Raw genomic sequence first — 144,179 nt, 5'->3', positions numbered from 1 at the left:
GTGGAGTGCTGCATGTTTGTACATGCACATCATAAAATTGCAGACATGTCCACAAATACTGGAGCATCTGGGCACATAACCTGCCACTTCCTGCCAGCACACAGCTATAAAGATTTTTTTTACAAGAGAAATTACTTTGATAGAGCTTTTTTTCTTGCCCTAGGCACTGTTCACACCCCTATAACAATACATATGCTTTCTTCGGCCCATATTTCATATTCCAGACTATTAATAAAGGAAGGGGGAAATATGTGAATAGTTATGTGACCTGCTCGCTATTAATCTTCTAAGGATGAAAGAGAAACACAAATTCAAGTCAAAGCAGACCCTTTGGAACCAATAAGAGAAGCACAGAAAAAAAAAACTAGTTGAAGATGTAATAAGTGAGGGGCACCGGGGTGTGTGTGCATTGGTTCTGTTGTCCTATTTCACAAGGCAAGATAAGGAAGAAAGGATATTAATTTTACTTTAAGGAGTTAGGGAGAGCAGCAGCCGTTAACATATATATCAAGGGGAAAACTCCTCGGAGGATGCAAGTTCTTTAATAAATTAAGAGGAAGACAAAATTAAACAATTCTGAAAATGCCTGCACTATTAAACTTCATTGTGCAATCAATTAGGAAGAACAAAAATGGAAGCAATTTAGAAGATTATTGTTGTTGATTTTTTTCAGAAGCTATTTCTGTAAAATGGATGTGGGAGAACTTGGAAGTCGTAAAGAAAAGAGCAACTCACAAACTGGGGCAACTGAGCAGCAAGTGACTGGGGTGTAAAGCTCCAAATATGTTATTTATTCAGCATCTTTTTTTTTAACTGTCTGGAAGATAGAATATTGACTGGCTTCGAGAAAGCTATTCAGCAGCTCGTTAATTAAATGTGCATCTGATAACAAACAGTAAAGCACTGCTGAGTGAGGACAAAGGAATAATACAATAAGGCATGGGAAAGGTTAGAAATAGACAATGAAACAGATGAAAACATGCATTAAAATCAACGGGGAAGGAAGGCAATGGACAATATGTTGGGACTGAATCATGCACAATGGAACAGAAGCTAAATGAGAAAAGAGCAGGGTGGTCCTAACTGTTGAGCAAGGGAGGAGGAACCTGTGGCTCTCAAGAAGAGAGGAGGAAAGGGAAGAGTGGAAGAGTGCATGCAGACGGTCCTTTCATGGAAGATAAGGCTATCAGTGCCTGAAAGCCATAATGGCTATATTCTACCTCCACTGCTGGAGGCAGGATGCTTTTGAATACCAGTGCCTGCATGCCAGAGGAGGGCAGGAGTGGTGATAGACACCAAGCAAGGCACGGTGAGCCTTCCCTCACTGCGCACTGACAAGATTCAGAGGATGGTCCATCAGGTCCTGAGAGCAAAGATGATGGACACTCTTCAGCAGGCCTAACTACAGAGGTCCATGATCAAATCCATGGCTTGTGTACCATGAATACAGTTCCATGCTAGAAACCTTTAGTGCACTGTCCTTTGCTATCAGGCAGATATCACAGAGCAGACACATGTCAAGCTACAGTTGAGCAGGAAGACCAACCAACCTCTTGGGTGGTGGCTTTCCCCAGCCTTAGAGAGGGGATGCTCCTTCAGGGAGCAGCCAGAGGTGCACATAACAACAAATGTGAGCCTTCTCAGCATCATTAGCATGCTGGATAAAGGCCTGCATTACCATGTGCTATGAAGGCTCCCTCCCAAGGCAGGGAGGCTCCTTCAGGCATCACAGTCCATTTCACCACTATCCCTGCTTGCAGCTGCTCCATTTATCAAACCAATGCTGCTCTATTTTGTCAAGCAGTTGGCCTCATTGCTCCACTATCAGCTTTATCTATTCCGGGAATGTTGCTATTTTCCCCTCCATTTCAATTCAGGCACACCTCGCTCACACATTTCCTCAAGGAAACGCAAATCTAACCTCTGACACCAGTGTTGCATGCCATCCCAATTTCTGAGTGGTGTGAGATTCCGGGGGTTCCAGGGTTTGGTTTCCTTTAATGAGGGAAAGTGGAGGCTGTTGCAACTTTATGAAATATGGTTTATTTATTCATTTCATAAAATTTCATTTAAAAATTACACAAATATACAACTTGAGCCTACAGTGGAGGGACTCATAGCATTAACACCCCCAAAAATATTGCTTCTTCCATAGGCACAGCCTTGGATTCAAGCAGAAATCAGGAATGGCTCTTACTTTCTGGCTTCTGCTGCTTCTAGCCCAGCCCACGCATACTCAGCTGCCCTGGCCTTTGTCAGGTTGGTGTGGGGGAGAGCATTCATTTGCCCTCTGGCACAAAGCCAGAGGCAGGTGGCACTGTGGTCTAGACCACTGAGCCTCTTGGGCTTGCCGATTAGAAGGTTGGCGGTTTGAATCCCTGCAACGTGGTGAGCTCCCGTTGCTCGGTCCCTGCTCCTGCCAGCCTAGCAGTTCAAAAGCATGTCAAAGTGCAAGTAGATAAATAGGTACCACTCCGGCGGGAAGGTAAGTGGCATTTCCATGTGCTTCTCTGGTTCACCAGAAGCGGCTTAGTCATGCTGGCCACATGACCTGGAAGCTGTACGCCAGCTCCCTTGGCCAGTAAAGCGAGATGAGCGCCAAAACCCCAGAGTCGTCCGTGACTGGACCTAACGGTCTGGGGTCCCTTTACCTTTACAAAGCTAATTCCTTTGTTATGCTAACAACTATACTCACCGTATTTTTCACTCCATAAGACGCACCTAGTTTTTAGAGGAGGAAAACAAGAAAAAAAATATTCCGAACAAAACAGTGGATGTATGATTTTTGTGGTTCATGCTGCGGCCACAGACATGATATGTGATTTGATGGTGAGTTTGGGGTAGCCCAATGCAAAAATCGTGAGAATCCATGTGGATCCATGCTTTGTAACCATATTTTTGTGCCATTTTTGCGTCCTACGAAAAAGTAGATGTGTGATTTTTTTGGTGCAGGCTGTAGCCATGTACATGCTATGTGATTTGATGGTGGATTTGGGGTGACCCAACGCAAAAGTCATGAGGATCTATGTGCTTTTACCTCCCCCCTCCCAGGCAGCCTCCCTTATCTCTAGAGTCCCTTATGTCCCTCCTGATCGCTTGCTGATCAGCTGCTCAGCAGCTTTGTTTCAACACCCCCTTCCCTCTTTTTTTTAAAAAAGAGCATGATCTCCTTTTTGCCCCAGGGCAATTCGGCTCCAGGGACCACGCATTTGCTGTATACGATGCACAGACATTTCCCCTTACTTTTTAGGAGGAAAAAAGTGCGTCTTATGGAGCGAAAAATACGGTATGTGGTAAGCATGCCCCTTGCCTGGCTAATTCAACAATGGAATCCTCCTTATATTTTAATCCTTGCTGGATCCAGGACCCCAGGAATTACAAGAGACTTAAGCATCGTGCAGACTATTCTTCCAAATTCACAACAATATTGTAAGCTGCCTCAAGAACTTTGGTTAGTAGGCATAGTATAAATGCTTCTAAATAAATAATATATAAAGCCCAAAATTACAGCCAGTTACTACTTCTGAAAAGAAAAATATACCTGTAACATAAAGTGCCCCAGAATTTTGCCATTGCGTGTTAGAATATTGAGGAAGTAAAATACCTACATAATCCTTTTTTCATAGACAAATGGTTAGGGGAAAATCAAGAAAGTCTCTGTAGCTTGGCACAAACCACATGATGTTGTTTTGGGGACATGGTTTTCACCCAGGCTGGTTTTCTTGAAAGTTTCTTCATGTAGTTAGAAAAACACCCTAAAAACTGCTAACCTTAGTTTTCCATTGAAATACAGGAATTTATTTATTTATTTATTTATTTATTTACTTACTTACTTATTTGCTAGGCAGTTTACAATATTTTCATAATATTTTTACTTCAAAGGGTTGCTCTTGTTGTTTGTAATTGTTGATAAGTGAAAATCAATATCACAGCTTAGTAAAGGAGCAGAAATTGTGTTGTCCACTCAGTTTGCTGGGGCAAGGGCCAACATTTGCTCCACAGAACAATTCTGTTTCCTCTGTTTCTTCTGTTTCTGGTTCTGGGTGTTTGAATTTTGTCAGGCATGCTTCATCTGACACCACAATCACAAGTTGTATCTAGGGTCTACACACATTCCATACAGTGGAAATATCAGCGGGGTAAAAAAATACACTCCAAAACGGTGTGGTTTTTCTTCCCCTCAACACTGAATTGTTAAAAAAAGATGTGAGTTATGCTCAGAGTTACACTCAACTCTGACTTAGTTAGATATCACCCTTTTAATCTAAATCTAACTGTGACATAGAAATATATTTAAGAAGGGAATGTACAAATTTAGAAGGAAATGGCTTTAGTTACAATACAGTAATCTGCTGTGCAGCACAGACAAATAGAATAAGACTATGTCAGAGACGCATACCCTTTTAGTTCATTAAGTGTTTTCACTCTTATTGTTAATCAAGTTTATTTGTATACTAAATTATTATTATTATCGCCTTAGCCTGTACATCATTTAATGGCAGGCTAATCAATTTATGCACATTTCCCTCTGTCGTTCTTCATCATCCACTCAAGCACCTCAAATAATTTGCTTTATTGTTCAGTATTTTAGGAAACAGTATATAAATTACAATAAGGGAGGCTATCAGATGCACATGGCAGGAATGAATACAAAACAGAGTTTTGGCCACCAAGAGACCCAGAAACCGCTTCTACTGAAGTGGCACGAATGAACACCTTAATTTGGTTTATTTGATGATAGATATACCTGGTTTCCCCCTGTCCTTTTTAAACTAAGTGGTTGCACCAAGAAAATTCAAATATCATTTATTAGGTTGCCGGGGATGGGGGAGGAACCTTTAGTCACATATTTCAGGTTGATCTCTTGAAAAAAGTAAATTATATATATGGACTTGCAAATAAATCTGTATGTATTTGTGGGACATACATACAAGGGTGAGCAGAGTGTATATGGGGATCGTACTTAATCAGAGGCATACCTAGGGATGGTGAAGCAGGCCCCTGCTAGGGGCCAAGGCCCAGGTAGGGTACACAAATCACCCATCAGATTATGTAGTGCATGATATATGTGTGTGGTTAAAGGCCACTTGAATAAAATATTGAAGGTGTGGGGACAGGTGAGCCCTGACTTGCATAATTGATCACATGACATGGCACACACAGACACCTTTTCAATGGCAATGCCTATCAACTGGGGGGGGGTTCTAGCCCCCTCAAATATTTTATTGGGGGCCCAAAGGGACCTCAGCCCCTAGAAGTTAACTCCTATGGCCATCACTATTGCAGCGAGATCAAACAAGAGAGAAGCTTCCTGTCCTTCTTACACCGTGGCATGAAGCTCTGTGTTTATTATTAGCATTTCCTCCTCCTTCTTGCCCTCACTCTGGACACTTTTGGGTACTTGGTTCATGTAAAATGTAGTAATTTCTAATCTGGCTATTGTGGTAAAGTGATCCCCCCTCGTGGGGGGCACCAACACAACTCATAGCCAAGAGCACAAGGGACCCTAGTTACTGTACACCTCTGTACTTAATGGATGATTTGCAGTAGAAGAGCAAGGAATTCTGATTCCCAATGGTTTAGCGATGATTATAACATAACACCCCTGCCAATGCTAAATTAGACTGCTGGGAAATAAAGAAAGCTTGGGTAACCAGGATTTTCTCTCGCTCTCTTTCTCTCTTGTGGAAAAAGGACTGTGGACTCATTTCTGATAAAACAAATCCCCGTGCTCAGCCGCTGCTTAGATACATTTTCTTCTTTCATGGCAAGTGCATGTCTTTTGTACCAATTTGGTTCCAGTTCATGGATTTCAGTAGTCCCAGCGAAACGCAAAGTAGACCCCATAAGCCTGAAGGCTGTCCTCCCCTATGGGAGCAGGCTGAATGTTAAGAATAGAACACAGTTTACTCTGGGCAACTTTCCAAGGGTCATGTGGCAGTGGTAGGAGGAATCGGAAGCAAAAGTTGGCAGAACAACAAAGGTGAATTTAACCTTTGGGCAGCAGCACAGCTTCTTCACACTCACACATTCCTCTCTATCTTCCACTCAGGAAAGCAAGAAGCATTATTTTTAACACGGAGTAGGGTTTAGTTTGATATACACATATATATTGCTGGTGTATTTTATGTTGTTTAGTTCCCATTTTTCACACTTGTTTTTAATGTTTTTTGTAAATCACTTTGAGTTTCTCTCTCCCGTATTTTTTTTTTTTTTATTAAGATCATTGTCATCAGAGATCAAGGATTTATTCCAACCAGGAAGGTGCAAAGCATTGCTGAGAGTTGTGTGGCCTGAGGAGGCACGTGAGGGCCATAAAAGAGAGACTCAGGGACCAAATGCAGCCCTTAAAGTCCCTAGGATTAATAATATCCAAAGAGAAGAAGAAGAAGAAGAAGAAGAAGAAGAAGAAGAAGAGGAGGAGGAGTTTGGATTTGATATTCCTCCTTTCACTCCCTTTAAGGAGTCTCAAAGCGGCTAACATTCTCCTTTCCCTTCCTCCCCCACAACAAACACTCTGTGAGGTGAGTGGGGCTGAGAGACTTCAAGGAAGTGTGACTGGCCCAAGGTCACCCAGCAGCTGCATGTGGAGGAGCGGAGACGCGAACCCGGTTCCCCAGATTACGAGACTACCGCTCTTAACCACTACACCACACTGGCTCCTACTGACTCAGCCTAAGGTCCATTTCATCAAGCATTCTGTTGGCCACAATGGCCAACCAAGTGCTTATTGGAAGACAACAAGCAGGATGTACAGGTCCTGGTTTTAGAAGACTTCAGTATATGTCCTAAATGCCCTTCCTTCTAACTTACCTCATAATAACACAATATGACATAAACCTATGGATGCTATGTCTCATTAGATAACAGGGTGCAAGAAGCAAGGAGTGTTGAACTGGAGAGACTCTGTGGGACCCAGGTATCCTATCCTCTGCACCACTTGTCTGCTGTATAACATAAAAGCCTCCTGGAACATTAAGGGGGAAAAATAGTTTTCAAGCAGGAAAACAGTGATGGAGCCGGGCAACTGGAGGTGTTCCATAATCAAAAAAGGCATTAAGAAGGTCTGATCAAAAGTTGCTATAGGGGACATGGAATATCACCAACCCACTCTAACCTGCCAGTTCAATTAGTCTTCCCCAGCCTGCTCTGAGGTCTGGGCAGAGACAAGAGATTTGGGAAGTGGCCTAGGTGATGGGGGGGGCATGATGTCACAGGAAAAATGTATCCTTTTTTGAAATCCAATATGTTCTGGAAACAATGAGGAAGTAGGCAGAACCATTTTGGCACTGGCTGGAGGAGGCTGCACTGACAGACAGCCATGACTGACTGCTGTTTTGGACCCCTTCATGGTGTTTTGAGTGTTTACCCTGCAGCTCCCAGTTATTCATCATCAGAGATGCCTGGAATCCATGCTTCATAAGCTGTGACTGGTCTGTTGATTAGTTTTCAGGAAAGCACAGGTACCAGCTCAGCACCAAACCTAGCTTAAATGGAGGCAATCAGGAAATATATATATCCCAAGCCTCTTTCACGCATTCCCTTTTCAGTACAAAGTTGTTTGATGGTGTCAGGGAACTGCCATCGGCAGGACAGGAGGTGCCAAGGCTCTCTGAGGTAGAGAGAGACTTGACACCTGAAGAGGGAACCAGTAGGGGGCGAACAGGAACGTCAAGGGAAGGGGAGTCGGAGGAATGGCTCAGAGATGCTTCCAGTGAAAACAGTGGGGAAGTCTCAGGGCCCCCTATAGGAACACCCGTTCCTCGGCGGAAACTGTCACGCAGAGAGTCCAGAAGACGTGTTTCCGTTAAGGAGCTTTTATGTTGGAAACGTTTCCGAAAGCAGCCACTTTCGGATTCTGCTAGCGACTGACGCAGCCATGCTGGAGGGGCTCCGTCACAGGCAGAGGTTTGAGAAGCGGTTCAAACTCTGAGGGATTGCAATTTACACACAAGCAGCTCTTCATCCCATCACAGCAATCCGAAAGTCTTCGACAGCTAGCTTGTGCCAGGGAGAGGCATCATGAGCGAACCAGCAGGAACCGGAGGGGCAGCTGGAGGTCCAAGCCTGGAGGAAAGGTATAGGACGTTGGAAATCCAGCTTGCCTTGCAGACGGCGAGGCTGGAAGAAAGGAGGGCTCAGGATGCAGAGAGGGGGAGGGAGAAAGCCACCCCACTCAACAGAAAGATGCCAGGATTGGTGCAGAAATTTGGGGGGGACCCCAGGAACTACCATGCCTTTAGGACAGAGATGCAATATGCTCTCAATCTGCAATTTGATGACTTTCCTGATGAGGAATCGCGAGTGGCTTTTGTAATTAGCCACCTCGAATCAGGGGCGAAGGACTGGGTTAGACCCTTGATGGCAGCAAATAATGAGATCCTAAAGGACGCGATGAAGTTTTTTCGTGCCATGGACCTGATGTTTTCCAGTGACATTGAGCAGGGAGGAGTGCGAAGGCAGTTAATGGCTTGCAAACAGGGAAACCGGACTGTCCGTGAGTACTGGACTGAGTTCACTATGTTGATTCATCGATTGGGGTGGGACTTGGCTTCTGAGCCCATTCAAATGCTTTTTGAAGAGGGTCTGTCTTCGTCCTTGAAAGATGAACTTTCCCGGAACCCCAGAGCAGAGTCTATGGACCAGCTGACTAAAGCCGCGCTAGCCATTGGAGCGCGCCAGGAGGCGAGGGCTTTGGAGAAGCGGGAGGGGAAAGGAGAACGTTGGAGGGAGCTCCGCATTCCAGACATTCCAGAGCAGCCTTTCCCGCCGGCAGAGCCGATGGAAGTGGGAACAGCGCGTGCGCGCACAGTTTCAAACATCGGTGAAGGGCGGAAGAAAGAGGGAAAGGGCGGGAAAAAATGCTATCTCTGCCAACAGCCAGGACACTTTGCCAGAGTCTGTCCACGGAGAAAGGAATGGCAAGGCATGGCAGGAGCTGTTGGGGGAGAGGAGGAGGAAAGCACAGAGCAGGTAAAAGCCAACGCCTGGCTGCCGTCGGGGCACAGCAGCCAGGCTCAAAAGCAGTGAGAGTGCCCGCACCAGAACCTCCCAGGCCTGCTCTAGTGATAGAGGTGTTGCTAGAGCTGCCAAATGGACACCCCCTACAGATCAAAGCCCTGCTGGATTCAGGCAGCTCCTGTAATTTCATGAGTAAGGAGTTCGCAGCTGAGCACCAGATACAAACCCTCCCCTTAAGTAAACCCCTGCAGGTAACCACGATTGACGGCAGAGAGCTGTTGGGAGGAGAAGTGAACCAACAGACTGTTCCCATGATAATGAGGGTGGCAAGACACACCGAGAGGATAGCGTTCAATGTGGCCACATTGGGAGGAGCTCCCATTATTTTGGGGATGAGCTGGCTGGCACTTCACGATCCTCTAGTGGGATGGCACCAGAGGGTGGTCTCCTTTGGGTCGGCGCATTGCCTGGAACACTGCAAGCAGGGGAAGGATCCAGGGGGAGCCAAGATCACCTTAGCTGGGATGGAGGTAATGAAGCAAGGGGAGGTGCCTCCGCAATATGCAGATCTGAGCAACGTATTCAGCGAAAGAGAAGCGGACAAACTGCCGCCGCATAGACCCTTTGACTGTCAAATCAACCTACTCCCGGGGGCTCAACTCCCAGTGGGCAAGCTGTACGCCATGTCAGACAGGGAGATGCAGGAGCTGAGGGAGTTCATTGACAAAAACCTGAAGAGGGGTTTCATCAGAGAGTCCCGAGCGGTGGGGGGCAGCCCAGTGTTTTTTGTGGACAAAAAAAACACAGATAAGCCGAGACTTGTAGTGGATTTCAGGGCCCTGAACGCCGTGTCGGAACCCCTGGCCTTTCCTATGCCCCGAATTGATGACATTCTGACCAGGGTGAGGAAGGGGAAGATTTTTACAAAACTGGACCTGCGGGGGGCGTATAATCTGATACGAATAAGGAAGGGGGATGAATGGAAGACCACCATGTTCACCCCTTTGGGAGCATTTGAATACCTCGTAATGCCCTTCGGTCTCCAAGCCGGCTCCGCATGTTTTCAAGCTTTCATCAACCACGTCCTGGGGCCGTTGCTCTACAAGAATTGTGTGGCCTTTTTGGATGACGTGTTGGTGTATTCGGAAAATGAAGAGCAGCATGTGAGGGACGTGAGAGAAGTGTTGGGCCGGCTGCAAGCCAATCAGCTGTGGGTGAAACTGGAGAAGTGCCAGTTTCATGCCAAGGAGGTGGAATTCCTGGGGTACCGCCTGTCAGACCAAGGATTGGCCATGGATCCAGGCAAGGTCCAGGCGGTGCTGGAATGGAAGACACCGAAAACCAAGAAGGATGTGCAAAGATTCCTGGGGTTTGGGAACTTTTATCGGAAGTTCATCAAGAATTTTGCACACTTGACGGCGCCCATCACCGACTGCCTCAGTAGCAAGAAGAAATTTGTTTGGACGGCGGAGGCGGAGAGAGCTTTTGAAGAACTGAAAAGGGCTTTCGCTTCGGAAGAACAACTTCTGCATGTGGACCTACAGAAGCCCATGAGGGTGGAGACAGACGCGTCAGACAGAGCGGTGGGGGCGGTGCTCCTTCAGCCGGGAAGAAATACGTCAGGGTGGAGACCGTGTGCCTTTTTCTCGAGGAAGCTGAATAAGTCCGAGCGGAACTACACGGTGTATGACAGGGAACTACTTGCCATTCACGAAGCGTTCCGGAGGTGGAGACATTTATTGATTGGGGCACAACACAAGGTGCAAGTGTGCACCGACCACAAGAATTTGGAGTATTGGAGAACAGCTCGAGTACTCAACCAACGGCAAGTGAGATGGGCACAGGAATTTTCCAAATTCCACTTTGAGATTTGTTATGTACCAGGCCCAGAGAACGTCAGGGCGGACGCTCTCTCACGCAAACCAGAGTACTTGGAAGGGGAGGGGGCAAGCGAAGAAAGACATGTCATTCCTGAGGACCGCTGGGTGTGTGGGGCGGCGCTGGTGGGGAGACGAGAGCTGGTAGAAGAAACGGAAACTGACGAATATGCCCAAAATAAGCTCAGAGGCCTCAGGGGAGAGGGTGAGAGCCCGGAGGGTTTTGAAGAAAGAAATGGGGCATTGTATTACAAAGGGGCACTGTATATACCAGAAGGTGAATTGAGAGGGAGGGTACTCAAGCAGTTGCATGATAGTCCCACGGCGGGACATTTTGGACAACACAAGACCATGTGGATGGTCACCAGGGAGTTTTGGTGGCCCAAGGTGAGGGAAGATGTAAAGGAGTATGTAAGAGGGTGTGACCAATGCCAGAGGGCCAAGGGGGAAAGAAGGGCGCCGGCAGGGTTATTGGAACCACTACCCACGCCAGAACGGCCTTGGGAGGCGGTATCAATAGATTTTATGACGGATCTGCCCAAATCCAAAGGGAAGACGGCCATCATGGTAGTAGTGGACCTGTTAACTAAGATGTGCCACTTTGTAGCATGTTCACATGCAGTCACAGCGGAAGAAACAGCGAAGTTGTTTGTAGAACACGTCTTCCGGCTGCATGGCGCCCCCTTGAGGGTTGTCTCGGACCGCGGGAAACAATTTACTTCCAGGTTCTGGAGGAAGCTCATGAGCTTGCTGCACGTGGAAGTCAATTTTTCGACGGCCCGGCATCCTGAAACCAATGGGCAGGCGGAAAGAGCAAATGGCATCCTCCAACAATATCTGAGGTGCTATGTCAATGACAGAGGGAATGATTGGGTCGAAAAGCTGGCGCTGGCAGAATTTGCCTACAACAATGCGGAGCATGTGTCCACAGGGATGAGCCCCTTTTTGGCCAATTACGGGTGTCACCCCAGGGCATTCCCGGGGGAGGGGGGCGAGAGATGGAGCGTCCCAGCGGCCGAACAGTTTGTAGAAGAGATGGAAGCGATCCATCGTCAGCTTCAGCTCAACTTAGAAAGGGCCAAGGCTCAATATAAGAAGCAGGCAGACAAGAGCAGGAGGGAAGGTGAAACCATAAGGGTGGGGGATCAGGTGTGGTTGTCCACCCAAGGGTTGCCGTTCAAAGGGGGTTGTAAGAAATTAAGACCCAAGAGATTGGGACCCTTTGAGGTCATTCAGCAGGTCAACCCAGTGGCTTTCAAACTCCGGTTACCCAACCACATGAAATTGCATCCAGTGTTCCACAGGTCATTACTGTCACCGTACAAGGGGGGAGGTGAAGAGGAGCACACCAGGGGACCGGTCTTGGAGGAGAGGGAAAGCAGTAACCATGTAGCGGAAATCCTCGATTCCAGGTGGAAGGGCAATCAGGTGGAGTATTTAGTGGCGTGGGAAGGGGAACCGGAGTCAGAAAACACCTGGGTGACTGCAGAGGAGGTCAATGACGAGGTTTTAACAGAAACGTTCCACCAAAGATTCCCGCGGAAACCACAGCCGGTAGCAAGGTTTAGAAGGGAGTATTTCGGCACCACAGACGAGGAAGAGGAACTGGAAGGATTCGCGGAGTCGGAGTTGGAAGAAGGAACGGACTCAGATGACGAGGAGTACCGAGAGACTAGGAACCACAACGAGTGGAGAAAGGTGTTCGAAACTTCAGACGATGAGGAAGGTTCCTTCCGGGGTTTTACCTCCTCACAACCCGTAGGGGAGGAGACGGGAGGGGGTGAAGGGGGCCCTGGAGGGGAGGTGGATGTCAGGGAACTGCCATCGGCAGGACAGGAGGTGCCAAGGCTCTCTGAGGTAGAGAGAGACTTGACACCTGAAGAGGGAACCAGTAGGGGGCGAACAGGAACGTCAAGGGAAGGGGAGTCGGAGGAATGGCTCAGAGATGCTTCCAGTGAAAACAGTGGGGAAGTCTCAGGGCCCCCTATAGGAACACCCGTTCCTCGGCGGAAACTGTCACGCAGAGAGTCCAGAAGACGTGTTTCCGTTAAGGAGCTTTTATGTTGGAAACGTTTCCGAAAGCAGCCACTTTCGGATTCTGCTAGCGACTGACGCAGCCATGCTGGAGGGGCTCCGTCACAGGCAGAGGTTTGAGAAGCGGTTCAAACTCTGAGGGATTGCAATTTACACACAAGCAGCTCTTCATCCCATCACAGATGGTAATGATGATATCAAGAACAATTTTTGTTCACTCTCTCTTTGCATCCCTGGTTTCCCCTCTTGCTACTTATAACGTAATTGGATATGATGTCACTTCATGAAGTGGTTTTAAAAGCCATGGTGCATTCAGTGGAAAATAAAGGATTCACACTGCAGGTGAGCAGCTTCACGGGATGTAAATTGGGTGGTAGGCAGCCAAGCTGCACAGAGGCAAAGAAGCTGGGTTTTCATTTATGTGTCGCCCCCACCTTCTCCTCTGCCAAAGGCTGCTGAGGAACTGCAGAGTTTTAACTTTCCTGAGTAGTAGGAGGGAGGACAAATATGGCCTGTACTACATGTGTGGCAGGAGAGACTTGAGCCCACAGCTGGTATTGAACGGGTGGCATTAAGGGAAGGGATAAAGCTCAGTGCAAGGGCATGTGCTTTGCAGGAAGAAGATCCCAGAGTCAATCCCTAGTAGCTCCAGCTAAAAGAATTTTGTGAAATAACTTGGAAGCCTGGAGCACTCCTGCCAGTCAGAGTAGATGAGTAGAGGTGTTTTCCTAAGTAGTTGTGGCGGGGAAGTGGAACCTGTACCTGTGGGTCCCCAGGTGTTGTTGGACTACAACTCCCATCATCCCTGAGCTCTGACCTTGCTAGATAGGGGTGATGGGAGTTGTAGTTCAACAACATCTGGGGACCCACAGGTTGAGAATGATGTTCCTGAAGAATAGCTCCCATGTCTGCTGTGGAAGAATGGCTTAATGAATGGCCAATTGCCCCACAATGGCTCCCCATTGTTTCTAAATGGCTCTGCACTTAGCTAGCCTGGCCAGGCTGGTTTGCATAAGCCAGAGGTTTTCAACCTTTCTGAGTCTATAGCTCCCTTGACCAGCTACATTCTTTCTGTGGCATCCCTATGGGACTCAGGAGCCAGTTATGTCACCCCTTGCCTGCAGAGCTGGCAGCTTCTCGCCCTTTTTCAAACCCCCTTGTGGGGTGTTTCCCAAGCCTCCTCTCCTCTCCCTTCTCCTTAGGAGTCCTCTGGGTATCTGCGGCTTCTGCTGCTGCCCTGGTCTCTGAGCTGCCCCCACCACACTCCAAAGATAGGTTCCTCCTCACACAGGGGCCTGGGAAGAAGACACCCCGAGTCTTAGTGGCCCAACAGCGACTGACCAAATGTGAACCTGAGGCCAGCACCTTACCTTGGGAGGCAGCAGTGGCAGCAGTGGGCACTCAGCTTCCAGGCAGGCCTTGCACACAGCAAGCACAAGGAAGCTCAGAGCAGCACCTGCCTAGCTGGCCTCCCACTAGTCTGTCCATTCCCAACAGCAAAGGCTGGTGGACTGGCTGGCTGGGATCCCACTCCCACTTGCTTGCTTACACCAAGACCACCTCAGCTCCTGGCAACCAGCACCCCTTGGCCAACCTCAGAGGTACCATTCGCCTGTGGAGCTTATAGCAAGGACTGCTGCAACAAACAGCTGTTCAGCCTTTGGGAGGCAGAAACACGCGAGGTTATCAGAGGAGGGAGGGAAGGAAAGAGGGACAGAGGCCAGTGTTGACCGTGGCACCCCTGACCACTAATTTTTTACCATTCACTAACAGTACCCTAGATCTATAAACTGATTGTGACAAAACCTCATAGCACTTTACAAAAAAAAGTTAAGATTATGAATAAGACAGCTAAAAACAGTTGTTTAAAGACATTTAAAAACTAATTAAAATCAACAGTGAACTAAAGAATGAGCAAGCAGACAGCTGGTTCTCCTTCCCACTTCCACTATTGTTTGGGCCAAAGTGAAAGGCAACTGGGCAAATCCAGGGTTTCAAACCAGGGGACCCCTTGCTGGGGTGGTGGATCCTCCAAAGATGGCCAGCTGTGTTGATTCTTGCTGCCGCCCATGGAAGCAAGGACATTTTTTTATTACTCTCCCAATTTTCCAGATTTATGTGTGGTATGTGAAATAAATCCTCCTTGCCATTTTGAGAGGTGTTATGGGGCTCCCATGTATGTTGCCTGACTCTGTGGGAACCACTGCATGAATGTTTATTTGGTGTTTCTAGACAGCTCTCAGTCCTAGCACTCCCCTGGGGGGGAAAGCAGTTTACAATATCATTAAGGCATTTTAAAACATTATAAAATTTTGCAATATTGTAAGCAGGCAATTAAAACTGCAGAATTCTAGTTAAACACCCTTAAAAGCCACATAGGATGGGGCTAGTTAGTCTAACTTCTTGCAGGAGGGAAATCTGCAGCCACCCTGGTGGGATAGAAAAGGATCTAAATCTCAGTACTATGTGTCACACTCTGGTAGGTGCTCTCAGGGACTAGGTTCTGAGTCAGGATAAGTCCCCTCACCTTGTCTCCTTGATCTTAGAAGGTCTTGCTTCTGAGTAAACATGTTTAGGATTGCTGTTAAATAAATAAATGTAGCCTTGTTCTCTGCCAGGAACATGTAAAATGGTATGCTAAAAATTGCTAATGGAGTATTTAATTGTACGTATGCAACTTAGCTGTAGTCTGCTTGCTTGTAATGAATTTCCCAGGTGGCTCTTGCACAGCCATTGTTTTACATTAGCTTAGATTCCCCTGCCCCCTGCTTCCTAAAATCTTAAAACCCCACACAATAGGTGAAACAGTCAGTTTTCATTTACTTGTGCAGAAAATGTACAATTCTGCTCTAATTAATTTGTCGACCTACTGCTTTTCTGTGTTTGTGGCTGGTGTGTATTTTTAAACAACAACAACAGAATCCTAGGCAACCAGTTATGCCCTGTTATCAACTGACTAGTTAAAAACACAAGCTGCTGAGCTATCTTCCCAGGCAACAGGTGAGCAAATGTGAAATGTCTGAAACAAACACCACAAGGGCACGGGGATGATTGTTAGCATGAAATCTTCTACAGTCAAATAAATTATCCAGCGTGTTAATTAACTCTCATCTATATTCGTGTCATTAGCGCTCATTTGGTTGTAAACTGTTTGATCATTTAAATAATTAAATAGCCTTGATATGACTGAGCAAACAACAAGCTACCCAAGTGTATGCAAAAGACACCATGGCGGCAACTGAACTGTGGGGATCTGTCTGATCCCGTTCCAGCTATCCCATCTCAACCGTGAGGTGGAAATGAGCCAAATATTAACTGGGATTGTCAGCCAATAATTTCCTACTGTGAATTAGCATTGTCATTAGCAGAATCTAGGCTCTGTTGTGTGATCCTGCTATTATGAATTGTGACAATAAAGGCGTACTTTCCAACCCTGTGGAAGAGAATACAAATGCCATGAGCTAGAGCCCCATGTACTGTGTACAAAAACCCTAAGCAGGTGGTGGGCTTGTGTCTAAAGTGTACTTGTAAGTGGGGATGAATATGCCAAGCTCCACATCATTCTCCACCAATTTAGGTGGGGAGCAAAGGTCTGAAGGAAGGAGACTTCTGAACTTGTAGAGGTTCCCCACACAGTTTAGAACACTGCATGAAAGGGAGCCTCCATGAGTAAGATACTTAGATAAGTGACCAGAAAAAAATGTTGGTTCCTATCAATATGAAATGCATGTCCCCTGGATCCCAAAAGGTGACAGAGATACCCAGCATGGTCTAGAGTTGGATTAACCACAATACCAAGCATGCTACAGCTGACAGGCCCAGCAGATTCCATCCTATGGTGTAATTATGCATTTGAAAATGTTCCAGTGAGAACTGGGGATCCAGCTAGCCAACATCAAAGTTCTTGGCTATTGCTTGGTGATTACTGTGCCATTGTATCCATCTGCCACACCGCTACATCAGCTTTGTGACACCGGTATAACCATCACACGTTGCAATGTTGTGTTAGTGCAGCTGTTTTTTTATCTCCCATCCTAATCAATTATGTGCTACTGAAGCAAATTTTAGGATCAGGCTTTTACAAACCTCATTTGCAAGGTGACCTTTTCTAATTTTTCATCCTGTTGCCCTTTATTACTGGAGTTTATGAAGTCTCTGAAGCTCACCAATTATGTTTGCATCTGTTTTGTGTATCGTAAGCTGAGATTTCAAGACCATTGAACTTCTACCTTTCTGAAGATGCATGTTATGGGATGGGGGTGGTGGAAATAAATCCAATAAAAGGATAATAGAAGATTCCCCTGATCTCCTCTTCAATTTTACCTTGGTATGCCCAGAACAATGGCAAGCCATTTCCCAATGGAGTTTTGTAAAGGTTCCATAAAGTGATGATTATTCCTTTTCTACTACTCAAGGCATCAACAGAACACTCATTTGACTCTTCAAGCACCATTAAATTAAACCCTTAACACTACTATAAAGTGTTACTATCACATGCAATTATGCATCTTGGGTGTTTATCAGTAGCGCTCTGCACATTGTTGAAAATGATGCCTCTACCAGGGCATCTTATCAAGCCACAGCACTGCATCTGCAATGCTGCTTGAGAGGTGACTGAAGGAAAAGGTGTTTGCACCGCCATTAATAAGAGCACTCTAGTACAATTTTGGTGCCATTGAGAAATATAGCCCCGTAACATTCAGAGATGCAGGAAATAAACTGTATCACAGGGAAGGTAGTACAGATCCATGGAGTAGAGAGCTTATATAAAAATCAAAGATGTCACTGTCGTTTGTAATAAATATTCACCAGGGAAAGGATAAACCTCAATCATAGAGCTGGGTCTTAATTTTAAATATCTTTGGTGAGTGATTTAATGTGCTGTTTAGATGCCCACCCACTCCCATTACAAGATGTGAATGTTTTAAGATTCTCAATAAAATCACAAGAACTCCAATTCCTTCTAATATACACAACCCAGATATCACAGCGTGTTCCTGCTGATTTACAAACTTCACTGATACTCAGTGTTCACTTTGTTCCTGTTCACTTCTGGGAACTGGGATCATGCATTTATTATCTGGATTCTGAAATTGCTATTTATCACATTTTGATGAGTTCTAGGGTTGCATTACAAGTTCATAATATTGTGCTGCTGCCCAGAATGATAAGATAATGAAAACACAGCACAATCTCATAAAGTAACACCAAGCACCAGGATTGGATTGGGGTGGGGGTTACAAGTATGCCTTTCAAACTAATCTCTTAGTTTGCACAGCGTGCATCTGGTTTCATATGGAGAAACTGAGAGTAGAAAGTATTCTGAGCCTACAACAGGTGGAATTCTCTTTGGCTCTTTCGCCTAAAAAGAAAGAAGCTTGAAGAAATTGATTGTTACATTTCATAATTGGAGCCTTAATTGTTGCATTTCATAATTGGAGCCTTAATCAATTTTTAAGTTTGGTCAAACACTAAGGGTCCCTTAGTGTTATATGAGAGATACAGGCTTCACAGGATTTAGATGACTTCAGGAACCTTCAAGACCTCTTAACCAGAGACAACAATGGGGCTAATATTGTTTGTGTGAATCTGCGCAACAAGTAATGATGCATCTATCACAATTCTTTTGATTCTCTTAAAAGACCCTTGACCTGTGGGACATCTGGTTTATCCTTGGAGGACTCTGTGTCTGGTACCAAGTCAGGGCTAAGCACAAGATATGATGGCTATAGAGTGGTCTACCTCCACTGTCAGGGGTAGCATACATCTGCATGAATCACAAGTTGGGAGAGTGCTGTTGTGTTCAGGTCCTGTTCTCAGGTTTCCCATAAGCATCTGGTTAGCCCACGTGAGAACAGGTTGCTAGAGTAGATGGGTCATTGGCCTGATCCAGCAGACTCTTCTTATGGTAATTATATACCATAAGCCCCATCAGCTCCTGAGAAAACCCAGCATCCTTTAGAGCTCTTGTCTGTTATATACTAGCATGCTGCTGTCTTTCAGAAAAACAGTGGATGTCAAGAATTTACAGCAGAATGCCATGTCGTCACGCAAGTGCCTATTTCAGGCCATGTCGTACATTACAATCTGGACAGCTTTAGGCCTCAGGCACATTGCATGCACACTGCAAGGGAACATGAATTTATATACCTAGTTTTCAGCCTGCACCTTTTCCTGCAGATAAAATAGGGCACTTCAATTTTCAGTGTTGCCAGATGGTACCATATACAAGCATTCCATTCACTTAACACTAAAGGAAACCTGATCCCACGCTTTTCAGGACATCCTTGTGCTATGAGAAGTCAATCAAAGCTGCCTTGCCATCGGGCATCAGACAGCCACTCTCAGTGCTATGACTAATAACATTCTAAGCTGCTTACCCAATTGTAGAATTTAAATTGTGAGGCTTTAGGACAAGGCAACACTGTTTTGACAATCTGAACCCAATGTGAAGGAATTTATATGAGTTGTGCACATTCACCAGGCCTCATGGAGAATGTGCAAATAATCCATCCATGAAGAGGAATAGGCTTTTGGGAATGTGCATATATCAACTGAATTTTATACATTCTCCAGCTATTATGCATACTCTCCAACCAGCCTGGTAAAATGTGCAAATGTTGATTGAATTTTGTACATTCTCCAGGAAATACGCAGATTCTCCAGTTAGTATGCAAACTCTCCAATAAACATACGTTTACTTCTCTCTCTTGCCCAGAAATGTCCAATCATTGCTCTCCTCCCTGTTTGCTTCTAACTTCCCTCCCCATGCAGTCCAGCCCCCTTTTCACCACTCTCAATTGTTTCTCAGTTGTCTGAGCAGTGCAGGGGAAATCTGATCAGTTTCAGAGTGGTGGATCCAAATCCCATATTTATTTTGAGAACTGCAGTTACTTACAGGTATTAAATTGAAACACCAAAAAGCAAATAAAACTCAAAACCAGAGAAAAAGCCCAGTGACAACTACAATATCAACATAATGAGCAACATTGAACGTTAGTCATACTAAAGAGTATGACTTAGTTTTATATCACCCAATATCCTTTCTTGCTATGGAGAAGACAATCATCATTATCATATTGTCAAATAGACAGACATAAGGCATCATAAATAACATTAACTGATGGTAATTCTCCAGACACTTGAATCATTAATTATCTTTCCAAATTCCTGCATATTGGAGGTGTCCTTGTACTGTCAGCCTTATTAGAATAAAATAGAAAACCGCTTCATTCTGAAAAGCAGGCATTCTGTTTCTCTTGTCCCTTGATGACATGGATTTGATGTGTAAGCTTCTCCATAATTGCAGTATGGTACCAGAAATATACAGTAGGAGGCCTGTTCTCTCCTACAGTTGTGTTATTATATGCCCCACAGCACCTGATCTGGATCTCATCAAGTCCTTAAATACTATGGGCTGCATCCAATTAAGGTTTACTCAGAGTAGACTCGCTGGAAGTAATGGGACTAAGTTTATCATATTTGTTAATTTCAGTGGATCTACTCTGAGTAGACCCATTGAAAATAACAGGCCTAAATTTATCATGTTGGTTAATTTCAGTGGATTTACTCTGGGTAGAACTAGCAAGTTCACTGTCTATAAGCTGGGGTGCGATTTTTAAAAAGTAAATGTGCCTTACTTCCCGAAGTTGCTGTATGAGTAAACTGCACTGGTGGACAGACGAAATGTATTTTCCCTTAAGACAAATGAAACAAAATTGCCAGGCATCCAATTACAGAAACTAATCAGTATTTCAGACATCACCTCCAGTTTCAGGAGAGATTGACCATTATCACTGCAAAATGCACATCTCAATCAGACCATGGAGAGTTACGCCCCACTACACTTCAGCTATACAAGGAAAGGTGATGAATACCTAAAAATGTTCCATCCTTCAAAACAGGCATAGAATTTCCCTACATAATCTATGCTTCCCTAATGAGCAGCTTTTTATGATTCTGGATCACCAAGCTAAGGAAAAGTAGAACCATTTCCCAACACATCAGCAATTTTAATCATGTTCTGCAGTGACAGATCAAAAGCCTGAGCTATCTATAAACCACGCAGACAGCCTGTCTCTGCCAGACATCATTGTTTATCATTTATATAGCACTTTCGTTTGGGAAAGTGCTTTACAGTTTATCCCATTCATCCTCCATATGAGCCTATGCCATTACATTTTACATAAGGAAAGAATCGTTGGCATCAGATCTGCAAGTTGTCTTGGGAAAGAGGTGAACAGCCAGGATATGAAACAAATACAATTCAATCAGTTGAACTGAGAAAGGCATCACCTTGCATAATCCCACCCATTTGCCCTAATCAGTTGATTCTATGTGCATGCATAAATGTCAGTGCATGTTCAAGAAATCAAACATGTACAAGGTGTTGGTCAATCAACATTTGATGACAGAGGCAACACCAGATGATGAGCTACTGAGTGTTTAGGTTGCACAGAAATAGAAAGGTTTTCAAAAACGGGAGTTTTAAATGGACATTGATCTGTGGATCTTCTTTTCATTTGCATCTGGTATAGAGTTTTCAGACACTTATCATCTTGTTGATCTTTAAAATGGAGCCTTTCAAGTCAAGCTAGAATGACTTGAGTTGTTGGCTTTCAACCTAGCAGGCCTATCTAAAAACAAGAACAAGCATGTAAGTGCTGAGAAACAGTGGCCCTAAGTATACCATCTTGAGCTGCTTGGTACATCTGCATAATCACTCCCAGGATTGTACCTAACAAATGTGCATCCTAAGCTAACTTAAAATATGTGCACATTTACGCATCTTCAAATTTTGAGCAAAAAACCCCAGTGCACTGTGATTCTTTAATCCAGGATGATACCCAAGGCAGCTTCCATAAAATAAAATAAAATTAATTCAGTGCTATTTCCAACCCCATTATACACATCCCAACCCCAATTCTTGAGTCATTGTGGCTGTTCCCTCCCTATTTTATCCTGTCTGTCTTGTGTGACTTATGACAATTAGGTGACCAAGTTACAGTTCTGACAATGAGGTGATTATTTATATAATAATAATAATAATAATAATAATAATAATAATAATAATAATAATTTATTTGTACCCCGCCCATCCAGCTGGGTTTCCCCAGCCACTCTGGGCAGCTTCCAACAAAGATTAAAAATACATCAAAATGTTACAGATTAAAAACTTCCCTGAACAGGGCTGCCTTCAGATGTTTTCTAAATGTCAGGTAGTTGTTTATCTCTTTGACATCTGATGGGAGGGCATTCCACAGGGTGGGTGCCGCTACCGAGAAGGCCCTCTGCCTGGTTCCTACTCACCATGCCACCCAAGCATGAAGATCTCTTCACAATCCAAGGGCAAAGATGGATGATCCAGGTGCATCCCAGCTGCTAGAAACCAGAGGAGAGGAGAGTTCACCTGTACTTGAATCCTGCTTGCTGGTTTTCCCACAAGCATCTGGTTGGCCATTGTGAGAAAAGGATGCTGGGCTAGAGAGACCATTGGGCTTAATCCAGCAGGCTTTTTTTATGTTATAATGCTCTGCCTCCCAATTTCTGTCACCAGTGCTACTGCCAACCCGAGCTGTGGAAAGAGGAGCATGGGCACACTGGCCCTGCATGCCCACACCCACGTGCCTCTTTTCCCAGCTTGGGTTGGCAGCGGCTTGGGCTGTCCTCTTTTTTTGCTTTTCAGTATATGGAAACTCTAGGCAAAACAACCATGTGTGGTTGCAATGGCCATGCACGGTAGCAAGAGCCACAGGCTATAACATCTACATTTCCCAGGTTATAATAGAAGCTTCAGATCAATACAGCATTAAATAATCTTCAGTATAAATATTCAGTATGCCGGATTTCCTTCATAGGCTGCCAGCCAGATCCAGATTACTCTGCAGACACAGTGTAGCTTTACTTACAGATTGGCCTCTAGAGAGGAATATAGAGGCAAGGAAAGGGGGATATTAACACAAAATGCAAAGGTAGACAGACATTGCTGCTTTTGCTATATTAATTGAACTGATGTGTTGTCAGATATTCCTTCTTTAGTAAGTATTTATGATAAAAGTCTCATTCTATCCAGCAGATTGATCATTCTGTTTTACAACCCTGCTAGCCATTCTGTTGCATTTAGATGCAGATTGTTTTTTCTAGATTTTCTTTTTGAAAAACCTACACAGGTTGATTTTGAGATGACCCAGGAATAGCCAGAAATTAAATGGTGAGAACTCAAAGAGGCAATGTGGAAGTTTATTAAATATGTTTTCCATTACCTGATTTCCCCCCCTTCTTCAAAGTTTTGTTTGATGTGGGGGGAATAGTGATCATGATACAAACCTTTGTGTTTTAGGATGACTAAGGGAAGGAAGGGCAGGGCCATAGTTCAGTGTGAAGGCACATGCTTTGCATGCAAAAAGTCCCTGGTTCATTTCCTGGCATCTCCAGTTAAAAGGTTAGGAACCTATTGATCATCAAGATTGAAACTCTGGAATGTTTGGACCTGATATAAGACAGCCTTATGTAAAGGGGTAAGGTAATAAGGTACAGAAGAGGAGACTTTGGCAGATTCAATGTACAGGAGCCCTGCCCTCCATTGTATGTTGTTTTAGTATTTATGAACACAGAGAAATCTGTACAACTTCTGGGACTCGACGTTTGGCCTCCAGGATTTTGTGGCCCCTTGCAAGATTCCACCTCATCTCTCTCCCCTATGCACACACTGATGGCTGCTGCAGAACTCAACTAGCTGGGGCCACACCTCTTCTCCACATTCAGTGCTGCTACTATATCCAGTGAAATCTATTTGCTAGGCAACTGTGTGGAGTAGTGGCCACAGGTGTCAGGGCCTGAAGCCTTGTTCCAAGGGCAATGGGGTAGGAGCTGCTGTTTTTGGTTGGCATGGTTCCATCCAGGTATGTGCATAGGGAGGGCAGCCAGGTACATTTGTCCCGAGCTTCAGATGCCTAAGCCAGCTGGGGTGGGGAAACATGCCAGGGCCTGGCTGCTTTTTAGTCTGAGTTTATAACTTTAGTCTAACAAGACTCTTGCCCCACACCTCAAACAAGCTCTGCATGGGCCTGGTTTCATTACTAATAGTACAGCAGATGTTATCCACCCGGGAGTAGCTTGCTGGATGTGTGTGTGTGTTTGTGTGCAGATTGGATCTCCTTAAACTTCTCTGCACATTGCTGACCATGTGTACAAGGCTAAACAAAGATGGCAGGATGTGATTTGTGTTTAGGAAATATTTTTATTGGTTTTGATAAATGAATAAAAAGCAAACAACTCACAATGAATGTACTCCAGAAAGTATTGCTAAGTACCCATTTCCTTATGAAAGGAATTGGGAGCCCATGATGTCAGGATGTTGTGTACTACAAAAACACTTGTAGGGCGATAGTTTTCACATCCACGCAATAAGGGAAGGCCTATATCAGCAATACAATTGTGACCATCATAGTGCATATGTAAAAGCAGCCCTTTAAAGTGAAGTATGTGTAGGTGTGGAGTGGAGGAGCTTTATTAGCATAGTCCAGTGGTAGCCAATGAAGTGCCTTCCAGATGCTAAAAAAGGTAAAGGTAAAGAACCCCTGACAAGTAGCAGACGACTCTGGGGTTGCAGTGCTCATCTCGCTTTACAGGCCAAGGGAGCTGGTGTTTGTCCACAGATAGTTTTTCTGGGTCATGTGGCTAGCATGACTAAGCAGCTTCTGGCACAACAGAACACTGAAACCAGAGCAGCACATGGAAACACCATTTACCTTCCCGCCAGAGCGGTACCTATTCATGCCACCCACGTCCTCCAGATGTTAGTGAACTTCAAGTCTCATCATCTCCAACCATTGGCTATGATGACTGGGGCTGAAAGGAATTGACACCAGGTTGACCACCCTTGACATAATTAATAAATGGAAACCAGCTTGTAAAGCATGAATGCTACGTCACTAGATCCTGTCAGAAGCCTGATTTGGTGATGCATTAGCCTTTCTACCAAATCTTTTTAACCCTTTCTTCAGCTGTGTAGCATGAGGATGACTTAACTTCAATTTGGATGGTTGCAATTTTATGCATTAATTTTATACAACAGCACTTTGAAAATTTATATCGGTTTATGACTTCTGAGGTTGTTCACTAATTTCTTTTGCATGAGTGTTGTCTGGCCACAAGGTCAGTGAAGCTTCCTGCATCTTCCAGGACATTAGTATGAACTAGCCATTTGTCTTGCTGCCTTTGTGTCCCTTTTCTGAACCTGCTATTTCCCTTTTTCATGGAAAATGTTGCCAGACTGTTAACAGCACACAAGGTTATACTTTGCATCTATAATACAGGGCTCTATGGGATTAATTTTTTTTTTCATCCTGATGACTTTAAACTCCCACTGAGATGATGCAAGATGTTTATTAAGTTACTGACAAGTTAATTATAAGGATGAAGACAAGCTGTAGCTCCTGCTTTGAAAAGAATGACGTTAAACAAAGGATCATATGCCTACACCAGCCTGGGAAGGAATCTTTAACCCGAGGCAATTAGCAAACCAAATTCAATGTTTTGGAATATGGGAAAAAGAAGGAAGCTTAAATACTGTGGAGGGTGGGAATAGGAATAGAGCTTGTACCAAATTCTGAGCATCTTTGAAAGTCTGTAATGATTCACTATCTAGATAGGACTATAGTCCTATGTGCACATAGCTAGCATTGAGCCCTGATCAACACAGTGGGAACTTAATCACCAATACTTTGTACATGCTTTGGATGCCACACATGCATTATCTAATTGCCCTCCTTACAACAATCCTGTGCAGCATGGGTTCCCAAACTGTTTGTCAGAAATAGCACCATGGCATTGGATGATAGCTAGACACAAAGGCACCCAACATTGCGAGTGTGTGTGTGGATGTAACACATATCATGCACGTGACATGTGTGATGACTGTCACATCAGGAGAGGCCAACCAGGCCTCCTCCCAATGTGACATTTGCCCTCCCAATGTTACAGTGCCAGTGTGGTGTAGTGGTTAAGAGCAGTAGTCTCGTAATCTGGTGAACTGGGTTTGCGTCCCCGCTCCTCCAAGTGCAGCTGCTAGGTGACCTTGGGCTGGTCACACTTCTCTGAAGTCTCTCAGCCCCACTCACCTCACAGAGTGTTTGTTGTGGGGGAGGAAGGGAAAGGAGATTGTTAGCCGCTTTGAGACTCCTGAAGGGGAGTGAAAGGCGGAATATCAAATCCAAACTCTTCTTCTTCTTCTTCTTCTTACTGCTTATGTGATCACAAAAGCAACAAAAAGCTGGATTTATGACATAAAATGTTGATGTTTTAAATGGACAAGGGGAATCTCTTAACCTTTTAGCGAATTGTTTTTTTTTTCTTCGACAAAAGTGTGTCTAAGAAATTAAATGCTACTTTGCCCATTGACACAGTATTCCTAGGAATTGAATTTTATTGTCTTGTGCTGTTAGCAAAACATGATAGCTGCAAGACGTGAAAGATGTGATGGAAGCTATTTAAAGACAAAAGTCCTAATAATTATTATTTTTTCAAGTGAAGTAGGAAAAGCCTCAATATACAGAATGTCATCCTTGCTTGTTGTGGATATTTTTAAGTAGATGATGACAGAACAAACCATAGAATCATAGAGTTGGAAGAGACCACAAGGGCCATCGAGTCCAACCCCCTGCCAAGCAGGAAACGAGTCTCTTATTGGAAGAACAGAGGCTTTAGAGAAAAAATAGATTAAAAATTGACAAAATTAGAAGGAACACTCAATGAAATTAGGAATGGAAATTAAACCAAAGATGACTGAATTGGAAAATGGCATCAGAAATGACATAGATGACAAAGAATTGGCAGGACTGAGAGATGGAACAACTTTTGCAAAATTCAAAGGAATAACTGATGAGGCTAAGATTTTGGAAAACAAAAATGAAGTTCTAAACGGAGTGATAGAGAGATAGCTGGATAATCTGACATTGAGAGAGAACGAGTTCTACCTAGGGGATAGAGCTATTTAATCCTTGGCATTCTTTTCCAAAAAAGAATAGAAGAAATGGAAATGGAAGACATAAGGCTGGAAAAACATGCCAAATGCAACAGGAAGTAGAAACTGAACATACAAAACTGAGTGTAGACCAATGGATATGGATTACTGTTTCAATATATGTTTGCTACAGCAGGCAGAAAAGTCATTAAGTGATCTGCCAAGATCCTCAGCAATCTCCAAGAAGTCTGGGGACAGGGGCAGTTTGGAAATCACTGCTGTAAAGTCAGTATTATTCCACACACTGAAGATGAGGGGGAGATAAGTGAGAGGTGAGATTCAGTCCAGGGACCTCTTGGGTGCTACACTATACTAGTTCACTTCCTACTATCAGGCTTAGTTTCTAAGTAATATGCACAGCACATCCCACACATGCCAATGGGCCAATTCTTGTCTTGCTAATTGCATAGTTACATTTGTGCACACATCCTATTTAGCTTGTTTCAACTGCCATTAGAAGAAGCCAGCTTATCTGTTCATCTCCCATGGTTCCCCTGTTTGAAGCAATGCTGCCATACTGGTAATCCAAGAACTAGCCCATAGGTATGTGTGAGCCTGAGATGTGCTAGTTAGCTCCTCAAATAAGTTAGATTGTGTGTGGGAAATGAGGGGAAGGCAGTGGAAGACACAACAAATTGTACAAAGCAAGAACAAGAATAAGAAACATGGCATATATATATATTTCTGAACAATAAGAATTCTCCTTGAAAAACAGCACCATTCACTCTTTTTGCACATGTTCACCAAGCAGAGAAAAGGCTATATAACAAAATCCACAGCTTCTTCTTTGTGACATGTCAAGATAGATAGAAATCGGGGGGCATAGGAGAGCAATCATACAAAAGGTATCAAAAGTTGTCAGCTAAAAAGAATTGGATTCCAGTGGTTCAACTGGCAGAAACTGCAGTGTCTGAAGTCTGTCCATCCCCATGCCCCATGCAATGAGATTTACTAGTGCTTAGATATTATGGGGGCTTTTAATTCCAGTAGTTAAAATAAGTTCCTTTAACGTTGGGGTTGACAACAGTACAGTGTGCAATATACCCCCCCCCCAAAAAAAAACCCCAATCTGCATTTAATGAAAAGTTTTAGAACCATGCTGAAAAACCTGTGGCCCTCCAGTTGTCACTGAACTGCAATTCTCATCATCCCTGACCATAGGCAATGCTGTCTGCAGCTGATGGGATTAGGAGTCTGGCAACATCTGGAGGACCACAGGTTTCCCTTCTACTGTTTTAAATAGTGAAGGGTAGAGCAGTCTATTTTTGATCCGTCTCTTACATTCACATATCCTTGCCCATAAGTCTGTTCTGTTCTATGCCCCCATTAATCAGTGGAGAAGGCAGCGAAAATATGTATGAAATATTGCATTGAAACTGATCTGTTTATTTAGGTATTTCTATGCTGCACAATCAGCTGTGTCCTCTGGATGGTTCACAATTTAAAATCAGTAAAAGAAAGAAAGAAAGAAAGAAAGAAAGAAAGAAAGAAAGAAAGAAAGACCATCAACAGTATGATCAATATATAAAAGCATCATGAGCAGAAGAATTAATAAAAAGCAGCATAAGACCACACAATAGCATACAATCAGTAAGCAGCACTTAAAAGCCAGCATGAGAAAGACAAAAAAGCCCCAATAACTAAAAGCACAGAGGGCAAGGAGAGTCATCTATCAAAATACATATGCTGAGAACTGCATTGGAGCATTAAGAAGCTATGGAGTGCAGTTTTGTTTTGTTTTGTTTTCATTTTTTCATTTAAATTTATGTTCAAGCATATGCATTCACAATACAAGAGAAAGAGCAGAAAGAAAGTTAGCTACCATGAATTATTATTTTGCCTGTTTTTATAATCATATTTTGGCTGGTTGACTTTGCACAAAATGATATACAAAGGTTACTGGTATTTTAAATGAGAATCACATACATTACTGCTTATCCAGGGTGGCTTGTCAAAGCAGAATCAGCAACAGAAAATGGACTTTGGTAATATCAAATCATCAGCCTAAAATCATTAAGACCAATCATGTTATAGGCTATTTTGGCACAGAGACAAGCATGGTACATCCTATATTGTCCAGGGGTAGGGCAGACGGTTACCTAAGTGTTCCACATTTTTGAAAGAAAAGGGAAATGAAAAGGGAAAGAAAAAAATAACCAATGATGCCTGCCAGGCCATAGTAACAAACTGAAACTGCTCACATGTGATTGGAAACAATTATTTGCTCATTGTGGCCTATTATAGTCAGTATCCAGACATACCAGATACAGTGGTACCTCAGGTTACAAACACCTCATAGAATCATAGAGTTGGAAGAGACCACAAGGGCCATCGAGTCCAACCCCCTGCCAAGCAGGAAACACCATCAGAGCACTCCTGACATATGGTTGTCAAGCCTCTGCTTAAAGACCTCCAAAGAAGGAGACTCCACCACACTCCTTGGCAGCAAATTCCACTGTCGAACAGCTCTTACTGTCAGGAAGCTCTTCCTAATGTTTAGGTGGAATCTTCTTTCTTGTAGTTTGGATCCATTGCTCCGTGTCCGCTTCTCTGGAGCAGCAGAAAACAACCTTTCTCCCTCCTCTATGTGACATCTTTTTATATATTTGAACATGGCTGTCATATCACCCCTTAACCTCCTCTTCTCCAGGCTAAACATGCCCAGCTCCCTTAGCCGTTCCTCATAAGGCATCATTTCCAGGCTTTTGACCATTTTGGTTGCCCTCCTCTGGACACGTTCCAGTTTGTCAGTGTCCTTCTTGAACTGTGGTGCCCAGAACTGGACACAGTACTCCAGGTGAGGTCTGACCAGAGCAGAATACAGTGACACTATTACTTCCCTTGATCTAGATGCTATACTCCTATTGATGCAACCCAGAATTGCATTGGCTTTTTTAGCTGCCACGTCACACTGTTGGCTCATGTCAAGTTTGTGGTCAACCAAGACTCCTAGATCCTTTTCACATGTACTGCTCTCAAGCCAGATGTCACCCATCTTGTATTTGTGCCTCTCATTTTTTTTGCCCAAGTGCAATACTTTACATTTCTCCCTGTTAAAATTCATCTTGTTTGTTTTGGCCCAATTCTCTAATCTGTCAAGGTCATTTTGAAGTGTGATCCTGTCCTCTGGGGTGTTAGCCACCCCTCCCAGTTTGGTGTCATCTGCAAATTTGATCAGGATGCCCTTGAGTCCATCATCCAAGTCGTTGATAAAGATGTTGAATAAGACCGGGCCCAAGACAGAACCCTGTGGCACCCCACTAGTCACTCTACTCCAGGATGAAGAGGAACCATTGATGAGCACCCTTTGGGTTCTGTCAGTCAGCCAGTTACAAATCCACTGAGTGGTAGCTTAGTCAAGACCGCATTTTACCACTTCTTTACAAGAATATCATGGGGCACCTTGTCAAATGCCTTGCTGAAATCAAGGTAGGCTACATCCACTGTGTTCCCTTCATCTACCAGGCTTGTAATTCTGTCAAAAAACGAGATCAGGTTAGTCTGACATGACTTATTTTTCAGAAATCCATGCTGACTATTGGTGATCACAGCATTCCTTTCTAGGTGCTCACAGACTGTTTTCTTAATGATCTGCTCCAGAATCTTCCCTGGTATTGATGTCAGACTGACTGGGCGGTAATTATTTGGGTCCTCTCTTTTCCCCTTTTTGAAAATAGGGACATTTGCCCTCCTCCAGTCTGCCGGGACTTCGCCTGTCCTCCAGGAATTCTCAAAGATGACTGCCAGTGGTTCTGAGATCACATCTGCCAGTTCTTTTAATACTCTTGGATGCAGTTCATCTGGCCCTGGAGACTTGAATACATCTAGACTAGCCAAGTATTCTTGTACTATCTCCTTAGTTATTCTGGGCTGTGTTTCCTCTGCTGAATCATTTGCTCCAAATTCTTCAGGTCGGGCATTGTTTTCTTTATCGGAGAAGACTGAGGCAAAGAAGGCATTGAGGAGTTCAGCTCTTTCTGTGTCCCCTGTTTGCATTTCACCATCTTCTCCTCTGAGTGACCCCACTGTTTCTTTGTTCTTCCTTTTGCTACGAACATACCCATAGAAGCCTTTTTTGTTGCTTTTAACCTCTCTAGCAAGCCTGAGTTCATTCTGTGCTTTAGCTTTTCTGACTTTGTGTCTACACGTGCTGGCTATTTGTTTGAATTCCTCTTTGGTGGTTTCCCCCCTTTTCCATTTTTTGTACACATCCTTTTTTAATCTTAACTCAGTTAAAAGTTCTTTAGATAGCCACCCTGGCTTCTTTAGGCACCTTCCATGTTTCTGTCTCATTGGTATTGCCTGAAATTGTGCTTTTACTATCTCCCTCTTAACAAACTCCCAGCCATCATGAACTCCCTTTCCTTTTAGTATTACTGTCCATGGGATCTCACCCAGCACTTCCCTAAGTTTTATGATGTCAAGAAATTGAGTCCTAGTATGCTTGGCTGCTCCTCTCTGCTGTATAGTAAACTTCAGAAGAGCATGATCACTCGCGCCTAATGATCCTTCCACTTCTACCCCACTAACCAGGTCATCAACATTGGTTAGGACCAGATCTAAAATGGCTGTTCCTCTTGTTGCTTCTCCCACTTTCTGGACAATGAAGTTGTCTGCAAGGCCAGTGAGGAATCTGTTTGACCTTATGCTCTTGGCTGAGTTTGACATCCAACAAATATCCGGGTAATTGAAGTCCCCCATTACTACTATCTCCCTTCCTTTTGCATGCTTGGCCATCTGTTCCAGGAAGGCATCATCTATGTCCTCGAGTTACAAACACTTCAGGTTACAGACTCCGCTGACCCGGAAATAGTACCTCGGTTAAGAACTTTACCTCAGGATGAGAACAGAAATCGTGCGCTGGCGGCGCAACTGCTAAAGTGGTACCTCAGGTTAAGAACAGTTTCAGGTTAAGAACAGACCTCCGGAACAAATTAAGTTCGTAATTAGAGGTACCACTATACCAGGATAGTCCCTTTAGTAAATTCTAGTAAGACATGGACTATGTGATGGAATTCTAACTGGTAACAGGCCACAACATATATCTGCTGAATTTTCAGCTCTCACCTAACACTGCCGTTTTAAAACCACATCATGACCACATACTATCCACAGTTGAACTAAAGTACACATAATGAGCAACAAGATGAAAAAAGCAAATTATGCTAATTAAGACATATACACAGGCTTATGCACTACACACCAATAGTGCAAGACACATTCCAGCCCAGCTGTTAATGAACAAGAGAAAGAAATCAAGTTTTCCAACCACAAATAAACTACTTTCAGCTAACATCCAAAAGGGAGATGAGAAGAAAATAATAAACTCAGAAAACATAAACAGAAAACATATTATGACAGAAGTGCAAAATTACTTAAGGAAGGAAGTTACTGAAGGAAGAAGATTCTGTAAGGGTTCAGTGAGAAGATGGATAATGGGAACCTCTGGTAACAGATGTCATAGGAACACCTTATTCATATATAATGTAGACACAGAAAGGAAAGAAATACAAGAAAAATATGAGAGAATGAGGGAAGAAAAGAGAGAAGCAAAGGAAACACCATATATGTATAGGAGAAAGATACGGGGAAAAGTTCCAAGAAACACAGCCCACAACCCAAAAAGATTATGAAGTAATATCAAATGATTTAGAAGACAAAGGGGAAAATACAATGCAAGCAACAGCAAAAAACAAAACAAAAAAACCCAAAACTATTGATGAACAGATGCTAAAGAACCAGAACCAGAATGTATTTCAGTGGGTTGGATCCAGATTCAGACTGTTCAATTTAAGTGCCATTCATGCCAATGGAGACCAAGTCATGATTAATTTTCTCTGTTGGGGTCAATGGGACCATTGCAAATAGCCTACAGCTCAATCCTATGTATACCTACTCAGAAGTTAGTTGCATTGAATTCAATAGGGCTTACTCCCAAGTTAATGGAGTTAGAATTGCAGCCTTGATATGTAGATTTATTGTCCATTGTTTCTCAAATGAGCTGAGCTGAACAAGAGTGGCAACCTAGGTTTTTGACATCTAAATCTAAAACTCTATTCGTTGGCTAGCATTTCTTCCCTCATTGAACAACATGGGGATATGTCGCCACAGCAAGAACTTGGAGCCATCTAAGGCCTAATAAAAGCAGGCAAGACAAGCTCTGCAGGCTTTAATTTAGTCTCTGGAAAGGCTGCCAGTGTTAATCTTTCCCTTCAGTCCACAGCTGCAGAGCAGAAGTGGGTGTTTTGCTTGATGCGTTTTCACATTGTGAAGAGCAATGGCCTGGCTGCAGATGTACAGGGTGCAGCTTAGAACATCATAATAGTTTACTACTTGCTGAGATTCCATGGCAGGCAGACACACATAAGATAGGCCTTAAACAGGGGAGAGAAAAAATTCCATATCCCAGAATTATGTACTCATACCGGAAGTTGCTTTCCCGAAATCTCTTCATCTGCTTCTGGTTCTTTTTTCACCAGATAACAGGAATTGTATCTGCAACCTTCTGCATGCAAAGCATGTGCTTTGCCAGTGAGCTATGGACCCACTTCCATCACAGTCTCTAGAACGCTGCATCCCTAACATTTGTTTTGAGAATTGTACAAGCACAGAACAGACAAAAGACCATTCTTGCAGTTTTTCATCATTAGCTGAAACAGAAAATACCTTTTATTTCCCTTTTCCCAACTAGACTCTTGTCTTCAACAACAGGTAAACAAATGTACAAGTAGCAACCCATTGATTTTAACTAATACCATTATTATTGTTTAGAGGTTGCAATGTCCATTACATTTAATTACTTCTTATGTACACATCCTCTTGGAAAGGGCCTCCACAATTAGAGTGGCTTTTTCTTCAATGCAGCGCTTCTCCCCTCTGAATAGTTCAGAAGACATACCACTGCTGCACAAGGGTGGTTACTAATAAGGCAGCTGCAGCTAAATTGAGCTTTTCAATACAGTATTGGAATTTGGAAGACAATAATTGATTTCATTTCTCTGACCTTCGGCTGGCAAAATGGAAGCTGAAAGGCAACAAAAGTGTACCCCTAATCAGGTGGGGGAAATCTATTTTCCATTCCTCTTGGACACACTTTTTCCCAATTTCTTCTACAGAAAAGGGTGCCTTTTAAACAGAAGTCAATATGCTTGCTGAAAGCCAGTAGTCCACAGAGAGGTTTAATTTCAATACTTTTAGATTAATATAGCGGTTTTCATGCAAAGAGTCTCCCAGGTAACCTTGAGGTTCTTTAGAAGTTTATCAGAAGTTCCTCAGCAAGAAAACTGTAATGGGAAGTCAATCGAAGTCACTGCACTCATGTTTTCTATACATTTAGGTAGGTTGCCTGCCGTTTGTTTGTTTGTTTGTTTGTTTGTTTGTGATTCATTATCTTGTTTTCCAATGGTCCAGGATGTACTTCAGGGGAAGAGCAGCAGTTGGCATTCTAGGGGTTGTAACAGTAGGTGCAGTCATAGGCACAGCAGGTATGGCTACAGCAGGTACTTGCCATGCCCCCATAGAGTTTCAGTGGGTATAGGGACAATCACAGAGCTTACAGCATCTCAGACATGACTGGCATTTCTTCCCTCATTGAACACACTGAGGAGATACTGCCACAGCAAGAATTGAAGGCATCTAAGGCTTTATAAACACCAAATGGCTGTTTGGTAGGTTCCCTGTCTCTGACAATATAACCTGTCCACCACTGTAGAAACTTCCTTGTAATTGACAGCTGCAGGAGAGCACAGATTGTTTTGCAGCACTCATTTTCAGGTGTGCAAATATACAGTGCAGCTTAGAACATGGTCATCTGTGACATTCTGGAATTCCAAACAGAGAGGTGAGTGGGGGAAAGTGGGAGATTCCTAAGCAGTTGAGCTGATGGTTAGAGTTCCCTGAGGGTATAAAGTTTGCACACCACTTTCCGTGGAGGGCAGAACTGCAATGACATGTGAAAATTTATTCCATGGATCTTCTTAGGGAAAGGGTGATTTCTACACAATTCAACTGTGGCTCCAACTTGAAGGGAAAGGCTGATGTAGGGTAATGGTCCCTCTTTACTCTTTTTCCTTACTTCATTATGTTTTTGAAGAATCATCCCCACAAACTTCTATAAACCCTAATGAGGACAAAAGCACAAATATTTATGCAAATAATGAGGCAGGATTTTATTTTATTTTTTAAACCATTGTATTAAAAAATGTACCTGCCTTTGAGTAATAAAAATAGCAGCAAGTAGTTCCAGCATGATTATTGTGACACAAGGATTTTCATAAATCAAACTCAAATGGAGAGTTTAGCAGATCTAAAATTTGGGGCTTTCTAAGTTTGATGTGTTTGGGCCATTAATATATCAAACTGATTAAAGCTTTCTTCTACACACACACACACACACAAACACTTACTTCTCTCTCTGTCTGTTTCTTCAGCATATAAGATACATGAATTCCATTCAGCTGGCACTCTGTATGTGGCTTCCCCTTCAAAGTATTCTTACGCACCAGAAGAGAAAGAAACTATAAATGCAATCTTAAACCCCCACCATTTTCATTCACATTATTATTACCAGTGCTCCTGCCATTTTCTATTACAAAGCTGAGAATTATACCAATGACAGCCCACTTTCCCTTCTGGTTCCATTATCCAAATTACTGCATCTGCTTACATTATCCAAAAGATCTCAGAAATGTCTTCAAAACCATCATTTAGGCATGTGTGGTTTTCTACTTCTTTACTTAATGATGTTGCCAAGTCAATGTGACATTATGAGGTGGAGAATGAGTCCAAAGTAGAAACTCTTGTAATCAGTAGACAGAGAGAGCCAAGAGTGAGATTTTAGCTAATATCATAGGGCAGTGATCCAAAAAAGGGCATTTTCCTCTATTGCCCTTGTTTTATAGAAAGCTTTTCTCTCTGCCGTACAAAAGAACATAAGAGTCTGCTGGATCAGGCCAATGACCCATCAACCAATTATCCTGTTCTTACAATGGCCAACCAGATTTGCGTAGGACATCCTAAAGCAGGCCCTAGCACAAGAGAAGCATTATTGCTTCCAACTGTGATACACAATACAGGAGTAGACCTGAACCACTTTTTCAACTTGAACCTGGGAAAAGTTACAAACCACTGATATGCAATCACAGCCACTTGTGCATATAGTTTGAGAGTGATGCAACTGCATTACTTGTAGCTCCCTGGCAATTGTTGAGAAACAGGAAGTACTGTCTACCTTGATTACTACTCTAGGTAAAGGTAAAGGGACCCCTGACCGTTAGGTCCAGTCGCGGATGACTCTGGGGTTGCAGCGCTCATCTCGCTTTACTGGCTGAGGGAGCCAGCGTACAGCTTCCGGGTCATGTGGCCAGCATGACTAAGCCGCTTCTGGCAAACCAGAGCAGCGCACCGAAACGCCGTTTACCTTTCCGCCAGAGCAGTACCTATTTATCTACTTGCACTGCGTGCTTTCAAACTACTCTAGGTAGGAAGAGGCTAAGAAGCACTGAAGAAATGGCATATTCATCCACATATGGGTCCAACACTTTGTCCCTGTTCATGCATCCCAGCCAAGTTGCCACAAAGCACGTTCTCCTTCATGGAGAGTACTTGTTGCAGTGGGGGGCCGACAGGACACTCCAAAGTTGTGGGGTGGGCTAACTGATCATTGGCCACTGTTGTGATTGGGCCTCCCTTGTTGTTGGGATGAAGTTAATGTTGCCATTTTGTGATTGACAGCCAGAAATGTTAAAACTCCCTGCACGAAGCGTAGAGCTTCCTCTTTTCGCTCCGTGCATCGGATTGCCCGTCTCCCCCTCCCTATAGTTAGGGTTGCTCATGTTGACCTTGCTATGCCTGTCATGGGGTCATCTGCTCTTGGGGCAGGGGCCCAGTAAGAATTTTGTCAATTTGGCTGATGCCATTTGGTTTTTGCCTACTGCGTAGCAAATCGTCACAACTTGTAAGGTTGCGGTTAGGCATTGGTTTTTTGTTTGGTTGGTCGAGGGGCATGGATTGTTAAAGGAATACAGGGGCTCACCATTGCTTTTGTCCGAACCCTGTCAAGGGGCTAGGGCCATGCAATGTTAAAACTCCCCTGTTTGCATTTGGGGAGGGCTAAGGGCAGGTTCCCTGCTCCGTCGCTATCCCCAAAATGTATTCCCCTTTTCTGACTTTCGCAGGTGTGCGAAATGTCAGTCTGTCCCCACCAGGGGCAGATAGTCGCAACCAATGCCTAAGCAACCACTCACTTTTTTTGTATTTTAATAAAGTTGTGGCCAAAATTATGCCAAAAACCTTAAACAAAAATTCTATGTGATGTGTGAGTTATTTGGGGTGCCTTGAGGACCTCAACACACAATGCCCACACCAACTGGATATAGTGTTAAATTTTGGGTGGGCAGCATTTCAGTTCAGCATTATGCAGGGACAAGAGTCTCTTTGCATCCCATCATAATATATCCCATAGAACTGGTAGCAGATTTCCATAATTCTTAGACTTAGACTTGATTCACAGATCCTCCCAAACTTCAACAGAAGAAGCAGGGTTTCATGCAAACAACAACAACAACAACATACTCCTCTTCCACAACAGGCCTCTATGTTTTTCAGCAGGCCTGTGCTCCAGCTACTAGAAGATGCCTGCATAGCTGTTATTTTTACACATGGTTCCCCGTCCATCTAGTGACACATACTAAAGGCTGTGTCCTCACATTGGTAGAACTTAGTTGGATTGAAAATGATATCTAAAATGATTTGAAAGCATGATTTTAGACATGCTTTAACATACCGTAATGAGCCTGGTCATTCTGCATGTCTCTACTCACAACAGCAAACCCTGCCCTGGTCACAAAAGACTAAAGTAAAATGTAAGTAAAAATAATTTGCTTTCTGGCTACAATTAACAGCTGAAATGGGAAAGGTAAGCCATTGTTAAAAGCATGGTGTTGCTTCCAAAGTCAAAAGAGCCCTGTGCAATCAAAGTCCTATCTAGTTCAACATCCTGCTTCCTGCAGTGTCCAACCAGGGGCCTATAGGAAGTACACAAACTGGACATGATTGGATGTTGTTCCCCAGAGACTGGTATTCAGAGGCATGCTGACTCTGATCCTAGAGGCATGACACCCATTGATCCTGGAGGCAGCACCCATTGATAGGCTTATTCTTTGTGAGTCCCTTTAAGACTATCTAAGGTGGTGCCCATCATCATATCATTACATATGAAGCTGCTTATTCTGAGACAGGCAGAGCATTTGCCTAACCAGCTCAGCACTGTCTGTGCTGATTGGTGGCAGCTCTCTGAGACACCTATCCTTGCTGCCCAAGATTACAGATGCTAAGACCTTGCTGAACCTGGAAACTTTCAGATAAGAAATGTATGTTCTACCTTTGGACTATGCACCATAATCATTGGTGTAGGAGCAAAGCCCAAAGCTCAGTGGACCCAAAGCCCAAGGCCCAAATGCTTTGCTTTCTGAGCTTTGGCTTTGCTCCTACACCAATGATTATGGTGGATAGTCCAAAGGTAGAACATAGGTCCCAAGTTTGATCCTTAACATCTCCAGGGTTTTGTTTTGTTTTTTAGGATCAGATGTAGCAGGTTTTGGGAAAGTGTATTCTCCAATAAATGAGAGCACGTGTTGCGGTGTGGGCCGCCGGGCCAGGCCTCTTGTTGCCAGGCAGGTTAAGAGTTGTTGCCTGGCATTTGATTGGGTAACCGGGTTGCTGGGGCAAATTGTATGTTGCAAATTGGGTGGGTGGGACCATAGTCTTTAAATATTGGTGCACTCTTGTTTCTCTTTGCAGAGTGCATCGGATCACCCGCCCGCCCGCACTCTTTTCCTGTTGACTTTGCTTTGCCTGTCATGGGGTCATCTGCTTTGGAGCAGGGGCATAGTAGGAATTTTGCCATTTGGTGATTGGCTGTGCCATTTGGTTTTTGCCTACTACTCAGCAATTTGTCACAACTTGTAAGGTTGCGGTTAGGCATTTGTTATAATATGCTGGTGGTGGAGGGGTCAGGATAGGCTGTGCCTGCCCCTCCTATTGCGCTGAAGGGAATTCCGTTAAAGGAATCCTGGGGCTTGCCACAATTTCGTCCAATCCCTGTCATGGGACCAGGGCCGCCCAATCCCTGTCATGGGAATCCCTGTCATGGGACCAGGGCTGGCAAGCTTTCGGTGAGCTGCTGGGGTGAGCGGCGTGGGTCCGACGCTTAGCTCAAATGACCCCCAAGTTTGACTTTCCCTTCTACTGGCTACCGATCGGACCTCGGGATGTCAGTTCTGTCCCAGGCGGGGAGACAGATAGTCATAACCAATGTCTAAACAACCACTCACTGATTTTGTATTTTAATAAAGTTGTGGCCAAAATAGTGCCCCAAAACCAAAACTAAAATTACGTGTTATGTGTGAAGTTATTTGAGGGGTGGCCTGGGGACCTACACATGCAAAGACCTCTACTGGAAACACTGGAGAGTCCCTGCCAGTCAAAGTAGACAATGTAGGATTGGTTGGTTCAGTAAAGGAGTTTCATATGACCACTTTTTTATGAAGTTATAATTATGCCAGCAAGAAGCATCCATCCTTTGTTTCTTACCTAACTTTCTCATAGCTCAAGGCAGCTTGCTTACTTTCAAGGGAAATACTTCACCATTAAAAATGAACAGAGAAGATTGTGCCCCAGTTTTTAACTACAGTGGTACCTTGGTTCTCAAACTTAATCTGTTCCGGAAATCCGTTCCAAAACCAAAGCATTCCAAAACCAAGGTGCACTTTCCCATAGAAAGCAATGCAAAATGGATTAATCCATACCAGACTTTTTTTAAAAAAACAACCCTAAAACAGCAATTTAACATGAATTTTACTATCTAATGAGACCATTGATCCATAAAATGAAAGCAATAAACAATGTACTGCAGTCACACAATCAATTATTAGTAACTGAACTGGGTTCCACACAGTCACAAAAACAAAAAGAAGAACCACAAAAACAAAAACGCAAAATAAATAGCAAAACAGACAGACCTCAGCATAACACTTAAAGCGGAAGTGTAGTACTCAAATCAGAAGTGTAACACTCACAATGGAGCACATCTGGCTTCTGAAAAAAGATTGCAAACTGGAACACTTACTTCCAGGTTTGGATTCCAAGTTGTCTGAGTACCAAGGCATTTGAGAACCAAGGTACCACTGTAATTGCATTTCCTCAAACAAATTATGCCTTGTTGTTTTTAAGAAATACCTCTTGAATAAAAAATGATTGAAGAAGTTAGACACAGCACCACCTCAAACTAAACCAAACATGCAGTCTTATTGGAAAAGGCAATGAGTTTTATCCAATATTAGTCCTACTTAGAGTATACCCATTACAATTAATGGGCATGATTAAGATAGGTCAATAGGACTTAGTGAGGGATGATCAAAGCTCTCCATCAACACATACAGAGCCTGTGTGTGTACAGGTTATGTACCTGTCAGCTAAGGCAGACTTAGGGGAACGTGACTGATTTGGTGCAGAGCCTCAGGAGTGCTGTAGGGGGTCCCACACCTATGTTGTTGCATGGAAGGTGAGAGAATGGGCTGGATTTTAGTGTTGCACAGGGCACTGCTGAAATCTGAGATCCCAAGGTCCACCACTGCCTGTCAGCTCTGGCTAGACTTTCAGCTTCCTGTGCACATGGGTGTGAACAAGAGACACAATCCCAGCCCTCACCCTTCTAAGGCAGTGCAGTGCTCCTGATTTTCATGATCAAATCCAAGCTTTCTTTGACATCCAACCATTTATCTAAATTCTAACACAACCATTTTATGTGTCTGCAATACAACAAATCTGAAAACGTTTGTAATTTTCCTTTCCAGCGCTTGCTGGCAGTGAAGCGAGAAAGAAGGAAAGTCTTTTGCTACCCTAGCACATTTTTGTTGCTGTTGAGACCCTGTTTGAGGCACTCATTTAAAAAGTTTGGTGGCACTTAAAAAAAAAAAGTTTGGGCTTCACTTTCAACTAATCAAGCTTGACGAAAATGGAAATAGTTTCAGATCTGTATTCCTAACAGGAAGTAAAACAGTACGAGAGAAGAAAACATTGCTGCAAAAAGAATGCAAATGATAAGTTTATTGATGCAAGAGGGGAGACTATGATTAAGTTGTTTAATGTACTATGCAAAGCAGTAGAAGAGTTAGTTTAATATATTTAACCAGGAGAGTTAGAACACAGCTCAGAAGTGCATTTATAATTAAACCCAATGGTCTTAGCCATTTTATTGCCTACCACACACCCCTCCCCCAGCTGCAATTGTTCATGTGTACAGATTTCCCTTGAATACTTTGCTTTGTTGCCAGGTCTACTTCTAGCTGTTTTGGGGGATGGAAAGACATAAGAGACACATGAATAAATGAAGAACATGGCTTCAAACATGAGGTCCAGCTGGCTGGACTCAGTTCTTCTCCATTTGTGTGATGGTTATGAAGCAGTGCTGGGCAATTAGAATGAAGTTAATGAGGTCCTCACACCCCAGGAGTTAACACAGTACTTTGTACAGTACAGAACTAGCCAAAACAGAGTCTTCTTTCAAAGTATTGGTAAAGAATGGAAAACATAAAAGGCCGTCTGATTCCTTCTTCTTTGTCACAAAGAGAGTTTTGCTTCCATTCACAGCCGCACAAACAAGCAATGGCGTCTTCAATCAATGGCTTTCAATAATCAAAAGAGGAAAGTGAAAAAGACACAAGTTGATGCTCATTTCATCGTCATGTTCTTCAGTATTGCCACTGACCTCAGGTGACCCAACCCACCAACTGTAAAACCTGTTGCTGCCACTCCTAGAAGTGTTTATATAGTTCTATAATGGTTGAATATTGTACTGTGCCAAAAACCGTCCTCTTGTTTTCTAGAACCACTTATTCTCCCATGAAAGTGGCTTCTATATTTATTCTTCATTCTCAGAATTCTTTTTAAATGTACAGGTGTAACATACCTCTAAATACCACTCCTAGAGACACCTGGCACCTTCCAGAAATAGTTATGTACCAAGCGGAAACTATGTGCAAGTTTAGCACCAGTTTTTTAACACAATGAATGGATTTTTCAGAATATGTTGGCGTCATGGTCCAATCTTCTTCTTCGTTATTAAATCTGCATACCACACATCATCTGTAGATTTCAGGCAGTTCACATCAACATAAAATACCATATAAAAACACAAACCTACAAACCTCCCACCCCCTCCCGCAGACACACTCAAAAAGGGTATAAAATGTTAATCAGCCAAAGGCCTGCTTGAAGAAGAGCGTTTTTACCTGGCACTTAATGCTGTATAATGAATACAGTGGTGCCCCGCAAGACGAATGCCTCGCAAGACGGAAAACCCGCAAGATGAAAGGGTTTTCCGTTTTCAGAGGCGCTTCGCAAGACGAATTTCCCTATGGGCTTGCTTCGCAAGACGAAAATGACGAAAATTTTTGAGGTTTTTTTCCGCTCCCCAACCCCTTTTTCTAAAGCGCTAAGCTGCTAATAGCCTTTTAGCAGCTAAACCGCTAATCCCTTAAACCTTTAATAGCCGTTTTTAGCCCTTAAACTGCCAATAGCGCTAATAGCGCTAATCCGCTAATGGGCTTGCTTCGCAAGACGAAAAAACCGCAGGACAAAAAGACTCGCGGAATGGATTCTTTTCGTCTTGCGAGGCACCACTGTATTGTGAATATGCTGTCATGGGTTGAGATCACAATCCTGAAAAATGGGCTGGTCCTAAATTTTACTGAGTCATGATTGCCAGAATCCCCTATAGTTCATGCCAGTGATGAGTTTATGCCAAAGGAAATGGCCATATGCACTATCCTTTCCTGGAGAGGGTCTCCTGCAGATAGCATCTTATTCCTTAAAATATAGGAATTGGGCCCTAAGTGGCCCCTTGGACCTCCCTTCCATTACATATAAAATAGGATGTTTCTCTCTTGCCTTTTCAGCACCTTCTGAACACCTTACTTTTCCAATAAGTCTTTTAAGTGAAAATGTATTTCCTAGTCTGCATCTGTATTGAATATTTGTATTGACAATCATACTGGGATGTTTCATGGGAGGTGAGTCATAAATAAAATTAAATATATAAATATGCCCTGCAACTCATTCCAACTCTTGGCCAAGGCATCGGTGGAAGAGAGATATCAAAGACCCATTTTAAAAACATGGAAGTCAAAACATTCTCAGGCTTCCATTCCAGCTTCCATGCAGAAACAACTAAACAGCAAACATTCACTAATGGAGACAGTGCTTTTGAATGAAGCAGAATATGAATAGGAGCCTGCTGGATCAGATCAAAGATCCAGATAGGCACCCACCTTGTTTCCAGCAGTGTACAGCCAGATGACTCCAAAAAAGCTTGCAAACAAAGCAAGTCTTGCCAAGTTTCACCTGCTGCCATTAACCCTCTTGCAGCTTCATTTGTGAATCCAGTACCCGATTGCATTGTGGCAACTCTGTCATTCAAAGCAAAGCATAAAACTCTGTGCTGTGTCTAATGAATGCAAAACAACATGTCATTCGATTTTGTTTCTCTCCCACCCCCACCCCTCCAATTCTAATGACCTGCTTTCCAGGTTTAATTTAAACATTACTTTAATAAAGAATAGTCCTTCTTTATTAATTGGATTGCTTTTATTCCCCTCCCCCATATTCCTACTCAATTATCTTCAGCCTTTCAACATCCAGGGTTGTTTTTTGTTTTGCTTTTTTAACCGTTAATGGCCTACAGTTCCATTGCAGCCTTCCTGTAATGGAGGCAAACTTGTGCCAGCTCTCTGCATAACCTCAGTAATGCTCATTCACTCAGAACTCCTCCATCTGGTTCTTCATCCATCCACAGAACCAGCTGCTCTGAACAAACACATTTTCCACCTTGCCTGATGTGTCAAATATTTGTGATATATTGCTTCTATAATTAACCATTTTGAGCCTGAAGAGAAGAAAAAAGAGAGTCATCCATCTATCTGTAAATATAAACAATTGTTTTTCTACCTAGTCAGGTACAACATTTTGAAACTTCATTAGATGAAAAGGTACTTTTTCATTTAGGATGGTCTTGTAAAAAGAAAGACCATGGAAATTAAGAGGTAAGGAAAAGGTTGGCATATGGTTTACATTCTCCCCTCCTTCCACCCCACTTACAAAGTATATTCACACAATCATCAGTTGCATTTTTTCCTGAGTCACCAAATGATGGAAGTCAAAGGATACCTAGACGCCTAAAGCTAAAAGACTGTAACAATATAAATCTGGGAATGCACAATTGCACTTGAGAGAATCTGTAACACCCTCTTTATCTTAGCTGAACCAGTGTTGATTATGGATCCCGTCAGTCTTTGGCCCATTTCAGTTAGAATCATAGTTGGTAGGGACCTGAGAGGTCATCTAATCCTTCATGATCCAGGGAAACCACTACTCTAGCATCCCTGCTAGGTGATCATCCAGTCTTTGTTGGGGAAAGACCATAGCTTGGTGGTAGAGCATCTGTCTTGCATGCAGAAGGTCCAAGATTCAGTCCCTGGTGTCTCAAGGGTAGGGCTGGAGAATGTCACTGTCTGAAATCCTGGAGAGCTGCTGCCAATCAAGTATAAGGCAGCTCCCTATGTTCCTGTTAAAAAATATCTAAGGAGAATCCACCACCTTCCAGAGCGGTCTAGAAGAAAAAAATGTTGTTTTTACTTATTTCCACTGTTGAAAAGTTTTTCCCATCAGGAACTTTATTAAGTTTCATTTGGTACCTAATCTTGATTATTACATCCATCAGGGGAAACTTATTTTCTGAATCAAGACACACACACATTACACTGACTAACAAAAAAAGAGATTAATTTCTCATAGCAATATATTTCATCTTCTGTCTGCTTCAGCTACTCTGATGTGAATGAAAGCAGTAGCCAAGGTTATCATTATAGAATACCGAGGATGTAATATTCAGAAATGTCACAGCTGCTGTAACTGGGTGATGTTAGGTGTTAACCTTAGGTCAAAGCCATGTGGTATCAGAGTTTCCAGTCTATAGATCCAGAAGCTTTGTCTTCTTTTTAATGGCCTTGGAGCAGATGGCATCTCTATTGCAATAAGTAATACCTCAGAGAGAGTGTAATTCTCTGAATTATAGGCAGACAAACCATAACCTAGGGTATAGGTGGAAGACTAGATCTGGCCATAACCGTCAATGTTTTCCTTTTTTTAAGGGCAATTCCCTTATTCCAAATAGGATTCCTTGCAAGGAAAGGGAAAAGTGGACAACTATGGATCTGGCCAGAGGATCAGATCCTTATCCCCACCCCATCCCACACCAGGTAGATGAGGCTGCACACCAGTCAACCATCCAATATCAAAACAATGTTGGGTGACCTATTTTTGCAAAAGCACTGTGCATGGAAGCTGAAATGTTCAGCTGATTGCCAAGGCTTGCAAAGCTCTGTGCACTGCATTTTGTAAGCCCCAAACACATTGCACAGAGTTGGGCATGGATGCCCCAATGATATGCTAAGAAAGAAAGAGGCAAGTGCATGGAACAGAAATGGAAATGTGAAAAATGTGAGTGTGGGGCCAGACAACAGTAATGAATTTGCTTGAATTACATTGTGTTTCTTATTTTCAGAGAACTTGTGTCTTGTTTTGTAAATGAGTCCAACTATTCCAGTTTGAGCATTGCTGCTGTCCCAGCTGACATTTAGTGGTGCATCCAATGGAGGATTGCAGGAGCAGTTTTCTTTGGACCATGGTGTCCAAAGCCCAGCTGTGGGGAGCCTTTACTCTCCCCAGATGTGGCTGAACTACAACTCCCCTCATCTCTGGTCATGCTTGCTGGGGCTGATAGGAACTGTAGTTTGAGGACATCTGAAGGACCAGAAGTTCCCCATACTCACCTTAGACCTTTTACCAGCTGCTTGGGAGCTATCCAGAATTATTTGGGAGCTATCCAGAATTATCCTGGACCTTCCATAAAGGAGACAAACTCAATTGTAACCAGCAACAAGGGGAGCTTCAAGTTCCACATGAAAGTGGGACATGATCGGTGCCTGTTGGATAAATAGTGGGAAGAGTGTTGCATTAGAAAGTTAAGGAACATTTCAGCAGGTGCAGGCCCCATAGCACCACATTAAAATAAAATAGGTGACACTTAATACAATCCAGTTCAAGAGCACCCAGTGAGTCAGTCCTCCAGCTCAAAAACCAGGGCCAGCATTCTCTACTGGTCTCCACTAATTCTTATATCCCTGTTAAAATACTGTACAGTTTAGTGTCATGCACATTTTTTTTTTAGCCTTTCTCCATCAATTTATTGCATTGTACAATTATAAAACAGGGTGGAAAATTTTGCCAAAATTATCATGAATTGAGTCTGCTCTCTTCATCTGCCCCAAGTTCCTGGGATTTAAAGCCTAGTGGAAGACATAGTGAGACATATTTTTCCCCATGGGGCTTTTTCAGATCAGGAAACATCAGCAGCTCTGGAGGCTACAGACTGCTGGACAAATATTTCTTGGAAAGAAAAATACTCACATCACCCCTGGCCACCTCACAAAAGTTAAGGCAAGTTCAAAACCCCACACCCAGAGTAATTCTAAAGTACCCACAGAATGAAGGAGAAAACTAGAAGCCTCTTTCAAAAGGAAAGAAAACATTAAAATAATAATAATGGAGGACTGATTTCAGTCTAGCACCAGTACAATTACTTCATGGGCTTCCCTCATATTCCAAACTAAAAATGAGAAAATCCTTCTTTTAATTAGTGGTATATATATTTCCTACTGTCATCAATAGCAAATACATTTTTAACAGACAGCAACAATAAATTAATAAGCAATTAAAGTAGATCTAATTTGTTAATGTGACATTTGCATAAAAAGGGGGAATGGAAGAGGAATACAACCATTGTTGTGAATTACAGTACAGCACTGTTAATTAGCAGCAGCTTATCTGGTTGGCTCAAGCTGCTGGCCATGTAAAAATGTAGATATTCTGTTAGAAATGGTTCACCAGTCTAGAAAACATGAGCACATTTTTAAAGTCTAAGAGTTGTGTCCAGCGATGTCCTAGCCAGAGCAGACCCACTGAACTCAATGAACTAAAATTAGTTGTGACTATTGTTTTCAATGGATCTACTATAGGATGTGGGGACTTGGGTGGCACTGTGGGTTAAACCACAGAGCCTAGGACTTGCCGATCAGAAGGTTGGCGGTTCAAATCCCCGCGACGGGGTGAGCTCCCGTTGCTCGGTCCCTGCTCCTGCCAACCTAGCAGTTCGAAGGCACCTCAAAGTGCAAGTAGATAAATAGGTACCGCTCTGGCGGGAAGGTAAATGGCGTTTCCGTGCGCTGCTCTGGTTCGCCAGAAGTGGCTTAGTCATGCTGGCTACATGACCCAGAAGCTGTACGCCGTCTCCCTCGGCCAGTAAAGCGAGATGAACGCTGCGACCCCAGAGTCGGTCACGACTGGACCTAATGGTCAGGGGTCCCTTTACCTTTACTATAGGATGTAAGGTGTCATTTTCCTTTCCATTCTGCTTTCGTTGCAGGGAGCTTTGTTTCTGTTCTGCTGCAGCTTGTTTTCTTCAAAAAAACCTTTTTTATTTATCTAGCTGTCCACTGTGGCAAAATGACATAACTTGCATAACCTATATAATTACTTGTATAAATAACATAAACTATGTCGTCATTACATTTCACCAAACCCATTCATTGCAATGCAAAGGAAATGCAATGGAAACTTGAAATCCCTCAGGATTTACCCACGAGTTCAGCGCATTGTGCTAAACATCAACAGAAGTTAAGATGGGAGCAATCTGCTTCTGTTTGATAACAGACGCTCACATTCAGCTGGCAGGTTTTTCCTTGGGTTGGTAGTAATAAGATTCCAGTGTTTCAGCCAGTGAGTTTTACCAGTTTGGGGGGGGGGATAAAAGAGCATCTGCTTTGCATTCAGAAGATTTGAGGTTCATTCTCTGACATCTCTAGGTAGGGCTAGGAGAGACTTGTGCCTGAAATCCTGTAGAGCCACTGCTAGTCAGCATAGGCAATACCTAGCTAGATGGATCAGTATTCTTATTTGATATAAGACAGCTTCCTATTTTCCAGTCTATTATTCTACTCCAGCAGTTATCAGTGTGCATTATTGCTAGTACAGTGGTACCTCAGGTTACAAATGCTTCAGGTTACAAACACTTCGGGTTACAAACGCCACTAACCCGGAAGTAGTACCTCGGGTTGAGAACTTTGCCCCAGGATGAGAACGGAAATCGTGCACTGGCAGTGGGAGGCCCCGTTAGCGAAAGCGCGCCTCAGGTTAAGAACAGTTTCAGGTTAAGAATGGACCTCCAGAACAAATTAAGTTTGTAACCTGAGGTACCACTGCAGTAGTAGAAGTGAGTACAGTGGTACCTTGGTTCTTGAACGGCTTAGTTGACGAACAAATCAGCTCCCGGACGCTGAAAACCTGGAAGTAAGTGTTCCAGTTTTTGAATGTTTTTCAGAAGCCAAACGTCTGACATGGCTTCCATGTGAGTGCAGGAAGCTCCCGCAGCCAATTGGAAGCTGCGCCTTGGTTTCTGAGCAGTTTCGGGAGTCCACCGGATTTCCAGAATGGATTAAGTTCAAGAACCAAGTTTCAGTGGGATAATTCATATTTTAATAGCTGTAGTCTTGCCTTTAACTAGTAAATTTCTAAGGAAAAATAATAGCTCTGTATTATATTTTTAAAAATGGACCCTATTTATGAACAGCTTTGTTAGTCTGTGGTGAAAATGGCCTCAACTGTCAAAGTCAGTTAAAATAAATCAAGTGCAAGGCCAAGTTACTTTGCTGTTACTTTGCAAGCTTTCTGTTGATCTCCTGGCTTTGAGCTCATGGGCCACATTTCAGGAACCACTGTCTCTCCTCTATAACTGAAATCTACCAATCTCCATATTGTGCCGGAGGCTGGGCCAGTTTACAAGGCCATGCTGATCTCTGTTTCTTTCCTAATTTAAAGTGTTCAACCTGCCCTGTCCTCAAGAAGCCCTGAAGAGGCCTGAAACCAAATGCTGTAATTTAAAAGCCAGCTTCCATCTGAGGCATTAGCATTCTATTCTCAACCTCCTCCTCTCTCCAATATTACCTCAGATTAATTGGAAGTGTATAAAAGATGTTGCCAGGTTCACATTGGTAACCATGGTAGCCTTCATACTATCTGCACAATGCATACGTAATTCATTCCTCAGGAAAACATAATTAGAACATAACATAATACAGTCTTTTCAAGCATCACTATGATATGGAAGTTGAGGGGGGAGTGGAATCTGTCGAACAAGGCTCTACCCTTACTGAACAGTTTCATTTCAGCCATCTATCTTTGCAAGCTGTGTCGCTGCGGCACAGCTGACTTGCAGGTTCTTACCCTTAAACCAGGATATACTTAATTCTGCAGCCAGAAGGTGGCAGTGTGACATCTGTTATCAGTTTTGTTTCGTTCTACAGCCCAGTACTAAACCCGCAGCAGTCCACGCCCAAGCAAAAGCTAAGCATGTATATCAATGACCATTTTGCTTCGCTGTTCTTCAATATCAGGAAGCCCCCCATACAGCCACCAATAGAGTCTTGCACTTATCAGGAAGTTTGTCCAAGATAACAGTTCTTTGTAATAATGAACATACCTAAGGCAAGAGAAGTGAGCGGCATTACACAAAAGTGTCCAGCAACAGCTTCTCCAGTTACACATCATCTATCAGAACGTTTCCATCAAATTAAATGGAAGTTAGGGGTTTATGCAGTGTTGTCTGGTGCAAATGCCCTTGCACAAGAGCAGACTGCTGAGTTTTAATATTGCACAGCGGGGAAATCCAGCACAACAGTTGCTGTGCAACAGGTAGCAGCACCTGCCTGCCTATGAGTCGAGGCAAGGCAGCAACAAAGTTGGGGGAATTCCAGGTTGGCAGCAGACCTGCAGCTGCCTACACATCTGCATAGCCACTGCCACAAATCTGGAGCTCCCCTGATCTCATCTCTGCCCCATGCCAACCAATCCCCATACTGGGAAGTAATAGAACCATTTTTGGAGGGTGTCTCTGCCCCTGCTCTGCCATTCCACCCATGCCTCTCACTGCTGATTTCTTGCAAATTTATTCCAAAAAGGGACAAAACTGAGTTATAGGTGAACACTTGAGGAAATGAAAGATATAAAAAAAACCAGACTAATTCTCCCATCAGTTTTCTAGAGAATGGGTTCTCTATTTTGGACTACAATTTGAAGCATGATACAAACTGTAGAATCATAGAATTGGAAGAGATTCTACTCTAACCCACTGTAATGCAGGAATCTCAATGGCAACATCCGTGACAGATGGCCATCCAACCTCTGCTTAAAAACCTCAGTTGAAGGAGAGTCCACCACCTTCTGGTTGAGTCTGTTCCACTGTCAAACAGCTCTCACCATCAGAAAGTTCTTCCTGATGTTTAGCCAGAATCTCCTTCCTTGTAACCTGAAGCCATTGGTTTGGGTGCAACTTCTTATGTGCAACTTCTTGTTGTAAGGCAACTTCTTATGTGCCTGAGGGAAAAGAACAAAAGCTGCCCTCCTCCAGTTATGGTGCATGGGACCCAAGACTGACACCCAGGGCAGAAAATCCCACAAATACCCCTCTCTAGAAGTATTATTAATGCAAGAATAATAAATTGAATAACTAGTCATTTGCTGTTGTTTTGTGACACCAATTGTCAGCTGCCTGAAACAGGTGCCTCACCATGCCTCATAGTAGGGCTGGACCTGTGCCTACGTTTTCCCACCCACCCCCAGCCCTCTTGGTATCACTATGCAGCTAGCAAGAAAGAAAGAAACACTGAAGAACATATTCCCATTCATCCCTTAATTAAACTGCAGTAGCACATATGTAAATGTGACAGAGTGAAAGGAGTTTGGTAAATTATTAAGACAAGCATATTTTCAGCTCTGGTAATTGGGATACATGTTCGTTAATAATGATCTAATTGCCATAAAGTCAACAAATGATGCCCAAGTACTACTTTTGTTTGCTTTGCTTTTCTGTTTTATGGGGTTTGTTTATTAAGATCACTGGCTGTTATCAGGATTGCCCTCCATTTGCTTGTAGGGTCATTCATAGACATTGCAGTTCTCTGTGGAAGCCCGAACTCCACCCAGCAGAGATTAACACACAGTCACTTTCAGATGTAGTTGCAAGCCTGGGAAGCATCTGAACTAGGCCTAAGGATATAGCACTAACAGGGAACTCCTATGTCTAGCAAGCCAACCAGCACTCATTAGGGCAGGGCTGAGGAACATTCTTCACAAATAAGTTAACTGAGTTAGATTTCTAGGAATTCCAACTACTTTCCCAAGTTCATACAAAAGCACACTGTGAATACTTTGTTCCCATGGGGACCTGGGGCATATAGCTCCCCCATGTGCATCAGCAAGATAATACATTCTGACTCCCTAGGTCCTGTTTTGGCTCCAGTCTCAGAATGAGCAGGAGGTAAGTGAGCTGAGTTCAGAGATGCAACAATGTCAGCTGAAGAGCTGGATTGGGTTCCTGCTACAGAACCTCTAACTTGCAGTCAGAAGAATGTGGAATCCAAGTCAGGGCCATTTTGTAGGCCTTCCCAAGCCTAGTTAGTGTGTGGAGTCAAATAGCTTCTGTGCCACTGCAGCTGGCATGTGAGTCGCCACCAAAAGGAGGCAAAGCACTTGCTCACAGACCAGGAATTTAGTGTTTTAAGTCAGGGGTGGGGAACCTGTGGTTCTCCATCCACTTCCAGACTACTGCACCCATGATCACTTCCCATTGGCCATGCTGGTTGGGGGCTGATGGGAGTTGCAGTCCAATAGCATATGGAAAGCCACAGGCCCCATCCTGGTTTTACACATTCACATGCTTCATCATCATCATCATTTATTTATTTGTACCCCGCCCATCTGGCTGGGTTTCCCCAGCCACTCTGGGCGGCTTCCAACAAAAGATTAAAAATACATTAAAACATCAGTCATTAAAAACTTCCCTAAACAGGGCTGTCTTCAGATGTCTTCTAAACATCAGATAATTGTTTATTTCTTTGACATCTGATGGCAGGGCATTCCACAGGGTGGGTGCCACTTCAGGCAGGGCAGTGAAGCTTAGGAGATGGGGACCAAATGGATGGACACTTAAAGCTTCAGCCCACACATCCAATCTCTGTTGCAGTATGTTACTCACTTGGAACAATCCATGGTGTCACCTTGCCTCATGGGTATCTGCTGCAGATGGATCAGAACAGGTCTATTCAGCTTGGATGGCATACCAGATGACAGGCTGTCACCCCAGTCAACAGTACTTTAAACAGTTGTGCCATTTATTCATTGGTGTTAGAGACCTGGATGCAAATGTCTCCAAGAGCAACACTGAATTATGCAGATTTCAACAGGCTAACGTTGGTACTATACAGATGTACTCAGAAGTCATTCCAATCAAGTTCAATGGTACGTTTGCATTGGACTATAAGCTCTGTCCTTTAGCACAGTGCTACATTTTTGAAAGATATTCATTGGTACAGAATGGGCAGGAAGACAACAGCCGTTCTTACAAATGGCACCAATGTGGGGCTAATTATCATTGCTAATTACGATTAACAATGCCACTGATTTTGATGGCATGGCACGTATGCATAAAACATCTCTGCAAATATGCCCTTCGTTCTCAAGACATAAAGCTTGATTGGGCAATTCATACTTGTCACTTTGTCCACTAATAACCAAGTCCCTGGATAAAAATGAAACAGAGGCTCGAAGGATCATGGATTCTGGAAGGAACAAAACCCTACAGAGTGGAGAGTGAAAAGAGGCTTCATGGAGCAAAGGATATGTCCATTAAATGGATAGCAGCAAACTGTAGTTTCATCCTCTATAGTTAGCAAAGTATTTTATAGTATTGGGTATAGTTAAATGTTTTTTTCAATGCTCTGAGAAAATCGACACCATCCAGATTGCTATGAGAAAAGTTACATAAGGGCAGCACATTTTGTAATGTATGCAAAGGCAAGGGCAGCAGCACACAAATTCCAAACTGTGTGAATTTGAATCTTCTCTCCCCCATACACACATTTGTCTCCCTTGCCTGTCACAGTCAAATCCTACATTTTCAGGCAACTGTGTTTGTGCCCTGCATGGTGATGAAATACTTATCACATACGGTTATAGACTTGCATACAATGCAGTGCTAAGTAAATGTCCCATCCATGCAAGAATTTCCACTTGTGTAATAGGACTTTCGCCCCTCTCCTCCGCCTATGCGACCTCTAAAACTGTTCTGGGGGTTCTCACAGCCCTCCAGAGCAGATTTGGGAAGGGTGTGGGGTGTGCATGGGAGGTAGAAGAGGAAGAAAGTCCCATAACATAAGCGGAAATTATTGTGGTAGCAGGACACTTACTTAGTACTACATTGGATGCATGCCTTGAATTCTAATACAGCTTTTTGGCCCAGCTCTTTGCAATCAGGTGCATTTTCAGCTTACTGCATAGTTTTCTTGTTGCCATATTCTGCAGAACAAAAAATAGGACAAATTTGCCGACTTCTACTGTTCCCTTAACAGCAGTTTAAGAGCATAAGAACAGCCTTCCAGATCAGGGCAGTAGCCCAACTAGTCCAGCATCCCGTTCTCAGAGCAACCAACAAAATGCCCCAAAACAAAGCCTGCAAGCAGGATCTGAGCAGGAGAGCCCTCTCCCCTCTTGCACTTTCCAGCAACTGGTGATCACCATTACACTGCCATCGTGGCTAGTAGCCATTGATCACCTTCTCCTCCATGAATTAGTCCATGAATTCCAACTTGGAAATTCCTATATATATCTGTACAGTTTGAATGTCCCATGCATGGGTATTTTTAGAAGAGTTTCTTTAATAGACAATAATAAGAAAATGCTTTTATTTCTAGCCATTTTTTTCTAGCGTAAAATCATAAACTGAATTCTTCTCAAGCCATCTATATACAACAGTAGAAAGAATGGAAAATTATTCTGTAGAACACTGTCCCAAAACATGCCACTATAAAACCTATCAATGTGCACAATGTTCTCATACCACCATTATTTGACCAGTTGATGCTAGAGAGAATCTAGATAAGATTTCCAGGTCTTCCATGACAAGACCAATATAAGTAGTTCTAGCTCTTGTCTGTCATATTGACCTCCCTCTCTCAATTTGCATTTATCAATACCCAACAGCCGTCTTCCATGTAGCTACAGGTTCTTTTTTCATCCAGGAATATAAAGATCACAGAAGGAAGCATGCAGTTTGAAGATGCAATTCTTCTGCATACTAGGGCAACAGCCTGTCATCTGGTATGACATCCAAGCATAATGGATCGAGAGGCTGCAATGTGTTCTTTTCTGATGCATGGTGAGTTACCATATGTGCCAAGTACACATGGGAATGTATAGTGTCCAACATGCTACAGTCTGAAATCTGAAGAGTAAACATTTCCCAATCCCAGTGAACTGAAGTAGTGCAGTTCAAGAAATACAGTGTAACATTCTGTTCTGGTTCTAAGGAATTTATGGTGTCCAATTAATTTCTGTTAGAGTTCAGAGAAAGAAATATGAGCACACAGTTAAACTTAAGTCCTTGCAAATTAACATGACACAATTTGCAAGTGAAAAGTTTACAATAATACATACTTACTAATGACACAGTAGAAGAGGGTCAGATTCTCCAAAAGTATACAATCAGAGAGACATGGGAAGCTGGCTTATACTGACTATTGGTCTATCCTACTCTGACTGGCAGTGGCTCTAAGCTAACCTCACAAGCCCTGGGGTTTGAACCAGGAAATCCAACAAAAGGCTGCATCCTTGCCTTCTGTGGTAGGTGGGACAGTGAGAGAATGTGTGCAACATCAGTGTGTTATTGGCAAACAATATACGTAAACTTTGAGTTTGGCTTTCCTAAAGGTAAAGGGACCCCTGACCGTTAGGTCCAGTCGTGACCAACTCTGGGGTTGCGGCGCTCATCTCACTTTATTGGCCGAGCTGGCGTAGTTTCTGGGTCATGTAGCCAGCATGACTAAGCCGCTTCTGGCAAACCAGAGCAGCGCACAGAAATGCTGTTTACCTTCCCGCCAGAGTGCTACCTATTTATCTACTTGCACTTTGATGTGCTTTCGAACTGCTAGGTGGGCAGGAGCAGGGACCGAGCAACAGGAGCTCACCCCGTCGCAGGGATTCGAACTGCCGACCTTCTGATTGGCAAGTCCTAGGCTCTGTGGTTTAACCCACAGCGCCACCCGCATCCTAGTACAGTATAAATACTTAGATATTGGCCTTAAGACTTTGTCGGATCAATAGAACAGTACTTTCTTCCTGCTGTACTTAAGCATCTTCAAAATAGATGGAAAACATCACCCAAAGAAGACAAAAGAGAACAGGTTTGCAAAAGATTTGCACGTGCCAATGACTTTTTTGAAATAATTGCTATATTGTAAATAAAAAATATAATACATAGCACTGTAATGGGGGGAGGGGAACATGACTAGGTGACCTGTGTAGGCTGCAGTCCAGGTGCTAACTATGGATAGACAACATCAGTGCCTCTGCTCTTCCTTCTTACAAGGGAAAGTCATAGCTCAGTGGTAGAGCATCCTGCTTTCCATGCAGAAGGTCCTAGATTCAATCCCCAGCATCTCCAGGTAGTACTGGGAAAGGCCTCTACTGGAAACCCCAGCAAGCTGCTGCCGGTCAGCGTACTGAGTGAGCCAAATGGACCATTTGGTCTGGCTCAGTACAAGGCATCTTTCTATGTTCTGGATAGCTGTTCTTGAACCAGAATTCTTCAAGGAAAGAATTATCCTCTGTAATGTGGAACATTTTTCTGATAAGGCTTGAAGAAAAATGTGCACTCTGTAAGTTTGCCACCCACAGCCCAGGGACTGCCCAAACATATTGCACGATATCATAAGGATAATCGGAGGGCAGCCAACAACAGAGCATCATCAATAAATGGTTATGATTTGGGAACTGGTGGCACTCCACTATACTTAGTATATACTTAGCATCTCTTCTAGTTTGCCAACCCTTTAGCTCTGAGGTGTAGACTGTTAGCCAAGACTGACTTTAATTTTTTTGGATTGTCAATTGATCCATTCTTGCGAGATCCCACCAGAAATCAGCACCAATGCCAATGCTGCTTTTCCACCAGTGACGGAGGCAGTAGAGTGGGTGGGACACCCGCAGGGGCAAAGCCTCAAAGTGGCTGCTTACCCGGCCTCATTGGAGGACATTATCTCAGTATAACTGACATCTTTCAACTACTTCCCAAAGTTTTGGGTGTGATACCCACTTAGGATATCTTTTCTATTTCTTCTTTCTTCTGCAGTTTGTGTGTGTGTGTGTGTGGTCTGATGGAAACTTAATCCCCAAATAGCTTTTAGTAGGAGTTTACATATGCAATTTTTGCAAAGATTTTGAACCACTAGTGGAAGAGTTCTACCATGGAAAGCACACATAACAGTGAGAATAACCTCATAATTTCGAAAGGCCGCAAGGTTTTTTAAACCATTTCAGATTGTTTCCCATGTTTATATATAGATATATACACACAGTGTTGCATGTCTGCACATTATCCTAAAATAGGATAATCCTCCTCATTATCCCTAAAATAGTTTTATTAACATTTCCAACAAATCTACTGGAGCACACACACACATAAACAAACAGAAAAAGAGACATCTTTTTTTAAAAAAAGAAGGTAGTCAATGTTATACACACTTCAGAACATGCAGCATAATAATTTGGATTATTGCTTGCAAGCCTGGAGATCTTTGAAAAGCTCAAAGGCACTGATGTGCCTCAGAAAACAACCCCCAGAGTTTGGTCAGGTTATTATTGCAATTACTTATTTCTGATCACCAGGGCACTTCAGACAGCTCAAGCAAAACTAGAAATCTGTTACACATTTCTATATGCTGGATACTTAATAAGTGTGTGGTTTTTTTGTTTTTTAAAGCAAACACCCAAGAGAACTGAATTGCGTGATTTACTAAATTGCAAAATTCATCTCTCCCCCCCCCCCACTCTTTAGTATCTCAGGTACAGCCTTTTAAAACTTACTATAATTTATTTTTTTAATATGTTTATGTCCTACTTTTCAAGTGACCTCCATAATTAAACTCAGCAAGCCTACCCAGGCATGTAATCTGAGCATGCAATAATTTTAACGTGTTAGTTTAGTAAATATAATAGCTTTAAAATAACCGACACACACACACACATTTTAAATATTTGTTTTCATTGGTAGTTTTAAATTCTAAAGACTGTCTTTTGATAAAAGCCTGGAAGCAGTTCTTCAGCTATTTGGGACCTAAGTCATTTGCCTGGCAGCAGTGAAACACAGTTACAACTGCAAATCAGAACAAAAATCTAGGAAATGACAACTGAAACCATAAAACTAGAAAATGACTCATAAGCTCTTCCTAATGAAGGAGAAGGGCTTCGTGGTAGGTCACATGCTTTTCATGCAAAAGATCCAAGTTTCAAATCCTGGCATTATCTGGTAGAGTAGGAATTGGGGTTGATGGGAGTTGCAGACCAGACCATATGGAGGGCACTAGGTTGACGAAGGCTGTTTATTGTACCTACTGTGGGATCAAGGGCCACCTTGCCAAAGCCTCCAGATGCAGGAATGAGGTCAGGTCTGTAAAAGTGGGAGGGAGTAAAAGGCAAAGGTATGTGTGGAAAGGAGAGCTGCAGGAGGAAGCAGCAGCAGGCCTGAAAGATAGGAAACTCCACTCTACCAATCAATCCATTCCCTTGACCCTGAGAGAGACTTCTTGAGTAAATAGCCTACTGAAGAGTGAGGGGTGGGTCATGGTAAGGGTCCACTGAAGAGCAGGGAAATGTGCTTGGGTAACAACATATAATGGACCAGAAGTGAGGAACCTTTTTCCATTTGAGGGCTGCATTTTCCCTTGGACAATTTTCCAGGGACCACATGCCAGTAGGTAATATGCCAGAAGTGTGTGTGGTCAGACACACATCACTCTCTATCCTCCATCAAGGTAGGATTCACACATTCCAACCAACTGCTCAAGAGTTAAGGCTGGCAGAGGGAATTCTCTTGGGAGTTCAGGGGTGGAAGTCTGGAAAAGGTGTGTTTTTTTTCTGCAGCAAGTCTTAAGCTGTGAAAGTCCCTCCCCACAAAGTTGTATCTGCCCTAGAAAGAGGAGGGGTTCCATTAGGAAAGGAAAAGGAGTGCTTTTGTGGATGCAGGTGGCTCTGTGGGTTAAACCACAGAGCCTAGGACTTGCTGATCAGAAGGTTGGCGGTTCGAATCCCCATGATGGGGTGAGCTCCGGTTGCTCGGTCCCTGCTCCTGCCAACCTAGCAGTTCAAAAGCAAGTCAAAGTGCAAGTAGATAAATAGGTACCACTCCGGCGGGAAGGTAAATGGCTTTTTTGTGTGCTGCTCTGGTTCACCAGAAGCTGGCCACATAACCCAGAAGCTGTACTCCGGCTCCCTCAGCCAATAAAGCGAGATGAGCGCTGTAACCCAGAGTTGGCCACGACTGGACCTAATGGTCAGTTATCCCTTTACCTTTTATCTAGGGTTTTGAAAACTAAATATGGCTGAGCTGAGATGTTCAAATGTAGTCTGTGGTTATCCTCAACCTAGGAAACTGAACTAGGAAACTTTCTGCTCCAGTTTCCCCCATTCCAAATCTAAACTGCATCACTTGCTTTCTAGTCAATTCTGGCCAGAACGCATTGAGTTCAAACAATTCATTGTGTAGGATTATATGCACTTGGGTTGCTGCAACAGAAAACTATCTGTTGTACTCTATGCAGTAATTTATAAAACATTTTTTAAAAAAACGATGACCAGGTAAAGGACAAAGACAAGCTCTTCTTGAAAGAAGCTGACTTTTTATATTTTTTCCTTAACCATCAGATCTTTACAGCCTTTTATATCAGAGCAAATACAAGCTTAAAAGGAGAGATGGAAACCTTGCATTGTCTGTTGATGCACCATACAAGTGGTCCCAGACGTGCCACTACCAGTTCTGAGGAGTCCTGCAAGCAAGAAAAGAAAAGTCTCTTCTTTCAGCAATTCCTTCAGTATAACAGGTACTTAGGGGGTTATTTTATCCCTTCTTCTTCTTTAAAGCCACAAAGGGATTGTTCTCTGGGACATTTGTCCTGTTTAGTTTGTGCCGGCAGCATTAAAAAAGGTGGCTGTTGTACATTATTTTGCATTCGTTGGGACACATGCTTTTCTTGACACAGCTGTGTCGTATTTAATACGTTAACTGTTCTCTGACATCCCGATTAAAGCATTATATTAAACATCAATCCAGGACTTCAGAAGGGAAAGAAGAATTGCTGGCCACTGTTTGCACACCACTTCAGCCAGTTAAAGCCTATTGCTTCTCCAGATTTAGTGATTGCCACACACTCAGAGCCTGAACCCTAAAAGCCTCACTTCTGTACTTGACTGTTGTGCTTTAGATGTCCTGAAAATAGGAGTCCGTTTCTCCACATTGGGTTCAGTTGGCTCCCTCCTTCAGTTCACATTGGCTCACTCGGCCTTCTTCGAAAGGAGCCCAAGGTGGCAAATATGCCCATATTAAAACAATATAATTAGAACTTTTTAAAAAAAAAGTTTGAAAACTGCAAAAAGCAATCACCTGCTCTCAAAGCTAATAATTTCTGAGTGGTCAGCCATCAAATAGAAATTCTCCTAATAGTTAATAATGAGTGCAAACGATGCACTGGCCAAGGGATAATGTTCCACAAACAAGGAACCACCAGCAAGAAGCCTCTGTCGTGAGTTACCACCAACCAGGCAACTCCCAGTGGTGTCACTACAAACATTGCTGATCATAGAAGCCCAATATGGTTGATATTGGGGAATATGTGTTGTTGTTTTTTAGGTACTTGTATCCCAAGTACCTAAAAAAGCATACTCCTCCTCCTGAGAATCAGCTGACTGGGAGCTTCTCCAGATCTACTTTCAAAGCATTGTCCTATTCATTGTGGGTTTATAATTTATATTTATTTTATTTTTTTACTGAGGGCAATGTGACATTGTTATTGTTGTGTTGTTCTTCTAGTTTATTTCCCATACAATCCTATTTTTCCTCCTACCACAAAAGAATCTCACATTTCTGAATTATCTGTATTCGTGGTGTGTAACTGTCCTGCTGTAGATGTTATTTGATTTTTCCACAATACTGTTGTGAGTTGTTGTGGGAGGGCTGTGTGCCTGAGTCCCTTCCAATTCCTGAACCCAACAAGGATTCAATTGCTGGACTAGCCAGGCCAGCTTCTTGATAATGGCATAAGTATGGGTCATTAAGGTAAAAAAACTGGAAGCTACTCTGTGCCAGAGGACAAAAGGCTGAACCCCTCTCCCTCACCTGGCTGTTAGTTAGAAGAACAAAATCCAGAGTTGTGTGAGAGTGTTAGAAGCTAGAAACAGGCTGCAGGCTGGGCAGATGAGAGAGAGAGAGTCAGGCCTGATTTCTACTGGAATAAAAGGCTGTGGCTATGGAAGAAGCAGGATCTTCTTGGGCCATTAATGTTATGAGTCTTCCACTGTAGGCTCAGGTTGCATATGTGTGTAAATAAACCATATAACTTAAAACAGTGTCCCTCATGCCAAGGAAACTGATTCCTTGGCAACCTCTGAAATCTCACACTACTTGGGGTAGCATGCAACAATCATCTACATTTAGTGATCTAGTGTTTGAGTCACTGTGGTGATATGTAACATTTCCTGCAACTTCCAGTAGGTGCCTTTTTCCAGGGAGATACTGGTGTTCCACTGCAGCAGTTGTCACAACTGTGTCCCATTGCCTACTCATCAATCAGCAACTCTAGGTAGAATCTGAGTAGAACAAATCCTTCACAGTTCAGTATGGTGAATGCATCTTTCTTCCATCTGATCTTCTGGAGGACCTGGTGGGACAGATTTTCAGAATAAAACTCTGAGTAAAACTTAGTTGGATATGACCCTTTTTAAAATAAAGTGGTACCTCGGTTGTTGAATGTAATCCATTCCAGAAGACCATTTGACTTCTGAAACGTTCAACAACTGGGGCACAATGGGCAGTCAGCAAATTCTATTGAGAAAATGAAGAAACATGCTTCGGAAGCCATTCAACTTCCGAGGCACGTTCGAAAACAGAAGCATTCACTTCCAGGTTTTTGGCATTTGAAAACTGAAACGTTCAGCTTCCGAGATGCTCAAAAACCGAGGTTCCACTGGCGGAGGAGGGGGGTGCGGCCCGCCCCAGGTGTCATCCGTGAGGGGGGGGGACATTGCTGCCCCACCCCTATGGGCAGATCACCCTACCCCCGGGTGCACAGCATGTGCATCGCTCTGGTTGCCGGAGCAGCTAGCTCTGCCTCTGCGAGGTTCCACTCTAAATGCAAATATCTGTCAATAACTCAGGTGCACACCAGTAAATATGAATTTTACTAGGGGAAGGAAAATACAATGGGAGAGGTGTGATGCAAGACGCCTCATTCCAGACACATTCCATCACTAGTATGAACAAGAAGGAGTGCAATCATACCCTCAAAAAACAATTAAAGATCTCTAGAGCAAGCATGGGAAACCTTGGGCGCAGAGGCTGAACGTGATCTTCCAGGCCTCTACATCTGGCTATCAAACATTTGCTCAGGCCACACCCCTCAATGTCCCTGCTTCACATGTCATTGAACTCTGATAATGCCTCTTGCTTTTCAGGATGGTGACAGAAAGGGCTGGGTGAGCATGTATAGAATCTAGCCTACCTGCCAATGGTAAATTTACATTTGTTGCTCTGTCCAGTTTTGGCTCTGACCGCGCCCAGCACTGCCCAGATGGTTAGGTTGCATATTGAAAGCAAGTACCTCAAAGAACCATTTCATACATTTCAAACCATTAGCTCAGGTTGCCTTTAACACATTGAAATTCTCACTAGCCGATAGAATTCCCTCCTGGCACTTTAATTTGCTAATCCATTCGGAGCTGCAGAGAGGCAGAAGTCACGAATCAGGTCTATTTTTGTGCAGTGTTCCTGCTGCCAGTACAGGGCAGAGAGCAGACTTTCCTGTAATTTCACACTGATTAATTCTGCATGGGATCCAAGAACCTTAATCAAGGGAATTGCCTTGGGTTCCCTGGGAGAATAATTTTCACCAAGACAAACATGGCTGTGTCCCCAACCCTAAAATATAGTGGAGTTCTCTTTGGAGGATAGAATTTCAATAAACGTTATTTTGGAATATACAAGCTGCCTTTCCATATCCAAAAAAATCATCTTTTTCTAGCTTGTTTCTAGATGAGCTGTTTATTGTTGTGGGAAGCTCAGTTACCACTGTTTCTGATTTGTTACCTGGGAGGTTACACAATGTTGCATCAATCAATTGTTTTCCACCACTTTCTAGTGCATTTCCCTGTAACTTTCCTTATTGCAAAAAATCTTATTTCTTTTCATGGGCATGTGGAGCAGGCTCATTGTGCAAGAACACATATTTGAGCATATTATGCCACTACTGGCCTGACTCCACTGGCTGCCAATTAGTTGCCAGGCCCAATTCAAAGTGCTGGTTTTGATCTATAAAGCCTTATATGGCTCAGGACCTCAATACCGCAAGGGCTGCTTCTCCCCACATGATACAACCCAGACTGTGATCATCATCTGATTCCCTTCATTGTGTGCCCCCTCCATGAGAGGTGCAGAGAATACGAGAACAGTGGCTCCCCATTTGTGGACTGCTCTCCCTAGGGAGCCTCACCTGGCGCCTTTATTAAACATCTTTAGGCACAGACAAAAACCTTCTTCTTCTCCCAGGCCTTTGGCTTACTAAACAATCTAAGGCCTTTTAAACTGTTGAGGGGTATTGTTTTGGTTTGTTACCATGTTATGCAGTGGTGTGCGGTGAGCAGGGGAACAGTTTGGGGCAGAGGACCAGCTTGCAAGGGGGATTGTAGGGTGGGGATGATGACGTTGCATGCATGAGAATTATACCTCCCTCCTTAAGCCAGGCAGAAACTTCACGGGCTTTGGGAAGGAGAAGCCAGACCTCTGATAGGATGCTGCAGCCCCCTGCCTCCTTCCCAAAGCCAGAAGGAAGCTTCCTGGGCTTTGGGAAGGAGGTGTCAGGAGAGCATTTAGAGGCCTAGTGGACCCCAGTGTACTGACCGCACGCCACTGACGTTATGTATGTTTGTGCTTTTAAATTGTAAATTGTAAACTGCCCTGTATCCTTGGATGAAGAGCAGAATAGAAATTGTTGCCGTTGTTGTTGTTGCTGCTGCTGCTGTCATGTGGAAGGAGGCAGTATTGGTTGGCACATCTCTCTCTCCCTCTCTCCTCACCCCCTGCCCATAGCTGGGGAGGGAGAGCTTGCTTTAGGTATCTCTCTGCTTTAGATATCTCTCTGGTTGTGCGAGTGCAGTTGTCCATGGTGGAAAGGCACAAGTGTAGAGGAAATAAGAAATGGTGGTGGCTGGGGCGGTGGCCAGAACATGCTGCCCCTGTCAGCTCTAGCTCTCAGCAAAAGTATTGCAGGAATGCAATGAAAACAAATGCCTTTTCTTCCTTTCTATTCTGAGAGCACAATGATTTCTGGAATACCTGTATGCTGACACTATACACACACACACACACACACACACACACACACACCTCTTCTGCTTTTTTGTGTGGGGGGGTTGCTTTTGCTTCACAAGTTAGATCTTTCATTTCCCCTGACTTTCTCAGTAATGGAGTGCACAATCAAGTTCATGCTGTGGGCAACGCAGGAGACATGAACAGTGCTATTCCTCCATGCTGGAGCCTTTATCGACAACAATAAAACAGACATGCCCAGCAAAATAATCCAATACTGTATCTCACAGCTGAAATCATCCAGGAATTTGTATTAGGTAAGATCCACAGGGAAGTGCTGTATTCAAAGGGAAAGCCATTTGGAAGGGTTTTTCATCTGTGTCCAATACCGAGCTACAGAGGCTCAATGTGCTGCTAATAGCATATTCAGCGCTTGCCTCTGATGCAGAGAGAAATCTGGCGTGATTGTTCAGTCCAGCTGCCTGTGGTCAGCTATGTAACACTTAGCAAATGAATTTTTAAAGTCATTTGCAGTAGGGGACAAAAAGCAGAATTAATTCAAAGCTTCGCAGGCTCAGCGAGCTGATGTTTATCATTATTTGTAAAATGTGTTATAAGTTGCCTCTTCCACTACAGCAACAACATGAAAAGTGCCTGAAGCAATGTATAAACTATTAAAGGCAAGTATGAAAGTTTATTTGGGCAAGGGGGGGGGTCATGCAAATGCAGGAGCTTGTAATTACACTACTTGTTTCATACAGAAACATTGGCACGTTTATTTATTACATTTCTATAGCTCATGTTGCGCTATGTATACATGTAATGGGAAGCCAGAATAGGCTTGAGTACGCTACAAGTGTGTGTACACACACACACATGTTGTTGTGCAATGGGTTAGTGTGCCTGGCTGTTAACCAGAAAGTTGGTGGTTTGAGCCCAGGGACAGCTATGGGTAAGGTTACTGCATTGCAGATGGTTGGACCAGATGATCCCTAGGGTCCCTTCCAACTATACAATTCTATGATTCATACACACACACACACACACACACACAGAGAGAGAGAGAGAGAGAGAGAGAGAGATGTGATTGTGAATCATGATTGCCTGCAGGTGAGTGACTTTTGACCTATTCAGACTCCCAAGGCCAAATACCATGTTGTGTGAAGCTGCCTTCGTAATGTCCTCCTTGGAATTATTATTTTTTCATACATGCAAACCTATTCCATATTTACTAAGAATTATTTCCCAGGGATTTCAAGAGGACTTACTTCCAAGTAAGTGTGCATGGTCAGTGCAAGCATTATTTAAGAAGAATTACAGTGCCGATTTCTAACTTAAGACCTTGCCTCATGTTGAGTGTTCCCTCAGGTGGGAAGGCTATCTTCTATACAACTCCTAGGTCTCAGTTCCCTCTAGGAAATCACAAAACTGCCCTTCTCTACATACAACCAGTCTGCCCCCTTTCTAACCATCTTGCTGGTTGATTCTCTCATCTACCCTAGAGGATCCATAAGGTTGTGCCAGATTTGCAGTGCTGAGCTGCTCTATGTTTGGGCTCAAAACACCGAGTCCATTTCTTTGTGTTCCAGATACTTGTAGCCTCTGCAGCCATTGGAATTTGAAGTCAAAACTGGGCAATTGCCATTCAGATTTTTAAAAACACACAAAACCCTAAATGACTGGAAACAAACTCTAGCCTGCTTGCCACTATCCCTTGAAAATTCATTCATTTGTTCATTATTTGAATTTCTATACCACCTTTCATCCAAGGATCACAGGGTGGTTTACAATATAAAAACGCAAAAATTCACAATATAGAAACAAACAGAAATACACACACACACACACACACACAAAGGCCATAGATTATTTAATTAGCCAAAAATTACCTAATTTTGCTAAAGATTATAAATCCAGCAATCTTTTCAAAGGAAGAAGTAAAAAGAGTAAGTGAGCAACAGAAAAGATTGTGGAGCAGAATAAATCTGCTGAAAGATCTGCAACCCACACAAGAGTGGTGGATATAATTAATTCCATAAGGAAGCGAAGGAAAACATATAAGAGAAATGCCCTACATTTTTCACGGTCAATTGCTGTGAGAGACAGATGTTGTCTTTTGGCTACTTTAAGGAAGGAAAGTTAACACAACTGGGGGTTATTATGTATGAGAGAGGATTTGTTTTAGGGCAAAATGGAGCCTTACATGGTGACAGCAGGATTGGAAACTTTGAAAACAAACGAAAAGACACACATAAGCCAACCTAGAATTCACCTCTTATTATCTTAAAGAAATTCCAAGGTTTTTGGTTTTCAAACTTACATTAGTGAGTAGGAAATCTCACTAGCTGAGTGTGCAGTGTATTCTTCAACATATTGGTGCAATAATACTACATTTGTGATGCATTTATACTGGACTGTCCAAACATCATTCCACTTTACAAGTTGTTCTGCAATGGTTCCCCAATGTTACCACATTATTTCCATCTGCAGAGGCAATCTAGCACTATAGAGCAACAAAGGAAGGATCAAGATTAATGACTGAACTGGAACATTTGTGACATGAAGAGTTACAGAATTTCAGCAGGAAGATATGGGAAATGAACTAATTGGAAACAAAGCAGTATGTTCGCCCCAAAACCTATGCAGTTGCAAACAGTATTAATAGCAGGGGCCATGCCATTATATCAGCACATCATCATGAATGGACAATAAAAAGAACATTTGGAGGGACCCTAGAATGTTGAATTAATGACCTCCCCGTACATAAAAGAGCCAGTTTCCAGTGCCACACTCTCAAATAAATGAATGTCCATCATTCATTAATATTGGTAACAAGCTTCTAGCCAGCAGTTTTGTGATAACAGAGCCAGAGGGAACACAGCGAAGGTGGAATAAGTGCAGGAGATCAAAGAACCAGAATACAGGAAGTCTGAACAGGATGCTGAACTAAATGTCCCTTTGGAATGATCCACCAAGGTTTTACTTATGTTCCTGTTGCAGTTAACAGAGGTGTAGAACCAGGATGAGGTGGTTGGAAACAAGGGTCATGTCCTAAAAAGAAATCAGTTTTAGAGCTAGGTTATGAACCTGCTCCGCATGGTTGTTGTGACAGAGCAACTATATATGGCACCCTGAGTTCCTTGGAAGAATGGTGGTATAAAATTGCAAAGAATATAAAAAAAATAATAAGCCCTACCACTGTTTCTTTCTATATATAAAACTCAGAACAATGCTTTTTCTAAAGAGTAATTAATAGAGCTGTAAAATTTACAAAGGAAAGAGGCTGTTGGTTGGGTTGAAAACCCACATTGCTTATGTAAACGCATTCATAGTTTAAAATCATAATTAAGAAAACAAATTTGTGAAGAGCATTTTAATGATTTCATACCTTGCTGTGCTACTTTCTACTATATTTTGTATGCGCTGCTTCATTCTCTTATTCAGTGGCTTTTATTCCACAGAGCTTTCTCTCCCCCCCCCCATTTGTTTCAAATTCCTAATGAGCAGCTATGACAACAAGGAACCAGCACATGAAAGTTAAATAGGATTTAAAATTGACAGTTTTTTTTATTAATACCTGACATTTAAACAGTTCTTATTTTTAAGAGGCCCTTCTTCCAAGCAAGATTTGTAATTGGTTTAAAGTTTTCCTTTGCTTGCATAAGACTGCTGTAATTCCTAGGCACGTTTTGAGGGGGTTCGGCAGCCTGGCTTCCCCTTACATCATATTTTAAGCAGCCCTGCTAACAAATGACAGTGCTGCGTGAATGTGCATATTTTCTGAACATCAGCTCTGCATGATTTGGGGCCTCAGCAATTTTAGCGACGTTCTCTCTCTTGCACGTTGTAATCTATGTGACTGATTTTCAGAAAGGAATTAAAGGGAAGTGGAAAGCCACAGTGCCATGGAAACTGCATGCAGCCAGGTCCGGGTGAAAGGAAATGGGATCTATCTATTGAATGGAGTAGAATGGTGCAATCTGTACCTTTTTACTTTGCTTACATTGAACTGCGGGTTCCATTTTACCGCCCATTCATCCAGTTTGGAGCAATCCTCTTGGAGATCATTTTGTTTTAACTGACTGGACAATCTGGTATCATCAGAAAGCATGGCTCATCCCATGCTCATCCCAAACTATATTATTTATGAACAAGTTAATGTTTTGTATGTGGGTGCCGTGAATGAGTACCTCTGGTTACGTACTTAATTCGTTCCGGAGGTCCGTTCTTAACCTGAAACTGTTCTTAACCTGAAGCACCACTTTAGTTAATGGGGCCTCGCCACCACCGCACGATTAGTTAATGCTGCCAGACCACCACTGCACGATTTCTGTTCTCATCCTGAAGCAAAGTTCTTAACCCAAGGTACTATTTCTGGGTTAGCAGAGTCTGTAACCTGAAGTGTATGTAACCTAAAGCGTATGTAACCCAAGGTACCACTGTACAAACACACACACATACATTATATGTAAGTGGCTACAATTATTGCTAGGAGATATGGCTAGCAAGGCCAATCTTACACTTTAATAACTGTAGATATGTACTACTGTTGTACTGTGTATTTTGGGTCTATGGACTGCAATAAAGCTCTCTCTCTGTGTGTGTGCATAGCAGAGAAAGGGGCCATGGAGGAGATGATGGGAGATGGAAGGAAGCAGGTTTTCAGCAGTCTGTGCAGAGATTCAGCAGGCCCACAGCCCACCTATTCAGAAAAGGGACAGAAAAATACAATACAAGGACTTTGCTGCATCAAAAAAGAGATTTGAACAAAATATAGGTAAAATTTCCAGGGAAAATCAAAAGCACACTGGCCAACAGAGCTTGCATTTTTTGTTTTGTTTTTGGCAATAACAAAAGTGGAAGCAAAAGATAAAAGACTGAAAATGGGCAAGTGGTCTAAAAGGAGCAAAAGTTGAAGAAGCCTAAGATTCTAAGACAGAATTGGTCCTCCAGATGTGGCTGGGCTACAAGTCACATCATCCCTGGCATGGATTGATGAGAGCCGTAGTTCAGTACCATCGGGGGGGGGGCACTGGCTCCCCTCCCCTCCTCTAAGAGGAGCAGATGATAAAGAGGAAAGGAGCCACAGCAGTAGCAGCCCAAAGGTCCCCTCCAGGTGTCCTTTCTATTGAACAATCATAATTATTTGTGCTTAGGATGTTATCATTGAATTTACAGTGGTACATCGGGATGCGAGCGGGATCCGTTCCAGAGCCCTGTTCGCATCCAAAATGGAAAGCAAGACGCGACGGTGTGTCTGCGCGTTGCGTTTTGGCGCTTCTGCGCATGTGCATGATGCCATTTTGACAGTCTGCGCATGCACGTGTGCGAAACCCCGAAGTAACGCACTCTGTTATTCCGAGTCGCCGCGGAGCGCAACCCGAATTTGCCTAACCCGAAGCATATTCATCCTGAGGTATGACTGTATAGGCAATCACACTTTGCTCTTGTAAAAAAATGAAGCTCTTGCTTCATTTGCATCAGATGCATGTCATATAATTTCTTGCTAAAATCCTGTAACTTTTTAAACTACAAACCACTTTTTTGTTCCACGTTTGTTGTGCTATAGTACCAGAGTGCCCCTCCACAGGGCGATAATATGGTAACATAGGGGAACCATCGTAGAACAACTAAGAAAGTGAAATGATGTGTGGACAATCCAGTATAAATCCACCATTAATGCACTATTATTGCATGAGTGGCATGTTGCATCATACACCTACATTGTCCGTCCCTCCGTCCCCCCCAAAAAAAACCAGTCTGGAGGGACCCTAATGAAGGAATCCCAAAGCTGGCATGCCCAGTGGCAGAGCTTCATGCTCCGGGATTGGGGGGGGGGAGCAGGCAGGGCCGGGGCTGGTGTGCATCCTGGGGGTGTGGCGCACTGCCCATAGGGGCATGGTGTGTGTCCTGGGGGCATGGTGCCCAGTGCAGGCAGGGGGGCAGCCACGATGGCACCCCACCGGGATTGTGCTGCCAGGGGCGGTGCACTCCCCCTGCATTCCTCTTCCCCCGCCAGTGGGCATGCCACCACGGGGGGGGGGGGAGTAATCATATACTCATATACTCTGGAGGTAGAGAAGACTTGAAAAGATACTCTGACAATAACCTTAACTGACAAACAGGTTCATGACAGAAAGAGTAAGCAAATGAAGGGGGGGGATACATTTTCAAACTGTCAAATTATATTGCTGTAACCTTTTCCTTTCTAAACTTGTAGCTGAAGTTAGTAAATATTTGGACTCTTGATTTCTGGCACAGCTTCCATCTGCTTCAAGGCAAAAGGAAATGAGTTTCATTCCAATATATTAATTGCAGCTGACATTAATATTCGCCATGAACTTTCAATTTGATTAATTTCACAATTTGTGCAACACCAGTTCAAACTGAGGTATTTGTCCAGGAAAATAAAATAATTGAACTTGGTTTGCAAACAAGAAAAGTACTGTTAATTCCGATGGTTTTTACATGCTTTAATTAAATTTAATAATAATGTTCTTCACTGAGAGTTGTGTGACCAAAGAATGATGCTTATTTACTGCTGAATGTGATGATTCTGTTCTGAAGACAATCACATCTCTTGCATTAGCTGCAGAAGAAATTGGCAGCAATTTTGACAAGTTTTCCTTGAAAGTATTTGTGGCAGAATGACTGCACTCCGATGCACCAGTGTCTACATCTGCCAAAATTTGTGAGAATTAGAGTTTGTCTGTATGATCTATTGAGACAGCATATTTTTCAAGGTGGTTTTGATTCACCCTTCATGATTGTCAGCAGCCAAACAAGCCACAACTCTTTTGACTCCAGATTGAAAATATTCAAGCAACATTCCAAAGAGAACTTAAAGAAAAATACAACTGTATCCTAATCGTAACACTTTCAGCTGTAATTATTGTTATCATTATTTGAGATTACAGCCGCTTGCTATACAAAAATGAATCCAAGAGACTTATAACATATTTAAATCCATAAGCATAAGTAAAATCATAATTACTCTAACAACTCTCCAAAAATTCAGGCAGCTGACATTCCCATCCCTATCTGGAGGTGTCAGAAATTGGACCTGTGACCTTCTGTATAATAAGCAGGTATTCTACCACTAAGCTCTGGCCTTCCCCATTTGTAACATCTCAAGGTTGCACTGAGGAAAGCAGTGACATGCCAAATGATTAAGCCACCAATTGGCATCCCAATTTCCAGTGAGTTAAAATGAATGCAGCTTCAAGACACAACATAGGTGATACAGATATAGATTTAAATTGGTAAAGGTAAAGGACCCCTGACCATTAGGTCCAGTCATGACCGACTCTGGGGTTGCAGTGCTCATCTCGCTTTATTGGCCGAGGGAGCCAGCATACAGCTTCCGGGTCATGTGGCCAGCATGACTAAGCCACTTCTGGCGAACCAGAGCAGTACACGGAAACGCCGTTTACCTTCCCGCCGGAGAGGTACCTATTTATCTACTTGCACTTTGACGTGCTTTCGAACTGTTAGGTGGGCAGGAGCTGGGACTGAGCAATGGGAGCTCACCCCATCATGGGGATATGAACCGCTGACCTTCTGATTGGCAAGTCCTAGGCTCTGTGGTTTAACCCACAGTGCCACCCGTGTCCCTATTTAGATTGATAGTTGCTTATTTTTTTAAAAAAAAACAACACCTTGATAAAACAAGCAAGCAAGCAAGAAAACATTTCCTTTATTGATTGTGAATACTCCAGTACCTCTTGGCTGTTCGGCCTGCAGTAGAGCTGTTTCAATGATGGCACCATCTCTTCAGTTGTTGTTCAAGTATGGTTCCTATAACTTCTGACTATTTGGCCATGCTGGCTGCAACTGATATAAGTTAGAGTCTTGCAACATTTCCTGGGCCACAGGTTCCTTCTCCCTTTTTAACTTGTTTCCAATAGTGATCTGCTGTGAAGGTCTTTAGACGTATAGTTAAAGCAACCATCTATCCTGAATATTTTTCAGTCAATATGAACCACCATTGCCAGACCCAAAATACAAAATTTGAGGGAGTCAATAACAAAGGAATTAGGGATGCTTTACTTCAGAAGCTCAGATATCATTGCTATTACCCTAGTTCATAATAGACTGCCAAATGATTGGTAAAGATTCATTGTTTAGAACTTGAAAAGATTCATTGTTCCCTATCTCTGTGAAAATAATGATAAAATAAAAGGGCATGTATAAGGCAATACAGAGTTGAAGATCACAGTGTAACTTACTTTTACGACAGAAACACCTTCAGTGGTTATCATTATTTTGAATTCAAAAACCTGCTTGAAAAGCCAAACACGTACATCATTTCCAGAGCACCATATGGATACTGTCAAAGATTAGACTAATAGTACAATCATCTATCTAGTATTATGCCCATTAAAGCTTTGGAATATGAAATTAAGTGGCTCAAAGTGTTACATTAAATATTAGACATTAAACTGCTTCAACTGAATTACAAAGCCTGCATATTTAAGAGGTCTAAGAAAAGAAGCCAGATTTATGTGTGAGAGAGACTGTGTGCATTGTGTGTGTGTGTGTGTGTGTGTGTGTGTGCATGCACGCATGCGCCTAGGTCATAATCCCTTAATGTGTTTTTTCCTTCTTTCTGTGTGTTCTTTTACCTATTAATTGCAGTACTGAACGGCATCTAATTTACAGCAGGAGATAAATGTGTATAATATCATGGCAGCCTAGGTTCCTTCTTTTTTACTACTCCCTTTTATCACTTATTCACACAATAAGAAGTGCAGCTTATTCAAGGTATGATATAAAGATGGCTGTTAAAACACTCCACTGACATAGACATTATGCACACACTGAACAATTTATTTCTACCATGAAGAAGTATATCAAGAAGATTGTCCCCTGCACCAGCAGCCCTCTGGGAACTAGGACTTAACAGAAGGATGAAAAACATCAGGCCCAGGTGCAACTCCTCCAGTATCTCCAGTATCTGGAGCTCCTCCAGTATCTGGTCCTCAGGACTCTCCTCAAATCACCCCTCCTCTCAAGCTGCACACCTCACTGGCTCTGCCTTGCATGCTCCTTGAGTGTTTTTGCCTGGCTTGAATATGTTCATGAACTATGGTCATGCTTTTCTTGCTTGCCTGGCTGTAAGGCAGAACAGAGTATGTGAGTTTGTGTGCAAGCTAGTCTACTATACAAAGGTAGAATCATAGAATTATAGAGTTGAAAGGGTCCACGAGCCCGTCCCTGCCCACCCCCATAGGCGGCCCAGAAGTGAATGTGATTCTCAAGCAGAAAAAGCTTCTCCACACCTTTTATTTTTCATGAAATTTTATTAAGGCTTTTTCATAATACAATACAATAAGAAACAAAGTAATCTAAATGAAAACAGAAAGAGTAAGAAAAAGAAAAAAATGCACTTCAAGTGGGCAAAGTCCTTTCTCAAAGGTAGAGCTGAACCCTTGCCTCACACAGAAGGGGGACGTGGGTGGCTCTGTGGTCTAAACCACTGAGCCTAGGGCTTGCTGATAGGAAGGTCCGCAGTTCGAATCCCCACGACGGGGTGAGCTCCCTTTGCTGTGTCCCTGCTCCTGCCAACCTAGCAGTTCGAAATCACATCAAAGTGCAAGTAGATAAATAGGTACCGCTCCGGCGGGAAGGTAAACAGCGTTTCCATGCACTGCTCTGGTTTCACCAGAAGCGGCTTAGTCATGCTGACCACATGATCCAGAAGAACTGTCTGTGGACAAACGCCGGCTCCCTCGGCCAGAAAAGTGAGATGAGCACCACAACCCCAGAGTCGTTTGTGACTGGACTTAACTGTCAGGGGTCCTTTACCTTTAAAATAGGGTTTTAAAATAGGGTTGAGAGGAGTGCTGAACAGGAACTGGATCTTTCTGCTTAAGATGGAGAATCTGATTCTGTGCAGTCCTGGTCACTGTTCCTTCATGAAGAGCTTCCCTTGTGTTTTGTTCTGTTTATGGTCCATATGATTGCAATAGGATAGACAGGGATGGGAACATGTGGGCCTCCAGGCGCACTAAATCATGACATATGAATCTCTCATTCTAATATAGGTGGAGTCAGAGAAAAAGTAATTCGAAACACTCAATGATACACGTTCATGTGAAACAATTCTAAAAATTCAGATGCGATAACCATAGCAAGTGTGGCTCAATAATGTAATGATATAAAAATAGTAAATGTAAGATGCAGGCTTATTATGATATGCATTCCTCATCTGGCAAATCAAAGCAGCATTAGGGCTTTAAGAAGCAGTTTCCTGTAGTATGGATTATTTTCTCCCCAAGTAAAACATACAGTGATACATTCTCATTGCATGGAAATCAGGTACCAGTGTTTAACATCCTCAAACCCACTTTCAACTCCCACATTACATTGACTATTCTGCCATTGCAATTCATCTCCACCAATGTGCCTCCCAGGAGACTTGCAAGATTCTTTCTCAAGTGCCACCAAGCATGTATTTTGGTCTCCATCCCTTCATTCATGAACTGTTTTCAATGTAACACAGAAAGCTAAAAAGGAATACTCTTTATACGGAACATACATTTCAATCAAGGCGCCTCAGTCATTCGATTTATAAATGTTGCAAATTCCAATGCAGTCCTCTTGAAAAAATACCACGTGGAGCTAAAGCAACCATTTCAGCAGCAATTCAGGAACTTAAAAAAATTCATGTTACTCCTGGATTCTGCTACGTGTGGGCAGACTTGTTCATGTGGCATTCGGCATAGCTGGCTAGACTGCCTTACTATTCTCTGAATGAAAAGTGGCATATAAATTATTCAAATAAAATAAATGATGGGAGTTGTATTCCAGCAACACTAGTCATGGGTCAGCCAGAAGAGCCACATAGGCTTGAAGTGGAGAGGAGCAACTCCTAGGGGAATATTGGATAACTTAAAGCAGCCTTCCTCAACCCTGCAGTCATTTTGGACAACAGCAAGGATTAGGGTTAATTGCAGCAATAAAACTACTAGCATATTTGCAAAGCTAAGCAGGGTCCGGTATGGTTTCAAATTGTAAGGGGGACTGTGTGTTAAGAGATTCCTGCATTTCAGGGAGTTGGACTAGCTGACCCTTCCAACTTTATTATTCTATGATTCCAACTCCCATCAGCCTCAGTCAGAATAGCCAATGCCCAGTGATGATGGGTATCACAGCCCAAAACATCTGTAGGGAACCAAGTTGTGACTTAAGGAAACAGAATATCCAGGGAAGAGTTTATCAAGCTCATTGAGAGTTTTGCACAAGCCTCTGCAAGGCATCTGGCAAGCATAGCAAAGCAAATGTTTCATGCAGTGTAGATTGCATTATCAGCTTTTGATTACGATTGGGATGATTTATCACTGCCGCCACCACTAACACAATGTATTTCTAACATACCTTTTAGGTTATACACCTTCCCAAAGTGGGTTACAAATAATTAATAAAATACAACATTAAAATGCCAAGATTTGAAATAACAGTCGAAGCAATTAACAACATGAAAACAGTAACTAGATAAAATTTACCGGTAAGTTCTTAAGAGGAAACAACAATAACCATAAAGCTACCCAAATGTAACCAGAATAAAAAAGTCATTTTTCCAATCTTCTAAGGGACAGTGGTACCTCGGGATACATACGCTTCAGGTTACATACGCTTCAGGTTACAGACTCTGCTAACCCAGAAATAGTGCTTCAGGTTAAGAACTTTGCTTCAGGATGAGAACAGAAATCAGGCTCTGGTGGCGCGGCAGCGGCAGGATGCCCCATTAGTTAAAGTGGTGCTTCAGGTTAAGAACAGTATCAGGTTAAGTACGGACCTCCGGAACGAATTAAGTACTTAACCCGAGGTACCACTGTATATGGATATTCCAAGGGAGGGTATTATAGAGGTATAGGGCCACCACTGAAAAGGGGGCCGAGAACAACTGCCACAGGTTAACTATGCCTACTAGCGACAATGACTATGTTTTATGGTTGGAGGAAGTATGCCTCTGAATAACCCTTGCTGGGAATACCAAGTGGGGAAAGAGCTATTACACCGAGGTCCTGCTTTCAGAATTCCAGTGGGCATTTGGTTGGCAACAGAATGAATAGGATGATGGATTAGATCCAGCCTGGCCTGGTCCAGCAGACTTTTCTTTTGTTCTTGTGATCATTCAGCAACTGTGGCTTAACCGGCATTTTGCAATTCTCAGAAATGGAGACCTACCTTAACCATAAAAGCTTTTTAAAAAATATATTAACTTCAGAAATTGTTTTTTTCCCCCTTAAAAGAATCAAAGGTTAAGAATAGGTCACCCCCTGCTTTGAGATACAACCCACCGTTCAGTCTGTGGGCATGACTCTCAATGAGTGAGGCAGACAAATATGTAAGGAACAAGCTAACTTCCCTTCTTGATCATTTAGGACAGAGGTTACTCCTTGTCAAGAAGCTTTTAAAGGTGGGTGGGCTGTAGTTCAGCAGCTGAGTATGTACTTTGACTGTATAGGAAGCCAGATTCACTAGCCAGTACATATAGTTTAAAAGATCTCTGGTAGAGGAGCTAGAAAATTCCCCTGGATTGTTGCTGCAAGCCAGAACAGACCATAGATGGACCAATGGCTTGAATATATGTCTGTGCCTTGTCACATAATCTGCTCTGGCCAATTGATGCTCAAGAGTTTTTTGTGGAGAGGCCAAACCTGATACCTTGTAGCTCCCATTTTTGGCCAGAGCATGGCAAGGATTCTGGATCCCTGTCTGACATCCTCCCAAGGTCATGACCTGTAGTAAGCTTGACCCTTTGTCCTAAAAGAATAATGCTTATGCCTAAAGCATTCCTGGACAGGTCTGCTGAAACTCTTCTGGATCCTGAAGTAAAGAAGCTCTTCTCTCTGGGCGTCTTGTTTTATTTTTGAATTGCTGTAAGGATTTCCCTCCACCCACCCTAACTACCTCCTTGAGGAGTTATTGCAGCTTTTAGAGGGTGATAAATTAGATACAGCCCTTTAAAGCCTACAACTGGCAGTGGAATTTTTCTTTCCTCTCCTAAAGTTGAAAATCATCTGCCTTCAGATTTCCAGTCTTTTGGCAATGGGCTGTGGTAAATTAATATGCTGAGTCAACAAGCCATCTTCCAATTCTGGTTGCTCTGCACTTGGGAAAATGCTGATGTGTGTGTGTGGTCTTGCATGCATGCACGCACGCGCGCACACACACACACACACACACACACACAAACTGCTTTGTGACAGATCTGGCTGGCTTTCTCCACTAATGAAAGTCATTGTTTTGGATCCAATGGTTTAGAAATTCTTTCACCAAGGACAATCTGTCCCCATTAGATAGACATAACTTGCTTAGGCTGCCTGCCTGCCTGCCAGGCTATTACTTTTCCATTGTTATCTGACTGCAGCCATCAACTGTATAGACACTGGAGTGATAAAAATGTGTCCAGCTGACACACAAGCTGATATCCAGCTGCCTGCAAGCTCCATAAATCTCTCTCCCCCTTGTTTTTTATAAGCAAAGCTAGCACTCAGATTCCAGGGGCCTTTGGACAAGTATCCTGTTTCTGCCAACCCTGAATGGTGTGGCTCAAGTTCCTCTTTATTAACAAGTCGGGTTGGGGAGCTGTCCAGCACTGTAAGGGGCAGCTCCTGGGAAGTTTTGCTGCAGCAGGAAAGGAGCTGTCCAGTCAAGAAGCCACGTTGTACCAGCTGAGCTGGGAATTCAATTCTCCACCCGACATCCAACATTTTCTCACTAGAAAACACTAGCAATTCCTATAGACTTGGGGGAGTGCACATGTCAATAAAACTTCTGCCGAGATTGCCATCAACTCCAGTATGTTGTCACAGCCATATTCTGCGAAGAGCCATAATGCTTCTACATGCAGAGTCATAGAAAAATAGGGTTGGCAAGGGTCCAGAAGCCCATCTGCTTGATGCCAGTAATTCAGAGCTACAGCATCCCACAACAGATGGCTGTCCAGCCTCTACTTGAAAACCTCTATTGTGGGAGAGTGAACACACACAGTAACTGGTTCCATTGCTGAACTGCTTGGACAGTTCCAAGCTTAGTCAGTATCATAGATAAGGTAGCTCTCTGGACTAGCTCCAGAAGGTGGGCCCCACTCAGCCATGAAGCTCACTGGATGACCTTGGGGAGGTCACCATCTCTCAAATTAACCTACTTCATGGGGTTGCCATGAAGATGGAAGAAAATGGAAGAGGGGTGGAGTAAAAAGTTAGTTTCAAAAATAGGAGGTAGATTTTTCAGGACTGTGTTTATAACTTGAATCTGTGGCAAGTAAGAAACTGCATAAAATGTGACCTTGGGCCCATAATTCAGTTACCCAAGAGCATCATATTTCAGTTTGCTTTAAATGAAATTTAAAATAAAGGCATACAGGTAGGTGGTGGGTTCAATGCTTCATCTCAGAAGCCAAAAGACTTGTTGAATATGGTATCTGGGGGTTGGGGAAGGGGCTTAGTGTTCTTAAAAAAGATTATTTTCCCTGCCAGTGAATAACAGTAGAATATGCTATTCATTCAGATTGGCTTTGAGCATGCCACTACCTCAGGTGTGTATCCTTCAGAAGAGAAGAAAAGCTATAGTCTTCCACCTTCTACCTGGTCCCCTCTCTCAGAGCAAAGCAGTTGGTTGGCTGGCTGCCTCCCTATCTTACATTTGCACAACTAGCTGGGCAGGTGAAACAGAGATTCTGTATCCTGAAAGGAATCTAGATCTTGTAGGAGAGCTAGCTGAGTCACCATAGAAATCTGAAGCTTGCATTAGAAGCTGGGAAGTGGGATGACAGTTGCATGGTCCAGAATCTAGGAGGGAACATGGGCATTTTCTCATTTCACATGGATCTGTCATGACTCCAGCAATGACTCCAGCATTGAATCCAAGGCTACAGTGTTGCCAGCTAAGGAATGAGCTCCTGGGTCTCACCCTAAGGCTGCCAATCAGAGGGCCACTCAACCTGGTAGGCAGGAGTCTGCTGAACCACATATCATAGTATAGTGGTACCTCTGGTTGCGAACGGGATCCGTTCCAGAGCCCCATTCACAACCTGAGCAGAATGCAACCTGCATCTGTGTGTCTGCAGGTCACGACTCGCTGCTTCTGTGCATGCGCGTGACGTCATTTTGAGCATCTGTGCATGCGCGAGCGGTGAAACCTGGAAGTAACCCGTTCCGTTACTTCCAGGTCGCCATGGAACACAACCTGAAAAGATTTAACCTGAAGCAAACGTAACAAGAGGTATGACTGTATTTCTGGTATGCTGACCGTAATAAATTGATGAGACGCTAGTGATAATGATACCTCATACCCCAAGGCCTATAGATATGGAGCCAGGAGCCTCTTGAGCATCTTCTTCTTGGCCCAATGAATCAAGTGCCTTACATGCTACCTTATCACTTCAGTGGTGCAGAGAGCACACCAGGTAAGAAGTCATAGAGCACAGGAGCAATACAATATTCAGACCAGAGAGCTGGCTCTTTAAGAGACACCATTTCTCCCATAAGGGGGTACAGCATGTTGCTTACTAGGAGCTCTCCTTGCTTTTGTAGCACCCAACTTGCATTGCCCTAGGCTGTCCTCAGCAGGATAAGACCAGACCAGACAGCAACAGGACAGAATAGATCAAATTGCAGCTTTCAGTTTTTCGTCTCGTGATTTAGATTGCCTGGGTACAAATATTTCATGTGCTTTTCTACAGCACACTTGCCTAAAAGAACAAAGATGGATAATCTTATGCTTGATTGTCCCTAGGAATGTGATACATTCTTTGCCCCCTTTTCCCACCCTCCCTTCTATTACGGTTTCATTACATCTTCCTTCAAGTGCTGCAAGCTTCACTACATAACTGATTTATTTCTTAAAAACAAAATATAGATGATTTCTTCCCCAGCACCGCTTGGCAATATTGTTATTTTCTGTACATCTGGCTTATCATTTGCTTGGCTTGTTATCATAAACAGCTCTAATTCCCATCTAAATCTTTCTCAATCCTCAGCAGCATAATTTGCTAAATTCCACATGCAAGGAGCTTTTTAAATACTCAAGCTGCTTAGAATTCTTTATATTGTTCTTTAATCTCTTCAGCATACTTTTCACTCCTGATATCATGCTCTAAAACTCTGGCTACGTTCTGCCATATCAATACAGGGGTGGGGGACCTGTGGCCCTCCAGACATCTTTGGACTACAACTCCCATTATCTCTAGCCATTGGGATTGATGGGAGGCAAATTCTAACAACATCTGGACGGCCACAGGTTTCCCATCCCCAAAGTAATAGGAAAGCCAAGATAAATTAATTCATCCTGCAGTAAGAGATTTCCATCATGTATACTTCATCTTACCTTATTACATGTCTAATCTGGAACTCCTAAACACCAATTCCAGCAAATACTACAAGATGTAAGTTCTGAAGTGCACCCAGATGCAAATGGAAAAGAATGTGGGGAAAGTTGTGAAAAAGGAGAGGTGGAGAAGTTGCTATCAAATCCACTGCTGGTAAATTTAGGGGCATAGAAAATTACAGTTGTCCACCAGTCATACCCGTGGTCCATCAAGCTCAGTGTATTTTACATAGACTGACAACCACTTTCCAGGTTTCAGGAAGAATGCTCACCAAGCACTACTTGGAGATGTCAGGGATTGAACCTAGGATCTTCTGCATGCAAAGCAGATACTATTTAACTATGTTATGTCTTTCCCTTTTCCCTGGAAACAGGGGGGGGGGGGGTCCTACTTTTTGGAATCAATCAGTATTAGAATCTACGGAATCAAAAACATGGCCTGCAGGGGCTGATCCACTAGCCAGATCCAGTTCCCCACCCCTGCCATAACTATACCTGGGGAAACCTCCAGTATCAAGGACTCCCTCCATATCCTCAATGTTACCTTTTGGATAGGAACCTATTCACAGTTCAACTTGCTCTCCCTGGACAAATGCACACTCTATCTTAGGGTGCAGCTTGATCTACATGTAACCTAATAGGGAGAAAGCTCCACAGAATATAGTGCATCTTCAAATAAGACACAGCTAATCTTCAAATAAGACAATGAAAAATGATTCAAAAACTGGCACTTTATTCCAGGAGTAAGGAACCTTTGAACTGTTGCGAGAATACAACTCTCATTATCCCTGACTATTGGCCAGGCTGTGACTGATGGGAGTTCAGAGTCGAACAATATCTAAAGGGCCACAGGTTCCCCATCATTTATTTATTCCATTAAAAAACTAAAAACCTGTACAGTGGTACCTCGGGTTAAGTACTTACTTCGATCCGGAGGTCCGTTCTTAACCTGAAACTGTTCTTAACCTGAAGCACCACTTTAGCTAATGGGGCGTCCTGCTGCTGCCGAGCTGCCGGAGCACAATTTCTGTTCTCATCCTGCAGCAAAGTTCTTAACTTGAAGCACTATTTCTGGGTTAGCGGTGTCTGTAACCTGAAGCGTATGTAACCTGAGGTACCACTGTACAAACAAACAAAATAGATTAGCTTAGCTCTCTATTATACAGTACCTGTTAAACTCACAAAAGGGAGGTGAAAGAGTAAAGTAAAAAACAGAACCAGGGGGTGTTAGATTATTCTGAATTAATAATAATCATGGATCCTGGGTATTTGGCTGAAAATAGGCATACAGGGTTTTTTCTTCCATGTTGGCCCCATTTCAGAAGAAGAAAACATAATTAGGGAAGAAAAAATAGAAGGTAGGCATTTTCTCTCTCTTTTAAGGTGTTTGAAAAATGTAATTTTATTGCACATGAGGAGAATGAAAAATTAAGTAAGATTAAAAATGTTAAAAGAAAATGTGTTAAAAGAACCAATTACATCCAATTATTTCACACAGGTAAAAAGGCACCCACTTGTCTGTAATCACTTTTTAGAGGGGAGGGTTTTTTGTAGCTTATTTTACTCATTTAGATCCTAAAATAAACAAGTTACAGCTAATATATTTACTTATTTTACAGTCCATTTTATTATTAGGAAATTTTATTTATTATTTTTATTTCATTTATTAAGAAAATGGCTCAGCATCTCAAGTCTGATTCATATATTACCAGCAATGCCACATTACACAGCAACATCATTGCCAATGTCTGAATAGAGCTGATTGTGTGGTTACAGTGTGGTTCCCAGGCCAATGTCAGTTGCCTCCAGATGCTGGTATATTTCTGTTGTGTCCCACCATCTTCCTGGTAGTACCAGTCCTGAATTAAACAAAACCTCGGAAGAAGAGAGGGACTACATAGGTAGCCTTGGTACATATGGGACACAAGAAGCATAAACTGCTCAAGGAAGCCATGAGTTCAAAAGAAAAAAACAGAACCCACCCAGTGCAGAAGCAGCATCTTATCTTACAGGGCTCCCTGCAAGATAGCTATCTGAGACTGCTCTGTAAACAGTGCCGGATTTATGTATAAGCTAAACAAGCTATAGCTTAGGGCCCCACTCCCTTGGGGGCTCCCAAAAAATTTAAAGGAAAAAACCTGGATGTACATTTCCAAAATATAAGATAAAGAATAAATAAAATAAAGCGTACATACAGCAACAGTGTTTTGTGTTGTGTAGGCTCCTATGATGTAAGTAATGTGCCTGGCCTGCTAGCCTGCTCCCTAAAATATCACATATTTTGTTACGTGCAAATGGCTTTAGATACCTATTAGGTCCATAAATTACCATATAGCATATATTCAACACAAAAAAACCTGCAACAATTTGTTGTTGACAAAGGACAGCTGGACATATAAAGGGCCCCATTACGTTCAGTAGCTTAGGGCCTCATCTCATCAGACCTAAATCTGGTCCTGTCTGTAAACCCATCAAACAGTTCCATGGCCTCTCTAGAAAGGCATAATAATGAACCATGTGGCAGGAATGGGGCAGATTCAGCACTAATACAGAGAAATGTATATAGAAACCAAGTTTCTGGCTTAAGACTGTGGGAGGGGACCTGTATTAAGAGTAACAACCTAACAGGCAGGGAGAATAATTAACCCTCTATTTTCCTCCCTTTAGTTCTGTCAGCAGTGGTGGCAGAGGGGGTAAATAGGTTCCGTGATTTTTGCCTCAAGAATAATCAAGTGAAAGACATTCTCACAAGGAGATATGCTCTGCAATACTGATATTTTAGTGGCCTGCAAAAAAAAAAAAAAAAAAAAAAATCCATGTCAATTCGCTTGCTGTAGAAATCACCTTTCCCTCCAGTATCTTGTAGCTGCCAAAAAAATTCAAGGTGAAACTAACAAAAAACAAAAAAACCCAGTCCACAATTCCCTAGATATCTTATGTGATGTGGCAACAGCAGATGATATTATCAGATCCAGGAACAACTCAGTTAAGCCCATTTTCAGCTGAAACCCCAACTTTATAGCATATAGTAATAAAATATGTTCCTGTTACCACTGAGAATCTTTTTTTTATTATTCTTTCAAGCATTTTGAGTAAAATATGTACAATTCCGCTCTTTAGAAGGGAGATATATGTAAGTAACCAATGAGGGAGAGCACAGTGTTCTCCTTGTGCTGCTCCTCCACAAATCATTTCCCTAACTTGATAACTCTCTTGCAATCAATATTAAAGCATGCTTCCTGATTGAAGATCAAGGTTACAATTCAATCTTACATTTCCATTACACAACCAAGTTCTCTATGATTTATGAGTGGAATGGATAAACCTGATTGGAGTATATATTATTATTTTATACACTGCTGACAACAAGATATTGAAGTTTATATGGCTAATGCTGAGGACTGAATTAAATCATAATATTGTGTATAAGGCTATATTAATTCAGGTCACAGTCCTAAACATATTTACTAGGGAGTGCCAATCAGAAGGTTGGCGGTTCAAATCCCCATGAGCTCCCATTGCTCCTGCCAACCTAGCAGTTCGAAAGCACGTCAAAGTGCAAGTAGATAAATAGGTACCGCTCTGGCGGGAAGGTAAACGTCATTTCCGTGCGCTGCTCTGGTTCGCCAGAAGCGGCTTAGTCATGCTGACCACATGACCTGGAAGCTGTACGCCAGCTCCCTCGGCCAATAAAGCAAGATGAGTGCCGCAACCCCAGAGTCGGCCAAGACTGGACGTAAAGGTCAGGGGTCCCTTTACCTTTAAGGCCCACAGTGAGATTTACTTCTGAGTAAATGTACACAGAATTGTACTCTTCATTCTCAGCATTAGCTTTAGAATGCTTTCTTCTCCATTCCCCACAAAAGTTAAGTATTGTTCTCCACCACACAACTACTGGTTTTATGCAATGTGGTCTGCAAGCAAGTTGGCAAGATGCAGTCTGATTTCAGCACCACAGCATTCTGGATAGCTCCCTACACTCAAATCCTTAAGGGAAAACATACTCTGTTATTCTTCTTGCATCTACTTTCCTTATTTATGCTTAAAAACAAACAACTTGCTTTTATCCTGTCTACAAGCAGGCCACACATCCTTCCTGAGTTGAGAAGGGCATAACCTGCTTATCTTTTTCAGTCCTAGTGCTGTCTCATAGACTCTTACTGCATGTGATCTTTCTTGCTTTGTTAAGAATTTCATCCTCCTAACTACTACCATGGAACCATAACCTGACCCTAAGTTTATCTCTGATCTCAGTGCTGTGGTGCTTAGCACTAAGATCAAAGAGAACTGTCTCTTATTTTAGCACTGAGATTTGAGATAACAGATCTCTGCCTCCTGATGTCCTAGAATGTCAGGTGATTGACAGGTGGGCATGGTTTGCCTAAAATGGCCTCACCGGGGCCAACGATATGGCAACACTGCTTTACAGCAGCTATATGAAGATGCGCGGCTGAGGAACACCCCCTGAAAATGTACAAGCTGTGGAATAAGTCCTAGTCTTAAGAAACCACATGATATCCCTCGCCATGTTGAGGGGGTTAACTGCTATGAATCTATTTCGGTCAAAAAAAAAAAAAATCTGCATGTCAATCTGTCACTTTTCCAAATGGGGTGATCAAAGACTGGCATTTCCTTGTGAGCTTGTGATGAATCCCATTGCTAACCAAGACTATATGCATACCTAACAATTATCTTCAGGTGCCAACTGCCAAAAATAGTTGAAAGGAAATGGAGACAGAGAGTCAAAGTAAGTCAGCAAACAAGAAAATCTGCTACATTCAGATTCCTTCAAACAATACCAAGTCTGCTTTGTAGCCTGTGATTACAGGTAATGAGGCTATATTAGGCAGCCGTGTATGAAATTCAGTATAGAAGTAGAAGGACAGGTAATGGAAGCAGAATCATAAGGCCAGGTAACATGACTTTCCCTTTGATACTCAGAATTTTTCATTATCATTCTATGTACCACCACATCAGAGAGCATTTTAATAACTAGCATTTTCTCTGATGTGGTAACTTGCCATTCTCACATGTTGGCATCCATCTGTCTCGAGAAAAAATGGGAGAGTGTGCCATTGGGGTAAAGTCACACCATTGGAGAGTTGCAGAGCATGCTGTGGCTATAGAGACCAAGATGGGAGAGATAGGCTTTGTTGCAGCAGAGGCAGTTAGGCATCTGTTTTCACTGTTACAGATGCACCATGGCATTTTTTTCTCTCTGCGCTCCTTCCAGAGGGCATTCCTCCTCTGGTCACAGCTGTGGATACTGACTGTATGTCCCCAGGCACTGCAGTCATCTGCAAGGAATTCCCACATGGCAGGGGTTCATGTTGCCAGCTTTCACGTCACATTTGCAGAGATCTTTGTAGCGCAAACAGGCCTGGTGCCTCAAGCCAGCTCGTGGGGATCCTGCCGTCTTCCATTCTGTGTACATGACCAAGCCAGCATAGACATTGCAGAGGCAGAAGTGCAAGCATGCTGAGAATGTGGGCTTGGAAGAGCACATCTTTTTTTGAAACTTTGTCCTGCCATGTGATGCCCAAAAGCCTCCTGACACAGAGCATATGGAAGGCATTGAGGCATCATTCCTGGTGGGTGTAAGTTGTCCACAATTCACTTCCATAAAGCAGTGTGCTCAATTTTCCCCACTTGAGGAATTTGGGAGCACATAACTATAAGCTAGGGAAAAATGGGTTGTAAACACTTTTGCCCTTGAATAAGTGCTACTAAATGCTAGATACAATGCTCCAAGTCCAAATGTTTCTAGCCAGACGCAAACTCCTCAGCAAGAATAGCACTGTGATAAGCCTTGCAGTGCTGTTGGAATTGGACTTGGAATGGCAGGCCCAGATGGAGAAGGAGGAAGAACCAGAGGGGGGGCTGAACTGCAGGAACCTGAGTTGGAGATGGGAATCTCCCCTTTCTGTCCTAACTTCAGCTGGTTTGGAAGGGGAAGCAGGGATGCCGGGTCTCCCCTCCAACCCTTTTCTGGAGGAGTGAGTCAGTGGAGGCTGGGGAAGGCTTTGATCAGCTGATGGGAGAGGTTAAATAGGAGGTGGCCATGACCGAACAGTAGGTGCTACCTCTGCAGATAGCAGACCCACTCAACCCAGCAAAGCATGCAAGCTCAGCATTCCTGCAAACTGGGAGAGTCTCATGAGTAGGCATGCCACATTTCATTTTTTAAAGCTTTGTAGGAAGGAAAGAGAAAAATTGTTAGGATATCTTTGTTGCTTCTGTTCAGTTCTGAGCTCCCTGCCCTGCTCCTGAATTCCTGAATGATGACTCCTGAGCACTCTGCTGCTGAGGCTGTACCATTTGACTGAATAAAAATCTCTTATGTACAAGTTGCTCTGACTACATGTTTTGGGTAGGAGGAAAGATGAGCACGACCTTTTTTCTAAGCCCATACTTTCTCTTCCTAACTCCATTAAAATTGGAAACATGTTCCCATAGCTTCTGGCTGTATTAATACATGTGCAAAGTAAAAATGAATAATAATAAAATGTTGATTTTTGTGGAATTTAGGCTCAGAATGGACAATGTGTTTTGAAAATGGGTTAAATCACACTAAGTCCTACTCAGAGTAGAAATGCTGGGTTGCATCCAATGCTAGTCCCACTCAGAGTCCACCCATTGAAGAAGAAGAAGAGTTTGGATTTGATATCCCGCCTTTCACTCCCTTTAAGGAGTCTCAAAGCGGCTAACATTCTCCTTTCCCTTCCTTCCCCACAACAAACACTCTGTGAGGTGAGTGGGGCTGAGAGACTTCAAAGAAGTGTGACTGGCCCAAGGTCACCCAGCAGCTGCATGTGGAGGAGCGGAGACGCGAACCCGGTTCCCCAGATTACGAGACTACCGCTCTTAACCACCACACCACACTGGCTCTCCAGTTAATAGACACAGCTAACTTAGGTTCATTTATATCAGTTGGTCAGCTTTATGAAAAACTTAGCTGGATACAACCCAATGAATTGGATGGGCTTACAGTTATGTTAATTTAATTTAAGGGAATCTCTTCGGAGTATGACTAGCATTGGGTATATCTCTATCTCTATCTATCTATCTATCTATCTATCTATCTATCTATCATCTATATCATCTATCCATCATCTATCGTCTTAGGCCTTTAAAAGAAAAAGCAGCCATAGAGAAGGGGAAAGAGATATGAATCAGGACCATGGAGACAGAGACAGCATTCCACCACACTGTTTCTGCCCTAGGTAAAGGTACCCCTGCCCGTACGGGCCAGTCTTGCCAGACTCTAGGGTTGTGCACTCATCTCACTCTATAGGCCCAGGAGCCAGCGCTGTCCGCAGACACTTCCGGGTCATGTGGCCAGCGTGACAAGCTGCATCTAGCGAGCCAGCACAGCACACGGAACGCCGTTTACCTTCCTGCTGGTAAGCGGTCCCTATTTATCTACTTGCACCCGGGGGTGCTTTCGAACTGCTAGGTTGGCAGGCGCTGGGACCGAATGACGGGAGCGCACCCCACCACGGGGATTCGAACCACCAACCATGCGATCGGCAAGTCCTAGGCACTGAGGTTTTACCCACAGTGCTACCCGCATCCCGTTTCTGCCCTAAACATACACAAATATGTCATTTCAACAAATAGCACTTTCAGGAGTGAAGGTAAATGGAAACTTCGGGGGAATATTTAATTGGGAATAATTGCATACAGGAAGGGTTTTTTAAAAAGCTACTCATACTCCATGGTTTCAATCTGGATCAGTCCTTCCCTCACCCCTCAAATGTAAAGTGGAAAAGAGACAATCACGTGATAGATGTCCTGCCTATTCATAGCTGTATTCTCAAGAAAGCATGCTTAGGAATGGGCTACAAGACTCAAAGAGGAAAGTTCTTTTAACTTCCTCATGAGTTTTAATACCAGGGTGATTATCAAGTCAAGCAGGATGGCATATTAGAATATCATTGTTTAACTTTTTAAAAGCCACTCAAATCCCCATAGATAAAGAAGTAGCTCAAACACTGGGAACCGTGCAAATCTGTGTTCTGGTTGTTGTTTTTGTGCTGCCCTTGGTCCATCAAGAATCTCCCTTGCTGTATTATGACACTGATGCTTTAAGATGGCCAAAATTGATTCTGCCAGACAGCAAAAGCTAAATAAAGCTCACAATGCTATCAAATGGCTTCATAAACTTTGAAATACAGCTATAATGTCACAAGTGACTAGTTTATACAAAGATAAAAAGAGAGAAGACAAACATGTAATGCTCTTAATCCGAGCAGAAATCAATGTATTGATTTAGGGGGGGGGGTGATTTAAATAATATTGAAATAGTAAACAGGGCAAGGTTCCAAAGCACTATTGAATGAAGCCCTATGGGACTTCCAGTTGCAATTCTATGCCCACTGGCCTAGGAGTAAGTTAACTGAAGTCAATAGGACTTATGTCTGAGTAGGCATGTATAGGATTGGGCTGTTAGACATGTTTTTTCATAGTTATGCTTTTTAAAAAAAGGAAGGAAGGAAGGTAGTATTTGATATGACATTCCAAATATAGAATTCAATATGCCATCAGGTTCAGCTATTCAAAAGAGAAGGGAGAATGTGGCTCCTTAAGTCAGCTAGACAACTCTTCAGCTCTCAAAATGGTTTGCAACCTAATTTATAATGTTACGTGCAATGGAATTATTCATTGTTTTGCACCATCTGTATATTCCATAAAGGCGTTAAAAAACAATAATAATTCAAGATTTATCCCTGCAGAGAGTTCCTGATCGTGTTGTGTTGAAATGAAGGGAAAGGAGGCTATCTTATTATTTTCCCTCGTGGCTTTTAGGAGGATGTTGGTGCAATAGGAGGAATGCATTAAGAAAAAGGCCCAGTAATAGGTATCTCTCTCTCTCTCTCTTTCTCCTCTAAGCTTCCATAAGCTAGCAAATCAAGACCGGTACATTAAATCAATTGTTAGAAATATTTGTAGAGACATCTTTCCTATCATCCCTTTGACCGCCCAGTGTTCGCTAATGTCCTCATTTAATACCACAGAAGCCTCTTTTGAGGATAGTTTTACATTTATCCAGAATACACATTACTTTTAACAACATGCATTTCCACTGAGACCAATTCTTCCACTGCAGTTTTCACATAAGCAGTCTGGCACTGACATAGATATACACTTATTAACATATCATGCTCCATTTTGCCACAAATACTCTGTCACTCATGATAAAATGACACTACTACCAACCTACAGACACAGATGCGCGCACACACACACACACAGTTTTCTCCCAGAGCTTGTTTTGAAACCTAAACGCATTAAGCAGGCCTGGAAAGAGATGCTGTTTTGAAAGATGACCCATGAACTGGGATTCTGAGCATGATGTTTCTGTTACCACTAAATGGGCATTTATCAAATGTTTATTAAGATGACTGCAGAACAAGGTGGGAAATGATAAATCCCTCATGAAGAAGGATTGCGTTTTGGCTTCCTCTAACGAAGCAGCATTCATCATTCCTCTCCACTCCTGCCACCCTCCCATTTCCTGTTGAAAAGATGCTTCTGAAAGTAGTTTTCTGCTTAGTCATACTATCTATCAGAGGAGATGTAAGAAATCAATACACCTGCAGGAGAAAATGAGCTCACCATTTACATTTGTTCCCTCTCCTGCCTTTTCTCTCTGCTTCTATCCATACAGATACTGAGTACGCCTCGCAGTAATGCATCTGAAAAATCGCTGGCCATTAACTTTCATTGCCAGGTTGGGTGTTTAACCTGAACCTTCAGCTGAAAAGCAAGCAAAAGAAAAGAAGGTGAAGTTTGCTTTGATTATGAAGCTATCTGGAACATTGGTTTGCCTTTAATATTCATTTTTATAGCAACAACTGGGGGGGGGGGGGACGCTCACATAATTGGCCATAGCACATGACCGTCAACATTATTTAGTACAGCAGTGAAACTCATGGGATGGATTGTGCCCTTCACTTCAAAGCAACTTTAGCCAGTAGGATCAACCTAGACCAAAGGACAATATGGTGCCCCCCTTCCATACACACATACGTTTGCTTGCTTGCTTGCTTGCTTGATTGATTGATTTCCTGCCCTTCCACCCAAAGGCACCCAGGGCAGTGAACACACAAACAATAAAGTAATGAAAACATCTAAAAACAATTATAATACAGCTGCAGACTGGGAAATATATCTACTTGAAAGGTTTGTTGGAGGAGGAAGGCCTTCAGTAGAAGTCAAAAAGACAACAGAAGTGGCACCTGCCTAATATATAATGGGAGGGGGAATCCAAAGGGTAGGTGTCACCATTCCTGTACCATGTGAAATGGGGTTCCTGATAAGATGGGTGGAATCTACACACATATAAAAACCGTTCTGAAATATATATTTTTAAAAGCGTTTTTAAAAATACATTGAATTTTCCATATAGGCGCACCATCTCAATCTAGTGCCACATTGTATACTACACTAAAAACACACTTAAAACGTTTTATTAGCAGCTGTATAGCTGTATCCATGGTTTCTGCAGGTCACCCTCACCTGCAGAGCACAGGGATCAACTGGGTGGAATGTCTAGACATGGCTGGCGGTTAGGGTTAGGGTTAATTTTACTTCAGCCCAGTGATGGAGCTTCATGCTCTGGCACCGGGGCGAAGAGCAAGCAGGGGCAGGGCTGGAAAGACTGCTGTCACTGCCCCCCCCCTCCAGCCCCCTGGCATCTGCTGCCTGAGGCTGCTGTCTCACTCGGCCTAATGATAGAGCCAGCCCTGTTAGTACAGACTGATAAAAGTTTAGTTCATTGTGGGCAGATTTTCACCATATATTTTGAGGATATCCAATGCTTCCAGTTTTTTGGAATAAGATATATGATATACCCCACCTGTAAACCTAGCAGTTTGAAAGCACGTCAAAGTGCAAGTAGATAAATAGGTACCGCTCCGGCAGGAAGGTAAACGGCATTTCCATGCGCTGCTCTAGTTCGCCAGAAACAGCTTAGTCATGCTGGCCACATGTACGCCGGCTCCCTTGGCCAATAAAGCGTGTTGAGTGCTGCAACCCCAGAGTCGGTCACGACTGGACCTAATGGTCAGGGGTCCCTTTACCTTTTTACTATATGACATACCCACTTTCTTTAGATCCATTAGATCCTTTCTTTAGAATACCCACTTTCTTTAGATCCTTAACTAGTATTATTGGTATGTTTCAAAGATATAGTCCCAAAGCTGCTCACAAATTAGCCATAAAGGTATGTTTATAAAGAAGTATACACTTAGATGATAGATAGATGATAGATGATAGATGATAGATAGATAAATAGATAGATGATAGATAGATGATAGATAGATGATAGATGATAGATGATAGATGATAGATGATAGATAGATAGATATAGATGATAGATATAGATAGATAGATGATATAGATAGATAGATAGATGATAGATAGATAGATAGATAGATAGATAGATAGATAGATAGATAGATGATAGATATAGATAGATAGATAGATAGATAGATAGATAGATGATAGATAGATAGATAGATAGATAGATAGATAGATAGATAGATAGATAGATAGATATAGATAGATGATAGATAGATAGATAGATAGATAGATAGATAGATAGATAGATAGATAGATGATAGATAGATAGATGATAGATAGATGATAGATATAGATAGATAGATAGATAGATAGATAGATATAGATAGATATAGATAGATGATAGATAGATAGATAGATAGATAGATAGATAGATAGATAGATGATAGATAGATAGATAGATAGATGACAGATGATAGATGATGGATAGATAGATAGATACAGATAGATATAGACAGAGAGAGAGAGAGAGAGGAGAGAGAGAGAAGCTTCCAAGAAGACCCAAGGATTAAGCTACTCTTACACTGAAATCCTAGCACTTTCTGGAACTCCATTTCACCCAACTTTTTTACTTTTAATTAGCCATCACTTTTTAATATCTCTAACATTTTTATGATGTGGATTTTTATGGTACAATTACATTTATTTTTATATCTATGGTTGCAGATTAAAATGTTAAGACTTTTACAAAGCGCAAAACAATATTGCAGAACCAGCCTTGCTGGCAGAATTCTTTGTGATTAATTCATTTGAAGGTTTTAGACAGATTAACATGATGAAGGCAAATAATTCCCTCCTTAATTTTATCCTTTTATTATAGAAATAAAAGCTGTGGTGCTTTAGGATTGCCTGAATCACCAATGCGATCCTGCAGACTTTAAAAATTGCACCACTTAGGGGGTACCTTATTTAGAAAAATACAACGACACACATCATTTTTCAGAAATCTACTCACTGTAGTGCAGCCTTCTAAAAGTCTCATAGTCAATATGCATGCCTCTTCAAACAATATTTGCCTCTGTGAGGATGCCAATTGGACAAGCCAAGGTTGATCAGGCAAAGTTGGCATCATCTGGAGAGAAGGAAGGGGAAAAGACAAATAAAATCTAGCCGAAAACAATTGAAGTTTCCAGGATGCTTTGGAAAGTAGTACAGATAAATCTATGAATCTCAAAAGCATCAAGGATCTTCAACCAGAGCCTCTAGGTGCAGGACTAAGGCACCTTACATCTTTCACCACCAGACGTTTTCTGCCCCCCCCCCCAAAAAAAAGCCCAGGTAACAAGATGTATATTCAAATAGCATCAAACCCTAGTAGCAAAGGTGTTGTATGCACCTCTGAGGGGAGGAAATTCCATAATCAAAGTGTTACTACAGAGGATGTCCTCTCTCACATCATCAATGAATGAGTTAAGAATCAGACCAGGGAACGCCTCAAGAATCAGACCTGAACAGGCTGATATAGGGAGAGACACACCTATAGGTATTTGGGTCACATGTTATTTAGGGCTTTGTAAGCTAACATAGGCACACTGAATTAAGCCCAGTAGCATATAGGCAACCAATGCAATTCTCACACTATTATAGGTTATTTCCCACAGTAATCCTATTGAAGTTGACGACTTGATTAATTTAGGTCCATTTATTTCAATGGGTCTATTCAGAGTAGAATACAGCTGGATATAACCCTTTGTTTTCTGCTTGAACCTAAAGAATGAACACTTTCCTGGCTCTCAATGGTGCAGTGGTATTGTTGAAGTGCAGGTGTACATCATGACAGCACCGGAGGAAAACCCATAGCTATGCCCCACTTGACTAGGTTGAACATGACTGCGGTTCTCCAAATAGCTACATGGTCATAAGCTCTCTTAAACTTGTAAGCAATAGTGAGCTTTAGCAAAATATCTTCATATAGAAAAATTGCAACCTTTCAGCTTCATTAGTGTGAAGTAGGAACCCAATCAAAGGAAAGAAGTATATGGCCTCTACTTGATTCTCTCCCCCCCCCCCATTCACTGGCTTCTTCTATGCAAATCTGTCATAAGCAAACATAAAAGCTTCATATCACTTCATTCACTTGCCAAAGCAAGTAATATCCATAAATTGCCCTAGTGCTCCTTCAGATGGCTGTTATCACTCCTGCTCTGAAAAAATTAAGAACTGCACTTCCCCACTGTTCCCCCCAACACACACACACACACACACACACACACACACACACACACACTACACCCCTGCTGACTCAAATTAATTGAATACTGGTGATTAAAAGCAGTCTACTGAAGGCAGACTAGAACCTATTGTGGTGGCGGCAGGGAGTTCTTGGTCTTGGATTCCTAATATGAGAACTGAAATGTTACAAGCATGTCCCTATTTTAGGCTGCAATCATAACCCCACTTACCTGGGAGTAAGCCCTTTGAATTAGATGGAACTTACCTCTGAGTAGACATGGTTAGAACCATGTGCTTGGTCTCTGAAATGCCAGAGGAATATGCAGTGGATTCCTGAGTCCCTTCTACTTTTCATCTACTTTGCACAATGACAGCATTCCCTAAATAATGCATTTCACAACCTCTGTGTTTCTGAAAAGACCCAATCCCATCAGACAAAGTTTGTATTTATTTCAAGAAAATATTTACAATGCAGTTCACGGACAGCAAATGTATTGCCCCTCAGATGTTATTGGGCTCACACCAGTCCCAGCAGCATGGCCAATGGTCAAGGGTGGTGGGAAGGGGCACCATTTGGCTGTGTCTTCTAGCTAATGCCTCTTCTAGCTATTGCAATGGCCACCCAAGTTCAACATGGTGAAGCAATTATAATTGGTCTGTGAATACCCATTAGGTTCAGGTGAAAACACTGAAACTTTTTAATCCCAATTTGGGAATCCCAAACAGAACTGCTCTCTTCTACAAGTCTGCCGCACTCCCCAATCCCCCCCCCCAAAAAAACTCTACCTTGAGATTAATGAAATCAGGTTCACCTCTGAAATCATTATTGGATTGTATCCCCCAAAGATATCTATGTATCCAGATGACATGTTGCTTTTTTATATCAGCATCCTATATTTCTTTCCAGAACTCCTGTAAGGAAAGTAATTGATAGATTTCCATATCAGGATTCAAAGCTAATATGCATAAATCAACACAGCTACAGTCTTTAGGAGTAAAGACAAAACTGAGGAGGCTGCCTCAAACATATGTCCCTTTGAGTTATCTTTCTTTGGATTTTGATATTTGGATTGAATATTACCCCCCAAAGCCTGTGATCTGTACAAAGCTAATTATATGCAGCTATTAAAGCAGATTGCAGGAGACACTGACAGTTGGAAAGGCCTAATGACCAGCTGGGATGGAAAATTTCTCTGTTGTCAAAGGGTAATTCTGCCAAGATTTTTGTGCTATTTTATTTGCTACTAACATGAATACTTAAGTGCCAGTAGTTGGTTGGTTTGTCTTGGTTTATTTATTTATTTAAAGTATAACAAGCAATCATTTGGGATTGAGTGTTTGGCAGGGGGTGGGCAGGCAGAGCAATCCCATAATTCCCGCTTTAATTATGATTTGCCTGTTTTAGAACTCTTGCAGAAGTTGTGAAATTTTATTTCTCGCACTCCTCCCCTTGGCGGCCCAGGAAGCCTACATCTTTCTGAGATGTGTTGTGCCGTGTGTAGCATAAAGTTCCATGAAATGAGAGCAGAGTGGGTATTTTTGACCATCAGTGGTACAGATGGAAAATGCTTCCCGTTCTTCTCCAAATGTTATCTTTCAATAAGATTTGCAATGTGTGAGACCAGTCTGACAGCCAGTCTTGAGAGTCTCTCTCTCTCTCTCTCTCTCTCTCTCTCTCTCTCTCTGTGTGTGTGTGTGTGTGTTTAGCCAACCAGACTTGGAGTGGAGGGTTCAAATCAGCTACTCAGCCACAATACTCAACCACATAGTACCTCCTCAGGTACTATGCTGTGGAATGCACTTCCAGCAGAGATTCAGCAGGTTTTTGATTTTGATTTTCAGAAGTGTCTTGAATATATAAAAGGATGTCACATGGAGGAGGGAGAAAGGTTGTTTTCTGCTGCTCCAGAGAAGCGGACACGGAGCAATGGATCCAAACTACAAGAAAGAAGATTCCACCTAAACATTAGGAAGAACTTCCTGACAGTAAGAGCTGTAAGAGACAGTGGAATTTGCTGCCAAGGAGTGTGGTGGAGTCTCCTTCTTTGGAGATCTTTAAGCAGAGGCTTGACAACCATATGTCAGGAGTGCTCTGACGGTGTTTCCTGCTTGGCAGGGGGTTGGACTCGATGGCCCTTGTGGTCTCTTCCAACTCTATGATTCTATGATTCTATGATTCTTTTTATATAGACAGGCTTATGCAACTGTTTAATTGTATAAACTCAGCCATTCATTTCAATGATTTAGTATTGTTTCTATTGTGTCTTATATTGCATATACTACAGACCACTGCTGAGGGTCTTGCCAAACTACTTGATTTTTCTGGCTGTGGTAGCAATTGTAATGTGCTAGGTGCTGTATGATTTTTAATTGTGTTCTTTTTACTTCTTTTATCCTCACATTGCCTTTTATTCTATTCCAATTTGCATTTCCTAGAATTTGAATTGCAATTCAATATAAGAAATAAAAGAAGCGATAAAAATGCAATGCCAATCAATATGAATATTTAACATAGACAAGCTACTGGCCACCTAAATGAACCTCACAGACCACTGGTGATCTATTCCATGCTTCTGTAAGTAGTAGAAGAAGGTGCCAGTACTCCATGCTGGTGTGTACATTTGTGTGTGTGTGGTGTGTGTGTGTACTTAAAAACTGAAAGTTCATGCAAAAAAGAATATCAAGAAATGGAATATAACAGCTTTTCAAGAAATACCTTGCTATTTTGGAAGCTGAAAACTTGGCTTTCTGCCGTTGTCCATCAAGGCATGAGTACCATCTGTCTACCTCTTCTTTTTAAAGACCTTGGCAAGTCTCATATCCAGACACTTGGTATGAGACACAAGAGAAAATATTTCAATTAAGTTTTGCCATCCAGACTGTTTAAGCCACTGATTGACAGCAGTTGAAATCCAGGCTGGCTAGCCAAAACATTTTTCTAAAAGTAACACCTATATTGTTATAACAGTTCCACCCTGGAGGAGGAAGTTATTTCCGATTGCAAACTATTCCAATACTGTTGATCATTTTACTGCAACTGTTGCTGCTAGTTGAACAAACTGGCTTATCCTGGCTGTAAATACAGTGAGTGTGAATGTTCTCATAGTACAGTATGGGGCTTAACAAAGAACTCCTAGGATCTTATTCATTCACCGTCAGTGTATGTGTCCCTCAGCACTGGTACTTGTTTACTTTGCTCTTTTTTGTGGGTGTTTTCTGCAACATGCCATTGACACAATAATGGTGCATTAGTGGTGGATTCATACTAGACCATCGAGATATCATTTCACTTTATTAACTGTTCTGTGGTGCTTTCTCAGTATTATCTCGCTATTGCCAGCTGGAGGGGCATTCTTGCACTGTAGTACAACAAAAGCAGGAGGAAAGAATAACCTGGAACATTTGTGACACAACGAGTCACATTATTTTAGCAGGAACCTATTGGGCATGCACTGATTGGAAATAAAGCACTGCTTACTTTGCAGTGATTTTTTGCAGGCACTTTCCTTTCGGGGCTCCCTATGGATCAGCTTCTCTTCTTCAAACCAATGGATCAAATTAATATATTAGCTTCTTCTAAAACTGAAAGGTTGAGGGAGAAAGGTGTGCTATGGAGAGAGGAATAGTAATGATCTGGGAATTTATGTTCAGGAGTGGTTGGTGGCCATTGAGACTAGCAGGACAGAAGGCTGATAGCCCACAGGAGTTGATGCAGAGCCAATGACAGGCAGAGCCAACTAGTTTTTGTGGGAGATTACAGTCAAACACCTCGGGTGCCCTGCTCGGCATAGTTCATAGCTTCTCTGAGTTATTCAAGCCCCTTTGCCATGGCAAGGCAGTGATCCATGAAGGGGCAGTGATCCATGAAGGGGAACTCCCAGAAGTGCAAGCTGGATTTAGAAGAGGCAGAGGAACCAGAGACCAAATTGCAAACATGCGCTGGATTATGGAGAAAGCTAGAGAGTTCCAGAAAGACATCTACTTCTGCTTCATTGACTATGCAAAAGCCTTTGACTGTGTCGACCACAGCAAACTATGGCAAGTTCTTAAAGAAATGGGAGTGCCTGATCACCTCATCTGTCTCCTGAGAAATCTCTATGTGGGACAAGAAGCTACAGTTAGAACTGGATATGGAACAACTGATTGGTTCAAAATTGGGAAAGGAGTACGACAAGGCTATATATTGTCTCCCTGCTTATTTAACTTATATGCAGAATTCATCATGCAAAAGGCTGGGCTGAATGAATCCCTAGGCGGAATTAAGATTGCTGGAAGAAATATCAACAACCTCAGATATGCAGATGACACAACCTTGATGGCAGAAAGTGAGGAGGAATTAAAGAACCTTTTATTGAGGGTGAAAGAGGAGAGCGCAAAATATGGTCTGAAGCTCAACATCAAAAAAAAGAAGATCATGGCCACTGGTCCCATCACCTTCTGGCAAATAGAAGGGGAAGAAATGGAGGCAGTGAGAGATTTTACTTTCTTAGGCTCCATGATCACTGCAGATGGTGACAGCAGTCACGAAATTAAAAGACGCCTGCTTCTTGGGAGAAAAGCAATGACAAACCTAGGCAGCATCTTAAAAAGTAGAGACATCACCTTGCCAACAAAGGTCCGTATAGTAAAAGTTATGGTTTTCCCAGTAGTGGTGTATGGAAGTGAGAGCTGGACCATAAAAAAGGCTGATAGCAGAAGAAGTGATGCTTTTGAATTATGGTGCTGGAGGAGACTCTTGAGAGTCCCATGGACTGCAAGAAGATCAAACCTCTCCATTCTTTAGGAAATCAGCCCTGAGTGCTCACTGGAAGGACAGATGATGAAGCTGAGACTCCAATACTTTGGCCACCTCATGAGAAGAGAAGACTCCCTGGAAAACACCCTGATGTTGGGAATGATGGAGGGCACAAGGAGAAGGGGAGGACAGAGGACGAGATGGTTGGATAGTGTTCTCGAAGCTACCAGCATGAGTTTGACCAAACTGAGGGGGGCAGTGGAAGACAGAAATGCCTGGCATGCTCTGGTCCATGGGGTCACAAAGAGTCGGAGACGACTAAATGACTAAACAACAACAACAACACAGTCAAACATAACTATGCATGACTGCTAGTTAGTGCACGAAGGGGTTAAAGACTACAAAGTTGTATTGCTAGATAGACCCAGGTCATGCTCCCTCTCAACTGGAGAAGAATTGAAACCTTTCCTCTTCATCTCTCCCTCGGCATCATGTAACAAGAATGACATGTTTAAACTTGCTCCCAAGCTTACAGCATGTGTTTGGAACTATATTCTGTACTTTCTACCCAAGAGTGTCCTGCCTGTGTTTCTCCTTGCAGCTGCATGGAACAACACATGTATCAGACCTACATATCTGTAAGTAAAGCGTTTTTAACTTACTTAGCAGTGTGTGTTCTGTTCCTTGCAAAAGGGCTAAATGCAGCTAAGGGAGATAAAGAGGTCTAACACCCTATATTCCTAGTGCTATACTACTGCTCAACTTTTGTGAGTTTAATACTCTGCTACCGGGGCTCTCTGTATGCAAGGCACATGTTTTGAATCCAGGCACACAGCCACTTTTTTTGTTGTTCACCCACACATGTGGGTCCACAGGGATTCAGATATTTAATTCCCCAAAGTTTTGACGCCAGCCTACTTGCTGCTAAGTTCTAGAACGGCAACATTGAGACTAAGACAGAGAAAGCTGACAGCTTGCGCCACCATTACCACCCTCACCATATTAGTAGTAAATAAAAAGACAGACAAGTGATGGCTGGCTAAGGGCATACTGAGGTTGGTTGGTTACCACCCTGCTTGCCCTAATGGACCAGCATCCACTGAAATATAATAGCAATTGATATTGACATTTATTATAGACCTCAATATATCATCCCATCATAAATGTATCTCTGCCATTATAAACAATAACCCATATATATATTCAATTGGAATAATAGCAATCTTACTTTCTTTTAAAGATGAGTAACAACACAGCACAACCCAAACCAAATCATGTCTACTCAGAAGCAGATCCTATTGAATTCAGTAGGGGTTACTCCCAGGTAAGCAGAGTTAGGACTGCAGTCTTAATTAGGCTCTATTAGTAAAATGTTGTGTGTATGTGTGTGTTTACACACATATAAAGGCTTGAATGAGGGAACAACACATCAAGACCCATCACACTGCTCAAATTATTTTCTGGTGAACTTAGGGCATCCAGTGAAAATACCCCATCATGCCTTATGTCTGTACAACGTAAGAGAAGGAGACTAGTAAAGAAGTGCATTTAAAATATATAGTTATGATCCATTTAATGAAGTCATCCTGCAAAACCAAAAGCCCATCAAACTTTCAACATAAAATCCATGCCTGCTTAAATCAAATGAATTTCAGCACTCATTGTTAAAGGCTGTCTTTGCAATCCCCAAGTAATGTAAATTCATTTAAGCAAGAGAGAGAACAAATGGTCATTTAATGAAACAGCTCCAATTTGAATGTATAAAAGGAAATAAGAAGGGCTCTGCATTAGCCTTACTGTGGTAAGATTTTTAGCAGTTGTCAAAGGTCAATGAGCACATAGGCTTTTCCAAAGAAACAAGGGAAGTGATACATTATTTGTTACTCTCAGACACTTGCTATTTTACTCAAATGTAGGTGGATTCCATATTGTTACAAGAAATTAGTACCACCACCTCTGCTTCTCTAAGTAGAAAGACACAAGGTTCACCTTTTTTCAGTCTTGCCATGTGATGAGAGAGTGAGTGTGTGTATTCACTGCAGACATAAAAACATCCAGGCAGAAAATGCCAGCTTTCAAAGCAGTATCTGTTCTCTGAAGCAAACAGTCAGGGCTGGCTGATGCCCATTGCAACTGATGGCAAGAAGCCCAACAGTGGAGCACCATCTTGTGGGCAGAAGAGCAAGAAAAGTAAACAATCTAGTTAATGTCATTCCTGCTTAACTATGATTATATATAGTCAGCTGCTCCTGTTTGGGTTGATCCTGATGCCACTGGAATTGCCATGGAAGGCTGACACAATGAAGTGCCACTGCCTCTTGCTGTTCTCATTCATTTCTTGGATAAAGTAAAGGTAAAGGTACCCCCTGACCATTAGGTCCTGTTGTGGACAACTCTGGTTTGTGCGCTCATCTTGCTCTATAGGCCGAGAGAGACGGCGTTTGTCCACAAACAGCTTCCAGGTCATGTGGCCAGCATGACTAAGCCATTTCTGGTGAACCAGAGCAGCACAGGGAAATGCTGTTTACCTTCCCGCCGGAGCGGTACCTATTTATCTACTTGCACTTTGATGTGCTTTCGAACTGCTAGGTTGGCAGAAGCAGGGACCAAGCAACAGGAATTCACCCCGTCATGGGGATTCGAACTGCCAACCTTCTGATCGGCAAGCCCTAGGTACCCATATCCCAAGTTTCCTTTGCTTTGGCATTGGAGTAAACCTTCATCTTACAGCAAGCCAGCAAAAATTAGACAATGTCTCTGGCTCTGTGTTGTTGTTGTTGTTCATTGAAGCTTGTAAGCTGCCCCACAGGCTGCTGCAGAGGGGTAAACGAGCTATAACTTTAAAACTAAGCCATGCCTTTGAGTGATGCTTTCAGCCAGACATCAGTGCTCTGAGTTCCAACTGACATCACCCCAGCTGTTGCCTTTCATTTATAACAACTAGCTTGCAACTGGGTTGCAGATAGCATTTATCTAGGCACCGTATTTACAGACAGGGTTAATGTTTACTTCCTTTATGCCTGCTTGTTGGCATCTGTCCAGCTTGAGATACAATGCAAGTGTACCACATAGGGGCTTGGGCATGAAGTGAAGCCACTGGAGAGTTACGGCACCTGCTGTGGCTGTAGAGACCTATACAGAAGAGGCATGTTTTGTTGAAGCTGTGGCAGATGAAGCCATCCAGTTTCGTTGTTACAGATGCACCATGGTGTTTCTTCTCTGTGTGCTCTTCCCAGAAGGCATACCAACAGTTGTACAACTAAATACCTTAGGGAGTTATTAATTATAAAGTGTCTGCATAGATGACACAAAAAAGCATTTAGGGAAATCTGGATTCTCAGTCCCACTAACACACAATCTGCCCACCTGCTCACTTGACCTTTTCTTTCCTTTCCTTAACATCTCTCCTTTCTGGGGATGCCCCTATGATGCTTGCTGCAGTTCATATCCTGTTTGCTGGTCAGGTACTTCCACCATCACCCCCAAGACACACACAAGTAATGCCCAGCCTCCAGCATCCCTTGCTTTGCATCTAATATCAGCAAACCAGGCAAAATTCCTGTCTACTGGTTGGATTAAAAAAAAAAAGTGTAAGAGGCCTTCTCTGCTCTTGTAGCAGAAAAGCAGCATGTGCATTTAAAATAAATACTTGTGTTAACTGTGTACGGTCACAACAACGCTTGCAAAACGATGTTCTGATCTGGAACTGATGTCACCAAGCAGTTGTTGCTTGGATGTGTTTGCTAAGGTGATGGCTAATTTTGAAATAATTACCTGCTTCATTCATTTACTTTGGTTATATATTTTGAATTAGTTAAATTCATATGTAGCTCATTACTAATTGTGTTCACAGGTAGAGTTTAGTTTGATGTATATACTCAGAGCAAATATGGAAGGAACAACAGATATCACACAATCCTATTTCTAAATGAGCTAAAGGTACAGCTGCGGAGCTTACTGGGCTATAGGCCTGTTAGATATTTAAATCCATTAGCTAGTTAACTTCATTGTTAGTTTAGTTATGTATTATATTTAGATTTTGGATTTATAGTCTCTCTATATATATTCACAGCTATGCTTAGTGGTCTGGCATTTAAAACATTAGTACTTTATGTAAAGAGATTTGGTGAGTATGAAGGTTAAATTTGACTGTGTTTCTTCATGCAAGAAAAGCCACAATAGTCATACTTTTTATTGCAAGTTTTCTTCATAAACAGTGAATAAAGGCAGGAAGCAGTCTTCGGCAGGTTAGAGATGGAGAGCTGTGACAAGTTAGTATATTTTCCAGGCCTTCAAAAAAGGAAACTAGAATAAATTTGATCTTAATAGAGTTTTAAGGACCTTACTTTTAAAGTGTTGTCCTTCAGATCTCCATCTGTAAATCTTGTTAGCTGGTTTAGTAGGTAGGTTGACATGTTAGATTTGTCTGCACTCTTTTGTTATACAGGCAAAAGCATTTATCACGTAAAATATTGAAACTGTTTTTGGGTTTTTTTGTTTTGTTTTTGTTTTGTTTTTTGTAGGTTTCTGGCATAAATGGTAAGTATAAGCTGCCACCCCCATCCATCTCGTACATAGACACACACAGCCCCCCTATCTATATACATAAAACATATCCCCCATTTATGCACACACACAAAACCACCCCTGTCCATATACACACACCAAGCCCTCACCACAACTCACACATTCCCCATCCATAAGCACATAGCATATGCATGCACACACATCACAAATGCACACCCAGAGATAACCCCCCAGTCCGTCCATACACACACACACACACACACACCCCACTAATCCATGCACACAGACATGCCACCATCCCCTCATCCACAACACACCATGCCCTCATCCCAGTACACGCATCTCCCAAACCAACTACACATGCACACACATCCTCCAGTCCATACATATATAGTCACATCCATCCATGCATCCATCTGTAGACACCATCCCCTCATCCCAGCAAAGACATCCACCCCATCTAACCACACACATCCCCATCCATCCACATACATCTCCTCCTTCTGTCCACACACTCCCATCTATTTACATACATATACACATTGACACACACTAATTATTGTTTACTCCAATGCCAAAATAAAAGGAAAGCTGCAGATTAAAGCAGATATTGGCAGAAATGGGATTTTGCACTTCATGGTGTCAGCCTACATGGGGACTGTTGGTGCTTAATTATCAGCTTAAACCTTGAATGGTTTAACAGCAAGTCCCTTTTCCCAGGGAACTCTAGCCCTGTGAGGGCAACAGTGGTCTCCTAACAACTCTCAGCACCATTACTGAGGTGCTGGACTCTGAGGTCCTGAGTCTGGGCCTTCTGGCGGTTCCCTCACTGCGAGAAGCAAAGCTACAGGGAACTAGGCAGAGGGCCTTCTCGGTAGTGGCACCTGCCCTGTGGAATGCCCTCCCTTCAGATGTCAAGGAAATAAGCAGCTATCCTATTTTTAAAAGACATCTGAAGGCAACCCTGTTTACGGAAGTTTTTAATGTGTGATATTTTAATATATTTTTAATCTTTGTTGGAAGCCGCCCAGAGTGGTTGGGGAGACCCAGCCAGATGGGCAGGGTACAAATAATAAATTATTAATAATCTAATCTCCCATGATTCTTTGGGAGAAGCCAAGATCATTTAAAGTGGTGTGATACTGCTTTAACTGTGTAGTGCAGATAAGGCCTTGGTTACGTCAATAATCCAGAGTCACCAGTTGTGCGCAGACATGGTGACTTGAAATCCTTCTAATTACTGATGGAAAGATCTGTGGGCAAGGTTCCCTGAAAGACAGGCTTAGTTTATATCTGAAAGAGATGGAGAGCACAACAACTGAAAGGGCAAATAAAACAAAACAAAACATGAAGATGCTTTAGACACATAAATACAAGGTATGGAATTGACTCTTCTACATATTTGAAAAACAATACTCATTTTAAGTAACCAGTCCATATCAGATGATATTAATCTTTGTGGAGCTTTAACTCCAAAGCCCATCAAATGTGTTTTGCACCATTAGCTTTAGCTCCCTCACATCTTTCATGAGATAGTGATGACCATCCTTTACAATGAAGTATTTCTTATCCTTATTGTTATACTTTGCAAATATTATGTAGATTACTATTATGTCCCCTGGAAAAGCATCTCTGCAATTTTACTGCAGCTCTGGCCCACTATCTATAATCTATATTGCTTTGCAGTAAACTCACAAGAAGCAAGTTTAGTGATTGATTAAATGCCTCAGCTTTGCGGTGATTGCTACTCAATCGCAGAAACTGTTTATTGTACACTACAAACAAATAGATAACATCTTTTAATTATTGATTACAGTCCTACCAACCAATGCTGCCCTTATTAAAGGACAGATAACATCAAATTCAGCAATTTTAATGTGTTGCCCTGCAAGATTAATTTAATGAAGCCCTAAAGAGATTGATCAACTTTTCATGTCTATTGACCAAGGCTAGCTAATTTCTTGGAATGTATGTTGTGATGAACTCATATGTTCAGCTAACGTATTGGTGAATTATGCAATTCAGCCAGGCAATCAGCTGATCTACAGGAGCATCACATGAGGCAGTTACTCTGACTTACAGAGGCATCAGGTAGTTAAGCTTTTAATCTGGTCTGGGGACAGAGTTGGATAAGCGATATTAAAACAAAGAAAGAAAGAAAAACAGTGAAAGTCACATATAGCCAAGAAGGACATGCAACTCTGATTTTATAGAATAAGAGTTTAGGCCAGGAAAGTGAGCATCCGGTGTGGAAATGAATGGATTCCAGTAGCCTTGACTGCAGAGTTGTTAAGCAATGATAATAATACTAATTGATATATATTTATTTATACTCTGCCTTTTTCCTTTTTCCTTTTTCAAGGCAGCTTACACATAAAAACAAGAATTGCTAAAAACATAGAAAAAGCAAACATTAAAAATACAGCTGAACATTAATAGAATTAAAACAATATACATATATAAACTCTTTTTAAAACATACAAATAATTACAACAAAACCATGTCACCATCCCTTTCATTAAAAGCAGTCAATTTCCAAAAGCCTGTTAGAACAAGGCTTCTTCCCCTGTTGGCAGAAGGACAACAAGGAAGGAGCCAGTCTAGCTTCCACAGGGAGGGAATTTTAGAGTCTAGGAGCAGCCACCAAGGAGAGCTTTTCCTGCGTCCCCTCCAAGCATGCCTGTGAGTTTGGCAGGACTGAGAGAAGGGTCTCCCTTGAAGGTCTCAAAACTGGAGCAGGTTCATATAAAGAAATATCGTCTTTCAGATAGTGTGGACATAAGCAATGTAGGGTTTCATAGGTCATAATCAGCACTTTGAATTGTGCCCAGAAACACACCAGTGTCAGTGGAGCTCCCTGTAACCAGCCCCAGTTAACAATCTGGCTGCAGTTTTTTGAGCCAGCTGAATTTCCCAAGCACATTTCAAAGGCAGCCCCACGTAGAGCGCATTTACGGTAATCCGGATAGGATTGTAACCAAGAAGCTTTCCAGGAAGGTAATCTCAACTTCAGACATATGTTCCAAGTTCCATTTGGTATATGGCACAGAATTTAGCTTCCTGATGATCTCACTGTAAAAGATGGTTTAAGTCTCTAGCCCTCAGAGTTGTTTAGAGATATAGAGTCTTGGGGGAATATATAATTTTTTTACACAAATGAACATCCTCTTTTGTCCTCTTTCTTTTGGCAATGCATTTCCTCTCTTCTTTCGGCTGTTTGTAAGTGGCCATTCTAGTTGGAAATACCATGCGGGCTCTTTGTGAACAATCTTACTTTGTGTGACCAGGCAGTGACCGCCCCAGCCCTCAGGGACCACCAGAAAGGAATAATGACTCGGGACGTGTTATGGAATTAAAATTTGGCCACAACTTTATTAAACTTTCAAATGTAGGAAGACCTTGGCTTAGGCATTGGGCATGTATCCCTCCCAGCCCCCCAACTGGGGGAACTGGGGCTCCTCAGGGTAAGTAGGATATGGGGGTGCCCTGCAAGACACACATGTAAGCAGGCAGCCCACCTCATATCCCCGCACGCAGGGTAGTTCACTGACAACCTTTCAGTGTATGGCCAGTGACACCCATTTACAACCCCTTTAAGAAAGGACCCTAGAATCGCTGCCGCCATGTGGGGGGTGAGTCACCACTTCAAGCCTCCTTCCCCAATTTTAGGGAAGAAAAGACTAAAGGATTCCGCCAAAGTTGTGACAAATTGCTACAGGGAAGACAAAACCTGCCAATGCAGGAAAATTTCTTCCCGGTTCTTCAACAGCAACCAGTCAAAGACTATAGCAGCGCCCGCTAAACAGGAAGAAAAAGGTTAACCTGCAAACAAGAAACATTAAACTAAGGGAGGGTTGGGTGGGTGAAGCTCCTGAGCGGACTGCCTGGCTTCTATCAGCTCCACCTCCTATTTATGTGACTGGCCCCACCTGCCAGCAGTGTAATTTGACTTAGCTGAGGCTGGGCGTGAACCTACAAAGAATAACCCTGAGAGGCAGGCCAGCCCACACAACCGGTAAGTTTCCTGGGGTCCGAAGTGCAGCATGCGATCCCGCAAAGGACACTCACGGTGTAAAGTGTGAGTGCTCATTCCCCCGGAGATGCTGGAAAGAACAATCCTGCTGTAGCTACCACACCACATATATTATATGGGCACCAGACTTAAGTTCCACTTCTGGGAGTTTAGCCTGGACAGAGGAACCAAACCTAGAGTTTGATGGGGAAACCCATCATAGCCAGCAAGAGCATAGGTGGTTAGGCAAAATCCCAACCCAAACAGGAAGCCCTTTATTGTCCTTCCTGCCTAGAGAGACCCAATGGTCTGTGTGTGTGTGTGTGGCCACAAAATCCTCTAAGCTGCCATTCTGGATAGCTCACCACAGGGCCATCTGAAGCATACCTAGTGCCACAGTGCAAAGATCCCTCCTGCGCCCCCCCTCCCGGTTTCCCAGAGTTGTTGACCTTTTCCCAGGCCTCTGCGAGGATCACTCTCCTCCCACAGGGGCTTGGGAAGGAAGCTGCATGTCCACCAGCCATATAGTTGGCGGGGTGTAACTTCCATCCTAAGCCTCTGCGGGGATTGCTCTCTTCCCACAGAGGCTTAGGGGGCAAGCTACATGTCCGCCAGCCATATGGTTGACAGGGCGCAGCTGGCAGGCATGCAGGAGGGAAAGAGGAGGCCGCCAGCAAAGCCGCACAGCTCCCCCACTCACTGGAGCGCCCATGAGAGGCCGGCGCCCTGGCGCAACACACCACTAAGCCCTATGGGAAAGACGGCTCTGGCTCACCACATGGGGCTGCTGCCCACAGAAACAATGCCTCCTGCTACCTTCTTGCTACCTTCCAGCTCTATTGTTCCTCTTTTTTCCCCAGTTGCAGTTTTGAACCAGTTTCATAGGCAGAGCAGAGGGTCAAACTGATGACTGCTTTCCCCATCCCCATCCCCACCTGATCCCCAAGCAAGGAGACACGGATGGCTGTCCAGCTTGCTCAGTTGACAGCCTTGACAGTGTTGAGCAACATTTCCAAGTTCTTGTTGGAAGATTAGTAGCTTCTAATGGCTCTCATTAGTTTATATGGCTACAGTCAGAGACCATTAAGCTTCTGTTTCAGAATATAAAAGGAGCTCATAAAATGTAGGGGAAGTATTATTTAACTTAGCTTTATTTTTCATTATGGAAACACTGCAAACAAATTAATGCATAAAACTTATAGAGGTCACCCAAAAGCTAAATTAAAGACAAAGAGGATGTGATGCTGTCAAAAGTTAGGCAATTCAAATTGCCGTTGGTGTCAATGAAAGTGTTAAACAGGTGCTTTGAACTTTTCCTGTTAAAACCAATGGGATTTTTTTTAAAAAAATACTTCACTTGGACTAGATCATGCCATCTGCCATTTGCAGTCTTTTTCCTTTTCCCCCTTTTTGAAAAAAGGAGAAGGACCATAGCTTAATTTGCAGAAGGTTCTAGATTCAATCTCTAGCATCTTGAGGAAGGGAGGGCTTGGAAAGAACCCTGCCTGAAACCTGTAGAGCTGCTGTAAGTGTAAACCACATTGCAGTGATAGCTGGTGCCCATTGCACCTGGCAGAGTGGAAGGCAAGGAGACCAGAACTACGTGAAGCCACAGCCAATGACAGGCAAAGTCAGCTAATACAAGTTTTATCCCATTCCATCTCCCTGCTGAGTTCTACATGGGCAACACTGAGACTAAAAAGGAGGCAGCTGACAGCTAAGGATACCCCCCTGGATGATGGGGAATAAATCAAGTACAGTCATTGGATCCCTAACACCTTGCGAGTTGAATGTTTTGGTTCCCGAAAGTCACAAACCTGGAAATGAGGTTTCCTGTTTGCAAAAATTCTTTGGAACCCGAACGTCCGATGGTTCCTACAGCCAATCAGAAGTTGTGCCTTGGTTTCCAAATGTTTTGGAAGTCAAATGGACTTCCGGAATAGATTCTGTTCGACTTCCGAGGTACGACTGCAATATTTAATCCTAGATACCCACAGTATACAGTGGTACCTCGGGTTACATATGCTTCAGGTTACATACGCTTCAGGTTAGACTCTGCTAACCCAGATACAGTGTTTCAGGTTAAGAACTTTGCTTCAGGATGAGAACAGCAGCACGGCAGCAGCAGGAGGCCCCATTAGCTAAAGTGGTGCTTCAGGTTAAGAAGTTTTAGGTTAAGTATGGACCTCCGGAACGAATTAAGTACTTAACCCGAGGTACCACTGTATATGCAAATGTTTTAGCAGTTTTTATATATGCAGTTGTTCCATGGGGGGGGGGGCGCTTACTGTGCTATAGATTTCTTCAGGTTGCTTTATGGAAAGCAATTCATCAATGAAAAACAAATACAAATAATAACAACTATGGCGGAATATATGCTTTGCTTGTAGACAATCCCAGGTTCAATCCTGCTAGTTCCAGTTAAGAGGATCAGGTAACCGGTGCTGGCTGTGAATTTAATGGTCTTATGGGAAGCCCTTTAGAGACCCTTTAGCTTATGCTGGACTACTACTTTATTGACCCCTGACCAGTACCATGCTGGCTAGGGCTGTGGTGAGTTGGAATCCAACAGCACCTGGAGGGCCACAGGCAGGCCAGCCCTACCATTAGTCAGAATGAGGCAATCAGTTTAGGAGGTGAATGCTGGTGGGTGGGGCAAGTATTTCCTTCTACTGCGAACTGAGCCATATGTTTAGCATGCCCCAAACTAGCCAGCTGTGCTGCATATTCACTTGATGGAAATGAAGCAGTATGACTGCAGTGTGACTGTCCCAATACTTTTGCAGGGACAAACAATATTGAAAGCAGGAAACATATGTCTGCCCCAATAGCACTATGAGCATGAATAATCATGAATGCACAATAAAAAGTATGTCTTCAAGGGCCCAGGCCTACAATTCCCAGAATTGCCGTATTTTTTGCTCTATAAGACGCACCAGACCACAAGATGCACCTAGTTTTTGGAGGAGGAAAACAAGAAGAAAAAATCTGAATCTCAGAAGCCAGAACAGCAAGAGGGATCGCTGTGCAGTGAAAGCAGCAATCCCTCTTCCTGTTCTGGCTTCTGGGATAGATGTGCAGCCTGCATTCGCTCCATAAGGCGCACACACATTTCCCCTTACTTTTTAGGAGGGAAAAAGTGAGTCTTATAGAGCAAAAAATACAGTAAATGTATGATGTGGATGTGACCTTAAAAAAACAACAACAACACTAGATCTGAAGGATTCAACCTTGTTTGTCATAAAGCAAAGTTATGCCTTTAAAACATCATAGGTGTTCACTTAAAAATAAGGTGTGAACTTTGCCCCAGGGGTGATATCCGTGCTGGAGGAAAAGGCTAAAGCAGGTTTGCAATGACCATGGTCTGCCAAGGGGTGGAGTGGGTGGGTTTAAAGGCAGCTGAAAGAGTTTCTTTTCAGACAAACAAACAAACAAAAAAATCCCTCTTTTATTTTTAAACGTGCAGTCTTTCAGCGATGTAACCTCTGCTGCACAAACTTCAAGGGGAGAAAAATGAAAGGTAACACATTCACTGATACGTTTGGTGCTGGAAAGATTAAAGTTCAACACTTCAGAGAAATCTCTTACACAGAGAAAGCGTAACCTTTAAGTTTAATGCATGCAGCTACCCTGGCAACTGACATCAACAGGGAAGGAAAACATTACTTAACTCCACAATGTTACAGACTTGACAATGGAACTAAATTGTGGCAGAAAACCGATAAGAGTAATTGCAACTGGCTGTAGTAATGGAGGGCATCAATAGGATATTGCCATAATTAGACACCAAGTGAGAGAGGATTATGATTATGATTATGATCATTATCATTACTCTGTTCCTTTTGTTCAGGGTTAGCCCCCTAGGCACAGGTGTCTCACCCAACCACTAACTCCACATTGGGTTTGCATTTTGCATTTCTTGGCAGCTGATGGATTCATGAATGTGTCATCAACCTGGCTCAACCTGTGCACACTATCACCCAGAGAAAGGATGGCATGGATATAAAGGTGACAAAAAAGAGTGGCTAAAATAGGTGTCCATTAGTGAGATTCTGATGCCTGTTCTAGCATGGGAAACCTACAATTAGGTTTTCACCTGGAAATGAAGAGATAACAGTAGATGTTGAGTGAACGTCCTCAAACAGAGAATTCCACAAATGGCACCAGAACTTTAAAATGTCCTCTTCCATAAAAAGATAAAGGAAATGGGACTCCTGACAGTTAAGTCCAGTCGCGGACGACTCTGGGGTTGCGGCGCTCATCTCGCTTTACTGGCCAAGGGAGCCGGCGTTTGTCCACAGACAGCTTCCGGATCATGTGGCCAGCATGACTAAGCCACTTCTGGTGAACCAGAGCAGTGCACTGAAACACCATTTACCACTATCTATTTATCTACTTGCACTGCATGCTTTCGAACTGCTAGGTTGGCAGGAGCTGGTACTGAACAATGGGAGCTCACCCCATTGTGGGGATTCGAACCACCGACCTTCTGATCAGCAAGCCCTAGGCTCTGTGGTTTAACCCACAGCGCCACCCGCATCCCATCCTCTTCCATAGGAACCTCCTATTTAAGTGAGGCCCATGTTCAGATTCCAGAAGCCAGATCACAATCTATTACAAGGCCTTTCCATGGGATAATTACAGTGCCGATGCCCAGTGGCGAAGAGCAGGTAGGGGCAGGGCTGGCGCGCATCCTGGGGGTGTGATGCACCGCCTGCAGGGGCTTGGCACCCAGCGCGGGTAGGGGCACAGCCGCAATGGCACCCCACGTGGACTGTGCTGCCAGGGGCAGTGCGTTCCCCCCCCTCGCACTCCTCTTCGTCCACCAATGCCGGTGCCAGTCTATTTTGCACCTTAGATAAGGCACGCACGCACACACACACACACACAGTTAACTTCAATTTTCAAAACATATATCTTGTAGAAAAAATGAAATGCACAAAACTTGAAACTGCTAAATTTATTTTAAATTGCAAGAATAAGTAATACAACCATATTTGATTACCTTTCTCAAATACAAAAGAAAATATTTTAGCATACATATAATTTTGAATAATCTTGTGGATTTTGATGTTAACATTTAAGTCTCTTAAAAGTTTCAGTTTCAGGCACATCAAAATCTCACTTTCCATGCCTTTTCCTCTGCAAAATTTGTCACCAATTCTTTGGTGCTGGTGCTTGGGCATGTTCAACTGATATAGTGGCCAAGCCAATTAGTCTCTTTTGCAACATCGTTCAGCGTATGTAAGTTTTTATAAGTTTGAGCTTTAAGAACCTGCATTCACTGCTTGCCAGACACTGGAAATGTGAGGATGATCCTTAGAGCAACGGAAACATTAGGCACATTATCCAGGAGTTTTTGTGGTAGTATGAAGAGAAGTACTCCTTGAAGCAGCTTAGACTTTGGAAGTCTTCGAGCTATTGCTGTAAGTTCACAGCAGAGATCTTCAGAATCAATATACAGTTGTTTCCATTGTGCATCAAGTGCTTTTTCCAAATTCATGTAAGGCCTTAAGTACATCTTCAGTAGATTTTATTTTTATTTTTGTAGCTGATGGAATCTCTCTTCAACAGAATGTATGGCTATGTATAATATAGCACAGTATAAACCTTCTGTCGCAAAGTTTGGTAGATTCCTTGCTCCATTGCAATCTGACTAGCATCTATAAAAAAAAACCCTTCACATATTTTGAGGTTGAATATATCACACTTCATGTGATACTATCTGCTGTGGTTCATGTTGTGGCATAAACTGAAAATTATCACTGCAGTAGTTAGGCCAGTTAGCAGGGTCCCTGTAATTCAAGTCAAGCACAATACAATCTTCCTTTGCAGACTTTGCAATATTTTCACTTTTCTTGACATCCTTTTTCTTTGTGTGTTTTCTAGAAACAGCTCCAATTTGTGAAACTTCTGTCTTAGAGTTTACATCATTGGTAGTAGGAGCACTACATTCAGCTCCCTCTATGTTAGTTTCAACAAAAGTATAGTTGTGCTGTTCTTCAATGGCTTTCTGTGTTCAAAGGCATTGCGGGAAGAACCCCTCTTGCTTTGCTTGCTCTTTAGCTTTTTCTGCCTTTCGTTTCCAGTACCGAGCTCCAGATAGTCTTTTTTAAAAAATCAGACATAGCTCATAGAAAAATGAATGCATTTTCTAAATAAGATTAAGATTTGACTGCAAGATTTAAAAGTAAGTGCATTTTCACTATATTGCATTGACCTCCAATCAGCTCTACAAGTTCTCTATTTCATATATACATTTAAAAAACAACAACTCTAATGTATGACTTACTGCAAAAATGATAAAATCCTTCAAAATATAAAAGTAAAATCTCCATAATCCAGTGCATGTTTGCAGTTTGGTCTCTGGTTCCTCTGCCTCTTCTAAATCCAGCTTGCACTTCTGGGAGTTCTCGGTCCACATACTGCTTGAGCCTTCCTTGAAGAATTTTAAGCATAATCTTGCTTACACCAAGGAAATAGCCACGTTGCCTGTGTGTTTCAGCACACAAATACCACAAACTGCAACTCCTTGCTGCAAAAACCATGTGTTGTCTGCAGAGATCTTCTGAAATGTGATCTTATACATGTAACTAGGTGCTGGGGCTCACGCACTAAGATTTCTCTGCAGATAACCATACACAGTGTGCGGTTGTTACAGGACATGGGGCTAAAAGTGCTTCCCCACTCTGCAGAGCATTGACCCTTTTGGGTGGTGGCTCCAAGTCTGCGGAATGTGTCTCTTACCCCAGCCTTATATTCTGCAGGATGAGGTGTTTAGAGCCTTTCTTCCCATGCCGTTTCCCAAGTCTCCCCACTTCCTATGAGCTTCATAACTGAATGGGGTTTCCAATTCAATCCTAGTCTACTGCTCTTACCCCTTGCTGACTTTTTCCATAACAACAACCTCTCTTCCATTAATAAGCTGTGCTATATTATGAGTTGCCTACCAGGCTGATGGAGCTAAGTGGGCATTAGGATGTAAATCTGAAAAGAAAAGAAAAAATATATATAAATAGCAACAAGGATAGATTTAGTGCCTTATAAATCTTTGCTTTGAATCACCTCTGGCTTGTCAATGTATTTCTTGAATTGATGCCCAGAACTACAGTGGTACCTCGCAAGACGAATGCCTCGCAAGACGAAAAACTCGCAGGACAAAAGAGATTTTTGTTTTTTGAGTTGCTTCGCAAGACGAATTTCCCTATGGGCTTGCTTCGCAAGACGAAAACGTCTTGAGCCTTTTTTAAAAAACCGTCAATGCATTCCTATGGGAAACCGTCAATGCACAGTGGTGCTTCGCAAGACGAAAAAATTCACAAGACGAAAAAACTCGCAGAACGAATTAATTTCGTCTTGAGAGACACCACTCTACATCCATCCATTTAAACAAAGAAGCAATGCTCAACCTAGGTAATCAAGGAAGACACTGTAATGAAAAAGCTGCTTCCAGCTGAGGAGGAGGAGGTGTGTCATAACCACATCCAACCATATCAGAAGAGGCTGGAGCCATTTTGGGCAAACACACCCCTTTCCAGAAATTCTTTTTGAGATGGTGCCAACACATGCATATCTAAGAGCAAAGAGATGGAATGTAAGAGTCCAAAATTGTGACTGCCCCTCAACATCGTCTTAGAAGCATAGAATTGTAGAATTGTAAGGGACAGAGAGGGTCCTCTAGTCCAGCTCCCTGCAATGGAGGCATATTTTGCCCAAATGTATTCAGATACATTTTTATGCCTTTTGACAGTAGCTCCTGGGAAGGCGATTATTTCAGCAGCCAAGAAAATCAGCTTGCTTTGTCACCATTTCAAAGAGCAATGTCACTCTGTAGGGTCCAAGAGGAAACACAACCTCTAGAGAAACTGTCAGGTGCAGTGGGGCAAACAGGGAAGAAGAAGGCAATAGCTGTAAATAACCAACTTTCACGCACCAAGAATAACTGGATCATCCTCACATCTTTTGCAGCCATTCTCCCCTCCCCTTAGCCTATTTTTGGCATGTGAGAGACCAGCAATTCGTATCACCAAGTGCCTTTGGAATCAAATTAACAGCTTCAAGTCATTTTGTCTGGATATGTGTGAGCCCGCTTGCATGCGCATATGTGCACATTTATGTTTTTAATCCCCCCGCTGTCCCCCGCTCCCTAAAACACAAAACTAGAGGAAATTTATCATGCAGATTATATATTCATCATGGAGGTAGTCTCTGCCGCCTCAGTTCCACAATGTCAATTGTCACTCTCAATGCAGGAGATGAAATGATGCCATCTGTGAGAGGAAACTAATGCAGGGAAATGAGTCATAGCCAGCTCTGGTGAAATAGCATATTCAGTCTGGGGCTGCAGAGAAAATTACTCAGGCAGGGCAATCAGAAAGGTGGCACGCTAGCAAATTGGTTCTTAATTTATACACAGCCAGTGTCTTTTTAACGTAGAGGAGCATGTCACCTGACAGGCATGCTATGCGCATCTGCACTTTTTATGATAGTTTTATGATACCTGCTAAGCACACCTGCACTTCAATGGGGGGGGGTGTTCTGCCTGAGGGTGAACAGAGCAGGAGGGCCAAAAATGCCTTGGTAAAAGAGAAAGAGAAAGAGAGAGAGAGAGAGAGAGAGAGAGAGAATGCCACAAGTTGTTGGACAGGTTCAGACTGAATGTAAACAATTAACAGATCATTAAAAAAGACTTAGCAGTCTTTTAGATATCTTATCCTTTCAAAAAGATTTTGAGCCAGCCTGATCAAAGTGCAGCTTTATCAACTTAAAGGATCAAGGACGTCAGAGAGAGACAAGAGACTTCTCAAAATGCCAATTCCCTTTATAGAATTTCCCCTTTTGCAAAATACAGCATTCAGTGATGCAGTTAGGTAAATTTAGACTGGAGGGGTAAATAGTAGGTGAGGATCTACCAGTAGATATCTGTGTGATTTGCAGTAAAGGTAAAGGGACCCCTGACCATTAGGTCCAGTCGTGACCGACTCTGGAGTTGCGGCACTCATCTCGCTTTATTGGCCGAGGGAGCCGGCGTACAGCTTCCGGGTCATGTGGGCAGCATGACTAAGCCGCTTATGGCAAACCAGAGCAGCACACGGAAACGCTGTTTACCTTCCCGCTGGAGCGGTACCTATTTATGTACTTGCACTTGACGTGCTTTCGAACTGCTAGGTTGGCAGGAGCAGGGACTGAACAACAGGAGCTCACCCCGTCACGGGGATTTGAACCACTGACCTTCTGATTGGCAAGTCCTAGGCTCTGTGGGTTAACCCACAGCGCCACCCGTGTCTCGTGATTTGCAGTAGGTCACCACAAAAATGCCAACTCTCAATTCTTTAACAGCACTTTTCCTCCCCTCCCCCTCCCCCCAAAATAGTGTTTTCCCTTCTAAATTAGGCTATGGAGTCCAAGGACAGCCCAATACATTTTGCTTGCTTAGGTGAAGAACAACATACTGCAGGGCCTCCCAGTTCACATACAGTTATACCTCGGGTTAAATGTACTTCAGGTTGAGCGTTTTCAGGTTATGCTCTGCGGCGACCCAAAAGTAACGGAGGGCGTTACTTCCAGGTTTTGCCGCTCGCACATGCGCAGACGCTCAAAATGATGTCATGTGCATACGCGGAAGTGGTGAATCGCAACCCGCACAGATGCAGGTTGCTTTCGCTTCAAGATGCGAACAGGGCTCCAGAACAGATCCTGTTCACATCCAGAGGTGGCACTGTACAGTCTTACCTTGGTTTTCGAACAGCTTAGTTCTCAAATGTTTTGGCTTCTGAATATCGCAAACCCATAAGTGACTGTTCTGGTTTGCTAACTATTTCTGGAAGTGAAATGTCTGAAGGGGCTTCCGTGGCTTCTGATTGCCTGCAGGAGCTGCGCTTTGGTTTCCGAACATTTTGGAAATTGAACCGACTTCCAGAACGGATTCTGTTCAACTTCCAAGGTATGATTGTATAGGATCTGTCTAGACAGGCAGTTTCCACTTGACCACTTTAGTCTGTGGAATTGGCACTTTCACAAGTGCCACATAATTTTTGTTCCATGCTTGCATGGAATTGTTCCTTCAGAGTGGCACCACCTAGCCTCTGGAACTTCCTGCTTATCAATGTTAAGCAGGTGATTTCATTGTGCTATTTCCAATGCCTGCTAAAACATTTGTTTGTTGTTATTAATAAAATGTCTATCCTACCATTCTCCCCAAATGTGCCTAGTGCAGCAAACACACAAGTGATACAATTCAACATCTACTGATATTAGGCAGGCAGCTTTACTGTACTGTTTCCAACACCTGCTAAAAACTTCCATTTAGGCAAGGCTACCCAGCCATATAATTTTAGCATGTAATTCTTAATGTATATTTGCTTTAAAACAGTTTATTTTACTTACATTTATATAAAATTCATGTCTTTTAACAAGTTTTTAACAAGATTTTTATGGGTAAATGAAAAATGCCACACTCAAAAGCCTTGTTATCACCTCATTCACTTGTTAGAGTAAGCAAGGAGCCTGAAAGAGGATCCTGAGATGCATTCCCTTGCAATCAACTAGATCGCTGTTCCAAGTAACTCTTCTTTGTTTTAATCAATTTCATTTCATTTCATTTAAAAATATATTATAAGCAGCCTCAAGAACTTGGATTAATAGGCAGGGTATAAATATTCCAAATAAATAAAAAAGAAAGATATTGGGTTGGGCTCAGACTCAAGTTAGTTGCAGTTTGGTCCCATTTAATCAACAGAAAGTATAACTGCTCATATACACCATACCCTCCAACATTTTTACAATGAAAATAGGGACATCCTAAGGAAAAGCAGGACATTCCGGGATCAAACCAGAAACTGGAATGGCTTCGGTAAATCCAGGTCTGTCCCTGGAAAATAGGGACATTTGGAAGGTCTGATATATTCATGTCAATAGTTCAGACAATAACCTCTCAGAACTGCTATAAGTAGCGAAAAAACTTTGTACCCTGTGGTTAGGGAAGGAACAAATTTTCTACACTTCTAAAGTGCTTTCAAGCCAGGTCATAAAGCAGCTTGCCTCTACCGATTTTCAATCTCAGGTGCCTGCTAAATCCTTTCCTGTAACTTTCCAATTGATTGGCTTTTCCTCACAACAGAATTGCTGAGTGTTTGTTTCTTTTAAAGTACTTAAATTCTACTTAACAGCTCTTTCAAAAGCACCTCTCGTTAAGTAGGTTCTCTGTACTATTCCTCCCCACCCCGCAGCATGGGCATATGCAGACAAAAGAATTTCCTTATTCCGGGGGTGTAGACTTTCCAATTTTGTGGGGTGGGGAGTGGAATGACCTATGCATGAGTGAAGAATCAGACACAATGTAGATATATAGGCTCAACTTCCTGATCATCCAATTACAGATCATAAAGTAATTAATCTTATGAACCAAATAATTTAACTACAAAACAATCTCAGGTTGGCACAACAAAACAATAATAACCCCACCACACATGGAGACAAAACTGTGCTTGTTTTCTTTGTTATAAAATCTGTTGTAATTATTTTAACCTCAATAAAATCATTCAGAGATAGAGATAGAGATGATAGAGATGATAGAGATAGAGATAGCGATAGCGATAGATATATAGATGGTATATGTACTGTGTGTGTGTGTGTGTGTGTGTGTGTAGGATTTGACCTACACAACCTTATACCCTGTTGTTGTTTAGTCGTTTAGTCGTGTCCGACTCTTTGTGACCCCATGGACCAGAGCACGCCAGGCACTCCTGTCTTCCACTGCCTCCCGCAGTTTGGTCAAACTCATGCTGGTAGCTTCGAGAACACTGTCCAACCATCTCATCCTCTGTCATCCCCTTCTCCTTGTGCCCTCAATCTTTCCCAATATGAGGGTCTTTTCCAGGGAGTCTTCTCTTCTCATGAGGTGGCCAAAGTATTGGAGCCTCAGCTTCAGGATCTGTCCTTCCAGTGAGCACTCAGGGCTGATTTCCTTCAGAATGGAGAGGTTTGATCTTCTTGCAGTCCACAGAACTCTCAAGAGTGTCCTCCAGCACCATAATTCAAAATCATCAATTCTTTGGCGATCAGCCTTTATGGTCCAGCTCTCACTTATACCCTAATAAAAGCAATTATTACAAGCCCAACAGACACTGTTATTGTTTTTCATGGTGACTAACACACACACACACCTGTGACAAAATGGTTATTGTTCCTGTAAAATATGTTGGAGATTATATATATATATATATATATATATATATATTTGCTTTCGTAGATTTTCACGGGTACAGGAATGCAGGTTTTGGTGTCCTCGGGTGTCTTCCCGTGTAAAAGTTGGGGTGTCTAGGCGACGTTTCGACGAGGTCTCACTCGTCATCTTCAGGCTGGTGCTTTCGGCTTCTTGTTACTGGAACAGAGCAGGATCTCAGTGTTTGAGTTCCTATAAATACTGTTGAGGAGGTGTGGTGTATAGCCTCCAATGTTCTGGGCAGAGAGGAGGTTCCCAGGCTAGTGTGCCTTTTCTTCTTTTGTTCCTTAATTACTTGAGGGATATCTTGAGTGATTTCTTGAGTGATTTCCTGAATCCCACTTAGGTGGGTCATTAGGTGTGGATTAGTTGCTAAAGCCTTCGTGTCTTGAACTCTTGAACTTTGTGAAGAGTTTTTCTGAGAAGATGGCTGTACTGCACTTGGTTGTGCTCTGGCTTGGCTTCGTGTATAGGGGCGAGCTGTGGTTTTGTGGCCTGTGCCAGCCCGATCTGTGTAGGGATTGCAGGGGGGTGCAGCATCCGGAGGTGCCACCCTGGTTTGGCTACTGGATGGTGTCTGTAATTTATCTGTGGAGAGGGTCTGGGTTTGGGTCTGGTGTGGTTGATTGGTGATGGCGTTCTGTGTGCCTCTGGATCTGGTGTCAGATTTTGTGGGGAGGGCTAATTTCCAGATGTCTGGCAAGCGGGATGTGTCGTCACGCTTGTTCATGTTGTGAGGGTGTTTCTCTATCTCGATGGCTTCCATGATTATTCTCTTGTGGTGATGTTCCATGTTAAAGAGCAATTTGGAATCTGCAAAATTAATTTCGTGTCCTGTTTCTTTCATGTGTTGGAAAAGAGAGGAAGTTTTTTCTTCTTTTTTGACGGCATTCTTGTGTTCTGCGATCCGTGCATTTATTCGTCTGTTTGTTTGTCCAATGTACGTGGCTGGGCAGACTTTGCAGGGTATTTCATAGACCCCTTGGTTTTCCAACTGAATTTTATCCTTGGGGTTTCTGAGGATATTGGCTATTTTTTGGTTGGTGCAAAAGGCTGTTTTGATATTGTGTTTATGGAGGATTTTGCTAATTTTATCTGTAGTGCCCTTGATATAAGGAAGGAGGGCTATGCCATTGTTTTCTTCTGTGTCTTGGTTTTTGGGGGGTGTTTCTTTTTGGATTAGCTTCGTAACCCTGTTTTGCTGGTTTGTTTTGGATACCAGCAAAACAGGGTTACGAAGCTAATCCAAAAAGAAACACCCCCCAAAAACCAAGACACAGAAGAAAACAATGGCATAGCCCTCCTTCCTTATATCAAGGGCACTACAGATAAAATTAGCAAAATCCTCCATAAACACAATATCAAAACAGCCTTTTGCACCAACCAAAAAATAGCCAATATCCTCAGAAACCCCAAGGATAAAATTCAGTTGGAAAACCAAGGGGTCTATGAAATACCCTGCAAAGTCTGCCCAGCCACGTACATTGGACAAACAAACAGACGAATAAATGCACGGATCGCAGAACACAAGAATGCCGTCAAAAAAGAAGAAAAAACTTCCTCTCTTTTCCAACACATGAAAGAAACAGGACACGAAATTAATTTTGCAGATTCCAAATTGCTCTTTAACATGGAACATCACCACAAGAGAATAATCATGGAAGCCATCGAGATAGAGAAACACCCTCACAACATGAACAAGCGTGACGACACATCCCGCTTGCCAGACATCTGGAAATTAGCCCTCCCCACAAAATCTGACACCAGATCCAGAGGCACACAGAACGCCATCACCAATCAACCACACCAGACCCAAACCCAGACCCTCTCCACAGATAAATTACAGACACCATCCAGTAGCCAAACCAGGGTGGCACCTCCGGATGCTGCACCCCCCTGCAATCCCTACACAGATCGGGCTGGCACAGGCCACAAAACCACAGCTCGCCCCTATACACGAAGCCAAGCCAGAGCACAACCAAGTGCAGTACAGCCATCTTCTCAGAAAAACTCTTCACAAAGTTCAAGAGTTCAAGACACGAAGGCTTTAGCAACTAATCCACACCTAATGACCCACCTAAGTGGGATTCAGGAAATCACTCAAGAAATCACTCAAGATATCCCTCAAGTAATTAAGGAACAAAAGAAGAAAAGGCACACTAGCCTGGGAACCTCCTCTCTGCCCAGAACATTGGAGGCTATACACCACACCTCCTCAACAGTATTTATAGGAACTCAAACACTGAGATCCTGCTCTGTTCCAGTAACAAGAAGCCGAAAGCACCAGCCTGAAGATGACGAGTGAGACCTCGTCGAAACGTCGCCTAGACACCCCAACTTTTACACGGGAAGACACCCGAGGACACCAAAATATATATATATATATATATATATATAATATGACATTAACCATCCCATCTGCCTTTGAACCAAATGCACAACTTCTGGGTAAGTTGTGGGTTTACTGCATTACAACTGCAAATTGTCAGAAATACCTTTTTCAGTCATGCTACCCAAAATCCTACTAAATAAAGTTGCTAAAACAGAAACTGGGAACTTCTCTGCAGAACAAGGTCATTACGTATGTGTCAGCCTTCACCAACCTAGTGCCCTACAGATGTTGGACAAAAATGTTGGAGTTGCATTGCACCTGCTTCTTGACGGCACCTGGATGGCGAATGCTAGCAATGTAACCTGTGGCTCAAAATTCTTTATTCTGAAATATTCTTGAAAATTGCCTTCTTTTTCTGGGTTGGGTGGTGTTGAGAAAAAAAGAAAACCTGAAATTTTGTCAGTGAAATATCTTCTGAGAAATGTTGGCTCATCTTTAATTTGTATCTACTTAGCAAGCATAGCATGCCTAAGAAGATGAAGAGCCCTGCTAAATCAGTTCAAAGATCTATCTGGCCTGCCATTCTGTTTTCCATAGTAAACAACCTGGTATCTCTGGGAAGCCAACAGACCTCTCCTGTTGCTCCACAGCACCTTGTGTTCAATGATATACTGCTGTTGAATCTAGAGGTTTCATATAGCAACTTATTGGAAAACTTATCTGAATTTTTCTAGTCCCTTTTAAAGCTTGAAAAGTGAAATACATTTTTTTATTATTATTGTTTTTTTATAAAAAATTTATAGCACCCTAATCCATAGATCCCAGGGAGGTTCATTTATTTTCTCTGCCTTCAGAGTAGTTATTTTACCCACCTTCATTGTCACATCTGATATTTTAATCATGGACAGAATGCTTCAGTTTCCACTTGCAGGGCTGAATTTTGCAATTCTATATTGTGGTGGACTGAAGGGCACTAGCTTAATCTACTGATTGTCTGCCTGACAAGCAGACACAGAACCTCCATTAAGGGGGGCGGGGAGTGGCAGCGCTTGTCCAGCATACAGCAGTGCATATTAAATTTTGGTTTAGTATAATGTGTCTTTTGAATGAAGTCTATTATGCAGGCTAAATGTCATGCCAAGTAGTGCTTGGATTGCACCCACAGGTCCCTAGCAGGTCTGTGGAGTCATAACTGGCATCTATGGCACCGTGCCGTGCTATGCCTTTATGAATGCCAAATGTTTTGCAAATTCTACACTGTGCACTTAACTCCAGACAAAAATAACTGTCAACAGATTTCCGCACAAGGTTATGGTCAACAGGGGAAGCCTACAGGAAGCGCAAGAGCATTACAGCACTCTCCCCACTTGTGATTTCTAGCAACTGTGATTCAGAGGCCTCCAATACATACTCTACAGATATGTGTTGTCCTTCTACTTTCTTCATTGGGCTGAGCTGCATCATATATTTAAAAGCACATCCAATGCACATTCAAAGCACATGATGTCCACCAAAGAACCTTAGATATGTAGTCTGGGAACTGTATCTATGTGAGGGAGAAACAACAGCTCTTGGTATTCTTTTGTATGTGCTTTAAAGGCACATTGGATGTGCTTTTAAACATATGGTGTGGATCTGCCCCAGGTATTCCTGAGATGCTCAGTTTACCTATAACAGGGATAGGGATCCTTAATCCCCCAAATGACACATTCCTTCATGAGCAAGATTCTGGAGGCTGAATTCTAGTGGTGGGCAGGGACAGTGGCCGAAAGGGTGGAGCAATGGATGCAACCCTGACCTTTGTACAGTAGGTTTCCTTTCAGCCACAAAAAAGTCAGAAGGTTCTGTGAATGCACACACAGCCTCTTCATCCAAAGAAGCATGAAGCAATATCACAAATCAGGGACACGTTCTTCTACACAGGTAAACATGCTTAACATTGGGAATAAAGCAACAGCCCTTGCAATAAGTTACCTGAACTGGGGAGTGGTGGGGAGAAGCAGCCTATTCCTCTTTTGCTGATTCTTCATTAAATACCTGTTGGTAGATTGTTTTATCAGGCTTTACTTCCTTCTGGCTTCTCCAAGTTCAGTTAACCTTTGTTTGTCTGTGCAAGTATTAACTGCTCCATATTGACCACATGTAAATGGCTTTGTCTGTCAGGAGTATTATACCATCAGTGTTCTTTATTCTTTCAACCAGTAGGTTTATCACACTATTTATTTCTGCATGCCACTGCAATATATGTACCAAACTGGTACTGAGGTTCCGAGGTTCCTCACCCCTAACTTATAGCATTCATACTGAGCTTGTGAGTCGTCTCCCAAAAATAAAATCATTTGCTCTCAAACGGACCTTTGGTACAATCTTCTGCTACTATCCTTTTTACAAATCCTGCTTTGCTGCTATACAGGTTTTGTTTTCTTTCTCTGTCCCTACCTAAGCTTTGGTTTCAGTCCCTTTTTTTCTAACAGATGGTTGCTGCTGTTAAGCAGATAAATTATAGCCTTGAACAAAGAGCGAAGCGGTGGATTACTGTCAGGGGAAGGAACTGAATCCTTTCAACAAAGAGTTATATCAAATTCACATTTGTACCTAAAAAATGAAAGATAGAATCCAAAGGCCAGAGAGCTCCACATCCAAAAGCCCCAATATTGTAGTCTCATCTCATGGCTGTACCTTTGCCATCCTCATATTTGCAGTGTATTTGCTAAGTAATGGATTATTTCCAAACGGAATATTGCTTGGCAGCAATGGAAGCTAAAAGCATTTATTGCCTTATTTCTGGGTACAGCAGCAGCCAGCTACACAAATAGAGGGACGCAAAGCAGAGGCTTTCCTTCTGAGCGAATCTGGAAATTATGGCAACTGATAATTAGGCTTTGCATAGACCCAGCAGACACACACAGAGAGAAACCAGGAGAAAAAAACACACAATCCTTTTATCTGGATCACAGTAGTCCCTACCAGATTTTAATGAAAGCAAAATATAGGGGAAAGTAGATCAAGTTAAAAGACCAAACAAATTCCCACTGTTTCATGTGTCAGGTCAATGAGAGCCAGCTTACATTTAATAGAAATCTGCATCTAAAATATTAGTAATGGCAAGCCACCCGTTAGGTTCCTAAGGCAGCTCAGCAATCATAAAACAAAGCAACATGTTGAAACAGCAACTTCATAAAAACAAAACAAGTGACAGCCAAGAAGCTGAACATCACCAGGTTGGGCATTAGGGTCACAAAATTATCTATTACCCCAAATTCCCCCTGAAACAGTTCCATTCTATGTGGCAGAACTTAAAAGGCCCTAGCTACACAGCCAGCTAAGACACATCACATTATGATCATACATAACAAGGGTGGGCTACTGGGTCTGACCAGTGAGCCGTATTCTTATCTTTCCTACCCACTGTGGGCCAAGTTCATCAGGTGAATAGGGCTACCGACCTGTCAGCCACCTGTTGACACAGCACTAGGAAGTCCGAATGCACCTCTGATTGCCTGGGCTTCATCGTGCAATTCTGGGCTTTTTGAAAGGGGCTTTAAAGAACCCTGTGCTGTTCTTTGAAGTTTTTTTTGGTACAGCCCACATGTGATATATATCAACAGGTGGGCATGGCTTGGCCAAAATGGCCAGCCAGACTGAATGGGGAGGCCTGGCTCACCTAATTAGGCTCAGGGCCTGGAGGTTACTGGTCCTTAAGGTGTCCTGGCCACAGACAATTTGGAGCATATAAAGTTCAAAACCAGCACTTGAAATTGGCCAAAGAAACTAACCAGAAGGTGGCATATCACTAGAGTAACATGCAGAGAAATGTTATTGCATTATTTGATCCTATGAATTCGAGGAAGGTGGAACACCTTAGTCAGCTTGGTCCTTGCAGAAGAGGATGGTCCATTAGGGCAAAGGAGGCCCTGACTCACCATTTTCAGTCTGTCCTCAGTCAGCCCCCAGTTACCTGCCATCTTTTTTAATAGTCTGCCAGTGGGTGGCACAGCTAGTCAGTTTCTTCCTCCTTAGTCTCAGTGTTGCCAACTGTTGAAGTCAACAAGTATGAGGATGGGGACAAAGCTAAAAATAGTTGGCTCTACCTGCCATTTGTTCTGCCTCCACAGTCTTCCTACAGTCTCAGTGGCCTCTGAGCACGGGGAGGGGGGTTGTTTTTGGATCATGCTTTTTTCAGTTGTAACCTCAACATCTCATGCATATAACTCAGTTGGTAGAGCCTTAGACTCTTAATCTCAAGGCTGTGGGTTCAAGCCACACGTTGGACAAAAGCATACCCGCCAACATTTCTCTGATAAAAATAGGGAATCGTGACATTCTGGAATCAAATCAGAAACTGGGGTGGTTTCTGCAAATCCAGGACTGTCCCTGGAAAATAGGGACCCTTGGAAGGTCTGCAAAATGTTCCTGCATTGCAGGGGGGTGGATTAGATGATCTTCGTGGTTCCTTCCAACTTTATGATTATGTGATGACCTGTGGTAACCTTGTAGTGTAGCACCTGATAGCTTCTGCTCCAAAGAGACAAAGCCAAACAAAACAGCAGCTACACATATCTTGAAACAGTCACTAGCTTCTCCAGTTCCAATTTGGAATGCTGTATATGAATGTTGCCACCCACCCCCAGACTTCCTCTTCAAGGATGAGTAAATGCATGAAAATGGGCTACTAACAACATGGAAAAATCACTTCCGTAAATTCAACCTCTTAAGGATGCTCATGGCCAGCTTTAGTAGATGCAGCTCAACTCACCCATAAAATTCTCACTGTTCCATGTGAATAAATCATTCATTACAATTCTCAAATCGCCTGAAAAGCAGTGATGTGGGTTTCAGGGCAGGTGGGACTCCTATGCAAATTAGGACAATTTGTATAGGGCAATTTGCAGCAGGAAAAAAAAAAAGAAATCAGTTTGCATCAGAAAATTTCCTGATACCCTAGAGAGTGATCAAACTCATCAAGCTTACTTTACTTGTGTTTATTAAGCACAGCTAAAAACTTTGAAACTGCCAAATTTGCCATCCATTCATTGTTACTAATGAATTTATGAAACAGTTTTCCTGTGGAAAAATAAATCACTGGAAAATTTTCTGCACCACATAGCTGCTGAATAGGAGGATAAAAAACACAGTGAATAAATAAATCACAGTCATAAGCAGTTCTAGGGAGCTTAAAAGAAAATCAAGAGCACTGGTGTATCTTTCCAACTTCAACAATAAGCTCTAGGTATCTTTCCATCACAGATACACGCACATACTTTAGTTCCAGAAAGGAAACCTAACTCTCCCCCCCCCACCTCACCTGACTTTTTGATTGTCCTCGAAGTTGGAAAGCTACTAAACCAATATACATTTTCAATAAGTCAATCCTCAACTGACACCGAGACATCTCAGGTTTTACGCTCCCAAGGCTGATGTCACAGCTGTTTCTTTCATTTTCACAGATCTGCAATAACTTTGGAAACGTTTGCTTGTTTGCCATTTGGAATTAAAAATAAATAAAGCACCAGATATTGCTACAACCTTAATTCAAGGCTCACTTTGTGGCCTCTGTGTGTGTGTGTGTAAACACAGCATGCAACAATTCATCCACACCCCAAATTATTAAAGCCTCTCATCTTCGTTATGACTAGGGATGGGCAAATCTGTCAGCTATGATTTCTATCCATTTTCTCATTTTTACAGACTTCAGTTCTGTTCTTCACATTTCCATATCAGTTTACTAATTTCTTTCTTTAAAATCCTTCTGGAAATTTATCAGCATTTTAGTGTGAATTTCTCCTCATATGCCTATTTGTATACAATTCTTCCTAATATGCACAAAAAAACCTAAAATATAAAAATCTGATGCACTTTCCCCTAAACAAAATGCATTTTTGTATGTTATTGCCATTCATACATGCATTTTTATAGATGTTTTAGAAAGCATAAATTGGGTAGGTTTGCCTTTAAATGCAAAGTGGCATGAGTTTTTCTACCATCCCTGCTTCTGACTCCATTGCATCTAAGTAATCCCTTCCTGTTCCCACTTGGGGTATTATTGGAATGGGAGACAAAGGATGAGCAAGTAAAATCCTCAACGATACATTGGTCAATAGATATTGTTTAAAATATAGGTATGGAAGGATGGGAATGATTGTAGAATACGGATATAAAATTCACAGCTTGCTATGGTTTAAGAGAAAACTATATGAAAATGTTATATCGATGGTATCTAACACAAAATAAATTGGCAAAAAATTGTAAATCAAAATCAAACAAGTTTTGGAAATGCAAAGAGAAAGAAGGTACTTTAATGATATGTGGTTGTTTTGTAGCAAGGTTAAAGCTTACTGGGAAATGATATATAATGAATTGAAAAAGATGTTTAAAAAAATATTTGTACAAAAACAAACAAACCAGAAGCTTTCCTTTTGGTAATTATTGGGGCAGAGAACTACCCAAACTGTATATAAATTTATTCATATATGCGACTGCAGTGGCAAGCATGTTATTTGCCCAAAAATGGAAAGAAGAAGTCCTGACGAAAGAAGAATGGATACAAAAAATTATGTAATAGGCAGAAATGGCAAAACTTACTGGAAAAATAAGAAATCAAGATAACATTTTTTTATAAAAGAATGGAAATGGTTTACTGAATATTTACAAACAAACCATAAACAGATAAGAACATTGGCAGGATTATTGTCATAACCTGCAGTTTTATAAGAGTATATATTAAAAGAAGATGAATAAATGAATAAGTTAAATTAATCTGGAATATGCAGGAAACATTAAAAAAAAAACATTAAAGGAACCGCAGAAAGAGGGGGAAGGAAGTTAAGTTTCAAATTTTTTTAAATGATTGTGAAACTATTGAAATGTATATAACTGAAAATCATAACAAAATTTTAAAAGAAAAGAAAAGATATGATACAGCTTGTGGGCTTCCTGTAGGCATCTGATTGGCCACTGAAAAAAATGGACGCTGGAGTAATAAGGTCTTTGGCCTGATCCAGTAAAGCTCTTCTTACAAGTGGTGTAGTGGTTAAGAGTGATAGTCTCGTAATCTGGGGAACCGGGTTCGCATCTCCGCTCCTCCACATGCAGCTGCTGGGTGACCTTGGGCCAGTCACACTTCTCTGAAGTCTCTCAGCCCCACTCACCTCACAGAGTGTTTGTTGTGGGGGAGGAAGGGAAAGGAGAATGTTAGCCGCTTTGAGACTCCTGAAGGGGAGTGAAAGGCGGGATATCAAATCCAAACTCTTCTTCTTCTTCTTCTGCCTTTAGTGCAAATCCAGTCCACTGCACTTAAAAAATAATAATGTTCTGATTAAAACACACCAGAGTACAATAATATTATGACTAACAATCATAGTTTATGACAGAGTGAATGTAATTAAATTCAGCATTATCACCCAGCCTACAACCTTTAGAACTGTATTAAATAGCTATCACTTTCCTGCCCATTCATTTCCTGTTCCAGAGTTTTACTGCATCATTAAAACTAAGTTATATAATACAGCATCAGCAATGTGTGGCACAAAAATAAAACTGATGGAATCCTTATACGGCTGGGCCAGATAGCAACTCTTCTTTCAAAGCCCACAGGAGCATTTTGCCCCAGAGGATTATAGAACTATGCACACGGCTGACCTCAATCGAAAAGCAAGGCACACTGTGCAACTCATAACAAAACGACAAACCTGGGCTTCTTTTTTTGCTTTCAGAACACTCTAGGATAGTTTCCTTCTATACAACTCCTAATGGTTCCAGCTTCGTTCTATTGCTACTACTGTACAGTCAAAAGAGCACCACTGTGTTAACCTTCTGAAGTGAAGGTGATCTGATCATCACAGCCAGGTCAATGCTATGGGAAGGTCTAACCAAATTTGAAATAGTCATAGCAACTGAAAACCATAGCAGCAGATATTGTAAGCCAGCAAAAAACATGGACCCCTCCAGATTCGCCAACATGTCAATGACAGGATTTTTACCGGACCCTCAATACATCATTTCACTTTAGTAGTTGTTCTGCCATGCTTCCCCAATGTCAGTGCATCATTGCCATCTGGAGAAATACTGTTGTTGTTGGAATCTGTCTGTCTTGGGAGACAATGGAGTGCGCCTCTGGGGGTGAAGACAAAACCGCTGCATTAGCAGCACTAAAATGACTTCCCTGGAGTGCAAGCCTGGACAGTGTGTAGGGAGGTCCTGAGCTGCCCAGATGACCAAGATCCCACTCTCAGCCTCGCTGATGTGACCCAAAGGAAAGCAGAGCAATCCATTTGGCTGCAGTTGCCAGAAGGAGGTGTAGAAGGTATCATCCAATCATCTTAGGGACTCCCCTCTGGACTGTGCAGGGTTTAGCCTTTTCTTCTCCTGAAGATGTCCCTTAAGGCAGAGGAGGTTTAGGATCAGAGTTGTCTTTTTCCTAGATTGGCTTCCTGCCTAGGTTGATGAGCCTCATCTGCCCCTCGCTCCAAACTGCCTTCTGGATCATTGGAACCCCTATTGATCTTGTCTGCTCACATGTAGGGGAAGTCCCTAACTCACCAAAGGTTTGACACCCAGTGGCTACCCTCACTTGGTTTAGCCAGCCAATCAAAACCCTTTCCTGGGGTGTTGTCAGTGTCACATGGTGACAGCTTCTAGGAGCCCCAGCTGTGAGCTAAGTGGAGAGTGGAGACCAAAGTAGGCAACATGTCCCCCACCAGAGGTACTACCCCTTCCCTAACACCAAAGACAAAAACCAAACAAACCTGGAGCTTTTCATAGAATCATAGAATTGTATAGAGTTGGAAGGGATGCCCAAAGTCATCTAGTTCAACCCTCTACAATGAATGAATCACAGTTAAAGAATCCCTAACAGATGGCTATCCAACATATGTTTAACAACCTCCAATGAAGGAGAGTCCACCATCTTCCAAGCCAATCCATTCCAATGTCAAACAGGCCAACAGTACCTTCTGCTGCACCTGAGAAAGGTCTTAATAAATATTTCCGCAAAATCCACAATGTACATGAGACTGTTTGTGCTTCCTGCTCAGTTTCTGTTTGCTCTAGTTTGGCTACCCCTACACTTAACATGCCCCTTAAATATGCCCACATTTCTTTGTATTCAAGGATTAGACACCCATCCACCTTTCCATTTTGAGGTGCAAATAGCTTGTGTCTGTGCAGTAGTGGCTGATGTAGGTGTCTTTCTCTTCCCCCCAGGGACATACCTACACCATTTTGTTTCCCTGTCTCTTTTTCTGTTCTTTTCGACGTGGCAGCCATTTTGTGTTTTGCCACACACACACTCCACATCAGATATTTTGTGGCAAGCACCCATGACACTCACAAAATTCCAAATGTGCCCCCAGCCTCTAAAAAAAATTAGCAATCTCTCACCTTCAGTGCAAATGAACTGCCAATAGTGGATATTGACCACTCTTCTTCTATCTATTCCATGTTTCATTGACTGCATGGGAAGGTTTGGAATGCAAAATACTTCTGCTCTATTCAGTTCTATAATAGAAATCATTCTGAAAAGCAACAAACTTAACTGGAAAGCTCTAGGTGCCAGCCCTACCAGCCATTGTTGATCAGCAGTTAAACTTGGGAATGATCAACAGTTATTTTAACTTGCCTAGAATGACCATATTTTACATTGTACCACTCTTAAAATGAAAATGTACAGTTTGCATATTATTTTCAGTTAATGCTGGAACAATCTATCGTTTCTGAAAGGCACAAAAGCAAAGGCTTCATAGTGAAAAATATGCAAAGAGATTGTGGTAGAAAGTCGAGAGATAAGCTAATATTTTTCCTCCTCTCTCTTCAGAGCAGCAAATAATTTGCACCATACAGCAACTTAAGTAACAGACAGGAATGGTAAAAATAAATAAATATGAATGTTAAGTCAACAGATGCATTATTATGCAGACATTTATGAACCATTAAGGGCACCCACATGAAAAGAAATGCCTCTCTGTTCACTAGAGATAACTACTTCAGGCTCCATTGTCAATACTTTTAGTACAAGGGGGACGGAAAGAAATGCTTTAGATGCCAAAAGAATGGCCTGTGCTTTTCTCTCCATACATCACGAAATGCCAAACAATTAGAAGCATCAATTGCTGACGAATTCTGCCATTAAGAGTCAGTGTGGTATAACTAAGTGTTGAGCAAGCACAGCCCATCCATTAGGCAAAGTGAAGCCCATTGCTTCAAGCAGCAGATCCCGCCCCTGCCATTGTGCTGCCAGCCACACTGGAGCATCACCCATGCCAACAACACAGCCCCATTGCCCTTGCTGCTGCTAATGCAGCATGGTGGCAGCATGGGCACAGTGGCGGAGGAAGAGGAGTGTGGGGGAGCGCACCGCCCCCAGCAGTGCGATCCCGGTGGGGTGCCATTGTGGCTGCGCCCCTGCCTGCGCTAGGTGCCATGTCCCCGCAGGCAGCTGTCCACACCCCCAAGACATGCGCCACACCCCTGCGGGTGGCATGCCATGACCCCGGGACACACACCAGCCCCACCCCACCTGCTCTCTGCCACTGCATGGGCGCAGCTGCATCTGAGAGTACAATTGTGATGATGGGGCATGATGTGTCGTGCAGCAGTAAATTAATCAACGCAGAGTCTTCTTCATAAACAGAATGAAACTTTACTGAAGAAAATAAACTTGCTCAGAAACAGCATAGTCAAAGAGCATACACAGAGTGCTCATAATAGCTAGCTGACTCTTCACAGAGGCACAGATATGAGTTACTGATTAACGGGAGTCCTGCAGCCGCTGTCTGCAACACCACAACATACACACACTCTTACATTAGGAAGAACTTCCTGACAGTAAGAGCTGTTCGACAGTGGAATTTGCTGCCAAGGAGTGTGGTGGAGTCTCCTTCTTTGGAGGTCTTTAAGCAGAGGATTGACAGCCATATGTCAGGAGTGCTCTGATGGTGTTTCCTGCTTGGCAGGGGGTGGGACTCGATGGCCCTTGTGGTCTCTTCCAACTCTATGATTCTATGATTCTATGACTCTCTACACAGAGATGGCTGGTTACATTTATAGAGAACCCAGGATGAGTTACGAGTCACAGTGACACAGCATTTTACTGCTAACAGGCTTGAAAGATTTGTGTAGGCCTCGTAGGCCGCACTGCCCAGGCCTTGCCTGCTTCTGCTCTCAAAAACCTTTGTCATGACTTGGTGGTGGGGTCGGGAGAGGGGCAGAGGTACCCAGATTTGTAAGGGGGGTGAGGGTAGCACCGGGGCATTTTGCCTACTGTGGCAAAACTTCTTGGACCAGCCCTGGTGTTGAGATATGACCTAGGAGGTCAGGATTAGAATCTCAGTTTATGCATGAAGCTCACTGGGTAACCTTGTGAGGAGTAACTTTGAAGGTGAGAGCCATGTACATGAGCTTGAGCTCACTGGAGGAAAAGGTGATATATAAATGCAATAAATACATTTCTTGTAAGTTCCCCCCTCCCCCAACAGAACACAAATGGACAGCACATTTTTGCACTTCTGCAGTCCCTTGATATTCTCAAGCATTTTTTCCCCTCGCCCCAACCCCTGTTAACACATATCACAATTCCATCAGGAAGCTGACCTTTCCTGGGATTTGTAGTGCAAATTCCAATTTCCTGTTCAGGAATACTCTGCTGTTTTGCACACATCTGTCCAATTATTTAGAAACTTTTCACTTCTTTACAGGGTGCGTGTTTTAAGTTCAGGAAAGAGGCATCTCAGGAAACAGCCACTGCCTGACACCGGGAATAGATTCAAGAAACTTTACTGAATAATGAAAATGAAATACACCAAGGACATAATCCACTGGGAGGCTATCCAATACAAACCTATTTGAAACTAACGGAAGCTGTTCCCTGCTCTTGCACACAGTTCCCATTTACTTCATGGGGCTTGCACATCAGAAAATCTCAGTGGACAGCTCCCTGACTCTACAATAGACATAATAGTTCATTGATGCAGTATTGCTGGCATGCCTATTGTAGAGATGAGCCCAAAATATAGTAGGGGTCACATTTCACAAAACAAAAACACTTCCTGCAAAATGCACTCCACATTCTGGCAATAACTGTGAGGACCTGGGAAATGGAGTGAAATGTTTCTCCCATTCAGAGTGCAAACAAGAAGCTTGCCCTCTATTTAATTTGGCTTCATGCTGCTAGCACCAAGCCAAATATGACTGATTACATAATGCTGTGATCTCAACATGATAGCTACATGATCCTTTAATGGCTAGCAAGAAATCCCTTTTTTTGCTTTGGAAATGATTTGAGATCCAGAGGGTGGCAACACAAGAATGGGCCTTTTTCTGAGGTTGCTCCCCATTTGAGGAATGTTTTCTCCAGGGAGGCTCGCCTGGTGGCTTCGTTGAGTATCTTTAGATGCCAGGTGAAAATATTCCTTTTTGGCTGCTATTCATTCTATGGCCTTTTAAAGTGTTCGGGGAGTATTTGTCTTTTTTTCCATGTACTATTATTATATTATATATTTTGTGTTTTATGTTGTAAACTGCCCTATGGTCTCTTGGTGAAGGGCAGTATAGAAAATTAATAAATTCTACCACTACTAATATTTAGAATAGCTTTCCCCAACCTAGTGCCCTCTAGATGTTTTGTGCTACAACTCCTGTAACGTATCTAGGCCATAGCTGTCAACGTTTCCCTTTTTTTAAGGGAAATTCCCTTATTCCGAATAGGATTCCTCGCAAGACTAGGGAAAAGTTGACAGCTATGATCTAGGCTACACCAGTAACAAGAGCAATAGCTGGTTTTGATTTCTGTTATGCAGCTTTTAGTCTGGCATCCATCTTGCAACCACTCCCAAGAACATAGGCCTTGAGCACACTCAGTTCCAACTTTTTCTCAAAAAACAATTGTGCCTTTTGGCAATTGGTGGCAAGCATACAAACATACAGTTGTACCTTGGAAGTTGAACAGAATCCATTCCGGAAGTCCGTTCGACTTCCAAAATGTCCGGAAACCAAAGCACAGCTTCTGATTGGCTGCAGAAGCCCCGTCGGATGTTTGGGTTCCAAAGAACATTCGCAAACCAGAACACTCACTTCTGGGTTTGCAGAGTTCAGGAACCAAAATGTCCAGGTACCAAGGCGTTTGGGAACTGTATCATTCCTCAACCCTTGCCACCACAGGCTGGGGCTGATGGGAACTGTAGTCCAAGACATCTGGAGGGCTCTTGGTTGGGGAAAGCTACTCTAAATTAATACGTAGAAAATGGAGCAGAGTCAGAAGTTTCAGAAGTTATGCAAACCATCAGATCCAATGGATATGACAGGCATTAGAAGTAGTGAAGAGTGGCCAACTTCTATTCAAGTTGCCTTCATCCTGTGCCAAAGTGAGGAAATTCATCAAGGGAAGCTTTTCCTGGCAAAAAGGAATGGAGAAAGAAACGTAGCATCATGCTACTGTTAAAAGCATGGGAGCAGGGCCAGTAAAAGGGAGCTGGCAACTCTACACAGAATGCCCAACCTCCCTTCCCAAGGATTAAAATGAGAATCATACTCCCTTTGATTGTAAGAACAAGCAGGATATTAGTGAAACGGCGGTTTGAACATACCAGTTGGTGAACTGCCTTTCTCCAGAGGCACTAAACAGCTCACAACCTTTAAAAATGCAATAATCAAAAAAATGATTACATACCAAAAGGGAAGAAAGGTGACTGGTTCTTAATATGGATTGCATGTGTGTGTGTGCCTCCACAGTTCTGAGTAATTGCTCAGTAGGCAACAATTAGAAAAACAGGGTGGAGTAAGAGGGCAAAGTTGGGGTCTTGTGCAGAAGCAAGAAATTAGAAGGGGGCCAAGACTGATGCTGCTCATGCCAACGTTGCCCTTTCTGAAGCACAGAGGAATAATTTCACCTGAAATGAGTTTTTACAGGAAGATGAAATTAGATGTGATAGCTTGATTAAGCTCAATAACAAATTAGTTAGGATTGCATTTGTGCCAGGAATGTTAATTAGGCTCACCTGGGACTTTGGAGGAAGATTCCAGGCATCCCTGGTGTCCTACCTGACATTTGAAAAATGAATAAAATATGAGGCATAAATAACTACTGCAAAAGGCAATTAAATTTGAAATTTATAGCAAAAAAAAGGGCCATAGTTCTTCACAGGTATAAACCAGAGAGAGTGAGGAAAGACTTAAAATAGAATACCCTATTTGAACTTGACATCAAGAAAACCATGGACTCCTTCACACATTTGTTGCATGTTCTCTTGCCTGATGATTGTGCACATGGTGACCAGTGGCTGGATGTGGGAACATGACTCTCTTGAAAAGCATGACTTCTGAAATTATGTGATGCAACATGAACATTCTCTCCATGATGTTCTACCCGTGCTGTTGCATTCATACATGACAGCCATCCCTCGTCATCGCACGGTGATCACTTGACATTGCTGTCTTTTAATGATGGGTGTGCATGTGTTGTTCCGATGAATGTGAAGGAGGATCACTTCCCTTCAGTTACTAGAGTATAGGAAAAGATCCAAGGACGACTCTAGACACATCAAAAAAAGTCATTCAGTTAAACGTGTTGTAAATTTCATAAAGGGAAATCCCAATGGCAAAAGATGGGACTCCACAGCACCATCTGGTGCCACAACGTTATAAAGTGTTGGTGTTTTTTTTACCAGTGTATATGAGTCCCTTTCTTTTATACATGTCCAGGCAGGAACCAGTTATAAAGTTGCTCTTGAGTAAACTGGGGAAGAAACATGAAACTAACATGCTGTCATATGTGCCAAGAAGACAGAGACAGGATTTGGCAGCCCAGGAGAGGGCATTCAATGTGGTACCTCAGTTTTAGAACATCTTCGTTGACAAACATTTCAGTTCAATAGCTGTTGGCTATTGAGTTTTTGGTTGTCGAACGTTTCAGAGCTCAGTCTGTCTTCTGGAACGGATTACGTTCAAAAAGTAAGGTACCACAATGGGCAATTAGTACAAAGCAGCCTAGGAAACAGCCCTCTTTGAGAGAATAACAAATAAAGTATGGTTGACACATGGACAGGTCAAGAAAGAGGTCTTTACCCTGGTGTGGTTAATTTCATAATATTTGCTAGTACAGTGGTACCTCGCAAGACGAATGCCTCGGAAGACGAAAAACTCGCAAGACGAAAGAGTTTTTCGTTTTCTGAGTTGCTTCGCAAGACGGATTTCCCTATGGACTTGCTTCACAAGACGAAACGTCTTGCGCCTTTTTTAAAAAACCGCCAATGCATTCCTACGGGAAACCGTCAATACGCAGTGGTGCTTCGCAAGACGAAAAAGCTCATAGAACGAAAAAACTCGCAGAACGAATTAATTTCGTCTTGCGAGGCACCACTGTACTCGGGAAAATGAATAATCTCCTCCACCAGCATTAGGCTCAGTTTGGTTTATCTAAATTAAAATTTAAACATACATTACAGTGGTACCTTGGTTTACAACCATAATCTGTTCTGGAGGTCCAGTTGTAAACCAAAACAGGTTTGCCAATGGGGCCTCCCCCCCAAAATTGGTTGTAATCCAAAAAACGGACACGCACTTCTGGATTTGACATGGTTGTAATCCAAAACAGTTGTAATCCAATCCAAAGTGGTTGCAAACCAAGGTACCACTGTATTATAATCACTTTGGAACACGCACCCTACGTTCATCAACAGAGCAACAATTTGTATTATTTCATTGGTAACATAAGAGGAAAAATTACTATTATTCATATTTAATCTAAGCACAATGACAAGGGCTCTATTTTGGGTATTTGGCTATGCAATGTCGGAAGTTATTTCTGCTCTATTCTGTTTCTCCCCTGATGTTTTGGTTTAAACCAATTTATGAGGCAAGAACTTATACACTGACACTATGTCTTAGATACTATTGCAAATTTATTGTGCTATTTTTGTAATATACAAATGATATGTGAATACTCTGTGTATTTAATTGTATCATTTATTACCATTATGATTCTTGTTTACAAAACCCAATAAAAAATGTTGTTTTTAAGCAAAAACTGGATATTGTTGGATGTGCTAGCAGAAATCAGTCAGTGTATAACTTAAAAATTACTTCTGTTCTCAGTAATCAGTGTATAACTTAAAAGTTACTTCTGTTCTCAGTAATAAGTAAAGTTAAAGGACCCCTGGACCCACGTGTGGAGCCAGGATTTTTGTTAGGGTGTCAGGATTTTGTATGGGGTCAGAACTTTTGTGGGGGGTGGCAGAACCGACATGATTGGTCAGTTAGTTAAGTATTTCTATTGATCTACTTGATGTGGGAGGATCAGTCGCCCCTCCCCCCCCCACCTGCCTTTGGCTACACGCATGCAGGCTGGACAGTTAAGTCCAATCAAAAGTGGCTATGGGGTGCAGTGTTTATCTTGATTTTCAGTTTGAAGGAGCTAGTGTTTGTCCCCAGACAGCTTTCCGGATCATGTGGCCAGCATGACTAAATTGTTTCTGGCACACTGTGACGGGACACTGTGACGAGTGTCAGAGCGCATGGAAATGCCATTTACTTTTCCGTCGCAGTGGTAGCTATTTATCTATTTGCACTGGTGTGTTTTCAAACTGCTAAGTTGGCACAAGCTGAGACAGAGCAACGGGAGCTCACCACCATCATGCTGATTCGAACTGCTTACCTTCTGATCGGCAAACCCAATCTTTCTGTTCTCAGTAACCAAGCGGGGGTGGGGGTAGAGGTATTGCCTAGCAGTCAGGCTAGATGGCATGATATTTACTGATGTAGCATGTGGTCTGATTGGCTGTGTAGTTCTGAGAAAGTTTTTCTCTGTATGTTTGACTGAATTTTTCGCTTCTATGTACAAGGCCCGAAGTAAGAAAGACAAAATCTATGATTATTGCTCCTCAAATGATACAGTGTTTTCGTTAAGTTTCCTCAGCCAAGGTTAGCAGGATTTCTTTGCTAGCTGAACTCCATCTGTATTATTTAAGTGTCTTTGCTATCAAACATGACCTTCAAAATTCCTAACAACAACAACAGAAGTTTTGAAGTCACATGGACTTAGATTCATACATTTTCAGAGACTTTTCTTCAGGTCTGTCAGCATAGGTTTCATGAACCAATTAATTATTCCGTTTCTTTTGCTGCAAATTCAGGCATAGAGAGATTGTTCAAAGTGCCAACACAAAAAAGGTTAAAACAAATTTGTCAGCAAGCCTCCTGCCTTTGTCTTTTACATAATTGCAACGTAACTAAAAAGATCAAGTGGCACACATTGCAAAGGACTCAGAAATGCCACATTGCCAAAAATATCATTTTAAAAGAGTTATTTTGAATCTATACCTTGCACAAGCAGCACATTATTAATACATATTGAGAAATTAAACCTGTGTTCCAAAGGAGCACCATTGCTTAGGGAGGTTAAATATATGGCATGTGCATTAAGCGAGTTGGGTGTACCATGGAATATGTACCATTTTCTGGCTCTCGAATGTGCATCAAAAGATCTGCCCAAAGAGCTTGGAAATGTGATTCAGATCTCTACATGGATTCTGCCTCCAAAGCAGCCTTCCCAAAGCTGGTATCTTCCAGATGCTTTGGACTACAGCATCCACTGGCCCCCATCACCATGGTTGTGCTAGCTGGGGCTGATGGGAGTTGAAGTCCAAAACATCTGGAGGGCACTGTCCTGCGCCAGGGGGGAGGCCCACCACCAATGGTAGGTAATAGGACAAGCAAGGGAGACATCAATAGACCAGGGTTCTAGGCAGAAAGGTGATGAAAGGCGTGTCTATGTGTCAACAAGCTCATGGTGCCTTGGAGAAGGACCATGATATGGGTTTTCAGGAATTTGAAACCTAGCAATAAAACAAAAAAGATAACACGAGAAAAGCTTTCCCTGTCATGATCCCTGTATCCAGCAGCAATCAGGACAAAGTCAGAGGATGAAGAGGCACCAGCTAAGGAGCTGGATCAAATTCAGCGCTCTGAGAGACCTGCTGGATATCAAAAGACCACTGCACTCAAGACTGAAGAACATCTTGGACCACCACATCCAGAGCCCATTCTGCCATGGGCACCTTCCCCTGAGGAACCAGATGCGTCCAGTAGTAAAGGGAGGAAAGCTGTAGAACAGAGAGGAAGTGACCATCTTCAGATCCGAGGGTTGGCCCTTTAAAGTTCTCTGCAGTGGGGTAAAATCTAAAACAAGAGACAGAAGTTTAAAATGCCCCCATCTGCCCTCAACGTTTGTCAAAGCAAGTTGCTCACATGAAGCTTTATGTGGTCCTGCAACTTCTGACCAACCTGAGTCCCCATAGGATCTGGCATTGAACCAGAACATGACATAAAACATGACATACTACTATCCTACCATTATTTTTCCATCCTCAGGGTCCCTTCCAACCCTACAGTTCTATTATTCTGGAGCACATTTAAGCTTTCTATTCATCACTGGATTTTAATCGTGTACAGGGGAATCCAAGGAAGTGCATGATGGCTCTGCATTGTGTCCCTGTTGCCCGGCCACAGGACCCACTGGCAGAGGAAGAGGGGGCAGGGGGCTTACCGCCAGCACCACGATCCTGGTGGGGTGCCATCACAGCTGCCCCCCCTCCCGTGCTGGTCGCCACGCCCCTGCAGGTGGAGGTCAACACCCCTGGGATGCACGCCATGCCCCCGGGACACGCACCAGACTGCTCTCTGTCCCCAGTGCCGGAGCATGAAGCTCCGCCACTGACAGGACCTTCTGTCCATCAGACAGGAGATAACAAGCAGGGAGCCTACTCTGTACACAAATTCCCTATGTATTATGTGGAACCCTGTGCAATCACAGGGACAGCCAACATGCAGAGACAAATCTCCCTTCAATAATTATATTGTGTACTATCAGCATTCATCATTATTCTCGTGTGTACATGAAGGAGCTCTGACAAAATCAATAGTTAAAGGGCTTTTAAAATGTATTTATGACCTCATGCTGCCCTTACAACTCAAGTGGTTTACCCTATGGTCCAACATTAAATACAGCTTGTACATTCAGCTGTTAACATTTTAATTTGCTCCTCACTAGGTTAAAGGTCATTAAGGAGTTGTTGTTAAGAAGAAGAAGAAGAAGAAGAAGAAGAAGAAGAAGAAGAAGAAGGAAGTTACAAACATCTCTAGCTCAGCCAAGCGGATTCAACAAAAGCCCATAAAACCCTCATATAAACAAAGTCATCCTAATGCCCTACTCAGATGCTCTGAACACAGTAGCCTATTACTTATTTGCATTACACAGGCTGCTAAATCCTTCACAAAATATTGCCACACTTAAGGAAACAGTTCATTGTGTATTCTGCCCCAATTATGTGTATTAAAAGGAGCAGTTAGGCAGTTTAGTGAAAAGAATGAAATTAATGAGGTGTAATCATTGAGTTGCAAAATGAGTTTATTTTCCATTTATTTTAAGGTGGTTTTATCCCACTCATTAAGAGACAAATGTTTCAAGTGATTCCGGTGTTATTTAAGTGCCTAAAAGCTGTTGTCAGGTTGAAAGGAACATTTTAGAGAATGGAATCCTCTTGTCTGAACGCAGCAAGGGTTCGGTTTTTTTTAATGGCAACTCTTCTGCTTGGGGGCATGGGAGGGGAGTGCAGATGTGGATCAGTTTGATCTGCATGGTGGGTTAACAGGCTGATAAAGCAGGGGTTGTGTGGTTTCAGTGGATGCCACAGGAAAGGTTGAAAAACACCCAGAGGTTCACACAATATTTATTTATCATTCAATATAAACATTTGCAAGGCAGATAGCAAACCAAAGAGTTAAATCCCTTCAAAGCTGCCATCAATCCCAGCAAGCGAGGCCAAAGTGGTGTACTTTAAATCTATAGTGCAGACCTTGGAGAACTACTGACAACTCAGAGGACAATGGCTGATTATTGTAGGTGTGGGCCTGGCTGAACCTCCAGGGTTCAAGGCAGCACCGGCAGCTGCTGGAGGGGGGTTGCAATTCTTCTGTACTCCCCCAATGAACTATAACCCCCAGGTTCCTCACTTTCATGTTATATTTGTTGCTTGCCTGGATACATTAACATTGTTCCTCATGCTCTTTTAAATGAATTCTTTACTTTTCCAGCAATGTTCTCCCTTTTTTGACCTGCTCCCCTCCATTACAGCACCATTGCTGTTTGGGGCTGATAGGAGTTGGCCACGGCTGCTCTATGACACCCAGCATATGAGCCAACTCGTAGGGGTCAAGGTCCCTTCAGCCCCCAATAAAATGTTTGGTGGGCCCACCCGCCCACCAGCTGATGGGCATTGTCATTCAAATGATGTGTATTAGTCATGCCTTGTGGTTAATTATGCGGCATGGGGCATACCTGGGCTCACCCTAATATTTTATTCAAGTTGGCATCCCTAGCACCCAGGAGGATCCAATGGGCAGCCTGGATAGGCAGGGTCAGTCCAGGGACTTCACTGAGAAGCTGTCCTCTGCCGCTCAGTGAGTCACCACAAGGGGCGGCTGTCCATCAATCCCAGCGGCTCTCCAGGCAGATTCAGCATATTGTGACTTCCAAAGCTCACATTGCCTTACAACCTCTGTAAAGGGAATTGTCCCTATTCCCTGCCCAGCTGGGAGCCAATAAGCCTCCCTTGCAGGTTCAGCTAATTGGTACATCATACTGTCATTGTGAGTATTTCTCCCCACACCTCCACAGCCAGGATCTCTCTCTTCTTCTTTTTTCTTCCTTCCTATACTTATCACACATACTCAAATTACCAGCCTCTGATCTTTGCTAACCATCTCACAGACAACAAATGCAGATCACAGGATAGCTGGCTTAGCTCTACGCAATGATAGAGACACAGGAGGAGTAAAGGGCACCTGGCTTCCATTTCTGAGCTTAACTGCCCATCTTTTTCTTGATAAAATGACATCCGGTGGGGTTGTTCGTCATCATCTCGCCAGCCTGAAGCACATCCACTGATACATGCTTTTGCAGCAGCTGCTACAGCAGGCAGTATACATCCAGCCTGCCCTGCCCGCTAAAAGCCACCATTATTTGGCTTTGAGCAATTCATACTGCAGAAGACAGTAAACAAGGAAAAGCACACACACAATCAATAGATTTGACCTCTGATGGGCAGGGGCCATGAAGACTTTCCACATCCTTGTCAATAGGCAACCTGAGAGATTTCCTTAGAATTGGATTGCAGGGATAATAGTCTTTAAAATGATGGCTGTGAACGAATGAAAGAAAAACCCAAATGCTCATCTGGAGAGAGAGAAAGGGGAAAAAATATTTTCAATGCCTTTTACTAGACCTGAATTCCAGGAACAATTTAAAAGTGTTTGAAGCTGAAATTACATGTAGCAGGGTGTACTTTGAACCCCGTCATGCTGAATCCAGAGCCATATTTAAGGGTAGGTGGATCCAGGTGACTATCTTGGGTGTTGGTTTCAGAGAGCCTGTCACAGGCCACCCGCTCGACAGCTGAAATAAATATAGTACAAACAGTTCACGTGGCTTGAATAAATGCAGGTTTACAGACCCAAGCAAAGCAAAGTTATCATCTTCTATGACAGGAATAAATCATGCATGCCAATTGTGCATCAAAGGCATGAAATGCTCTTACTATACTTAGCCTTACTGTGGTATATGGAAGGGATAGTCATTATTCGCACTGGTGTCTGCAACGCCAACAGGTAATAAAGTAAACATGCAACTCATTGCATCCCCTTTCTAGCTCTTTACCATCAGTATAGAACTTCCCTAATAACAGGGCCAGTCACACCATTAGGGGGAGTGATGCAGCTGCCTGGATGTGGTGACAGGAGCTGATGGGACAATGTTGCTTGCCAAGTTAGCATGCTATGTTCAGTCATGATGGAGGATGTTGTCCCATTACCAGCGCTGGTTTAAGACTCCACTGCCAGTCCTCTCATTTTGGTATGTGGAATAGCAGGGGTGCCACTTTTGTCCTTCACCTCAAGCAGCAAAATCTCAAGGGCTGGTCCACTTCAAAGAGACAAGGTCTGCTCCAATGGCAGACTTGGAGTCAATTTTCAAGGGTACCAGATGCAAACTTGGTGCCAGACCTTGCGAGACGGAGCAGCCTCAAGAGTATACTTAGCACAGCATCCTCAGAGGGCTCATGGAATTGTTTATTCAGGCTTTACAGAAATAGTCATTAAACTCCATAGCAACATATCTAGAAAGAGCAGCAGAAATGCTCCCTTTCTTTATTTGTTAAGTATGCTTTTTTTCAGGAGTACATTAGCTGCAGCATTTGCTTAATAATAATGGAAGAAGATTAACCAAAGGATAGTGTTTCCATAGGCCACTTACGGGTCTTATTCATTCCCAGTATAATAAGCAGCAGTGAGGCAATGCAGATTTTCTGCGATTTCAGACCTAAATGCAGTGTATGCAAACACCTAGATGCATGAAAGAAAAACTAAAGCATCTACAAGAACAAAGAAGTGGTGTCGTGCAGTTTAACATTCAGATATTATTAAGGACAATTCCTCACATTACTTTATGGTAAACCTGGATTTGCTACTGTGTATCAGAATCTGTAACTAATTCCAGCTACTGGGTGAGTGTACCAAGATAATCATTTCCCTGAAGGGTCTGAAAGGGGGTGCAGGTTGTGGGGAGGGATGAGGAAAAAATTAAGCTTGAGTCAGATTTTAATTCGAAACCCCTGAATTTGCACTTCCTGAAACAACACACAAAGTGAAACAGCTATCTTTCCAAATCTACACTTCACTTCATATTTTGCAGTACAGTCCTCCAGACAAATAATGTGTATATTAAATGAGAGCATATATAAAAATGTATATATTCATTAGAATACAAAAAAATATATATTATATTAGGGGACATTACATGCAAAAATGTATAAAATTAGGAGGAACTGCATGCAAAAAATGTGTATCTTAGGAGAAATCCAAACTAAAACAGTAATGAATTTTCATGAGGATGAAACATTTTTTAAAAAAATAATAATGTTGCAAACTGATGTGGAAATGTGCATGAAATGTAAGATCAGCAAAATG

General features: G+C 42.7%; 2 long non-coding RNA genes across 4 annotated transcripts; both read right to left on the bottom strand.

The window, feature by feature from the left end:
- Positions 1–58,463: 58,463 nt before the first annotated feature.
- Positions 58,464–135,138, bottom strand: LOC310668934. 3 transcript variants are annotated; one of them, XR_014506907.1, is made up of 5 exons: positions 134,097–135,138; positions 132,759–133,107; positions 92,127–92,243; positions 89,426–89,566; positions 58,464–60,827 (listed from the first exon to the last, which is right to left on the bottom strand). It is a non-coding gene; the product is annotated as an uncharacterized lncRNA (long non-coding RNA). The 3 variants fall into 3 exon arrangements; XR_014506908.1 differs by lacking the exon at positions 134,097–135,138 and adding an exon at positions 80,539–80,699 and having other exon boundaries at positions 132,759–133,657; XR_014506909.1 differs by lacking the exon at positions 134,097–135,138 and having other exon boundaries at positions 132,759–133,654.
- On the bottom strand, positions 94,161–96,947 carry LOC310668946. Its single transcript, XR_014506920.1, has 3 exons — positions 96,822–96,947; positions 96,060–96,171; positions 94,161–94,255 (listed from the first exon to the last, which is right to left on the bottom strand). It is a non-coding gene; the product is annotated as an uncharacterized lncRNA (long non-coding RNA).
- Positions 135,139–144,179: the final 9,041 nt, after the last annotated feature.

The sequence above is a fragment of the Podarcis tiliguerta genome, assembly GCF_965153285.1.
Source record: "Podarcis tiliguerta genome assembly, chromosome: Z".
In the NCBI taxonomy this organism is placed as follows: Eukaryota; Metazoa; Chordata; class Lepidosauria; order Squamata; family Lacertidae; genus Podarcis; species Podarcis tiliguerta.
Note: the sequence above shows the minus strand (reverse complement) of the source record. Positions and strands in the feature narration are given on the sequence as shown.